Here is a 144179-nt window from a genome sequence, read left to right on the forward strand (position 1 = left end):
AAAAATTCTTGTATTAAAACCCCATAGAACAAAGGAAAGAAGGAAAATTAAAATTACATCTCACTTGCATGGGCTGATAATATAAGTTGTTGCTCCTAGAACAACTTAAATTTACGCAATGCACTGCCGCTGCACTTACAGGCTCAGTTGCCTTTGAAAAATATGACCAGAGGTAAATAGATAGGACCACCATATGGGGTTTACCTTGACGTGGTATGGTGGCTTACCAATCTTATGATCATAATTTTGTAACTAAAAACCCGTTTTTCGTCAATACATGCAATAGCATAGACAATTTACTTATGAAACAGGGGAACAGGGAATGTGCATTGATCAATCCCCCTCTCTTTTTGTATGCTTGTAGTTTATTTGGCCAGATCACTCGCACTTCCATTGTATTTGTATACTCTATTTAGCCTTGGAGTGCTCCCACAACCCCTTTCTGTGTACCCCTTTAAAGATACCGACTGAAGAAAAAATAACAACTCTTGGCCTTTAATGTCTTCAGAGATATCTGAAGCATGAGTGGTTCTTCAGGTCTATAACCTGCTAATATATTTCCAGAAGCGGCAGCAATGTCCGGAACAGGCTGGCTTACTTACGAGAGAGATTGGTGCTAGGACCACAAGACTATGGGGCACATTCATCAATGTACGAATGGGAATAATTTGTATTTTTTCTAATTTAGGACACAGCTAATGTGCATGTGCCAAAATGTCTAATTCTAAATTTTGGCATATAAACAGAAAAATAAATGACAATCCTAGAATTACAACAGGCATGAAACATAAGTTACTGCTATTCAAGGCTACTGTAAAGAAATGTAGAAAATAAAACTGCAAAATAATGTATAACTCAAACCTGATGTAGTAAGACATGATAAGAGATGAACATTGTGGACTAAACAATACAATAAAACCCTTCTAATATACAAAATATTCAGTACCAAGAATGTTATTGTACTATTAGGAAAAAAACAGTTACCTCTGGACCTCCCAAAAGATTCCTTGCCAAAAGCTAGCTAACTTGCACATACATACCGGTACATACATACTGCAAATGATAAAAGTTGTATTTACCACTGAACAATTTTAAAGTAGATAGGAGGAAACAGAAAAATCCTCTGCAGTCACTCATAAATATAATGGGGACATTAATACATTTTATGCATAAAACCTAAAAATATTCTCTTCTTTTACTCAAAAAAGGGATTGTTTGTGAAAATATTGTAATATATTCAAGCTGGACAACTGCCACATTAAATTGCCCCCCCATACATTTACCTGGGTTCTCATGTTCTCTCTTGAGGAGAACATTAACTGGTATCCCATACCAGCTAATGCCCACACCTAGGCATTTGTTTGGCTGTTATTCAGGCTTAGAACAATGGGGGCTTAAATGGCCTGTTACATAAATAAATAAAAATACTATAAAAGCATTTACAAATGATTTTCACCTAAGCAAGCAATGAATATTGAAAACCTAATATGGCATTTACTGAGATCTAAACATCCTCCCACAGGTCCAATAAAGAATAGCAGTCTACAGCAGGTTAGAAGAGCTTATTTCACATTTTCAAAAATATGTAGATTACCAGTCCTGGCCTCAAGTGCTGGCACTGGCATCTGACACAACCACTCCAAACTGTGCTGTTCATCTGCCTTTGTATGGCATAGGGCATGAGCAATGCACTGGGCCGCTGAAGCAATCCTTTCCTGATCAATCTGTACAGACACCTAGGGGCTGATTTACTAACCCACGAATCCGACCCGAATTGGAAAAGTTCCGACTTGAAAACGAACATTTTGCGACTTTTTTTTAAGTAAATCAGCCCCCTACTGTTGGCCCAGGGACCAAATCATCATGTCAGCCCTCTGCCTGTGTCACCAAACCAGCAGATGGTCAACTTTAGTTTGTACTGTGAAGCGCACCATTTATAGAAAATGCAATATAGTATTTTTGTTTGAAAAAATAGATTTACTGAAATTTTACGAATATGTACCACTGAACACAAAATACTGAGTATGGCTTCATTTACACAAGAGAATACACATGAACAGCACTAAACACATTACATTCAAAAAAAATGTTAAACATACGGGACAAACAAATGCATCATGTAGTTAAATATTTTAATTTTTGGTGTTACCGATTGTTTAAGGGAACCATATTTTTTCAATTTTCTCTCAACTCAATTACATTTACATTTTTTTTTCAGCATTCTGACAATAAAGATGGCATTGTACATACTTATGGCATGATTATAGAAAAAGTAGACCCATGTATAGGTAATGCCTAGGCATCTCTGAAGTAAGTATTTGGTGGATTTACTTTGTAAGGTTGTTATACTTTGAAGGGAGAAAACACAGTAAGTTGCATGACGTCCATCTTGTATGTGCACTTTTAGTTTTGACATAATGCCTTATGTTTCCTGCTGGAGCTCTTTCTTTTTTAACTGGTGAAGTCTCTGTCCGGCAGTTCTCTGAACAATTTCCAGTCCTTCAGTGTCCAGGTCTTTCAGCAGTAATAAGACTGCATTAAGAATGTTGTTCTAAATGAAAGACAATAAAATAAAACATTCAATAAATCAATGAATCCTTATCTCCCAATTCAGTTTCAAATTCTAATAGACCTATTGTGCATTCATGAAAAAGTGAGAAAAGTTTCTCACTGAATTGTGGCCCATAGTTGGCTACTGTGTGGTCCATGGTTGTCTGACAATGATGCAAGTACAGAAATGGGACCTATTATCCAAAATGCAAGGGCCTTGGGGTTTTCTGGATAAGGGTTCGTTCTGTAATTTGGATCTCCATGATTTAAACATTTATTATTCTTTTGCCTCCAATAAGGATTACTTATTACTTAGGTGGGATAAAGTGCAAGGTACTGTTTTATAAATGCAGAGAAAAACGAAATCATTATTAAAAAATAATTTTTTTTCTTGTGGCCCTCCCATCCAAACTTTCTGGATAACTGGTTTCTGGATAATAGATCCCATACCTGTACTCGTACTCTAAGTTTAACCCAGTACTTTACTCCAGGTTTTATCTAAAATTAACACCATCCCTTATGGCTTATATTCTAACAAATGCACTCTTAGACTGTAAGCTATAAGGGCAGGGAACTCCAGTACCTTTTAACATGTTGCATTTAATCTTTGTAACTGTGTATATTTATTGTTATGTTTATCCCTGTCTGTGCTGTTAATATTCTGAAGAAAAAAAAAAAAGTACAGTAATGAATATACTTATGAATATAGCTGTACTGTGTGCACACACATCAATATTAGAGTTAGTTTCTTACAAGCAATTTAACTTGCTTTAACCAGAAGTTGCAAGATTATCATTCCAGGGTTTGCCACCCTATGGCGCTGGCCCTCTAGGGGAATCTGGGGAAAAACCTCTTATTAAAACAAAGTTGCGATTTGAGAGAAAGGCTAAATTGCTAATAAAGAGTTTTTTTTCTAGGCTAAGAGGCCTAGAAAGGGGCTTAAAATAAAAAAGTATTGAGATATAGCTGTTTATTATAAACCAGGGGTTCCCAACCTTTCTTAGTCGTGTAGTAAATAAGACATTTGTGGAAACGAGTTTGTTCGATTTTAAAATTTTAAAAAATTAGAGAAGTTTTTGTTTCAAAAACAGACATACGTTGAGTCAACAAAGACTGACATTTTATTTAAAGCACAGACTGGGACATATGCTTTTCAACTGAAAACACATAAGAACAATGGCTGTCAAAATGATATAAAATTATTACTGTTCTTAATTTATTCACGTAAGAAATAAATGTAAGCGTATTAGGTGTATTAGCAAGCAACAAAGAGGGTCAGCAAGGTATTATCCTGCATTAAACTATATTTGGCAGCAGATGAGAACATTTTGGGAAAAGGAGCAAGGATATTGACCACAGACACACGAAAGGAAACATGGTGAAGGCCACCTAAAACAGAAGGTAATAGCACAGATACAACCTAATTGTTAGGATCCAGACCAGGTAAAAATTAGCTTGTAGGACTTAAAGGAATAGTAACACCAATATTTTACATTAAAAATATACCTTCCTAACATATTAACATATGCAATTGCAATTAACATATGAAATTGCAATATTGTAAATGGTTTATAACAACATTACCATTCATGTACAGGGCAAAGCAGAAAAAAAAGTGATGTGGTGATTGCTTGACTTCCTGTTCAAACCGAAAGTTAGTTTCCTGCATTCCCTAGAGTGTCCAGAGTCGGCTTGTGAGTGATTAATTGTTTTTTTTGTGACGGTTCAGGGACAGGGATGGGGGAGTTTTTCTTCTTCTTCTATCCTCTTATCTATCTATGATAATGATATTTATTCAAAATGAACTTATAATATTCAAATTTTTGAATGCTATTAAGTGTTTTAAAAGAGATATTTTGAATGTAAAATATGTTACAGGGTAACATCTTAAAGCCTGAAGTAGAGATGTATATACTATAAACTTGAAAGCTTGCAATTTTTATTTACTCGGCCTTACCTTACATTTTCAGTTATTATTCTTGTAAGACTGGCAATGCACTAAAATGGCAGACATGGCTAGAGAAAAATCCAGCCCCAAAGAAGGTAAGTAGCTGTATTGTGAACTCTAAACTAAACACAGAAAGGAACTGTGCTAAAATGAGAATTTAATCTCAACAAGTGCTGCAGAGAATGGGAAACTAAAGCAGTGCCACCAGTGACTAAACAGCTTTATAGAAAAGGTTTTTCAACAGTAAGTTGTATAAAGTCTCATCTGTATCACACAGAACACTGTTTCTGAACAAAGGAGAACAGCAAGGAAATCTGTAATTGCTACAGGACATAAGCTGTGGCTTGTTGCAGGTGAACTAATAAGGTAGGTAATTAACACAGTCTCTGCCTTTAATTCAATTTGACAAGGCTCTGTTTGGTGGTGCAAAATTTTTTTTGTATCAAATTTGCAGGAGCCTTTAAACTGAGGAGGAGCCCGCACTCCGGTTGGAGGAAACAATATATATATATATATATATATAATATATATATATATATATATATATATATATATATTTTTTTTTTTTTTTTTTTTTTTTTTTTTAAATACCCCTTTTACAACACTAGGCTGCCTGAACCAGGAGGGAGCTCCTGTGGTGGGCAGCCATGTTGTGGCACAGACATGCGCATTATGAGCAAATGTCACAACTCGTCATTATGCTCATGTGTGTGACGTAGGCGGGTGAGTCACATGCACCTCTCCTACCTCGCACTTATGGGCATAATGAGTGAGCAGGGAGCTTCGCTCATTATGCGCATGTGTGCTAAGTTATGTGGCCGCCCCCTCCCGGGCCTGGTGCCCTAACGCCTGCGGGGGCTGTTTTTTTTAAAAAAAATCTATAGTTTGCCCAAACCGGAGTGCAGGCTTTATTGTCATGGGTGCCCTTTATTAGCAGGTCATACACATAAGACAATGGTATGTTAAGGTCAGGTCATACACAAGACAATCTTATTTAAGCAAGTTGAAGACCATAGGATTCATTTGCAAACCCAAATGCAACGTGCAAAGTGCAAAAAAGGATGCAATTAGCTCTGCAGTTGGGGGGAGGCATGTAGGTGTCCTTTCTACCTTGTGCGTCACTCTGAGGTGCTAGGTAGGAGCAGCAGGACACACAGCCCACATTGGACCATGTCCTTAATTCATGCCAAAAGGCAGGACTGAACTGTGCTCTTCACAGAGTTCCAGATTTTTCAAGGGGGTCCCAAGTACTTAGGAAAAGAGTACTAAGGGCCAAGCTATTGCACGTGTGCTCTTGTTTTTTTCATATTTTAAATAAGGTAGCAATATTTCCTTAGTGTTTATGGAGCTGAAAAGAGCTATCCTAAAAAGTTTTTTATAAAACATTTGTTACACTCCTTATAAATTTTAGCACATACCCTTTTCTTTCTGCTACCATCTCCATCCGTTGGTGATGAGAAAGAAGAAAATTTGTCCCTGGGGAGCGGTTTCATGCCTAGTTGTTCCCGAATTTTGCTAAAAATTTAAGAAAAAGATGAAAATTATCTACAGTCCATATGGATCATAATTTTACAAACCTATAATAACTAAAGTGCACACACTTTATCAAATTTGGATTTTTAGCCATTTAGACTCATAGTAAATCTTGAAAAAGTCGCAGACTTTGCGAAAGTCTCTGCGACTTTTTCGGGGGAAAAAAATGAATCGAGTTTAAAATAAAAAATCACGCAAGTCACGTAAGACTAACCCCTCTATTGCAATTACGTATTGGCTGCACTCACAAAGAGAGGACTAACTTATTTCTCAGTTATATTTAAAAATACTTTAAAAATAAAAGCTATACGGAGAAAGTGCACAAAAAATAAAGAAAACTCCCACAAAACTACAGGATTTTATTTTTTTAATGTGAAAGGCAAACAGTGCTATACCACCTAATGCTGAAGTTCCCAGCAGTTTCACAAAGATCTGCAGTTTTCCTATTATATCTAAATTGTAAATTAGATCTGAATTGTAAATTATATCCTTATGAACGGTGCTTAGTGATGATCAGTTACAATCGGTGCTTAGTGATGTAATTTCTGTCACATGACTCACTAAAACTTGTATATTATAATAAATAATAAAAAAGTACCGCCTGTTGTAAAATATGAGGATATTAGAAGTCACTTCATAGTTTTATGACCTGTATAAAATGGTTATATGGTCATGGAACTCCTTGGTGACTGATAATATCCTTATATTTTACAACAGGGGGTACTTTATTCACTATATCAGTGCTGTCCAACTGGCGGCCCGCGGGCCGCATGCGGCCCGCGACCCCCCTCTGTGTGGCCCCCCACCTGTCTGGCTGCTTTGATGGCTTACCTTTGAGTAAGCATTAAATGGTATCAGTACTGAGATTAACTGGCCCCCTGCATGGTTCTCACTTCAGATTCAGGCTGTAATCCCTCTGCATTGTTTAAAAATGTAATCCCCTGTGTTTTTCACACCTTTTAGTTTCTGCATTGTTCAACCCCTGCAGTGTTCACACCTCAGGCTCAGACTGTAATCACTCCCATTGTTCACTTCTTCACACCTCAGACATAGGTACTGTAGGCAGAGTATGGCACATACAGCCAGCATAGGGCAGGTAGAGTATGGCACACACAGGCAGCATAGGTCAGGGAAGGTATGGCACACAGGAAGGGTAGGGCGGGCAGAGTATGGCACACACAGTCAGGGTAGGGCAGGCAGAGAATGGCACACACAGGCAGCATAGGGCAGGCAGAGTATGGCACACACAGGAAGGGTAGGGAAGGCAGAGTATGGCACACACAGTAAGGGTAGGGCAGGCAGAGTATGGCACACACAGGAAGGGTAGGGCAGGCAGAGTATGGCACACACAGTCAGGGTAGGGCAGGCAGAGTATGGCACACACAGGCAGGTTAGGACAGGCAGAGTATGGCACACACAGACAGCATAGGACAGGCAGAGTGATGCCTGTGTGTGCTATACTCTGCTTGCCCTATGCTGCTTGTGGGAGGTGAACCTGGCAGGGGTTTGTTGTGGGAGTTTGTTAGCAGTTGGAAATAGCCATTAAATTGTCCCAAAGGTGTGTAATTATGTACTGGGGGTTGCTCTGCTATCCACAGGGGAGGAGGAGGCATATGGAATTTAAGGGTATATCTTAATATGACATAATTCTATCACATATGAATGATGGTTGATATCCCCACAGTAAGGACCAAGCATTTGGGATTTTGCTGTGCTACCACCATTGTGATAAAATGGGTGTGGTTTGAAGTGGGTGTGGTTTCAAAAAGGGGAGTGGTCAAAACTGGCTTCCATTAGCGGCCCTCCACCATGTATGCTAGAGAAATTTCGGCCCTCGGCACCGTAGAAGTTGGACAGCACTGCACTATATAATATACAGTTTGGTCATTTCCCTATGGGACCAAACTGTAAATTATATCCTTTTAAATGGTGCTTAGTGATGATATCAGTTATAATCGGGGCTTAGTGATGTAACTTCTGTCACATGACTCACTAATACTTGTATATTATAATAAATAAAGTACCACCTATGGCTTCGTGCTGGTCATGGAACTCCTCGGTGACTTATAATATCCCTAAATTTTACAATTGGGGGTAAAAATACTATATAGAGATCATTTAGAAAAATACATATAAAAATGTACGGGTCAAAATCAATTATAAACAAATTCAGTAATAAAAAACTGTGTTTAGAATGTAACATATCAGACTTTATTCTCATACTGTACTATCCTATGGCACAGATATACCTTCTAATAACTGAGATATACTTTTTCATCCAGCATCTACTTATACCCTGAGAGTATTACAGTACGCTTGGAGTCATAATTTTAGAAAAGAATGGAGGGCCGCAGGTTGTACATATAGCATTATAAATCTTTACTTGGTGGCAGACAATCAGAACTTTGAAAACATATAATTTACAGGATATTTTTGTATAATTGTACAGTACAGTAGCACCATGGTTAGCACTGATGCACCAAAAACGCTCCAAAATGGCCTGCTCATAAAACCACAGTGATTTTTATAGTGGCCTTAGATTGTAAGCGCCACTGTGGCAGGAATGTTGAACAATCTGTGCAAAACTCTGCAGAAGCATGTTGGTGATGCATAAGTAAAGCATAATTATAATACTCAAGTATTATCAGTGTATAACTCTGAACTGGCACTGCAAGAAATGTTTCTGTTCCTCTTTGTTGCAAAGGCTTCCTTTGGGGACTCCAGTTCCCCTCAAACCCCAAAAACACACTGTGCAGGCACTGGTTCCAGCCCAAAGTCACCCTACTTTGTGTACAGGAATTTAAATAAACAAAGTATAGTAAAAATAATCCTTTGGAAATCTAACTGAATAAACCCAATCCAATCAAATTCTTACTTGGTTTCTTCCATGCTAAAGTTTAGCAAATCATTTTCTGACTCTCTGGTACCATAGTTACGGTCTATAGATGTCTCATCATGACTGTTGTCTGAATTTGATATTTTTGTTTGGGGGCCTGTCAGTTCTTCACCATCTGTAAGGGCTTGAGTAAGTTCCTCCTCTGTCACCACTATTGAAAGAAGTAACAAAAAAATAATACTGAATATTAAAAATTACTTTGTATAGTCTCTATTTTCTTGAACAAACAGCGTTGGAATTCAGGAGAAGCTGCACTGTACCTTTTAGGTATGTCACATAGTCAGCCCGCCCAAAACACCTTTAAATTCCATTGTTACCTAAAGAGAAAATGTACTGAGTCTTAAAGGAACAGTAACACCAAAAAATGAAAGTGTTTTAAAGTAATTGAAATATAACGTACTGTGGCCCTGCACTGGTAAATCTGGGGTGTTTGCTTCAGGAACACCACTATAGTTTATATAAATAAGCTGCTGTGTAGCCATGGGGGCAGCCATTGAAGCTGGAAAAAAGGCACAGGTTACATAGCAGATAACAGATAAGACACCATTGTATTCTACACGGTTTATGTTAAAATATAAAAATAAAAAATATCCACTGGAGAGCCAAATGCGTTCTGTGTTGTTTATTAGTTTAGAGATGCATAGCACGCACTACATGTTTCGGACCTCTGGGGTCCTTCCTCTGGTGCAGTATAAAGAACACTAGGTGAACACCTTTTTAAACCCCCACTCCACCAATTAAGTCATGTGATAAGGATACCAGCTCCATCTAGTGGCCAGGTATAACAATTACATAAACAGAGCAATTAATGGAAATTACCGCAGGGTCTATCCACATAACACCACAAAAATATATAGTATCTTTATGTATCCAAAACGTTACTCATACAATCTGGTAGTTCAGTCCATTGTAAAGGTAGGAAGCAGTATAGGCCTCAATCTGCAAAAATATTTTTAAGGGGTTATTAGCTTGACAATGTATAGTCCTGTGGTTTACAGAAAACATTTGAGACTCCAAGCCTCATTCATTCCCCTTGGTTCAATAGTATTAAGAGACTCAATCCATTTCGCTTCAAGTCTCAATAGCATGGCTTTTCTGTCCCCCCCTCTTGTAGGCATAGCAACCTGCTGGAGGACCATCCAGCTTAGAGTGGTTACATTATGTCTTTCATTAAAAAAATGTCTGCCCAACGGTGTGTGTGTCTTTTTCTTATTAGGATTAGCTGCTATATAACCTGTGCCTTTTCTTCTTTTAAATGGCTGCCCCCATGGCTACACACCAGGGTTTATATAAACTCTAGTAGCGTTTCTGAAGCAAACACAAAACTTTTACCAGTGCAGGGCAGCAGTACATTATAGTTTAATTTCTTTAAAATATATACATTTTTTGGTGTTACTGTTCCTTTAAGTGTGACTGTAAGACCCTACAATTGTTATAGATCACTTTTAATTATCCCCTTAATATGCATTTGTGCACTACAGTTACATGCATTTTTAATGGAGCACTGTATAAAAATATATCATAATTTAGAACAACTATCCACCATTTGTGACAACAAAACGTTACATGGACATATTTCTAACAGTACAGAGTACTTAATATTGCAAGTAAAAATGTATCAAGCTTTGCTTTTTTTTTTTTTGTACTTTTCCTGTCATGAAAGACATTGACTGTAAAAATTATAAAAATTTCATTAAAACAAATTTATTAATTGTATATAGCCTATCAAGTAATCCTAACCCTTAAAAACAATGATGGACAGCCAAGTGACATCTGTAAGGTATTGAGTCTAAGCGACAATTCACCATATTTTATGTAGATTGCATATAAATATAAAATAATGACAAATCAGTTAATCTTTATAGTGAAATAAGAGGAAGATTAAACTGTATTAATAGTAATAATAGAACTAATTATAACAGGTATAGGATCCGTTATCTAGAAACCCGTTACCCAGAAAGCTCTGAATTACAGGAAGGCCATCTCCAATACACTCCATCAAATAATTAAAATGTTTAAATACAATTTTCCTTTTTCATTAATAATACAACAGAACTTGATCCCAACTAAAATATCATGAATCCTTATCGGGTGCAAAACAATCCTATTGGGGTTATTTAATGATAAAACGATTTTTTGTAGAATAATAATAGAACGGAGATCCAAATTACTGAAAGAAAATTCCAGGTCCCGAGCATTCTGGATAATAGGTCCCATACCTGTATTAATATGAAAACTATAACATACCTGCAAATAACAACATGGCACAGTCAGATTTTTCTTTTCATTTGGTTCACCAAGTATTAATTTCCAGTCATTATTAGTTAGGGCTCTCACACATTCAAGTGTTTTGTCATGTGTTCCCTTGCGGTGGCTTTTTTATGCGTTCACTGCAAGGGAACACATGAGTTAACACAGCCTATTCTTTCCTATAGAGACCATAGTCAACTTGCTACATCCGTGAAGCACAGTAAGTATAGACAATATAGAAAAAAAGGGGCCTACATATACTCATGTTCCCATGCAGGACAAAATCGCTTGCAAAAGCGCTTATAAGACAAAGGCAGAACCAAGGCATATTCCTAATGTTAAATAAACAGGCCTCTATATCTGGAAAATAAAATTAATGTAAATTAACCTTTAAATGCCAGTTTTAACAAGGGGTCCTATATGTTCCAAACTGTTGCTATAATATTTGTGCCAATGATTTAATAAAGGCTGTTTTAAAGAAGACCAAAGGAATGTTGGTATATAATTCGCCAAAAACCACCTACTATGTTCTCTACATGTTTTAATGTCCTAATGGCATGCTACCGGAACTTTTGATTGTCAAACTGGCCTCGCCATGTAAACAACCCAATATGAACCATAAACTCATTTCTTTTATATTAAGTTCCCAGGTGTGAAATAGCAAGAAATGTCAGACGAGCAGTGAAAAACATTTTTGGGATTAATATTATACATAATGATGAAGAGACTGAAATAAATTTTACAGAGATGTAAACAGAAAAGTAATAAAAATCCTGTCTTCATCCAAGAGTTTCAGCAGCGATGAAAGACTTCTGCAGGCTGTAAGCAAAGAGGTTAGTTCTCTACACTTCTCAAATTTGAAAATAATAATAATAACCACAATTCTGTAATGAAACTGCTTTACTGCGTTAAAGTATGGTTCCTTAATGGAGATATGTTATTTTTAGCATTACCTTGATTGTCGAGTTTTTGAAGATTTGGAAGGTTTCGAAGAACTGTCATTCTATACTTCTGAGGGTCAGCACCACAACAGGGGTTTTCCGATAACCATAAAATCTTTAGCCTGGGAAGCTCTTTTAGGTAGTACAGTTCATTTAAACTGGAAATATTATTCTTCCGTAGATACAACTCCGCAAGGTTATGGCAGTATCTTATTGGTTCCAGGGTTGATATGTTATTTACACTGTGAAAAATACAATTACAAACTGAGCTGAAATATTTGTAAATTAGAATTAATGAGCATAGTTCTTCATTAACTACCACTATGAAATAAACAGCATATCAGTCACAGGGAGGCAGATTTATAAAAATTTGAATTTGAGTTTATTTTAATTCTAAAAAATTCAACTTGAAAATCTCAATTGTGTTGTTATTTATGAAACCAACTTCAAACTCAAATCTCCTTTGCCCAAAAATGTGAAAAAAAACACAAACGCAGTGAAATCACATTCTACACTTTCAAATTAATCTTGAATACTTGAATGAAAAAATATCTTGAATTTTGAAAATACAGCCCCCATTAACTTTAACATTCGCCAGCTTTTAGATGCTTGATTTTTTAAAGAAAAGTGTAACACAGATTTAACAACCCTTGTAGTATTGTTCTACAAATAAAGCAATTAAAGTTGCCTTCCATCAAGAGTTACTTGAGAAAAAGAAATTACACTGTTAGCTAGAATGGTCTCTGTTTCCAAGTAACCATGTAGGCAAACCACCAATATTGGATATAATACAAATAAAGAAGGGTGCATCATTTCACACAAAAAAATTATAATGCAACTTTTAATTAAAAAGTGCCAGATGACAATATGACTGCTTTACAGATAAGCTCTGGAGGGGCTCTGGCTTTTAATGTCCAGGATGTGACCAATGTTACTTGGGGAACTTACAAAACAGACTACCGTTTAGCCATAACCATGCACAAAATAATCCATCAACTGACAATTGTCATTAAAGGGGCCATGCCTTTTTTACAGCCTCTTTGAAAATTGAACTTATGACGTTTCTTTGCATGACCTAAGTAGTGGGAAATATCCCAAACTTAATCCAGTGTATGGCACTGGCATTCCTAATCTGATTTAGGGTCAAGAGAGAAAGATAATTTTGATCTCAATCACATATGGGACTGAGAAAGAACTTTAGATACGGGATTTACAACAAAAATTATCAGAACATGGGTTAGTCAGTAAGCAATTATGGCTGAATCTCCCTCCTGATCTTTTTTCTTCCATATTCTTCAGATCACAGAAAAGGAAGGGAAATCATAGGTGAATCTCCAGCATTATTGCTGCAAGAGACTTGCATCAGGACCATAAAGAAATTTGAAATAGAAGACATGATACTTACTTTGTATCAGCTACTGTTAAAGAATAAGTAAACTTTTTTTTTTCTATTAATAAAATTACTCTAAACAGCTTCCCAGATTGTCTGCCTTTGTCCCTCTGTTCTTTCTTACCTGGTTGCTGAGTTACATTCTGTTCTATTCCACTCCTTCTTTGTTAAGAGTGAAGCTCCGCCCCCACTTCCTGTTCAGGTCTCTCACTATACTGACAACTTGTCGGAGTGGAGAGCCCCTTCTGCGCATGCCTGGAGGCAGCAGGAGCCAGCCTGTGTATGAGCAGGGGGTTTTTTTTCCAGGAGGGTGGGGGCTTCTGCTCCTTCTGAAGACACGGTGGATTAAGGTAGTCTTATATTAAAAATTAAGGTAGTGTAAAGTGTAGAGAATAGTAGTCTAAGGCTAAATATATGATTTGTTTTTTTTAACATTTACATCTCCTTTAAGTTAATTTGTGGTACACCAAACATTTTTCTATTATTTGGAACACCAAAGGATTCAGGCTCCACATGTCAGAGTTTAGGCATATTTGCCTAGCCTAGAACATATAGGCTACTAACCCTAATATATTGTGTTCTGCCTAAATCACGATAAATGTTAATTCTTGACACTTTTAAAGCCTATTTGTTTCTGTACATAAACCACAGTTGTGTTTTTGGTGGATTGGACCCATTTAGTGACAGTTGCTGAGAAGAGGCAAAAAGTTGGATGCACTTTGGATGGGAAAGAATACAAGTTCCCTTGACCTGAATGCAGCAGCTGAAAAAACTATCCCCCAGTCTGAGATTAGGAAAGCTATTTTTTGGAGAACCCCCCCCCCCACCAAATAATGAATATAAATGAAGCCCTATTAAAGAGTTGATCAGAATTTGTCCATCTATAACACTAAAAGTAAAGGTGAATTTCAACTTAATAAGGTCTACATAGCTTACACAGGATACAGCAGTATTAGAGCCATAAAACTTCCCACCCTTCATTCCTCCTCTTTAAAAAAAAAAGTAAATATCTGAAAAAGTCTCAATGTAAAAAAAACATTTACAGCACATAAAATATTATTTTTTCTGTATATTGTTTTCCAACCAAAAATGCATTCTGCTAAAAACCTTTTTCTACTTACCTTAATGTCATAACCTCAATGTTGGGAAGCTCATGACATACAGAGATCTTAAAGAAACAAATAATATATTACAAATGTTTATATACAGTCTATATACTTATATATATGACACATATAATCTAAAAGCTTGTCACATGTTATAAAAATTAAAATGAAACGTTAACATGTATAAATAATTAAATAGCATAAAGTCAAATATTATGGGCAGCCCAATAGAGCAATAGGTTACAGACTTGCGCATTGGGCCCTAGCCAGAGTACTATCTTCAAGGATACATATGAAGTCTGTGTGGATTTTCTCAAGGGTACTTCAAAAAAAATAAAAACAACAGGCAATATTAACTGGCTCCTGATAAGTCAGTAGGTGTAGGTGTGAATGAGATAGGCATACACTGTAATTTTCACCCATAGAAATTATATATAATATCAGTAATCTCGTGTGTGTAATGGGTTCTTACAGGCCCCTACTGTTGCAGGGGCTGCTTCCCACTGGTTACACCACTGGATACATTCCCATATTCTATGATTTTCTTTATTTGTTGGATGGATTTTTGCATACATGCTGTAAATACACTTTTGCCTGGAGTAGGGAGGGTATGTCCCAGTATTCTAATTATAGCAGTGCTTTTATTCATAATATATAAGTATTACCCACCATATTTGTATTTTCAAGTTATAAACCTTAAGTGGTTTAGAGTTGCATGTTCGTTTTTCTTTTATATGCTTGGGATAAGGGTTCAAATGTGTTTATTAAAATTAGACTGTTGGAATAATGGTCAGTACAGACAGTCTTGTACTGTGGCTTGCACTTGTAGCAGAACAATAAAACAATAGAGAAGAAAGTATGGTCTTTTATTCCTGCAATCCGTTCCTCAACTGCAGCACCACAGACTGTTGCAAAATAATAGCATCAAAAGAGGGGTGTAAAAGGAACAAAAGCAGATTGGGTCAAAACACTGTGCTTCTGGCATGATGCCACTTCTGGTTTTCTGCTGGTAAAATAATTTAGAATCCTTTCCCTTGTCACCATTATTTTACTTTGTGGCAATGATCCATCCACAATTCCTTTGCAGGATTATCCCAGATTATAGCGCTTTCCAGTCTACATATGTATTTATCATAATCATTTTAACAGAAAGGGTTGCAAACTATGTTCAATTCTGCTGTATTAAAAGATTGCATTTTGTGAATCCCTACTCTTCTGTAGGGTTCTCTTTATCAGATTAACACCCCTCAAATTATTCTTTACCTTTTTAATTCCCTAAAATTGCAATCCCTGGAGAATCTTTTTTTTTTTTTTTTTAAACTTATATTTATCAATTTCCTTCTGACCTTGCATTTTGTTAGTTGGGATGTGATATTGAACCAGTTTTTCTTCTAAATGCCTTTCTATATATATATAATATCTGGCTTAGCTGGTAAAACACCTTTCAAAATGTCATTTGGACGTAAAATGGGTACTAATGGGTACAAAAGCTCATCCTCTCATGCTCATTTAAAAACCACCTGCGTCTGGGGTCTGATTGCATTGTGCACCTAGCAAATTTATGGTGGGGGAAAAGCAGCCCTGTGCCTATGGAACATACAGTATACAGTGGATATAAAAAGTCTACACACCCCTGGTAAAATGTCAGGTTCCAGTGCTGTACAAAAATGAGACAAAGATAAATCATTTCAGAACTTTTTCCACCTTTAATGTGACCTATAAACTGTACCATTCAATTGTAAAACAAACTGAAATCTTTTAGGTGGAGGGAAGAAAACCAAAAAAACTAAAATAATATAATTGCATAAGCGTGCACACCCTCTTCTAACTGGGAATGTAGCTGTGTTTAGAATTAAGCAATCACATTCAAAATCATGTTAAATAGGAGTCAGCATACACCTGCCATCATTTAAAGTGCCTCTGATTAACTCCGAAGTTCAGCTGCTCTAGTTGGTCTTTCCTGACATTTTTTTAGCCGCATCCCACAGCAAAAGCCATGGTCCAGAGAGAGCTTCCAAAGCATCAGAGGGATCTCATTGTTAAAAGATATCAGTCAGGAGAAGGGTAGAAAAGAATTTCCAAGGCATTAGATATACCATGGAACACAGTGAAGACAGTCATCATCAAGTGGAGAAAATATGGCACAACAGTGACATTACCATAATTGGCGCAAAAACAATACTGCACATCACCAAAAGAACACCATACCCACAGTGAAGCATGGTGGTGGCAGCATCATGCTTTGTGGCTGTTTTTCTTCAGCTGGAACTGGGGCCTTAGTTAAGATAGAGGGAATTATGAACAGTTCCAAATACCAGTCAATATTGGCACAAAACCTTCAGGCTTCTGCTAGAAAGCTGAACATGAGGAGGAACTTCATCTTTCAGAATGACAACGACCCAAAGCATACATCCAAATCGACAAAGGAATGGCTTCACCAGAAGTGAAGAAGATTAAAGTTTTGGAATGGCCCAGCCAGAGCCCAGACATGAATCCGATTGAAAATCTGTGGGTTGATCTGAAGAGGGCTGTGCCCAGGAGATGCCCTCGCAATCTACAGATTTGGAGTGTTTCTGCAAAGAAGAGTGGGCAAATCTTGCAAAGTCAAAATGTGCCGTGCTGATAGACTCATACCCAAAAAGACTGAGTGCTGTAATAAAATCAAAAGGTGCTTCAACAAAGTATTAGTTTAAGGGTGTGCACACTTATGCAACCACATTGTTTTAGTTTTTTTTGGTTTTCTTCCCTCCACCTAAAAGATTTCAGTTTGTTTTTCAATTGAGTGGTACAGTTTATAGGTCACATTAAAGGTGGAAAAAGTTCTGAAATGATTTATCTTTGTCTCATTTTTGTACAGCACTGGAACCTGACATTTTATCAGGGGTGTGTAGATTTTTTATATCCACTGTATATATACTCTCTGGTTTAGCTGGTAAAACAACTTTTATCTGGACACAAGTACTAGAGTACTAAAGGGTACAAAAGCTCATCCTTTCATGCTTATTCAAAACCCTGCTTGCGTGTAGGGTCTGAATGCACTGTGCACCTAGCAAATTTATGGTGGGGGAAAAGCAGCCCTGTGCCTATGAATCTGAAAGTCCGAAATTGCCCTAGACATTTTCTGGGACAAAAGAGGTGGGTGCTGACCCTGTAACTGTGAGAGCATGTATTAACTATAGTTGGTTGGAAAAGGAGAGTCCATAAAACTAAACAACATAAACAGAAAAGAAAAAAGAACCAGCTATGAATAAGATATTATGGCTGTAACCAGAGTCTACTCTGCAGTGCTTAATATACTTTTTACCAATTGGTTTAATCACAAAAAAAAACATGTTTTTTGTTATGCTTCCCATCTAAGTGAGGCTGAGTTAGAATCACATTACCACAAGTAAGCATAAAGAGCATAGCCGTTTGGGCCTGATTCAATTTGACGAGAAAAAATTCTCATAATTTATTTAGTGAAAAATCAATAAACATGGGAGAATCTGGAACTGAATTAGTATTTAAGTTTTTCTCTTTAAATTGGATCTAGTCTTTTGTCAGGAAAGTTTTGAAAATTGGAAAAAATATACAACTGCCAGGAAAACTTCTTCCCAATTTCGATATTTTCTTAAATCTGTCCCGTTATTAGTGTGTACGAAAGCATAAACCTGCTGCATTTGCTAGAACATTTTATAACAAAGGTATTATTTCAGATGTCCAAATCTTACTTACATCAGTAAGGCGGCTTCCCCTGAAAAAAAGACAAAAACATTTATAGTGCATTTTGTTCTTTACCCTTTAAGGAAAACTAAACCATCCTAGGTACAATTGCCCCTCTCAACTGCCCTCCACCGGCCTGCTCACCTCTTTCTCCCGCACAGGAAAAAGTGCCTATATTTGAAAGCCTGAGATAAAAATGAGAAGCAGCGCAGCTTAATTCCCCAGCATCATCTTCTGTCCATTCTCATTCTATTAAGATCTCTTTATGGACGCTGAGCCTGCAGGAGCACGGGCAGTTAAAGCTGATTCCTGACAAGCCCCAACTGAGCATGCTTCTGCGGGCTCTGTGCCGGTGAAGAGACCCAAAGAAGATCAGAATGGGCAGAAAATGGCACCAGGGAACTTCCCTGCGCTACTCTGCATTTTTATCTCAGGTTTTCAAACAGGGGCATCATTCTGTGTCATAGACTGTGCAGGGAGAGAGAGGTGGGAGGGACGATGTAGGGCAGTTAAAGGGGGGTGGGGTTGGTACCTAGTGGGGTTTAGTTCTCCTTTAAAGCACACCAATGTACAATATCCACTATTATTTTGGATATATGTAGGGAGTTATCTGTGTATATGCAATGTATATTTAAGGTACAACCAGCAGAAGATATTGCTATAGTATTATGACAGGTATATCTTATATATTACACGCAACAAATTAATTTTGCACAATTATTAATGTCCAAATGCATTTAATGCAGGTACAGTGTTTTATTGCATAACAATTAAGACTGCCATCAAGTATTACATAGCCCCGAATACTAATAGGACAGGGACCCAAATGATTTGGTCATAAGGAAAGAAGTACTGCGAAGACCAAATAGAAAAACATTGTCTGTACCTGTATGGCGTCTCTGGCCCGCCCCAGTCATTCCCAATTATCCCAAAGCCCCACCCACAATTGACAAAAGTTGACTACTTTATTTAGCTGCTTGTCTGATTTTTTTTTTTCTGAAAAAAAAAAAAAAAAAGGCTAGCGACTATTCAAGTGTAACTATAAAGCAATGCTGAGCCTGAGGGTGGATACACCAGCTTACCAGCAATTTAGCTTTCTGACGTTCTCCAAATCAGAAGCCTTGGCCCGGGACAACACCTGCTTATGTGTCAACTTCATCGCCGCCTTAATGGTGGGTTTCAGGATGAAACAGGCCTTGCTTTACGTATCTGAATTACCGAGCGTCTTCCATCCAGTCGCTAGGATACCGTCATGAGGGGTGTGGCCATGTTAACTTCGCGTTCCAAGCCTCGGATTCAAGCGGGGAGGTGTAACACTTGGATTAATATTTTTTGTTAATAAGTGAATGGGTACATGAACAAAATGTGGAATCGCTTCATAAGTCTATAATTGCCATGCTTGAAAATAAATTGCAATTACAAATGTTAGGCTGCTATGTTGTATCGCTACTTCATGTCTTGGACTGCCGTTGTTTACTACTTAGCTGGAGCACAGTGACAAAAAAGAAAAGAAAAAAAAAAAAATATATATATATACAGACACAAAATGTTGGGAGGTATGTAAATTATATCTCTGTGGTCACTATTAACAGAAGTCCAATAGTATGTAATTTAAAATTATTTTAACTGTGCTGTACATTTTTACATTTTTTCTTCAGTTTACTATTAACAAAGGAGGGGAAGAATAATCAAAACCACCTACAATGGGTATGTAATACTATGGTAGAGCTGAGGGTGTGTTCCTTTGGGGTTGTATGCAAGAAAGGTGTGGTACTGCTTGATGTCATCCAGGGTCAGACTGGGGGGTGAAGGGCCCACTGGGGCTCCTCGCAGGGCCCCCCACCCGACGTCCTTCCCTGAGCATGTAGGAGCGGTCGGGCAGGGGGAGCACCACAAGGGTCGGGTCTGGGCCGCCGGGGCCCACTAGAGCAGGAGCCCACCAGGATTTTTCCGACCCTGATGTCATCAAATAACAACCCAAAAATCAGGTAGTTTTCAGTTGTTTTGTGATTCATACATTTTAATGCCCTAAATTCACACTGACACCAATGCAAAACAATGTTTGGGAGATTTTTTACCAGATTTCCAATGACCAGCATATCTGGAAGGCAGTACTGGCAGGTTTTCCCACTTGCTAAAATTCAGGACAGTAACAGCATGTGCCATTAGCCCAAAGCAGAACAGTGAAAGCAGCATAGAAACATGGCTTTCCTATCAGTTTAGGCAGCTGAAACCTTCAACCGAGGTATCAGGGAGCTGTTATCTTGTTACCTGCCCATTCTGTTGATAGGCTGCTGGGGGAAAGGGAGGCAGTGACATTACTCTAAAGGGGCCATACATGTTTGGTGATGTTGCCAAAAAAGCATATCTTCTTTTGTCATCCAATGGAAGAGAAAGGCTGAAAAAAATTATGTGGCTGCAGGGGCAATGTGTAAACCTGCGGTAGACTTAATGTCAGTAGCCAATTTGCCACGACAAACCAAAGCCATGACAAATTGGTTATGAGAACTATGGCCCTTTCTGTTTCTGCAAGGATGGCACTATGGTTGAAGATCTGGGCAGCAGATATGACCTCAAACACAGCTTTATGTAGGCTTCAGTTTGACGGGAGAATGCTGTTTGGAAAAGGGCTAGATTATATTTTGAGCTGTATTAAAAGGGGTATAGATTCACGGGAGGAGGGGGTTATTCTTCCCCTTTACAGAGCGCTGGAACGGGACATTATTGAGTTAGAGAGGGTCCAGAGAAGGGCAACTAAGCTGGTAAAGGGTATGGAAAGTCTCAGTTATGAAGAAAGACTGGCCAAGTTGGGTCTGCTTACACTGGAGAAGAGGCGCTTAAGAGGTGACATGATAACTATGTATAAATATATAAGGGGATCATATAATAACCGTTCTAATGCTTTATTTACCAGTAGGTCCTTCCAACGGACACGAGGGCACCCACTCCGTTTAGAAGAAGGGAGGTTCCATTTAAATATTCGGAAAGGATTTTTTACAGTGAGAGCTGTGAAGTTCTGGAATTCCCTCCCCGAATCAGTCGTGCTGGCTGATACATTATATAACTTTAAGAAGGGGCTGGATGGATTCTTAGCAAGTGAGGGAATACAGGGTTATGGGAGATAGCTCTTAGTACTAGTTGATCCAGGGACTGGTCCGATTGCCATCTTGGAGTCAGGAAGGAATTTTTTCCCCTCTGCGGCAAATTAGAGAGGCTTCAGATGGGGTTTTTTGCCTTCCTCTGGATCAACTAGTAGTTAGGCAGGTTATATATAGGCATTATGGTTGAACTTGATGGACGTATGTCTTTTTTCAACCCAACTTACTATGTTGCTATGTTACTATATAATTTCAAAGTATTCTGGAGGCAAGAGTCTCTTTTTACCCCAGGATAAGAGGGTCATTTGATAAGAATTCTAGGAGGAAGACGGACTTTCTTACAGGCCAGGCAAGGAGTACATGCACAATCCATCAGGTCAATCTTCCACATTATCATCATCTTCTTTTTTTCAAGGCAGAAGATCTAGAGGAGACCAGTCCCAAAAGAGAGGGAGGAAGTCCTTCTGACTTGAGGACAGTCCAATCTCATCAGTTGGGCGCAAGGTTGGCATTTTTCTGGGATATCTGGACAATGGAAATCCAAGACATTTTGGTTCTGTCAATAATAAAAGAATACAACCTGGAATTCAGAGTGATTCCAAGAGTTTATTCCTTTTGCCCTACCAAATTTCCAAAGAGAGATTCTTCAGGAATATGTATCCCAACTGTGTCCCAAAGGTCCTATTGTGCCGGTTCCTTAAGAGGAGAGAAGACAGAGAATTTATTTGTCTCTTTTTCTGATCAGAAAGGTTTCAGGAAAATTCAGACCTGTTCTCGATAGTAGAAGAGTCAACAGATTTTTTTCAACAAGTCATTTCAAATTGGAGTCTCTATAACAGTTTCCAGAACATTTTCAAAAGTTCTAGTGGTGCTTAGCTCAGAGAAGAAGGGATCCAGATATATTTTTATCTGAATGACATTCTGCTGGTGGCTCCATCTTTTCAACACTTAACAGACCACAGAGATCAGGTCCATACAAGTCCTTTCAGTTGGATCATAAACAAAGGAAAAAGTCAATTGGCACCATCTCAAAGTATTGTCTACTTGGGGGAGGCCTTAGATACCAGGAAGAATCTGACCTCTTTGCCAGTGGCCAGAATGCCCAGGATATTTTAAGAAACAGTAAACATTTGCAGTCATTCTTCTCTGGCAGCAAGGGGGGTGGAATCCTTTTTGGGTCTTCTAAACTCGACCATAGAGTTGGTGAAGTGGTCCAGATGGCATACCAGGCCTTTGCAAAGCCATCTCCTTAAGTATTGAAATATAAACAATCAGAATTGGAATCGGTCAATTCTGATAACTCTCAGGTTAAAGGCCCAGATCGAGTGGTGGATAAGGAGGAGCAATGTTCAGGTAGGGTTCCCGCTTCAGAATCACTCATGGCGGAACCTGTTTATGGATGCATCAGCGAAGGGCTTGGGTGCTCATTTGAACCAGTGCTCCAGGCAGGGGAAATGGTAGAGAGATCTGCCCGCGGTAACGTCAAGCTTGAATCAAGAATCCAGAATCAATTGGAAGGAGCGAGTCTGATTGTCCATTCGGACAATCAGACAGTGGTAGCCTATATTTAGAAGCAAAGGGGAACCAGGAGCAAGAGACTTATGGTGGCAGTGACTACCATTCTTACCTGGGCTCAGAGACATTTATGCGACTTAACAGCATGTTACATTCTAGGTCCCCAGAACCTCTGTATGGACTACCCGAGCAGGAACCCACTCAGCTAGGGGGAGTGGGAGCGGGAGCTCAATCAGCAGATTTTCACTCTGATTGTGAACAGATGGGGGTTGCCCCAGATAGATGCAATGGTGTCACAAAGGAATGCGAAGCTACCAGTTTTTTTCTCAAGGTTATTTTGTCTTCAAGCCACGGGGATGGTTGCTTTGGCCCAGGATTGGAGGGGGACATTGATTTATGTGTTCCCTCCCTCTCCTTTGATCTTGCCAGTCCTTCTGAAAGTGCGGCAGGAGAAGGCAGAGGTTGTAATGATAACTCCATTTTGGCCATGCAGGCAGTGGTTCCCTTTGTTATGGAGGATGGCAAAGGGTAGGCCTTGGAGGCTGCCATTGAGGAGCGAACTGTTGCACCAGGGACCAGTTTGTCATCCAGGACCTCAACTGTTAGGTCTGACAGCCTGGAGGCTCAGCGGCTAAGACTGAAACAGTAAGGATTTTCAGAGGCTATGACGGAAACAGTCAGTCAAGGGATCGACGTCTGGGGATATTTTATCAGATGGGAGTCGACAGTTTAGCAAATCCTTCTTTTTCTCTAGTCAAGCTTGGATCTGGGCCTTAGTTTCATTACACTGAAGGTGCAAATATCAGCATTGTCCTCATATACTGGCCAGAGGTGGGCAGAAGACACTCTTGTCAGGCGGTTTTTGAGGGCAGCAATTAGGATCAATTCACCAGTAAGGCCTACTCGTCCATCATAGGACTTGCTTACAGTTTTGGAGGCTTTTATGTCTGATCCGTTTGAGCCAATGCAATCAGTCTCTGTATGGGAGGTCACACTCAAAATCATTTTGCTGGTGGCTGTAACTATGGCCAGGAGAACAGGGGTGCTGCACGCACTCTTCTGTGAAGAGTCATACTTAAGATTTCTACCAGACAGAGTGGTTCTTAAACCAGTAAGGGATTTTCTGCCAAATGTAGTCTCTGATTTCCATTTAAATAAGGAAATTATTCTGCCCTCCTTCTTTCCTAAACCTTCCTGTCAGCAGGAGATTTTGTGGCATAATTTGGATCTGTGCAGATGTCTGCCTATTTACTTGAGAGTAAGGATTTCAGGAAGAAAGATAGGTTGTTTGTCATCCTGTTTGGCCAGGAAGGGTCAAGCAGCTTCTTCATTGACTACTGGCAGAGGTATAGTATTGGCCATTTCTAAAGCATACACAGTCTCAGACAAACCCATTCTTCAGTCTCTTAAGGCACATTCGACCAGAGTTATTGTGGCATTGTGAGCATTTGAAGCAGGAATGTCTATGGATTAAAGCAGCTGCCTGGTCATCAGGCAGGCCGTTTGTCAAGGTTACCATCTGGATGTCAAAGCAGTGTCAGAATCAGAAGCCTCATTTAGGGGCTCAGTTCTTAATAATATAGGGAAAAAGTAAAAAAAAAAAGTGCATGAAATTTTAGGGGTTGGAGGATTGGCCAGGAAAATAAAAATGAAGGTACCGTATATACTCGAGTATAAGCCGAGTTTTTCAGTACCAAAAATGTGCTGAAAAAAGCACCCTCAACTTATACTCGAGTATATGGATTTGAAAGTAAGAGTCTGGCAATCACATCGCAACCCCCCCCCCCCCCCCGTGGACGGACGCACCCACTCACACGCACTCACACGGTCGGATGCTGCGCACCCCCCCGCCTGTTACTGCCTCTGTATCAGAAGAGCTGTCATCTCGCGAGCCGCACGGATGCATGGACAGACCCAACCAAATCACATCGCAACCCTACCCCCACCCCTCCCCCGTGGACGGACGCACGCTCGTGCACGGATGTGCGGACGGATGCATGTATGGACGCGATGCTGTGCACCCCCCCTCCTGTTACTGCCTCTTTAACAGAAAATCTGGCATCACGCGAGTCACACAAACGTCTCTTACACCGCGCTTATAAAACTGCAAGTTTTTACAGCCTTTCTTCCTCTTGCTAATTGTAAAAATAATATATTGAAATATTCTGTATGTGACCAATACTTGTACAGTATGTCATATATTATATTGCCAGCATGTCCCTACTTAAAGTGTCAACCACTTCTATGATTGGACCCCTAGTGCAACTGTTTCATGGAAATAGCAAGACCTTAATGGAGAGCACTGTTAAACTGGGTCCAAGTGGTGTCATGGAAAACAGTTCTCTAATGACCTTTATGTTTCTCCACATAACTAAAGGGGGATATTATTCCTATAATGCGTATTCTTACGCATTCATATATCTGGTCTGCAGTATTCTAGCAGCACAGCTTCTCTCCCAGCATGCCTCAAGTGCTTCTTTCATGGACCGCAGGATCAGGATTATTTGGAAAGGAATATGCTAAGGAAGACAGAATATTATTTTTTAAGAACCTGATATATTTTCAGATAGTAAAAAGACAGACCTTTGGCAGGAAATTAATTGCCTTAGTGTATCAGCAGCTCTATAGTACTGTCTATCATTCTGTTATTCACTATACAGTTTACCTAACATTCATTCATTTTGGCAGTTGACTGTATTTTGTATTTTTGTTTTGTATTTTTTAGTTTGTATTTCAGTGTGTGAAACATATTAATTCTGCCATATTAATAAAGCCTAGGCTTATACTCGAGTCAATACGTTTTTCCAGTTTTCTTAGGTAAAATGAGGTACCTCGGCTTATATTCTGATCAGCTTATACTCGAGTATATACGGTAATTAAACACAAGAATTTACCTTTTTCTCTTTCTGTGCCTGGTGAAGCAGGAGCTGGAAACAGTGTGAGAGCCTGCTAGATTTTGATAGTTTTTTCCTAAACTTCATTATTTTATTTTGTGTGTGATTGAGCAAGAGTGAGTCCGCTGGTAATCCCTACAATATATATATGTTAAAAAAATTAACGTGTTGTAATCCAGAATTATTTTGCTTTGTATGTATAATTTCAAAGTTTAGGGACTTCTGCCACAAAAGTTGAAATTAAAGTTTACAGTATTTAATTGGCACTTGTGGTTATTGCACTGGGACATTATTTCAGAATAATTCATAAATTATTAGGCTCCTGCCATTATGGTTCGGTAACCACAATGAGCTGTTTGATTGTCAAACATAAATATACACTTTTAGAGATTTGTTCACATTTAGAACAATTATTGGCGTCATTAAAAATCAAGAAAATCTATTAGAGCATACACTGTGCCATGTGTCTAGTAGACCTGTTTTAAAATTAATAAAAAAAAATAATCACTGAAGCATTTCTCTATTTTGAAAAAGAAATATTGCAATAATAAGCAATGACTTGCACATTTAGTGCATCAGTAAAAAAATAATTTACCTATATAATAACTGTACAGACATTTAAAATAAGAGGGTACTGGCAGGTAAATTAGCTTAATGGACATAATGTTACAGTGACATTTTCTGCCAGTTTGGAATAAGGAATTTTTTAGGTTGATCTACATAGGCCCAGAAAAGCCCCAGAAAAAAAATTTAGTTTACTAATAATCTGTGTCTTGCAATTTTTTTTTATTCATAAAACCCAACATTTTAGATAAAATATAAATATTTTACAACTACTAAGAAAATGTAATCACATGGAATCATATATGAGTTACTCTATAACTCGTGCACACTGCTTCTGCACTTAAAAAAGTGCTATCGTTTTTATGTGTCTGCAAAATTACATTCAGTTGAAGGGTGCCCTTTTTCCTGCCTGTGTTGTGCCCATCATAATGTGAACACATGTATAAAATGTACAAATACAGTTGATGCCTTGCACCTAGCAGCAAAAACATTTTGTAATTGTTGTGGGGGGGAAACGTAGTTCATTGTATTGATATGCTGAAATGGACAGCTCATGTTAATTGTACCTACATTCTCTTTAGAGCAGCACAGCAAAGGTAGTTTTATCTAACCTTCTAGTAGCTGCAAGGTCTGGTTCTGCCATAATCCTTGTGGTATCTGGAGTAGCTGCATTACCCAGAGCATGTATTCATAACACTGATCATGTTCCTGTAGATTACTGTGCTCTGGAAATGTTACTGCCTGCCCTTCCTTGGTTAATGGAATTCGCCATGCCCTCTGCAGCCTTGCAGCTAATGTCCCTTCAAAGCATGATCTTGTCCAATACCATATGTGCATGCAGGCCCAATACCCGCAGGTCTGGTGTGTTCGGGCTGACCTTGACACATCACTGGTGGCTTGTGGGTGGGTTCAGCTCTTCTGCTCTTTTTCACTACCGTATACCATTCAGTCTGAGTGCCGATAAATGAAACAGCAAATAGACTGTGAGAAAGCTGCTGGACATGAGAAAATTTAATTGTATAAGTTTGTCCGCCTTCAGTGGTTTGCCACAGAGTGTCCTTAAATAAGCAGCATATATGTTTGTGCTAAAATGGGCAAGATCCTTCTGTTATGGGTGAATCTGTACAGCAAGGGATAACCTGTAGATTTGTGCACCTACTTCGTAGTCAGGGCAGTTTTAAGGTAAACTGCATTCTTGGCTACATCTCCAGAGCGGGTCTTATCACCTACTATGTACTGTGTTATTGTTTTACTGTTGTAGAGCCCATCTGCAAGCACAACCCCCCTGAAACCCCCTGTTCTTTCCCAAGACTTTGCTATACCCCTACGATTAACTTCCTGTTCTCCCTTCTGCAGAGCCTTGATATAACGTGTTTGTTAGAGTTTATAAAAACTCTCCCAATCACATAGAATCCTTGATAAATAAACTTTTTCTACCCCAAATGACCTTCGGATTCTGAATTTTGAACACTTACATAATAAGAGCTCATAATGTAGAACTGTAATGATGACAAAATATATTGAAATTGGCTGGGGTAAGGTGTTAAAACAATTAATAAAAAGGTGTTAAACAATCACCTGTATGTGATACAATACTGTATGATAACATGGGTATATTGAAATCAAATTTGTGCATTAGTGTATCACATTAGATGTACATTAGTATTTTTCATCTAATAAACATTGTAAGAATGGATTCACTGCAGGTACTGTTGCTCAAAATAATTTGTATAACTACTTGCCCACATACACAGACAATATCACTCATACCAGTGCACTTAAAGGATAAGTAAGGGTTTTATTTTAAAATTCCCTAAAATTACTCTTAACAGCCCCCAGAATAATACACCTTCTCTCCCTGCATGCAGAATTTTTTTTTGTTTATATTTATTACAAGCAGCTGAACTGCAGCTCTTTTACTGACTTCCTAGCATGAAGCTCTGCCCCCTTTTTCTTTTTGAGTGTTCAGAAAGCAAAAAGGTGCTTTGTATTAGACAAGGAAGTCAGTAGGGGAACACAGGGCTTTAAGGGCTTGTGAGTAAGAGCCCTTAAAGGAGTAGGAAAGTCATTTTGGCATTTTACTTCCAATAGATTTGCCACATTAGTGCAAGCTAGAACAATATATTTATTCTGCAGAAACCATTACCATACCTCAGTAAACATCTTTAGAAGCTTTCTCCGTTTGCTTAAGATAGCAGCTGCCATTTTAAGTAGCTTCCTTCCTAAAAGTCTAGCTCAGATCACACATTCCTAAGGGAGGGAGAAGGGAGTTCTTAGCATTCTGGTGGGAGGAGGGTGCAGGAGAGAGGAGAGAACTGCGCAGACTCTGGCCACGGGAATTAAGGATGTTTCTGAGAGAGGACGTCACTGGAACATCATGTTTACAAAAAAAGAGACAAGAAATCCTGTGTTTCTTTTGATAGCAGACTCAGTGCAGCATTACTGTAAGTGCTTACATAGACCTTTCTGATAAAGCTTACGTAGTGTAACACTAGTTTGGCTATGGAATAGTTAATACCAGGCTAGTATTTAGGTAAGCATGGGTTACATGCGACTCCCTTAAACAGGATGGGCCTTCGCTTAGGTGGAAGAGACCTGGATGGAGCTGAGGGTGTAGTTTAACTATAATACAAGGTTATTGTCCAAGACACAATGGTAAGCAGGGTTGCCAGATACTCACACACAAGCAGAGGTAGATGTTACTTGACAGTACACTCTGAGGAAGAAGAGAGGGTGTACACCATTTTATCCCACCTCTTGGTAGAGTCTGGGCAGGGTAAATACACCTTTCAGCTTGATACCCCTGTGAAGGCAGCCTGGTAAGATATCTTGTCCTTCAGGTTGATAACCTCTAGTATATGAGTCCTCCGGGTGAGTAGGGATCAGGGTTTATTCTAACTTGTCACTATCTCTACAACATTGCCGGATAGGAGAATACTCTCAGAACTAACTCTCCTTTGTTGGGGCTAATAAACTGCCCTTACTAGAGCTAACTATATCACTTTCCTAGAAAGTGCTATGACAGACCTGCTGTGCTTGCTAACCTTGTTCATGGGGCCCTGTCCCCGACTTCTCCAGAGGGGATGGTATCCTCTGGGGTAAAAATTGCTTCTGGGGCCTATGTTCTGCTCCCAGGCTCAATGGAGGAGACTAGAAGAGAGAAGGCAGCCAAAGAGGAGGCCAGACCTCCTTGTCAGACACTATATCAGTCTGCAAGGGGTATGGTCAACCTGACTAAACCAATAGGGCATAGTTACATAACCAAACCTAAGTACAAAGAGCTTTGCCCAATAACAGTATAGATATGTGAACAGGTAGAATTTAAAGCCACAGGTGAGCTAAACCCTATGGGTCCCTACATTAGTTCTTACCTTTCCTTCTCCTTTAAAGAGATGCAGTTCAGCTGCTGTAATAGAGAAACTAAATAAATCTGCAGCGAGAAAGGTATGTTATTCTGGGGACCGTACAGAATAATTTAAGAGATTGAAAAAAAAAGGTTTACCTATTCCTTAACTAGACAATAGGGCTGATTCACTAAAACGTGCGTTATTTATAGCATGCGCTAAAATTTTTCTCGTCTTAACGCACGATTCACTAAAAGCATACTTGTGGTAGTTTACGCGCAATGCTTCTTGCGTTATTTTAATTTGTGCGGTATTTGACGGAACGAGCGCTAATCAACACACCGCATACAAATATTTGCAGCGTGTGAAAAAACGTACGCCATGTTGGCCATACATGTTATTACTTTCGTAAAATTACTGTACTGAAAATGACCATTTCCCTGCAAACTGGAGGCTGCATCAGTCTAGGGCCAACACATACTTGAATAAATCCCACTGCAAAGTCCATATTTTATTGCCAAAAGCTCATTAACTGTACTTTTACTTAATTTTCGCGTCTATTTTAACGCAAAAAAGCGTGCAATAAAAATTAACGCACTTTAGTGAATCAACCATCATGTAGGATATTGATTTTTACCTCTACAGCGATGCAGGGTACTGTTAGGTCTAGGTGTCATATATCAGTCCTGATATGTTAGCTAAGAGCACTTGGTACTCTCTGGTAATGCTGTGTGATCCAGCAGAAGAAGTTGAAAAGGATCATGAAGTCCATTTACAGGTTTCTAGCCCTGTTTGCTGGCAGTTCTATCCAGTCCCTACACATGTTCAATAAAGTACAGATTTGTAGCAATTCTAAGGGCTCATTTATATTCAGAATTGCGGTAAATTGGATGCAGAAGAATGCACTTGGGCTATAAGCAAGGTAGCCTTGCTTAACCCAGTGATCCACAGCTTGTGCATTCTAAAACATGTGCAGACTTGGGGGCATTCCAGGGCATGCACAATTGTCATTCCCTATACAAATGAGATGCAGAAGAGCAATCAAAGTCAATTAACATTGTAGAATACATGCAGGAAAATAAAAAACACCATAGTGAGGAAAGTAAGAACAGGCATCTAAAACAGTGACTGTGCTAGGACTGATGCCCAGTAACCAGTGGAGTGTCAAAATGTGCTGTGTTAGCACAGGTCTAATGGAGAACAACAGCTGCTGAAACATGAATGTAATGCTTAGTACATACATAAACCCAAAAGCTGTAAACCAGTGAATTCAAATGGGGCAAGGTGGAAAATGTTAAAAAGACCAACAACTAGGCCTTAAACCGCAGTCAACACCTATAGGCTCTAGTTTTCTCTCTTCTTCTAGCTGGATATTTTGCTTAACCCACAGAACAAACAGAAGAAAACTGTGCCAACAAATGGATTATAATAGGCGCCTATGCAGGTCAGTTGGAGGAGGACCTAATCAATGTGCTGATGTGGTCCTCGTCTGATGGTTTGTTTTTTTTTTAACTTTCCCAATAGATATTTGTCCAATTTTTGGCTTTTTATCTGTTAGTGAGGGCCCATAAATGGTAAATAAGCTGCCAATTCAGAAGGGGTGAAATCGGCAGCTTAAACCTGCCCTTTGTTGGCCAGCTTAAAATGAGGGCACACAGGAAGGGAACAATGCAGCAGAAAGAACAGTGACAGTTTTGTCTGTATGAGCGAGCAGAGAAGCATTCCCATATGTGTTTCCTACAGGATCACCAGTAGAACAAAACCAATTTCCTGAAGGTAGGGACACACATTTGAAAAGATCATTTAGCACTGATTTAATTACTATTAGTGACATGCTTTTAGTGAATAGCATGTGGTAAATGCTGCATATCTTTCACCCACCTGGCTACACCATAGTTGCAGGCATTTAGGAATTGATGTGGAAAGGATAGTACACTTTGGTATGTATATTTCACTTGGCTTGGCAGGGAGTAATAGAAGAACAGGAACAGCACCTCTTGTCTTTGTAGATTAAAATGCCTTTATTGCAAAGTTTTCTGGGGCAAACAACAACAGCAGCAATGTTTCAGGTCACATAAGACCTATTATCAAGCTTTTATCGAGCTTGATAAAAGGTCTTATGTGACCTGAAACGTTGCTGCTGTTGTTGATTGCCCCAGAAAACTTTGCAATAAAGGCATTTTAATCTACAAAGACAAGAGGTGCTGTTCCTGTTCTTCTGTACCAGGATATGCCGATGGAAAGTGACCATTAGGGAACCTGCACTACTTCTAACTAATCACAAGGTTTGGTGCTGACTACTACTCTCCAAATTAGCAGGGAGTAATAGACATTACTACTTGTCATTGCATGATGTTTATCAAAACTTGAACTTTCATCAAATTACACATAGTTTCTACAGCATGGGTAAAAATGTATTGCAAAGATGTGAATTGCCCTTTAAGCAAATGAACCCTCTTGTTTCCTTTATAAATATTTTTTTTTACTTTTTAATGTCACTTGTATGATTAATACAGTACATCTGTTGGGAGGGGAATATTCCAGATTATCTAAAAATAGAATATCTTGTGTTTTAGAAATTGATTCTAAAATATAATTTTGTTATCTTGTGCATAAGGGAGAAATTTTCCGTCTGTTACGCTTCCTACAATGATCATGCATTCCTGAGCTGATGCAGATTTACTGGATGCTCCATTACAGCAATGCTGAGATTGCATTTACAGAGGAGGTAAGATCACAAAGGCTTACAGTATATTGTCTAACAAATATATATACAAAAAACAGCTTTTGAATCTTAGTCAAAGACTGAGACTGATCTGCACAGCTAGATATTTTATACATTTTTTTCATGTGCCAGATTTTAGCTGATAGTCTATTTCTGCTGCAGTGTATGACTCTGCTTGGCCTTGTGCCAGAATCTGCCCTAAAATGCCGTATGTTGGACAGCGTATTGGCTAATGCATCTGAAAATTGTTTTGTTCCATTGATCTCATAAATTAGTGAAAAAAACATCACAGGAGCTGTGCTTTAAAATCCATCTTTAGAAATGTGTTTTTTATAGCTAGAAGCATCCTGAGATATCTGAACAAGAGGAGAGTCAATGACAAAGGTATGGATTTAAACAAAAATCATTTATATATCTGCTGAAGTGCTGTGCCTATATTATTTTGCTCAAGCTTTAAATAAATGCACTGTAATGTTTGTTTTTCCTAATATTAACTTGAGAAACAAACCATTCTATTATTTTCTCTGTTACTTTAGACTTCACTGTGCCTTCATTATACTGAAGGTACTTTATGGTAAAGAACTATAAAGGTTTGTGGAATGATTTTCATGCTCAAAAGTCTGAGTTTGATAGAACCAGTTTAAGGATTGTAAAATTTCATATGATAATAATGTATCTGAACACACTCTTCCTAACTATCATACTGCTAAATATTGCAAATGTCTTACTTCACATTTCTATGTCTTCTTTTATGTGAAAAGCTTATTATCGTTTATGCCATTAGAAGCTGGGAATGAAAAATGTCTTCTCTGGAGATTAGCATTAGTCAACAAGAAGATACTAGATTTAAACGAATTGCAGATGTAGTATCCAACTTGAAGCACACAAACAAAATAAGAAGGAAAGCAGCACGTTTTTCTCCCCTCGCTGAGCAAAAGGTATCATGTGGCAAAAATAGGAATTAACAAGCTTCAATTAGGAACACATCACATAAAAGTAAAAGTGCAATTTTCAGATTGCAAATCACCTTTTTTTTAACCTACAATGCAGCATTTCCCCCTAGGCTTCCAGAGTTAAAGCATTTGCATGCTAAGTTACCCCCACCATAACCTGTGAACAATGCACCAATAAGTGAGTTAATTGCGGCAAGCTGGGAATTCACTTTCAGCAAGTCAGGTACAGGGTTCGCTTACGTGCACGTGTGGACGCCCAGTACCATTGAGAATGACATCAGTGCGCTCTCAATTTTGTACTCCTTTTTAGCTCTTTGCAATTGCAAGGTATAAATAAACCTTTGCACCTGTGATACTAAACATTTAAATCACAGTATGCATAGTTAGTTATCATACTACATTATAATTAATTAAATTGTTATGAGTAGTCCTACATTGTTTATTTATGTTTTAATATTGTATTGTTCCCCATGTATTATAGTAATGTATTGTTTCAATGTACAGTAATTCCTATATAAGCAGTGCTATATAAATAAAATAGATATATACATCCAAACATTATTGATTCACAAACATTTTACAGCAGGAAAACCTATCATCTTGGATTTCAGAAAACATCAAAAAGAAGGAGTGTGTCTATTTTGTGAAAAACCCTTGCATTTCTGATTTGAGGTAAGTAACATTATTTTGCTGCCCCTGCCATTCATATTTGTCATGTTTTATCCTGGAACCTAATGATATGTGAGAAATAAGATGCTATAAAATGCAAGCATTAGGGCAATTTTCAGATATATTATCAAAACCGCAAGTTTAGTAAAATTTTGTGCGGTTAGTTGGGAGTAGGAAGACATGCTCTTCATATGGCAGATGATATATAGCTGTATTGAAGTCCCTGTTTGCCTAAGTTCACAGAGATATTTCCTCAGGCTTAAAGGATTTAGTAAAAGAACTGCACTCTGATCTATAAAATTTGGGGGAATGTACATCCCATCTTTACACAGATAATTCTTCCATTTGTCCTCATCGAATGTTAGAGGGCTCACTTACTAACACAGGAGTTAATTTGCACCAATTGTCACTAACAATTAGATATTTCACTTTATAGTAGCAGACTTTTTTTCTAAAACAAGTTGCTGGTTGGTTGCTGTTGACAGATTGTGAAATTTAGCACTTATGTTTGTAAATCACCCCTAAACTTTGCTCATGTTAGAAACCTGGTGGTTTAATTACAGAACCCAATAGGTTGAGGCTATAGACAGGAGATTTAAATGAGAAATAGAAGCTAAAAATAAATATGGGTAGAAATTATGATTTTATATACTGTACCTACTGCACCAGCCTATAGTTTCAGAATCTTTATAACTGTAATGATTCAGGTCTTTAAACTTATGCATTGGGGGTCATCATATTGGATTTTGTTAGGAGTGTCAGTGGCAGTTACAAGCTCAGTGTGTTCTGGGCAGCTTGAGAAGCTAAGCTTAGCGGCTGTCTTGAATTATAAAGCAGAAAATTTGGACATGGTTTGCATGTCCTATAAGTTGTTGCTACAGGGCTGATTCTTAAATTGTGATGCAAATTAAACTGGTTGCAGAGCTGTCATGTAATGAGAATCTGAATTAATTACTTATCAGCCTTGTATTGTGACTTTATATTGTATATATGTAGTATGTTGTGAGACGGTTTCTCATCTTAGGTAACTGACAGCATCACAGAGCATGTGTTGTGAATCAGCAGAAAAGAAGATGGAAATCTACTGGGTCATCTTCGGATTCACATATATTCTCTGGCTGCCTGGGGCAGGCACAGAACCCCATAATATGCAGTATTTGAAGCCTACATCTTTGTTAAGCTTTAGTTTTCCTTTAAACACAGAAAGACTGATTTAGAGGGCAAATTTGTAAAAGAAAGGGCAAGGGAGAATGTTTAACAACCAATATGTATGGATCACATGGATGGATCCCCAAAAATAGTCTATCTTGACCAGCTGTACTTTTTTATCAATCTGTTGAGACCGAATATCAGAGAGTACTTTCTGACTGACAAAATCTATAGGACTCTACATTATCCTTTCATGGGGAGATTTATCAATAATTATAGTTGTGATTTTGCTATGAATTGTACAAAACCCTTTTATTACAATTAAGATTTTCTGTTATTTTGTGTGATTCAGTTAAAAAAAAAAACCTTGTAACATAAAACCTGTTTACGGGCAACTAAGTTGGCAATGAAGAAAGACTGGTCCAGTTGGGTATGTTTACACTAGAGGAGAGGCACTTTAAGGACATGTAAACCCTACATTTTCCTACCATGTATATGGGCACATCTCCCTCACCCACACCACATCATTTGCATTGCATATATCCCCTCTATTTGCCAGCACTATAACATTTTCCTAAAACAAATAGTAGCTTTCATCTGGCACCACTGTCCCTCTGCCACCTCATCAATGACATTTATAGATGCAAACAGCACATATCTGCTGTAAAGTTTATGCAGTGAAGAATGCAGGCTTACACAGGCAGAACCTACTTTGATGAAAAGTGGATTGACCACTGTAACGTTTAAACTGAGCTCAGGGCAGGAGTTAAGGAGAAGAACCATGTTTCTCCACCAGAGCTAGAGCAGAGTTTCTAAGGAAACCAGCAGTGCCGTCTCTTCACTGGCTGCTCGACTGGAGGGTGTGTTTGGTAACCTGATTTGAGAAGAACTGGGCATGCTCAGTTAGGCAAGAGTCAAAGTCAATTCCTAAGGGTGGGGGGCAAGAGTATTAGAGGAGGAAAAGGAATCGTAAGTGATTAAGGGGGTTCTGCAGCCTTCCTATTAACCTTTGATCAACAGGAGTGGCAGTTATTTAAAGATTTCAAGAGGCTGTTTACTGATTAATTTTTTGTGGGGGGGTTTACATGTCCTTTAAAGGAGAAAGAAAGGTAAAAAAACTAAGTAAGCTTTCCCGAATGGGAAAAATTCGGATTGGATACGATAATTTCTGAAGATCGCAAATATCAGGAATATGCTTACGAAAAAATCTTATTAGTCACGATAATATCGTATTGGCGATCCGAAAGTCACAAAATTTTCATATCCGAACGATCGTAAAATGCAGGAAAACCTTTCCGACTTTGATCCTTCTGTGCATGATTTTGGAAGCCTCCTATAAGAATCAATGGCACTCTGCAGCTCCAACTTGGCCCTAGGAAAGTCACGATTCCGAAGCTTGAATGAATCCGAAACCTTCATAGTCGTTGTGACAATACGATTTTGATGCTTTTTTACGTACAGTACAAAAAAGTTGCGTTAAAACGCTGAAAAAATCGGCAAAAATACGCAAGGTACGAAAAAGTTGCAGAAAACACGAACGGTCCGAACGATCGGGCTGTTCGTGGATTGATAAATCTCCCCCATAGTCTTACACACTGAGCATGTTCACTTGGTCTCCGTGTCTGTGCAGGAGTGAGGCATTATGGGAACTTTCTATACAGAGCTCAGCGTTTTTTTTCCCTATGAGGAGGCTTCTGATCATCTGAACAGTTGAAATATGGGGAGACTTAAGGGCACTATTGAGACACCTGAAGGTATGCCTGCAGCTTGAGATTAACACTTTACTAGCCTTTCCTTCTCCTTTAATGGAAGATATAAAAATATGAGGAAAAATATAATGAACTCCCTAATGCTTTATTTACCAGTAGGTCATCCATACCAGTAAGAAAAGAAAAGGTTCTTTCTTATTATTCACAAATGGATTAGTTGCACTGGCAGATACATTAGATAGCTTCAAGAAGGGTTTGCCCAGAGGCAAATCAGAGAGGCCTCAAATGTTTTTTAACACCCTATAGATCAACTAGCAGTTGGACAGGTGTAATATAGACATAAAAGATTGAACTCGATGGAAACGTGTTGCCTAGCATTGTGCTATTCATGAAGTGCCTTAGCCTAACAAAACAACAGTTTAAAGGATTAAATACTATTGTCTATACAGAAAAGTTAAGTTCAGAATGAACATTCCTTGTATCAAAGCAGTTAACAGAATTTTTGTTTAATTATAAAAATAAAAGTACCGCTACCTTTTTAACTGAATCAACCAAGAATGGTTCTTATTGAGAAAGGTCCATTTATGTAACCTTGCTGCTTTGTTAGCTGATAGTTAAGAATTAAATATGGTTTAAGTATACCCTTTGTTTTGTACAGTCATGGTAATTTGAGTATATTGGTATATTGAGAAACAAGAGATAAGAGCCAAACACAGAAACATGGCCTCTGCATGATATAATAAACAAATCTCAATTATTAAGTCAGAAGACTGTGTTACCATTTCTGTATATATATACATATATATATATATTACTCATATTAGACTACGCACTACACATTAGAACTGCTTTCAGATAAGCTATTGTTTCTCGTACTCCGTGTAACTGGCGGAGTCCAAGTCAGATGTGCGGATTTCTTACTATTGAGTGCTATTCTGATATCTGCCACTATTAGCAATGCAGTGGTCAGGTAGCTGTTATCTTGCTACTATTCCATTGTTCTGCTGATCTGCTGCTGGGGGGAAATATATCAGAGCACAAGTCTCATGGCCGTGGGCACCTGGGAAAGTAAGAACATGTCTAGCCCCATGTCAAAAGTTGGAGGAGCACTATTAACTGATACATTTTGAAAACATAAAATGTTTTCCTATGACAGAATCCCTTGGGATTTGGTATGTGTTGGTTGCACTGAAGTAGATGAGGTAAGGATATCAATTATTTTTCTACCACTGTTGTCTATCTATTATGTCCTTCTTCTACAGAAAAAATGTGTGCATGTGTGGATATACCAAAGATCAGCATATGGATATGGCTATTAGACCACAGTCTTTCGAAAGCAAAGTTTTATGGGATTTCAAAGAGCATATAAAAGAAGTGCCTACAGATGCTTTTGGAGATATCAGTTTTATTGGGCTTGGACCAAGAGTAGGAAAGGTTTGTCTAATTAGTATTTGTTAATATTTTTGTGTAAATGTGATAGAATTTATCCACATCTGTAATATCTTGATGCACAAGCTGCACAAGCCTGCTTGTGTAACAGGATCCTTGGTTCTTAATACAGAAAAATGTTTAGAATCTAAAAACCTCATATCCCCTGAGCATTCCAATAATAAATAGTTTTTGGGGGGATATGATAACTATGTATAAATATATATATATATATATATATATAAGCAGGAACAAATGTCAGCACTCTTAGGGTCTCCACAAACGATCGTTTGTGGAAACCCTAAGAGTGCTGACATTTGTTCCTGCTTGCAAATTTTTGGCTCTAGCACCAAGGTATAATATATACATTATATGGTGTGCTTCCCATTCTGGACTTTATATATATATATATATATATATATATATATATATATATTTAAGAATGACGACACTCACAGGGTTTTCATGAAGAAACAGGCAGGCGTAAGTGGAAATGGTGTGGTTTATTAATCTACATTAATCCATTGGATTCATAAACCACACCATTGTGAGTGCCGTCATTCTTGCATAATGTATGATTGTTCAGCTCTGGAACCGAGATATCGTCTGCCACTTTTGGAGTGCTCCCCATTCCAGAATTATATATATACTGTATATACATATATATATATATATATATATATATATTTGTCCTTGAGTGCACAGACAAAGTAAATGTATACCAAAAAATTATTTCATGACTGGCACACCCTATATAAAAAATCACAACTTTATTGTGAACACATTGCACAAAAGTAGTCAAACTTTTCGGTCCTCAGCAGGACCCTTTTCATATATATGTTGTACTAGGCAATACATAAGATGGCTTCAAGAAGAGGTTGGATGGCTTTTTAGCAAGTAAGGAAATACAGGGTTATTGAAAAAGTTGATCCAGGGAATGGTTTTATTTCCATCTTGGAGTCAGGAAGGAATTTCCTCTGAGGCAAATTAGAGAGGTTTCAGAAGGTTTCTTTTTCCTTCCTCTGTATCAACTAGCTACTATTACCTATAATTTGTTGGACACTTTGGCCCCCTGAAAACAAAATACATGCTCTACGGCTTTATAAATGCTTATAACATCAATAAATTATAGCTAGATTTAGCTAGATTAGAGTATACTTTTCTAAAAAAAAATTCTAAAAAAAAAAGGAGTTTTAACAAATTGTTTGGACGCCATTTGTGCTACATATATCCCCTCCATCTACCAGCACCATCACATTTTCCTAAAACAAATAACAGCTTTTACCAGGCTTTTACCAGGCTTTTACCAGGCAAGATTTTCTCTCTCTTACACATCTTCATTGCTGCAAACAGCACATGTGCACTGTAAAGAAATATTCTATAGGTAAAAGTGATATGATTTACTTATTTATTGGATATGAGAAGTAAAGGAGAGGACTGAACCTAAGCACTATGCCTGATGAGAGAAGGTGAAAGTGAAGTTGTTGATTTCTGGGATGTTATGATTGTTGGAGGGTAGAAAATGGACCATTTGTTTTTCAGATAGGTTTAACTTGAGGTAGTGATGCTACATTCAAGTAGAAATGGCTGGCATTTTGTTCTTTTAAATTTGTTCTTCTAAAAATAATGTATTTTACTTATTACTAACATGATTTTTTCATTATTTAGCAAGTGTAAAAACCATGAAAAATACTAATACAAATCTACGCCATATAAAAGATGTCAAGGTCATGTAGAAGCCAATATGAGCTGTCCTAGGCAATTTGTAACAATCTTTATTTATGTTATAGTTTTAGAAGTTCTCATGAATTTTTTCGTTCATAAGCGCATGATAATTCTTACAAGAACAAGTATTTAAAGGTTTTTGTATTCTTATTTGTATTTGTTCCACATTTTTATTAGTGTGTGCATTTTATATTCAGATCTTTTCATAAATAAATCTTTGTGAGAGTATTTTTGGTAAAAAAATCCATGAAGATTACACAAAATTTGAATTTTTATAAATCTGCCTCCCTGTGTAATACAGTAAAATACACAGTAGAAAGGAGGTCCTTGTGCTGCAGAGATCACTATCCAAGCAACATAAATAGATTTAGTTCCATAAAATAAATTGGGGTCCAATGTAATTCATGGCTCTCCACAAAACATCATAATGAACACTTTTCTAATATAAGATATTTGCTGCCAAGAAATTTTTATTTGTAGGTTCTAGATCAGCATATATAACCCTTAATTGTAAAAAAAAATGCCCACAAATAATATTTACTATATACAGTGGGCATTGCAGGGGGGCACAAGACAGCACATTAATAATAATGGCCTGTGTTTACTAAATGTGAATGTTTAGCTATAAAAATAGCTTAGTTTTACCTTAACACAAAAACAACATATAACTGCTGCTTTATTTGAGAATGGTATGGCCTAATTTGGGAATGGTATGGGGCAATAAAGCCCATGCTCAAAATAGGGGAAATTATAGAATTTTTATAGGCCCGGGTGTGTGCTGTACTCTCATAATTACATAGTTACAGAGGGTTGAAAAAAGACCAGAGTCCATCAAGTACAACTCTTCCACACGCAACCTATACTTACCTATCTATACACTCCTACATAAACCATATATATATCAACATCAATACTAACTTTAGATTTTAGTATCCAATAGACTTCGATACTATGCTTGTTCAAGAACTCATCCAAGCCCCTCTTAAAGACATTAACAGAATCTGCCATCACAACATCACTAGGAAGGGCATTCCACAACCTTAATGCCCTCACCGTGAAAAACCATGTATGCTGCTTCAAATGAAAGTTCTATTCTTCTAATCTAAGGGGGTGACCTCTGGTGTGCTGGTAATTTTTATGGGAAAAAAGAACATCCACTATCTGCTTATAATCCCCTCTAATGTACTTGTACAGAGTAATCACATCCCCTCGCAAGTGACAACCCCAACCGTGACAGTCTAACCTCATAGTTTAAATCTTCCACCCCTATTACCAGTTTAGTTGCACATCTCTGCACTCATTAATATCCTTCTTAAGGACTGGAGCCCAAAACCACTGCTTTTATCCCTTGAGTCAATGCCCTTTTTTATACAAGACAGCACTTTATTTGCTTTAGTAGCCACAGAATGACACTGCCTGGAATTAAGGTCCCCATACACGGGCCGACTATAGCTGCCGATATCGGTCCCTTGGACCGATTCGGCAGCTTATCGACCCGTGTATGGGGAGAGCAGAGCGGCCTGGCCGACCGATATCTGGCCTGAAATTGGCCAGATCTCGATCGGCCAGGTTAGAAAATCCGGTCGGATCGGGGACCGCATCGGCTCGTTGATGCGGTCTCTGAACCGACTGCCCCATAACCAAAAATGTAATCCGATCGTTTGGCCCCAGGGCCAAACGATCGGATTATTTTTTTTTTTTAACTACCGTATATACTCGAGTATAAGCCGAGTTTTCCAGCACTCAAAATGTGCTAAAAAAGGAACCCTCGGCTTATACTCGAGGCAAGTACCAAAATACCTATCCAACCGGGCAATTCATCCTCTCCAGGCATCGGGCGCGCACCGGCCAGCCTTCGCATCCAGCCATCAGATTTATACTGGCCATCCATCTCATCCAGCCTTCCCAGCCATCTCCAGCCATTGGGCGCACACTGGGCAGCCGTCGCATCCAGCCATCAGGTTTATACCGTCCATCCGTCGCATCCAGCCTTCCCCAGCCATGGGCACGCACCGGCCAGCCGTCGCATCCAGCCATCAGGTTTATACCAGCCATCCGTCGCATCCAGCCATTGGGAGCTGTTGCGCAAGCACCCCCCCCCCACTTGACGTGCGACGTGACGTGCGACGCGACGTGCGACGCGACGTGCGTGACGGCTCCCGATGGCTGGATGCGACGGATGGCTGGTATAAACCTGATGGCTGGATGCGACGGCTGGCCGGTGCGTGCCCGATGGCTGGAGATGGCTGGGGAAGGCTGGATGCGACGGATGGACGGTATAAACCTCATTCCAATACAAACTTAACTTGCTTCAGGACATTAACATTTTATAGACCCACTTGTTACAATTTAGATTAAACAAGCTCCACTGCGGCAAGAGTATCTTTACCTGTAGGGGTTTGTATGGGAACTGAGGGGCTAGGAGGGAGAATGATATCTGTGGCACTGTTTGGGTAGGGCTAACAAGGGACAAAAAGAGTGTTTTAGGTCTGTGATAATAAATCATCTGAAACTTTGGAAATGAAATATTTGGAACAGCTGGGAATCCCTCAGTATTTCCTAGTTCCATGGTTAGTATATCAGTCTCTGTGTATCTGCCATCGGGCATTTAGATGGATGGCCAGTTGGACAAGTAATCTGGCGCTGCCCTTACTACTCGGACACAAGCTAGTGTGCAGGTGTGTTAAAAGAAATGGATGCCTAGGCTTATACTCGAGTCAATAAGTTTTTCCAGTTTTCTTTGGTAAAATTAGGTACCTCGGCTTATATTCGGATCGGCTTATACTCGAGTATATATGGTAAAAGCTCCCCGATATCACCCACCCGTAGGTGGGGATATCGGGGGAAGATCCGCTCACTTGGCGATCTCGCCAAGGGAGCGGATCTTACAGTGTATGGGGACCTTTAGACAACTCATTATCTACAAAAAAAAAAATTTCTACCAAAGTGCACAACATGGAACGTCATTGCTGCCCAGTTTTTAAATTTTATCAAATCAATCTGCAAAGTGGCAGCATCTATAGTTTTGCACAATTTAGTATCGTCAGCAAAAATAGAAACAGTACTGTCTATGCCCACCTCCAGGTCATTAATAAACAAGTTAAAAAGCTAAGGATCAAGGACTGACCCCTGCGGTACTCCCCACTAACAACCCTGGCCCAATTAGAAAATGTTCCATTTACCACCACTCTTTGTAATCTATCCTTCAGCCAGTTCTCTATCCAATAACAAATATTGTATGTTCTTTCTAGGCCAATATTCCTCAATTGTATCATTAACTTTCTGTGAGGTAGTATATCAAATGCTTTAGCAAAATCTAAGTAGATTTGGAAATGGAAAATGACTAATGTTGCTAAATGCCATGCTGGGACACACGCATGGGCATAATAGGTAAGATTTCATAGTATGTTAGCCTGGACACAATCTGGTGCTGATGTGTGGCCCAGCAAGGCTGCTGACACTGGGAGAGGCCACTGGTGCATAACGCAAAGTGCTCAACAGGGACCTATTTCTAAAAAAAAATACCATTGTTTCCAGATCCACCTCCAGTAGAAGAAACACATTTTTTTGCCCTTTAAGCATTTTTTACACTTAACAAGCACAAAAGTAAAATGAATTGTAAAAAATGCAAGTAACTTATTGAAACGGTCTGTAGGCCCCTCCATATGATCCAGTCATTGGCACCTGGGCTAACAATTTTTCAGATCGATTTAGCTTAGCGTGTGGGTAACCAAACTGGGAACAGATCCACTGTTTTGGCGAACTAGCCAAACTATCATATCTTGTAGAGTATGCCAGCTTAACAACAGTGAAGTGACTACCTCAGGCACATAGATAACTTTTCAGATCCTCTTGTAAATAATCTGTAATACTTAAGAAGCATTTCTTTCATTACTATTATTACTTTCATTTTTTTCCTTTAATTTTATTATTTTGTTTATATAGCAGTATGTGCGGGTGTCCTCTGACACCCCATCTGATGTCCTTTATCAGCTGATGACTGAACATTGGGGTCTGGAAGTACCCAGCCTTTTGATTTCAGTAACAGGCGGTGCTAAGAACTTTCGCATGCAGATGAGACTGAAAAATATCTTTCGACGTGGCTTAGTTAAAGCAGCACAAACAACAGGTAATTTGCTTGTCATCCTTATATCACAAAATTCTTCTCACTCAGTGTTTAAAAGGTTATGTATTATAAAGCATTTCAGCTGCCAATGGAAAATATTTTACTGAATTTAAACAGATGACTTATCTTGCTTTTTTTCAAGTAAGTTTCATGGTGTATGTGTGCCAGATCAGAATATCTTTGAATATTTCATCAAAAGCTGATAAAAAACCAGACCATCTCAGAGGAATTGATATAGCTAAACAGTAAATTTATATAAATAATACTATCTCACAAGTAGGGGCACTTAATCATAGACTCGGGCAACCACTGATATTGTGATGAGTTTGTAAAGCATTTTTTGATTGGTTCTTCAGTAATTGTTTATGATTAGTGCTTTTACATTGAAAAATTGTGACATGTTCAGTGTTCCTTTTGCCAAGGATCAAGTGCTCCCCAAGGTACAAAACACGTAAGGCTTGTAATTCTTTTTCTTTACATAAATTTACCCTTTAACTGCATAAGTTTTTCTGAAATGGTCTGGTTTTTGTCCCAGCATCTGATTAAAGATAAGTGCCTATAACCACCCTTAAGCTGGCCATACACGCACCGATAATATCGTATGAAACCTCATTCATACGATATTCGGTGCGTGTATGGCAAGTTGGCGAGTCAACCGATATCACAGGAGGCTGCTGATATTGTTCAACTCGCCGATTGGGCGGGTTAAAAGATTTTGATCGGGCGCCATAGAAGGCGCCTGAGCAAAATCTGCTTTCAGGGCTGAATTGACAGAAGGAGGTAGAAATCCTATTGTTTCTACCTCCTTATCTGCCGTTTCATCCCTGAACATTAGTGGTGGATTGAACGATCTTTCGTGCGACCATTGGTCGCACGAAAGATCGAAAACCGCCAAGTGTGTGGCCACCTTAAAGCTGAAGGTCTACATGTTTGGGTGAGTTTCCCTCCTCTTTTTGTGGTATAGCGGGATGCTTTATTCAAGTAATGTTATTCTAGAGGATGTTGGATTTGGTGATACTGTCAAACCCTTGGTAAACCCTCACAACTCCTTAGGTGCGTGGATTATAACTGGAGGCTCACATGCTGGTGTAATGAAGCAAGTTGGAGAAGCAGTAAGAGACTATAGCTTTGGAAGCATCAAGGACAGTGAAATAGTTACCATTGGTATTGCCACATGGGGAATCGTTCATAATCGTAGAAGTCTGATATCTGCAACTGTAAGTAATTATTAAATCAAGTAATTTTGCCTATTTGTGCAATAATCAACAGGGAAGTGGATTTTCTGCTTTTAGCTCTTTGAAAAGTAATTTTCCACTGATGTAAAGTTGATTAAATATGGAAACAGTGTATCAGAATTTAGCTTCCTTCATCTAGTTCTCACAGTACCATTCACACATCTGTTATTCTTATTTTTCCTTAACTCTCTTAATCACAGAACATGCAACGTATTGGGAGAACTGCAAAGTTGGCTGCAGGGTTGATAACTACTGATACATTAGGGAGCATTTATCATTCACAGGGCAGAGTGGATTTATTGTTGGTTGTACTTTGAGTGCACACAGAATAGTATTTTTAGTTTATGTAGCAACTGGGCATTAAATAATGCCCTTATACACTAGTCAGTAGATATGCTCCAAATAACAACCAAAAACTGTTTCTTAAACAAGTACCAGATGAAATTACCACATTGCAGAATGGCACTCTATTCATTGGAGGTGACTTCAGTAACATCATAGACACAGATTTTTGAAAAAAACCTTTAACCTTACCATACCTAATTAATACAAACATTCAAAAAAGGCAAAACATTTGCTAGAACAAATTCCACCTAGAGAGTATCTAATGCCAACACACATGATTTTATGTACTCTTCTACACATTACAGACCCTGCAATAGAAAAGATTTATTTGTAGTGAAGCCCAAAACCCAAATAATAGTACATCCCCCTGCAATGCCCATGTAATGGTACATTCCACTATGGGTAACTCTTACCTATCTGATATGCAGGTAGTACAAAATCAAAAATAAGAAAGTAGAACAACAAAAGACCTAAACCTTTAGTGTACACAAAAAGAAGTTTTTGGGTTTTTTTGGTTTGCTTTTTTTTTTCTTATGCACACTTTTGCACATATTTACACACTTAGGGGCACATTCATTAAAGTACAACAGGTGCGAAAACAAAAATTTTTTATTTTTTCTAACGTTTACAACTTTTGCGTATTTTCTACGGTATTTACGTTAATTTGCGACAATTTGCACGTACATTTGTGCGACAAAATTGTATTTGTCGCAATGAGTACAGAAGTTTTGGATTCATTCAAGCTTCGGTATCATGACTTTCCTTGGGCCAGGTTGGAGCTGCCATTGAAGGTTCAAAGTCAGAAAGGTTTTCCCGCCATTTACGATCATTCCAATATGATAATTTCATGATTTTCAGATCGCCAATCGTAAGTGATAGTTTCAATTGGAAAATTTCAAAAGTACGAAATATTCATATTGAAACGAACGGAATTTTCATGACTTTAGCAATCATCAGAAATTATCGGATTTCGTGATTCGGATTCGTACTTTAATGAATGTGCCCCCTTAGAGGTGTACTCACAAGTATACACAAACAGACACACATATACTTTTTTTGGTATTCTGACCACTAACCACGCTGGGAAATAATTAATTTTGTTATTTCATTGATTTGCATTTTTGTAATTTTGTGTAATGCAGTTTTACGCTTGTATTGTTGGCCGTTGCATTTCTTTTAGTCTAGCTTTGTTGTTTGGGAATTCGGTGTAAAAAGATGTCCTTACCCATGTTTGATTTGTCAGAATGTGTTCTTTCCAAAAATATATAGTTTTCTGGGGGTCTCTGTACAGTTAGGGGGTCTTATGGCACATAATATGCAGTCGGGGGCTCTGTTTGCAGAAGCTGAGTTGGCAGGTGAAAAAAATCATATGCTCTACTTTTATTTGGCATCTGTACATAAGCACATACTTAGGTAAATTTATGTATATTGGGCATCAAACTGTTCAGTAGACCTCTGGCATTCATATTTAGGGTGATTTGCCATTGTATGTAAAAAATTTTGTGACCTAAATATGGCAAATTGCTAATTTTTTTTTGTTATTTTTAGAAATGACATAAAAAATGCTAACTTTAGGAAAGCTTTGCATATTGGTACTTTGGTGTAGAAAGGCGTCTTTACCCATGTTGGATTAGTCTGAATGTGTACATTTCAAAAATATATGGTTTTCAGGGGTCACTCTACATGTTTGCCGCTTTTACCACCCACAAAACTGCCTGTGTGTTTATGAATTAGGTAAATGTAATGTTGTTTGTGCACAAGGTATATTTTGGGGTCTGTAAATGCCATGTACTTTGATAAACCTATCAAACTGTTCTTTAGACCTCTGGTGTTCATATTTAGGGTGTTTTATATGGTTACCTAATGACCTGTAAGAGAAATGATGGTGCAAATTGGAAGTTTTTAAGTGATTTTCAGAAGTTTAGTTAAACTCGCCAATTTTAGAAAAGCTTTGTGGTTTGGTACTTTGGAGTAGAAAGACATGGGTATCCATGTTATATATTTCTTGTGAAAACACAACATTTTGCATTCATTTTAAACTGTGCACACCATTTTTAGAAAATGGGCACAGAAGATTAAAATGTGGGCACAAAATAATTTTCTTTGTTGAGAAAGAATTAGAGGGAACATTGGTCGCGGTCCTTAAGAAGGATATTCAAAAGAGCTTGAAAGAGTGCAGAGATCTGCAACTAAAGTGGTGAAAAGAATGGAACAATTAAACTATGAAGAAGGTTATGGTTGGAGTTTGCAGTCACTCAGGAGCTTGTAAATGATCCCTTATGCCTTTTAGCTATTGTACCAAATATTCAATATTATTGTGCTTGTATACTGTATATAGTTTTGTATCACAAAAAAAAAAAAAACTTTTACATTCAAGATTGTAATATAGGACAGTTGTGAATTTAAAAGTCTGATTTGCAAGATTTAAAGTGATTTTCAAAGGTTTCATAAAAACTGCTCAGTTTAGGAGAGTTTGCCATTCGATAGCTTGGAATAGAAAGACATAATAACCCATTTTTCATTTGTCAGAATGTGTCCTGTCCAAATATATATGGATTTCTGAGGTCATCTTAAGTTTAACAGTTACTCCAAAACATAAAACTGTGAGTTTTGTTTGCAGAAGCTGAGCAACCAGCCAAAAAAAAATAGTATGCCCAATTTTAATTCTATATTGGGGTTTTGTAGTAAAAGGCACTAAGTTTGCCCAGGAGCAGTTACAGTAGCAACCAATCAGCAAGTAGAATTAACTTGTCACCTTATTGGTTGTTATGGGTTACTGCTTTTGGGCAAACATAGTGCCTTTTATTACATATGGGGTATAAGCCTTATGCTTAGGTAATCCTATGTTACAATTCTTGTTACAAATATGGAATTACACAAAAAATTCATTTGAGCTAATTTAATTACATAGGTCCTAATTGCAATTACCAGTAGCAATTGATCAACAATTAGTTTTGTTCAGACTAAAACTTGCTAGAAAATCAAACTTCTGATTTGTTGCTACTTGAAATGGATTAGTGCAGTTTAGCACCTACTGTATATTAGCAATACATCCCCAATATATAATATTCTGAGGTAAAGTAAATATTGTCCCAGAATTTGTGGGACCAAGAATCCTGAATGAAGAAGGACCTTGAAGTTCTTAGCTTTAGCAACCACTTCCAATCAGCATCAGAAAAGATGGTTAAAAGTCCAGATGCACTTGTATCCTCCACAAAAGATTCAGCTGAACAGAATCCAAAACCTAATTTGCATATTCAATGCATAAACATAGAGTTTCAAAGTGGTATATATGATGTGGTGGGAATAGCTGGTAGCAGTTGGTAGGGGACAGGTAACTCGGCTCCACAGATAAGATAGGCCACGCAGTAACTAATACACTGTGTATTAGTTGTTGTCCAGTGGTGGAGAGCAAGTTCCTGGCTAAGTGGCAGGGCCCATAGGAAGTGATTTCAAAAGTGGGAGGGGTAACTTCATGACTATGATGTCAATACTGATCCTCAGGTTTAGGTTTACCAGGGTTAAGGGTTCCACCCTAGCTGATCAGTTGTAAATTCGACTTTGGACCTCCTGCATTTGCTACATCTGTTCCCTAACTATGGGCATGACTGCAGCAATCCTGTCTTGGATTACCTCTTGTTTCCAGGTCTCCTTTGCAACATAAAGGAGACCCCTGGAGTGACGACTAAAAGCAACTCGAAGGGTGAAAAGCCGGTGGATGACTGGGCATCTCTCTAATTGCAAACATAAGGTATGGTAAGAGACAGGCCCAGCCCCTCCCATTCTTATCTACGACCTTCTCTTCAACATATTTTTCAAACTTTTGTTGAAGCGCTCGACCAACCCATCCGTCTGGGGGGTGGTACATAGACCACCATCACACCTTGGACCATGTCAACATGATACAGTAAATTCTGACTCACCGAAAAATGGGGAAAAATACTCTCAGTGCCAGGTTCTTTATCTTAACATTTTTGTTCACCTGCTAATACCTTTAGTGGAAAATTACCAGATTCAAGGGTGGTCACCCCTTCAGCAGCTACACCAGGCTTAGATTCACAAGTCCTGGTTGCACACCTGGGAATATCTGCCCCAAATCCCTTGGAAAGGAATTTCCTTTTCCCACAGCTTCTGAAAGAGTGGTAAGTCTTGTCCTAATATTACACTATGCAACAGGAATGGGGAGACCCCCACTCCATGACAGACAGTACCACTGGCAGTTTCAAATGTAACCAGGGTGACTGTGGTGCACATAGCGTGGGGGCTAATAAGGACACCTGCTGGGCAGAGTTACAGTCCATAGGCACAATTGGTGGTGGGCATCTGAGAGCAATATGTCCCCAGTCATGGTCAGTCCCCAGTCATGGTGTCCAGAGCCATCACCTCACTTGGCTTTTACAGAGGATCTTTGGGAAGGCTGCTTTGAAGCTGACGTGCTGGGGTTAACGCGATACTAGGTAATCCTCAGCAGCATTATAGTGTTCCACCAGGTGATCCACTAACTGAGGATCTGCATGGCTCAATCATCTCCTCAGTGATGCTTTCCACTATTTAAGGTGCTGACAGGATCTGCAGCCTCTTGTTGACAAGATGAATCAAATCATACATCTGAGCACGGGGTGACCTGCCCTGCTGATAAGGCCACTTGTGCACCCATTGGGTGCCGAGGTGGTACCCAGATGGAGGAGTATCTCCTTTTTTAACTTTTCATAGTCCTTGGCATCTGCCAGGGCCAAATCAAAGTAGGCCTTTTGAGAAAAGACACTACGAGCCACAGGCTGTTGATCAGCCACAGCAGCCTTGGCAGGCACTGCAAATTTGGTATTCAATGCCTCTTTCAGGGTTGCCAGTTATGCAGTGAGCAAACGATTGATTTCTTGCTGGGTAGCATTTGCCTTCTGCTAGCTAGCACTGACTTACAACTACCTGAACTACAACTTTAGTTATCAGAGTCTGCAGCCTATATAGGCACCATCCCTTTAACTGCTGCTTGTCCTTTTTAATGATCCTCCATCATTTGTGGGGGGAATAGCCGGTAGCAGCAGATAGAGGACAGATAACTCGGCTCCTTAGACGAGACAGGGCACTCAGGTTTGCAGCAAACTATCAGGTTCCACCTGTGGTTTATTTCTCACAGCTAAACAAAACACAAAACCTGTGTTTAACAAAAACACAAAATCTGTGTTTAACTCTTTTACTGCCAAGCACGTATGGCATACGTGCTGGCAGTAAAAGGGCTTAAACGCCAACGACGTGTCTCATACGTCGTTGGCGTTTAAGCGCTGCCCTCTGCAGCGGCGGCATGTGCCGCCGCTGCAGAGGGCTTCTAACAATGACAGCCCCCCTGGGCAATGTGCCAGGGGGGCTGTCATCAGGGTCCTGCGAGCCGATCGCTCGCAGGACCCTCCAGGAAGCAGCAGATGCGATCGCATCGCATCTGCTGCTTCCTGCTTCCTCCCTCTCCCCCAGCGCCGGCCCAACTGAGGAAGGAGGCGATCGGTCTTCAGGAACAGGTAAGGACTTTTTTTTTTATTGCATTTACACACTTTTACACACTTATACACACATTTACATACATTTATACACACTTACATACATTTACACACACTTACAGCACACATTTTAGCATTTTTTTATTTTTTATTTTTTATTTTTTTTTTTTTCATTTTTCACACTTTTATACACTTATTTACACTCATATACACACTTACACACTATCACACAACTTTTACACATGTACACACATGTATACACAAACACTTTGGGTTTTTTTTGTTTTGCTTTTTTTTTTTTTTTTTTTTCATTTTACCACTTTGTTTTTATTTTCTTTTACCTAAAAACTGTTTATTTTGACAGCGTAACTATTGGATCAGATATTCTGGCCACTAATTACACTGTCATGTAACTTATTTTGTTGTTTCACTGATTTGCACAATTTTTGTGGTTTTATCACATTTTATCCCTATATAAGTGTTCCTGATCTGTTTTTAGCGTAGCTTTGCCAGGTGTAACTTTTATGTACAAAAATAACTTTACCTATTTTGAATTCATCAGAATGTGTACTTTCCAAAAATATATGGTTTTCTGGGGGTCACTGTATAGTTAGGGGGGGGTTACTGCACATAATACACTGACAGGGGGCTCTGTGTGCAAAAGCTGAGCTGGCAGGCGAGAAATCCTTATGCGCTATTTTCATTTTGGGTTCAGTACATACCGCAGACTTTGGTATATCTATGCATATTGGGCATCAATCTGTTCAGTAGGCCTCTGGTGTTCCTATTTGGGGTGACTTGCCTTTGTACGCAAGAAATTGTGTGAGATAAATGCGACAAATTGCAACATTTTTAGGCAATTTTCTGAAATGTCATAAAAACCAATAACTTTAGGAAAGCTCTGCAGATTGGTACTTTGGTGTAGAAAGGACTCTTTACCCTTGTTGGATTTGTCAGAATGTGTACTTTCCAAAAATATATGGTTTTGTGGGGGATCTGTATAGTTAGGGGAAGTTTTGGCACATAATACACTGACAGGGGGCTCTGTGTGCAAAAGCTGAGCTGGCAGGCGAGAAATCCTTATGCGCTATTTTCATTTAGGGTTCAGTACATACCGCAGACTTTGGTATATCTATGCATATTGGGCATCAAACTGTTCAGTAGACCTCTGGTGTTCCTATTGGGGGTGATTTGCCTTTGTACGCAAGAAATTGTGTGAGATAAATGTGACAAATTGCAACATTTTTAGGCAATTTTCTGAAATGTCATAAAAACCAATAACTTTAGGAAAGCTCTGCAGATTGGTACTTTGGTGTAGAAAGGACTCTTTACCCTTGTTGGATTTGTCAGAATGTGTACTTTCCAAAAATATATGGTTTTGTGGGGGATCTGTATAGTTAGGGGAAGTTTTGGCACATAATACACTGACAGGGGGCTCTGTGTGCAAAAGCTGAGCTGGCAGGCGAGAAATCCTTATGCGCTATTTTCATTTAGGGTTCAGTACATACCGCAGACTTTGGTATATCTATGCATATTGGGCATCAAACTGTTCAGTAGGCCTCTGGTGTTCCTATTTGGGGTGACTTGCCTTTGTACGCAAGAAATTGTGTGAGATAAATGCGGCAAATTGCAACATTTTTAGGCGATTTTCTGAAATGTCATAAAAACCGATAACTTTAGGAAAGCTTTGCGGCTTGGTACTTTGGTGTAGAAAGGACTCTTTACCTTTGTTGGATTTGTCAGAATGTGTACTTTCCAAAAATATATGGTTTTGTGGGGGTCTCTGTATAGTTAGGGGAAGTTTTGGCACATAATACACTGACAGGGGGCTCTGTGTGCAAAAGCTGAGCTGGCAGGCGAGAAATCCTTATGCGCTATTTTCATTTAGGGTTCAGTACATACTGCAGACTTTGGTATATCTATGCATATTGGGCATCAAACTGTTCAGTAGGCCTCTGGTGTTCCTATTTGGGGTGACTTGCCTTTGTACGCAAGAAATTGTGTGAGATAAATGCGACAAATTGCAAAATTTTTAGGCGATTTTATGAAATGTCATAAAAACCAATAACTTTAGGAAAGCTCTGCAGATTGGTACTTTGGTGTAGAAAGGACTCTTTACCCTTGTTGGATTTGTCAGAATGTGTACTTTCCAAAAATATATGGTTTTGTGGGGGATCTGTATAGTTAGGGGAAGTTTTGGCACATAATACACTGACAGGGGGCTCTGTGTGCAAAAGCTGAGCTGGCAGGCGAGAAATCCTTATGCGCTATTTTCATTTAGGGTTCAGTACATACCGCAGACTTTGGTATATCTATGCATATTGGGCATCAAACTGTTCAGTAGGCCTCTGGTGTTCCTATTTGGGGTGACTTGCCTTTGTACGCAAGAAATTGTGTGAGATAAATGCGACAAATTGCAACATTTTTAGGCGATTTTCTGAAATGTCATAAAAACCAATAACTTTAGGAAAGCTCTGCAGATTGGTACTTTGGTGTAGAAAGGACTCTTTACCCTTGTTGGATTTGTCAGAATGTGTACTTTCCAAAAATATATGGTTTTGTGGGGGTCACTGTATGGTTAGGGGAAGTTTTGGCACATAATACACTGACAGGGGGCTCTGTGTGCAAAAGCTGAGCTGGCAGGCGAGAAATCCTTATGCGCTATTTTCATTTTGGGTTCAGTACATACCGCAGACTTTGGTATATCTATGCATATTGGGCATCAAACTGTTCAGTAGACCTCTGGTGTTCCTTTTTGGGGTGATTTGTCTTTATCTGATCTTTATCAAGAAATTGTGAGAGATAAATGCGGCAAATTGCAACATTTTTATGCGATTTTCGAAAATGTCATATAAATCTGCAAACTTAGGAAAGCTTTACAGCTTGGTACTTTGTAGCAATAAGAAATATTTACCCATTATAGATTCGGGGGGATGTGTATTTTCCAAAAATATATGGCTTTCTGGGGTGAATGTACTTTTTTTGTAGCATTATCCCACATAAAGGATGTAAATGTGTTGATTTTGCAGGAGCTGAAATGATAGATCATATGGGGGTATGTTCCCATTGGGGCCCCTACATGCCACATACTTAGGTAAACCTATACATATTGGGCATCAAACTGTTCAGTGGACCCCTGGCGTTCAAATTTAGGGTGTTTTATCTTGGTACCTAACACTATGTGGGAGATAAGATGCTGCAAAGTGGAAGCTTTGAGGGGATTTTTGGAAATGTCATCAAAATTGCTAACTTTAGAAAAGCTGTGCGGCTTGGTACTTTGGAGTAGAAAGACATGGGTACCCATTTTAGATTCGGGGGAATGTGTACTTTCCAAAAATATATGACTTTCTGGGGTGAGCGTACTTTTTTGTAGCTTTATCCCACATATAATGATGTAAATGTGTTGATTTTGCATGAGCTGAAATGACAGAAATGACAGTATATATGGGGGTATGTTCACATTGGGGCCCCTACATGCCACATACTTAGGTAAACCTATACATATTGGGCATCAAACTGTTCAGTGGACCCCTGGCGTTCAAATTCAGGGTGTTTTATCTTGGTACCTAATGCTATGTGGGAGATAAGATGCTTCAAAATGGAAGCTTTGAGGGGATTTTTGGAAATGTCATCAAAATTGCTAACTTTAGAAAAGCTGTGCGGCTTGGTACTTTGGAGTAGAAAGACATGGGTACCCATTTTAGATTCGGGGGAATGTGTACTTTCCAAAAATATATGGCTTTCTGGGGTGAGCGTACTTTTTTGTAGCTTTATCTCACATATAATGATGTAAATGTGTTGATTTTGCAGGAGCTGAAATGACAGAAATGACAGTATATATGGGGGTATGTTCACATTGGGGCCCCTACATGCCACATACTTGGGTAAACCTATACATATTGGGCATCAAACTGTTCAGTGGACCCCTGGTGTTCAAATTCAGGGTGTTTTATCTTGGTACCTAATGCTATGTGGGAGATAAGATGCTGCAAAGTGGAAGCTTTGAGGGGATTTTTGGAAATGTCATCAAAATTGCTAACTTTAGAAAAGCTGTGCGGCTTGGTACTTTGGAGTAGAAAGACATGGGTACCCATTTTAGATTCGGGGGAATGTGTACTTTCCAAAAATATATGACTTTCTGGGGTGAGCGTACTTTTTTGTAGCTTTATCCCACATATAATGATGTAAATGTGTTGATTTTGCAGGAGCTGAAATGACAGAAATGACAGTATATATGGGGGTATGTTCACATTGGGGCCCCTACATGCCACATACTTAGGTAAACCTATACATATTGGGCATCAAACTGTTCAGTGGACCCCTGGCGTTCAAATTCAGGGTGTTTTATCTTGGTACCTAATGCTATGTGGGAGATAAGATGCTTCAAAATGGAAGCTTTGAGGGGATTTTTGGAAATGTCATCAAAATTGCTAACTTTAGAAAAGCTGTGCGGCTTGGTACTTTGGAGTAGAAAGACATGGGTACCCATTTTAGATTCGGGGGAATGTGTACTTTCCAAAAATATATGGCTTTCTGGGGTGAGCGTACTTTTTTGTAGCTTTATCTCACATATAATGATGTAAATGTGTTGATTTTGCAGGAGCTGAAATGACAGAAATGACAGTATATATGGGGGTATGTTCACATTCGGGCCCCTACATGCCACATACTTGGGTAAACCTATACATATTGGGCATCAAACTGTTCAGTGGACCCCTGGTGTTCAAATTCAGGGTGTTTTATCTTGGTACCTAATGCTATGTGGGAGATAAGATGCTTCAAAGTGGAAGCTTTGAGGGGATTTTTGGAAATGTCATCAAAATTGCTAACTTTAGAAAAGCTGTGCGGCTTGGTACTTTGGAGTAGAAAGACATGGGTACCCATTTTAGATTCGGGGGAATGTGTACTTTCCAAAAATATATGACTTTCTGGGGTGAGCGTACTTTTTTGTAGCTTTATCCCACATATAATAATGTAAATGTGTTGATTTTGCAGGAGCTGAAATGACAGAAATGACAGTTCATATGGGGGTATGTTCACATTGGGGCCCCTACATGCCACATACTTAGGTAAACCTATACATATTGGGCATCAAACTGTTCAGTGGACCCCTGGCGTTCAAATTCAGGGTGTTTTATCTTGGTACCTAATGCTATGTGGGAGATAAGATGCTTCAAAGTTGAAGCTTTGAGGGGATTTTTGGAAATGTCATCAAAATTGCTAACTTTAGAAAAGCTGTGCGGCTTGGTACTTTGGAGTAGAAAGACATAGGTACCCATTTTAGATTCGGGGGAATGTGTACTTTCCAAAAATATATGACTTTCTGGGGTGAGCATACTTTTTACTAGCTTTATCCCACATATAATGATGTAAATGTGTTGATTTTGCAGAAGCTGAAATGACAGAAATGACAGTATATATGGGGGTATGTTCACATTGGGGCCCCTACATGCCACATACTTGGGTAAACCTATACATATTGGGCATCAAACTGTTCAGTGGACCCCTGGTGTTCAAATTCAGGGTGTTTTATCTTGGTACCTAATGCTATGTGGGAGATAAGATGCTTCAAATTGGAAGCTTTGAGGGGATTTTTGGAAATGTCATCAAAATTGCTAACTTTAGAAAAGCTGTGCGGCTTGGTACTTTGGAGTAGAAAGACATGGGTACCCATTTTAGATTCGGGGGAATGTGTACTTTCCAAAAATATATGACTTTCTGGGGTGAGCGTACTTTTTACTAGCTTCATCCCACATATAATGATGTAAATGTGTTGATTTTGCAGGAGCTGAAATGACAGAAATGACAGTACATATGGGGGCATGTTCACATTGGGGCCCCTACATGCCACATACTTAGGTAAACCTATACATATTGGGCATCAAACTGTTCAGTGGACCCCAGGCATTCATATTTAGGGTGTTTTATTTGGTTACTTTATGACCTGTAGGAGATAAGATACTATAGACTAGAAGCTTTGAAGCGATTTTTAAAAAAAATCACAAATTTTGATAAAAACCAATAACTTTAGGAAAGCATTGCGACTTGATAGTTTGGAGTAGACAGACAGTTGTGCCTATTCTGTATTCCCCAGAATCTGTTCTTTCCAAAAATGTACAATTTTCTGGGATAAACCTTCTGTTAGTGGAATTTTGGCCTTGAAATCCAAAGTATGCAGTTTTTTTGGAGCAGTGCTTTGGGAATTTGGTAGTGTACTGCTGGGAGTTTTTGACCTATACAAGTGAGAAATCTCCATAAAACTATATATATTTGGTATTGGCACGTTCAGGAGACATGGGACTTTCCAAATCAGTTGTATATTCGTGCATAAAATAATTTTTGTTTCTAGTATGTGTGATTATATTATGGAAAATTTGATTTTTTTTGCATTTTTAGACATTTAGAAGCCTATATCTTGTTACAGAATTGGAATTACACAAAAATTCTACCATATTTTGAAAGCTTAGGTTGTTCTGAAAAAAACGATATATTGTTTTCCTTGGTAAACTAAAAGTCCCCCCGAGGAAAGGCCCCTAAAGTGAAACAGTGCAAAATGTTCAAAAACTGTCTGGCAATACAAGTTCCGCTTTGACCAAAATGGCTGGCAGTAAAAGGGTTAAAGGGAAAAAGAACAACAAACAGAATAAAACCAAAGTTTACACTGCCGTCACCAGGCAGTCGTTTTCAGAAGTCCTAAAATCAGGGTAGTTTGTTACAAGTCCAGTCTCCCCTCACAGCCTCTCCAAGCTACTGAACTCCTGCTGCATACCCTGGCTCCCCTCCAATGTCTCACCTATAATTTGCTTCAGTATTATTCTCTAGCCATGCTCAAGGGCACTAGCATGTTGTACCCTGGAGATTTAAAGGAGCCAGTAACTCAGCCTGTTTGTTATATATCTGCCATCAAATCAAAAGATTTCACTGGGACAACCCATTTGGTCACAATGGTTTTCAGAAATCGAAATTCTTAATTAAAAACTGGTGTCGATTAATGGCAGGAAAGGCTAATTTTACCCTTAACTAAAGGTATGGAAAATCTATGAAAAAAGGACTAAATGCCTTTTAGCAGCAAGAGAGGTAAGACAAGGCTACTAATACTACTACTTTTATTACAACTAGCATCAGGTACTGGTCTGACCGATGACAAAATATGTGTAAGTATGTATAAATGTTTATTTTTAGTAGCAGTAATTTTACATTTCTATTGTGTCTGGGAAGATTTTGTTTTAATGTCTGTTTTTTTTAATTTTTATAATTGCTTATGTTTTTGCCACTGTACAGGGAGCATTTCCAGCTGATTACCTACTAGAAGAGGAGAACCAAGGAAATCTATCATGTTTAGATAATAACCATTCCCATTTCATTCTTGTGGATGACGGAACAAATGGAAAATATGGCGTGGAAATTCTTCTTAGGGCCAAGCTGGAGAAGTTTATTTCAGAACAAACTACAGAAAAAGGAGGTGCTGCATGCAAATGGTTTTAGTTCTCTTCACTTTTAACAGCTGGTGATACTATGATATATGTTTCATGTAAGACACTGTGGGAATATTGCAAAACATATATACACTGTGAAGAGTCCTTTGCAAAGCACATACTTATATAGGTATAAGTATATACAAGTACTGTATATACTTATATGTATTAAGTTTTTACTACCAGTACAGAAGGGCCAACCTAGAGGATGATTAGAGCAGTGTAACATTTGATGCAGGAATCCCACGTACACCTTTGACAAAAATGACCACCAGGTAACTAATCCCAATTACTCTTTCAACTCATAACCTTCATCCCTTACAGAGTAAAGGTTCTTTTATTGTTAGGCTCCAAAGGATATGCTGACAATCACTGCAAAGCTTATGACTTTCTCCCTGCAATCGAGGCAGGTATTTAAGGAAACTCCATGTTTCTGCTGGATTTTGATTTGGCATATATCATCAGATAATTTTACAAATATGTGTATGGCATTTGCCATAATATTTTGTGCACCTTAATGCAGGAAAAAATGTCAGCAACAACACCAGCTTTTAAATAAGACATATACCCCAGTTTGTAATAAAAGGCACTAAGTTTGCCTAGGTGCAGAAACAAATAGCAACCAATAAGATGTTTACTTTTAAACAGATGACCAGTAAATGCTACCTGCTGATTGGTTGCACCTGTGCAAACTTAGGGGCTGATTTACTAACCCACGAATCTGACCCGAATTGGAAAAGTTCCGAACATTTTGCGACTTTTTCGTATGTTTTGCGATTTTTTCGGATTCTTTACGAATTTTTCGTTACCAATACGATTTTTGCGTAAAAACGCGAGTTTTTCGTATCCTTTGCGAAAGTTGCGTAAAAAGTTGCGCATTTTTCGTAGCGTTAAAACTTACGCGAAAAGTTGCGCATTTTTCGTAGCGTTAAAACTTAAAAGGTGCAAAGTTTCGCGTAAGTTTTAACGCTACGAAAAAAGCGCAACTTTTTGCGCAAGTTTTAACGCTACGAAAAATCGCCAGATTTTACGCAACTTTCGTAATGGCTACGAAAAACTTGCGTTTTTACGCAAAAATCGTATTGGTAACTAAAAATTCGTAAAGAATCCGAAAAAATCGCAAAACATACGAAAAAATCGCAAAATACCGATCATTACGAAAAAAACGCAATCGGACTCATTTCGACCCGTTCGTGGGTAAGTAAATCAGCCCCTTAGTGTTGTTTATTACATAACTCCCATAGTTCTTAATTTATACAAAACTTAAATAGATTTTAAAAAATGTTGATGATTCATTTTGTATAGATAAAAAACCTACTGAAGTACAAAAAGGGAAAATTCAAAGTGTTTGACCAGAAGCAATTATAGTTTTAATTTTAGGGCCAAAACTCAAGATACATTTAAAGCTTGCAAAATCTTTGCTAACCTTGCTAAATCTTAATATAACTCATTACAAATCTTTATTGGCTTTTAGACAAATAGATACAGACATCCTCATTTCTTATATCAATGCAATTCAAATAAAAAGCACAATATCTCACATGTGATTATTGGTACAAAGTCAACATTCTAAAATACAAAATTCTGTAAATTGTTAGAATATTTTTATAGGGTACTAGAACATAGGGCACTGAAACATATAGCAGCCTTCACCTGGTGGCCATTTTCCCACTCACACATCGTCAGTGACATACATATCTGCAAACAGCTCATGTGCACTGTAAAGTTCCCCATACATGGGCCGATTCTAGCTGCCGATATCGGTCCCTTAGACCGATTTGGCAGCTAATTGACCCGTGTATGGGCACTACCGACGGGCCTGCCTGAAATCGGCTAGATCTCGATCGGGCAGGTTAAAAAATCTAGTCGGATCGGGGACCGAATTGGCTCGTTGATGCGGTCCCCGGACCGACTTTGTCTATACCCGCCATAATAATTTGCCTGGATTCTCCCGATATCGCCCACCTGTAGGTGGGGGATATCGGGAAAAGATCCGCTCACTTGGCAACATCGCCAAGCGAGCGGATCTTAAGGTGGAAGGGCATCTTTACACAGGCAGAATTTACTTTGATAAAACGTCCTGTTTGGATTGTGCCCTGTAATGGTTAAACTAAGCTCAGGAAAGGAGGTTAGGAGAAAAAAAACATGGTCTCCAGAGTTCACAGCTAGAGCAGAGTTTCTATGGAAATCAAAATTTCTATTTCTGCTTTGGCCGCTAGAAAGGGGGCCAATGAGTTAGAGGAAGAGAAAGAATCCTAAGTGATTAGGGGAAGCTGGAGCCTTACTGTTAAGCCCTAGAAGAGTTCTAGGATCTTAAAAAGGATTTAGGGCCATGTTTACTAACTTTGGAGATAAATATCACCAATCATGTTTCCCATAGTAATCTTTCAGCAATCAGATTTGAACAACTACCTACAAGTTAGAAAAAAAAAGCAAAGATCTATGGGCAAAATCACCAGTGATATTTATCTCCAATGTTAGTAAACCTTCATCTACTGGAATTACAACAGCATCCCTTGGTTTTAAAACAATTACAAGGAAGTCTCAGAAAATGCTCCAGTGGGTGTTGGGAATCAAATAATAAATACTGATCAGTAAAAATATTTTTTTATGAAATATTTAGATTTCCTCTCTGATGTATATAAGTTTGAAAAGGTCAGTTTGTATTGTACATCTTCCCTAAAGACCTTGATATTGTTTTACTCTGGGTATAGGTGTTCAGTAACTAAAGAGGTCCATTGGGTTGTACATCCTGTTCAACAAAAAGAAATGTGGAGATTTACAAAGTGTTCAACTGCAAAATACTGCCTTCAGTTTAAACCCCTGTATTCCTGTGTTTTAGATAACTCATAACATTAATATGCAGTATTCAAGATATATTCTATATAAATTTAGAAGTCAAGAAGGTGTATTCTTCATCAAAAAACATATTTGCCCCTTCACCCGTATCAGCTGTTACACAAGGGTTTTGTAAAGTATTAACATTTTTATGTCTTTATGATTTATATATTTCTGTGTAATATGCACCAAGTAACTTGAATATGTTTTCTTGATCAATTTTAATTTTGGTTTGTTTATTATTTCATTTTAGGGGTTGCAATTAAGATTCCAATTGTTTGTGTAGTTCTGGAGGGAGGGCCCGGCACCCTTGATGTAAGCCAAGAAATATTTAATATTTTGGTTGAAGAAGCATGTTTATATGAGAAACAATTTTCTTATTTTGTACAGTATAAATTCAGTCTGATAGAAATATTAGTAGCACTTAACTTGTGTTAGTTACTTCAAGTTTCACTTTATAATACAGACCCATAAATGATTTTTATTGGGTCATAAATAATCTGAACATAGGTAACAGCACTTTTATTCATTCAACCAAAATAACGGATCAGGCTTAAAGAGTAGAATTCAACACCACCATATTTATATAAATAATTATGGCAGGTATCATTTGATTTAAGTACTCTAATATTGTTAAATATGGCAGGAAAGTCGCCACAATTAGTCACCGCAACCGATTTTTTAAAAAGTCACAGTGATTAAGCCCCATGTGTCTTCGCCCTAAAGAGTGGTTACAGCTACTGATTCACTTGGCACTGTTTATAATAATAATTTACCTCCTTCTTAATTGTTTTAAAACATATTTTTCAGATAAATTGAAACATAATGCATTAACATTAATACAGCTATATCAAAAGTAGCAGTGTTTTCTCTTTAAATAAGCATCCTTCACAGCATATAGGACCTTTATACTAAGGACAACACCATGACAGTAAATAACAGTTATTGACCTTTTGCGAAAATGCAATAAGCTGAAATCTCTGCTCTACTACTAAAATACTAGCTATTTCCATACAACAACAAAAACATAGATCTAGAGGAGAATCATATTAAATCATTTTTAAACTCCTTCTGCCTTGTTACATGCAACCCTCTTTCTGAGCTAAACTCTCACAGAAGTGGTGGAATAAAGTGTGCATTTCCTGGACTATAACTCTCATTGTACAAAAAGAATTGGTATCAGGTTTTTATACAGGAACAGTAAGTTTACTGAACAACAGATAATGTCAAAGATTGTACTACATGATTTTGGCCCCACCCATTATAAAGGAAACCCTGTGTTAAGGATTCACGTAGAGTTTCAGGATTTCGTTCGTTGGGGTATTATTCCCTGGGCAGGCATTCTTATAGTCAGCTTTTTGATGCTGAAAGGCTTAATCAATCATAAATCTGCCTCTTAGTATAATGGCAGTCAAAGTAAAAAAATCTATGTATTTACAACTGAAACTAAAACATATTCATAAGGTATTTCAAAAAATACCTTAGAAAGTGTTTTAACAGGTAATCTTGTAACTTATGCACTCATGATAGGGTGGTGGGTATGCCATTTAACTAACCTAAACAAAATGTGTTTCTTTTTGTTTGTATGCAGACAATCTATAATGCCATTAGAAACAATACTCCCTGTGTTATAGTGGAAGGATCAGGTAGAGTTGCGGATGTGATTGCCCAGGTTGCTCACCTTCCCATTTCAAAGATCACCATCTCTCTTATTCAGGAAAAGATACGAACTCTCTTCCCTGATACATTTGACACTTTCACGGAATACAAGATTGCTGACTGGACCAAAAAGGTAAATACTTGATTTAAAATCAGTTAAAGGATAATATTTTTCCCAAATGTAACTTCTGAAAATGAATTGTGTATCTTTTAGTTCATAAAAATTGTATATTTTAAAATTGCCAGAGTTGTGCCCTTTTATTGATTTTCTTTTACAAAGACAAATAGGGGTTAATGTAATAAATGTTCTTAAGTTTGCTACTTGTCTAGTAACCATTGCAACCAATCGACTGGTCAGCTGTTTAAAAATACACATCTGCTTGTTGCTATACATTATAAGATGTGGTCAAACTTTAGACTGTTTATTAAAGTACTCCATTAGTCTCTTAAAGGGGATCTAAATAAACAATAAAATGCCATACATTTACACAGCCTGGTCTTTTGATCACTTTGCAATCTACATTTGTTTTCTGTTATACTTGCATTCTGATATATAACCAGTTTTATGCTGCTAATAGCAGATTGACCATAGTGTCAGCAACCCTAACTTTCTATACACCTTCGTTGCACTTCCTCTATTCATCAGACCCTTAGGTTGTTGACTCAAACTTTCTAATTACTGTAAAAAAAATGCAAATACCACAGCAACTGCTAAAAATACAAAATGAATGTAAATTGCAAAGTGCTTAGAGAAGCACTTTTAGTATGTTCACATCAATTATTTTTTTTTATAAAGCTGACAATGACCAGCTGATTGGTCTTCCATACAGCATCAGCCATTTTGTGGCTTTTAGCCTTAACCCATTACAAGAGTGCCTTTTTGTGAGCTAAAGGCACGTTAACACTTCTAAGAATGGAGACAGATGTTCACCTTGGTATTTTTTGCAGGTTACACACTGTCTCCCAAGAGATTTGTTTGACTAGTGTCCAATTTCACTTAACACATGGATGGTCAAACTGAATAAATATGTGTAAAAATGTGGCCCCTAGTGATACTTGTAATTTGAGGACCTTTCACATATTCCAGCAGAATTATTTGAAGATTTTAATTTGTGGCTTAATTATAGTATGTTAGAGCAGAACAGTTGAACATTTGTAACCATGTCACCTATAGTAAACATTCAGTTTAAATGGATCAGTAAAAGTTGTGCTTGACTCGTGTTACAAATTTCTAATTGATTTGCAACAAATACTAGCATCTGGCATAATACAGGTATGGTATCTGTTATCCAGAAACCTATTATCCAGAACTCTATGAATTAGAGGAAGACCATTTCCCATGGACTCCATTTTTAAGCAGCTAATTTTAATATTTTAAAATGATTTCCTTATTCTATATAATAATATAAATGTCAATGTCACTGAAGGGACACAATCAAAATTGGCAATTAAACCCAAATTACCCAAGACCAACTATTAAAGGGAGCACATGAGTTAAGTTAATGTCCCTTTAATTGTATAGTTCATTTTCCTGTTTTAAAAGATAATAAGACTTACCATCAAAACTTTTCCAGGGACTTTCTTTGGATGTGCATCCCTTGTATGTTCTACATAGGCAAATGGTCCTACATAACATTATTACATTATAACATTTAACACATAGGGTCATTATGAGCATGAGATCTACCCCATAATATCACTTGCCATAATTAGATACTGTTATGCTCAAAGCAGGTGTATTGCAATCCTGCGCAGGATTTTTGTGATTTTTTTTTAGTATGAAAACAAAATGGTAAACAAAAAATATCATGAAATGAAAATTACAAATTGAAATATGGTATGGACAAAATATAACAAAATGTTCCTGTAAATTTATTTTATATACTGTAGTAAGATCTTCCAGTTTTTCCTTAGATTCAGGATATCATGAGAAACAACCAGCTTCTTACTATCTTCCAAGTGGACAAAGATGACCAGCATGATATTGATTTTGCTATTCTTCAAGCTTTACTAAAAGGTAAAAATTCATATTGAGTTTTTCCATATTGAGTACCCCAAAAACTTCTGCTGCTAATAATATACCCTGCCAGTAATCTCATAGGGAACCAATGCTCACACTAAGAAACATAATGGAAAAAATATGCATATTTTAGTACATCAGCTCCTAGGATAGGAGACTCTGCATTTACATGGATTTTCGTTGTAATAGTGGATTTAATTATAGCACTCTAACAGCATTATTGTTATATTTTGCATGTAAGCTGTACTGAGAAAGGAACTGGGGTGTCAGTGAACTGGCAAATACCCAATATGCCTTCATTTAATAATTTACTAATTAATGAAAGATATTAGAGGAAATTTACAAATACAAGAACAGTGTATAAAGTGCAATTTTGGATGCAAATTGTCATGTTTTTTAACTCATAATGCAGTACGGTTTTCCTGTAATTCCAGCTTATTTTGCAGCAGAGCTCCAAGTTGCATCTGCTGTGATTGCACCCTACATATACATACATGTATTTTGAAAGTTGCTACTAGTTGCTTCAATATGATTCATTGGACACAAGTCTCGGTGCATCTATTAATGCAACCCAGTATTTGTGCAGAAAGAGGATTGATACATTGGCAATGATCTGGAGGTGTTTGCTTGTGGGTGGGTTTCTAAATCACCCCTTTATTCTTTTGATATTAGAGTTTAGTACACTAATAAAACTATCATTAAAATTTAATTAAGGCTACCACAAACTTCTGTCAAACTTCATGTAATTTTTTTTCATGTTAACATTTAAACATGCACTTTCTTCTCCTGCAGCATCTTTAAGCCACGATCAACAAGGTCACGAAAACTGGGATCACCAACTAAAGTTGGCTGTAGCTTGGAATAGGGTCGATATAGCAAGAAGTGAAATTTTTACAGATGAGCTTCAGTGGAAGGTTTGTCATATAAAATAAAAAATAACTTTTATTTGTCATAACTTTTTTTGAAGTTACTGTAAAAATGTTCAATTTTACATTTGCTTATAAATAATTAACATTGTGACATTTTAGAAGAATGACTGGAATGTTATTCAAATTTTATCTAAAAATACAAAATGTATAATTTATTCTATCAGTGTTGACATTTTCTGTGGTATATATATTTGATTTGTGATTGTGAGTGACCTAGTTCCAGTACAGGTATGGGATTCCTTACCTGAAAACACAATACCTGTATCTAGAAAACCCTAAATAACAGAAAGGCCACCCCATATAGTCTATTTTTAGTAAATATTTCAGATTTTTTAATGATCTACTTTTTCTCTTGTACTTGATCTTAACTAAGCTGAATAAATCAATATTGGCAAGAAAATAATCCTTTTGAATTTTATTAATGTTTTATACATTTTTTTAATACACATAAGGTAATTGTAATCTAAATTAAGGAAAAAAACGTTATTAGTAAACTCCCCGGTCCCTAGCTTTTAGCTTATAGTATTTCTCAATACAGGAGAAAGAAGTCAATAGACTGGGATGACCTAAGTACACTTAGGGGCTGATTTACTTACCCACGAACGGGTCGAATGGAGTCCGATTGCGTTTTTTTCGTAATGATCGGTATTTTGCGATTTTTTCGTATGTTTTGCGATTTTTTCGGATTCTTTACGAATTTTTCGTTACCAATACGATTTTTGCGTAAAAACGCGAGTTTTCCTATCCATTACGAAAGTTGCGTAAAAAGTTGCGCATTTTTCGTAGCGTTAAAACTTACGCGAAAAGTTGCGCATTTTTCGTAGCGTTAAGTTTTAACGCTACGAAAAATGCTCAACTTTTCGCGTAAGTTTTAACGCTACGAAAAATGCGCAACTTTTTACGCAACTTTCGTAATGGATACGAAAAACTCGCGTTTTTACGCAAAAATCGTATTGGTAACGAAAAATTCGTACAGAATCCGAAAAAATCGCAAAACATACGAAAAAGTCGCAAAATGTTCGTTTTCAAGTCGGAACTTTTCCAATTCGGGTCGGATTCGTGGGTTAGTAAATCAGCCCCTTATACATTATAATATATTAGACTGTTAAAAACTTATTTTTGAATTAGTTTGCTCTACTTTGTGGTTGTTCAGTTACTTGTATTTTCCTTCAGCCCTCAGATCTGCACCCACTGATGACAGCAGCACTGATTGGCAATAAGCCTGACTTTGTAAAGCTTTTTCTTGAACAAGGGGTCCGTCTAGAGGAGTATGCCACCCAGGAAACAATAATTAACCTCTACAATAATACTGATCCATCCTGCCTGTTTCATAGTAAGCTTGCAAAAGTTTTTGAAGATGAACGGTTACGATTAGAAACCTCCAAGTCTTTCAAGCTTCAACTCCATCATGTGTCACAAGTCTTAAGGGAATTATTTGGGGACTTCACAAAGCACCTTTATCCAAAGCCAAAGAACTCTGAAAAGCCTTCGGTTTCTATTGCGGTTCCACATATGAAAATAAACGTAAGTGATCTTCAAATTCTGCATTGGCTCATCCTAGTGCCTTTAGTAGGCACTAATGGTCAAGATGTCTATGAAGATTCTCATTCATCCAGGTCATGATATACAGTATCTAGTAGAATTAAGTCTAAAACAACAACTTTTCATTGGCATTGCTACAGCCAAATTTATTATCTACAAGGACTCCAAGGTCCTTCTCCATTGTGGATTTGCCTAGTGCAGTCCCATTAGTGGCTTGCATATTTTTACATTCCAGGTGCATGACTTTACATTTATCCACATTACATCTCATCTGCCACTTAGCCGTCCAGATTGCCAGTTGGTCAAGATCCTGCTGCAAGGATGCCACATCCTGGATAGAAGTGACATGGATAGACATAGATAGAATCATGGAACTATTGTGACTGGATCATACCTTCTTACACTTGTCGGTTTTAACCAACACCTACAATAACTGAATAAGTTCAATGGAACCATTGTGAAAGGATGTCTGTGACTGTACTACCCTCAAGGGTTTAAATGTTTAAATGCCGGGGAATTGCCTACCAGTGATTTGAACTGAAGAAGCCACTCAAATGAGTGGTGAAACATTTTCAAGAAAAACTCAGAAAAGTCCAGTTGTTTTTGTTTTTTTTAGACTTAATTCTACTAGATACTGTGTATGTCAGATGTCATCTAACCTGTTCCATTAGCATATGTGAGATAAAATTGAGGATGTACATAGAAATACCAAGAAAACATAATGATAAACATTTGATGGAAAACCATGAACTGACACCTGCATATGTCTTAAAATATGATTAACTGAAACGAAAAACTTTGTGAGTAATATATGTTTTGTATATGTTGCATGGTAGGTTTGCAAGTAATGATCTGCATATGTAATTATACAGTAAGTGTAAAAAAACTGTAATAAAATAACAGTGAAGTTTTCTTAGTATTCAGGCTGATTTATCAATCAAGAATTTTAATTTTTACTGTAAAAAATTTGAATTTCATATTTTGTATTGTCTTAGCCTTGTGTGCTGTCCTTTCATCCAAATTCTGGCATTTTGAAAGTAGTAATATTAATTAAATTTCTCTTTTAGGTGCAAGGGGTTACTCTTAGATCTTTTCACAAACGCTCCCAAGGCCGTGCACCATGTACCATGGATCCAATTAGAGATCTTCTAATCTGGTGTGTTGTTCAAAACCGAAAAGAAGTTGCGGAAATCATTTGGTCCCAGGTTAGACACTTACAGCTTTTTGGCATTTATATGATATAAATAGCCTGTCCTTAAGTCTATTTAACTTATTTTATTGCGCTTATAACCTTACCCCTGCAACCTTACACAGAAAAATGCGCCCACTTTCTATTAATTCCTATGAAATTTTTAGAAATGTATTGATCAATGGGTAAAAGTTCATATTGGGTGAGAGTTCACTATTTGATAAATATGTTTCTAAAAATCTCATAAGAAAGAATAGAAAGTGAGCAAATTTTCCTGTGGGAAGCTTTAATCTCACATTTTGATAATTCTACCCTTAGCTTTCACCCAAATGGCAACTACTAACATGGAAAGTAGAACATCATTAAATATTTCACAGATTTTGTTTTTATCTCTAATAAAGACGAACAACAACCATTCATTGTTCATTTGAGGTTTTCTGTCGAAATGCATTTTTTAAATTTATTTACAAAAACATAAAATACATTATTATAACCTTTCTTTTACATTCACAATACACATGAGTTAGAATATAAGCATATGTGTTAGGGAAAATGAAAAAAAAAAGGTTGTTTAGTATGGCATCAGTTTATAGTAAAGATCTTTGACTGGACAGTGCCTTTTCTTTTCAGTGGTATGGTTTCTTTTAATACAGCACCTGTACTTGCATTACTTAATATGAAGTAGATAAGTAATTTTGATTTTGTATGGTTGTCAGTGCAGTTATACTTCTTTATTATATCTCTAGTGTCACGACTGCATAGCAGCAGCATTGGCTTGCAGCAAACTCCTCAAGGAGCTTTCAAAAGAAGAAGAGGACACTGACACTTCTGAAGAAATGCTAGCCCTAGCTGAAGAGTTTGAGCAGAGAGCAATAGGTTTTAATGGCAATTCAGTTTGGATAATACAGAGTCTTATTCTAATTTTTTTCAGCCTTCATGTTTAATGAGACAATCTTATATGTAGCTTACACATCACTAGTGATGAGCAAATTTTTTCAGCAGGCATGGATTGCTGCAAAACTGCCTTAAAAATTTGCTGAGTGAGAAAAAAGTAGTAGTCACGTAAAAAAGTTGCGGTCGGGTTAAACAAAACGTGGTGGTTTAAAAAAAAGTTGTGCGGTAGCCGCATTTTGGGTATTCTTCACCTTTTGAGAATTTTCCAGCAGTTTCCAAAAAATTTCAGTGAAGCAAAACAGGACAGTTTTGCTCATCCCTACACAGCACAATTATCATAGCTGAAGTATTAGTAACATTGTAACTAAGGTTGAAAAAATATACATATCAATCAAGTTTAACCTTTTTCTAAATTAACCTGTTAACTGCTAGATAAAATTCTGACACCTCTCAAATTTGCCTTAGAGGGTTTAAAAATCCCTTCCTGACTCCCAGATGGCAATCGGACCAGTCCCTGGTGTGCTATTTTCAGTAACCCTGTATTTTTCATTTGCTAAAAAGGAATCCAACCCCTTCTTGAAACTATCTAATGTATCTGCCTTAAAAGTTACCTATAGGTCATGTTGATCATTTTTCCCTGATAGAGCTGCTTCTGTAAGGAATAGTTACTTGAAGTTCCTAAACCTGAATGTTTTGCCAACCTGACTTTCCCATCTCAGCCTGTCAGTTATACCTTCTAATGCTAATGGACTCCTGCTGCACAATGGCAGCCCCCTTATAGAGGAACATGGGGGATCAGATAGCTAATGTAAAAGAATTGGGCAAGAACTTTTAAGGTAAAATTATAAATAGCATGGAAATACAATGTTAAGATACATGTTAAAAAAGGTTTAATTTTTGGTGTCAGTATCTCTTTAAAAACCCTTTTTTGAATAAGTTGAAATGTGAATGAATGTCCTTGTATCCTTGTGTCCTTTGGACCACCCTGCTGAGAAATAAATCATTACAAAGTTCGTTTTTTGGTCCCCTTATAACATAGTTATTATATCTTCCTTTAAAGGGGTTGTTCACATTTACATTATCTTTTAGTATGACACAGACATTAATATTCTCATTTTTTTTTATTTTTTGTCATTTTTCAGTTATTTGGCTTTTTTAGCTCTCCAGTTTGGAATTTGACTAGCTTCACTACAGCAACCAGGCAATTAGAACTAATAAAAAGTAACAATAATATAACATTGTAAGCCTACAGAGCAAAAGTTTTGTGTCTGCCAGGGTCACCCCATTGTGAAAGCTGAAAAGATGTAGAGGAAGAGGGCAACTAATTCAAAAACTATAAAATTAAATAATGAAGACCAATTGCAAAGAATATGGCATTCTATAACATACTAAATGTTAACTTAAAGGTGAACCACCCCTTTAAGCATCTCTTCTCCATTGTAAACAAAGGCCAAGTCTTACTAACTAACTAACACTTTCCATATTCTTTACTGGCTTAGTTGCCATTCTTTGGTCTTACTCTGATTCAATAATACTCTGAGCACTAAAAACAGCTTATTCTAGGTGTGGCCTTACCATTTCTTTCTACACGGGAAGCATGACTTCCCACAAATGTAAACCCCTTTTAATACAGCTCAAAATCTTGTCTGCCCTTGCAGTCACTGACTGACATTGCTTGCTACAAGCAAGTATTTATTATTTACAAGTACCTCTACGTCCTTCTACGTTATAGATTTGCCGAAAGCAGTCCCATTAAGGTTATAAGTGACTAATACATTTTTAGATCCCAGGTGCATTAACTTACAGTTATCAGTAACAGTAAATCTCACCTGCCATTTAGTTGGTCAGTTTGCCAGTTTGTCAAGATGCTGTTGCAAGGATGCCACATACAAAATAGAAATGATTGGACTACATAGTTTTATGTCATTGCAAACACTTATATATAACTTAGATTGCTCTGCCCTAAGTCATTACTGAACACATCAAATAAAAGAGGACGAAACCCGCTGAGACCTGCCTGTCTGACATGACATATCCTTCATAAAGCCAATTATCAACAAAGTATCCTACATGGTATTTATTATTCAAACATTATGTAATTCAATTAGTCATGACCTGTGCTGTTAATTGGAACCTTTAAATATTCAAAAGTTATCCAAAAAAGTGCATCAACAAAAACCATAAAAGACTGGGATATTCTACTTATTGAAGCAAAAAAATTAAAATATACTATTGCTCTCCTGAAAAGCAATATGTCCATACAAATGAATAGCAGACAATAAAACAATCATAAAGGGTTATAAGGGTATATTGAGTATAAAGAAAAGATATAAAAATGAATAGTGGACAATAAAACTATCACAGAATTATAATTGTATTTGTGTAAGAGTAAGCCTATAACTACATTTCTGTTAAATTTGTTTAGGTATTTTTACTGAGTGTTACAGAAAAGATGAAGAGAGAGCTTTAAAGCTTCTTATTCGGGTTTCTGAAGCCTGGGGAAAGACAACAAGTTTAAAATTGGCCTTGGAAGCCAAAGATATGAAATTTGTTTCTCATGGAGGTGTTCAGGTACTTATACCATTTTAAACTTTGCAATATTTTCTCTTTTTTTTCCCTGTTAACTATGGTTTTATTGAAAAAATTTTATTATGTGATACAAAAGTTTTATAAAAATATATTGGTGGGAATGTCATAGTTCCCATTGCATGAAAAGATACTTCGGGGTTGATTCACTAAAGGGCGATAAAACGAGCACTATTTATAGCATGCGTTAAAAATGTTATCGCTTCTTATTTTTTGCGACTTATAGATCGATTCACTAAAAGGACAGGCGTCATAATTAAGACGCGATGTTCTTTGCGTTGTTTAACTCACGATGAGCGTTTTTCTTGTGCTAAATCCCGCTGCACGCGTTATTTCCTGCTGCGCGCGATATATTTCGCAGCTTGCTATATAAGCGTACAATATTACACATATAACCATTACTTTCGGAAAAATACTGTTCTGAAAATGACCATTTCCCTGCAAACTGGAAGATGCATCACTCTAGGGCCAACACATACTTGAAAAAATCCCACTGCAAAGTCCAGTGCTTCATATGTGTTTGTGAATCATTCGTTAGTATTATTTCTATTCGCTAATTAACGCAATGCAAGGTAAATAACTAATTTTTTTTTTTGCACATGCGATATGCAAATTAACCCATGCGAAATGACTTTGATGAATCGGGACTTAATTATTGCATGCTTTTTAACGCAAAAAAGCATGCAATAAGCGCTATCGACCTTTAGTGAATCAACCCCTTCAACTTTTAATAAATATTAAATAAAAATCATTTAGAGACAGCACTATGAGATGCTGGTATGGGGGAAGGGCGGACAATTGTTGTATATCCACAGATGTCTGGTGTAAAAAAAAAAGCACTCGTATTAAGCCTCCACAAGCTACCTGTATAAACAAATTTAGCAAACACAAGACAAAAATGTTCCCACGTGTACAAATAATTGACACCAGGATATGAATCCTATAAATCCTCCAAACTAAGAATATAATTTTGAAACCAGGATTCCTACCTTTCTTTTTGTCTGCCACCCTTTTAAAGAATCATTGCTAAACTCATTTCTTCTTGGCTGTGTGTGCAAAAAAAATCCTTTTGTGCTCATTCTTTAAACCCATAAAAAACTGTGTGCACAGGTCAGAATAATTACAAATTATGTGCTTTGCTTAAAAAAATCTTTATGCATGCTGGCCCCAAAATTTAAATTTAAAATTAAACCTACTGCATTGTGGCACTGCAACCTGTGGCAAGACCTGGGGCAGGCAGAACTGCAAGACATTTCATCCATTCTGGATGCAGGAAATGCTTTTTAACACACCCTACTTGCTAGCTTGAACTTGGAATCCAAAAGCATTCTACTAGTGTGCACAGTATGTAAATACTTGTATCGAAGTTTACTCTTGTACAAGTATTTACACACTGTGCACACTAGTAGAATGCTTTTGGATTCCAAGTTCAAGCTAGCAAGTAGGGTGTGTTAAAAAGCATGGGATAAGTCGTTGGCATTTAAAGGTCATTTTTAGACATTTAGAAGCCTATATCTTGTTACAGAATTGGAATTACACAAAAATTCTACCATATTTTGAAAGCTTAGGTTGTTCTGAAAAAAACGATATATTGTTTTCCTGGGTAAACTAAAAGTCCCCCCAAGGAAAGGCCCCTAAAGTGAAACAGTGCAAAATGTTCAAAAAATGTCTGGCAATACAAGTTCCGCTTTGACCAAAATGGCTGGCAGTAAAAGATATTACAGAAGTAAAAGGCACCTTTACAAATATACAAGAGACTGCAACCATTTAAACATACAACTTTATTGTTATGTCAAATGACTTGTCATATTGGTATAATTTGTTTTTGTTTCTTTTCCAAGGCATTCCTTACAAGAGTGTGGTGGGGAGAGCTTTGTGTTGACAATGGTATATGGAGGGTGATAATCTGTATGTTATTCTTTCCTCTTATCTATACTCGCTTCATAACTTTCAGGTAGTTGTTTACATTTTCAACATCTCGTTATTCAAAGAATGAGTGAAGTGTAAAGTAATTTCTATGCCTCTAAACAGAATAACATCTCTGTATAAACATGGAAAGAAAACTATATTTCTTTTTTAAAACTGGAGCTGATATAAAAAACAATATAAATATTTTCTGCCGTGTTGTTGTGTATTGCTAAACTTTGGTTTTGTTTAAATGCTTTTTTTTAAATGTCAGGATATAGTATGCTCTTTGCTTTAGGTCTGTGGTGCTTTTCCTCAACATCCATATGCATCCAAGCTAACAGTGACTAGGGTGACAGATAATCCATTATATTACTATTGAATGGATACGTTGAATGCATATAGAAAAATAAATCAATGTAATTAACTATATATAATGCAACTTCAAACATTTTAAAAAATTGTCCAAGCTAATCCACTTAGAAGTGCCAAAATGAACTTGCTATTTTTTCCCCTGGGTCATTCCTCCTTAAAGACTACCAGGTCAATATCTTACCCTAGTCCCACACAATGCTAGGGACACCTGAGAAAGATTATTAATAAAGGCTGAACAGCATCCTGTTTGTTTTGTCGCCTTTTACCATAACATGACTTGTGTGGTTTTTTAGACTACACAGGCTGACCACCAAATTTATTTATTGCTTTTTCCCCAAGACAGTACCACAAACTCACTTTATTTCTGTACATATACATAAAATCCATGCAACTAGGCTGACAAAAATTAACACTTAGGGGCTGATTTACTAAGACACGATTTCGAATCCGAATTGGAATAATTCCGATTGGAAACGAACATTTTGCGACTTTTTCGTATTTAAAGACGCCGAAAAAATCGCGTTTTTACGCAAAAATCGTAAAGACGACGAAAAAAAATCGCAAAATTACCGATCATTACGAAAAAAACGCAATCAGACACATTCGGCCCGTTCGTGGGTTAGTAAATGTGCCCCTTAGCTGGAATAACTATTCTTATGTTATGCAATTTTCAGATTAGCAATAATGTTATAAATAATCATTAATAATAATCCATAATATTAAAATAATCATCATAATTAATGAGTGTTTAATAAAAAAAACTCTTGTTTATCTTTATAGAACTACTCCATGTGCGGCTAAAAAGATGCAAGCAACAACCTTCAGTGAACGTCTTCAAGCTTTCTTTATGGCACCAATAGTCATCTTCCACTTAAACATCCTATCTTATTTTGGATTCCTCCTTCTTTTTGCATATGTACTTATGATTAATTTCCAACCCTTTCCTTCATGGAGGGAGCTTGTTATATATGTATGGCTCTTTTCCTTTGTTTGTGAGGAAGTACGACAGGTAAGTTATGTCGTTTTTTTACAGCTAAATGTAATTTAAACATACATTTAAATTACATTAAACCTCAGCAATACTTTAGGTAATTAAACAATTACTTGTATCATATGGTGGGCCTGTAAGGCACAGTGTGGTTCTTGGCCACTGAGTTTTTCCACCTCAAAAAGTGACCAGAAAGAAGCTGGTATTGGCAAAACTTATGTGGGTCAGACCTCACAGTTATTAGTTGCTTGAATTTAATTAATAACCCTTAAGGTGAAATTATGGTTGTAGTATATATGGAGTGGAGGATCATAAAAAAACAGAGCTCAGTCAGGGTGCTGAAGAGCAGAAATTGTTGAAATGTACCTTTACCTACTGTAATTTCTATTTCTAAGTCACTTTAATAGCAATTCACCAACATGGGTAATCCCCACCTCTTTAAGGTCACTGGAAAGAAAACACAAACTACATAATAAAGCACCCTTCTCAGGCCCCTCAGACGTTCCTCAGTCTTCCACCACCAAAGATTAGAGATGTAGCGAACCTCACAAAAAAAGTTTGCGAACCTGTTCGCGAACTTCTGCCAAAAAGTGCGAACTTTGCGAACCCCATAGACTTCAATGAGAAGGCGAACTTTAAAACCTAGAAAAGCCATTTCTGGCCAGAAAACTGATTTTAAAGTTGTTTAAAGGGTGCCACGACCTGGACAGTGGCATGCAGGAGGGGGATCAAGGGCAAAAATTTCTCTGAAAAATACGTTGTTGACACAGCGTTGTGTTTTGTGCTGTAAAGGGCAGAAATCACACTACATTTCTAATGAACAACAGCAAACAGCACTGGACATGTTAAAGAACAGTAAGATAAATAAAAAAAAAATTAAAAAAAAGTGATCTCTGGTTGGTGTTGGTGGTGAACTACTAGGAGCAGCACACCAGTCCCCAACACAGCTAGACTAATAGCAATGGGCTCTATAAATTACAGTAGCAAAGTAAAAAAAACACAAATGAAAAAAAATTATGTGAATGTGTGGTTGGTGCTGGTGCACTACTATGACCAGCACACCTGTCTCTGACACACACAGACGGAGCTGCAGTACACAATGAAAAGAAGAGTAACAGTAATCAAAAAATAAAAGCAGTCCTTACAAGGACTATTGGGTTACAGCAGATGAGATCAGACAGCAGCTACATACAGAGCAGTAGAAAGTAGATTACTAGTCAGCAAAGCTACCTAAACTGACCCTCAAATCCCTGCACAGCTCTCTCCCTATGCTAACTCATCAAGCACACACAGACAGAATGTAAAATGGCTGCTGGGCTTCGGTTTATATATGGAAGGGAGTGGTCCGGGGGGGTGGTCCAGGAGGGAGAGCTGCCTGATTGGCTGCCATGTATCTGCCGGCTCTGGGGTGAGAGGTCAAAATTTGGCTCCAGCTAAGGCGAACCCAAAATTGCGAACATCTCTAAAAGTTCGCGAACTTGCGAACACCCGATGTTCGCGCGAATTAGTTCGCTGGCGAACAGTTCGCTACATCTCTACCAAAGATGCAGCTGCAGTCCTGGTTGAATGAGCCCTAAGAACCTTGGGGACCTCCCTGTCGGTTCATATGCCATCACAATACACATGATTGTCCAACTACCAATCATAAATTTAGAAGGAGCATAACCCTTTTTTGGACCTCTCAGAATCCGATAAAGTCTGATTTGCGACAACATCTAATGCAGCTAATGTAAATGGCCGCATTAGATCTAACATGTGCTGTCATTTAAGCTGCAATAATTAGGACAAATCCTAACTCAACGCTTAACATATGGACAGACCCTCTTCAGGGTGTTAAAAAGTTATCATTTAAACCAATGACAGCTGAAATTTGACAATGCAATGCACTGCTGCTTACAACATTGTCATATCTGGAAAATAGACATTGCAGCTGCTGACATGGTTCAGGACCCATGGGGTCAAATCATTATTCTGAGCAAATTGTACAAAGCAGTCCCACACTGTACTGAAATAGAGAACTGTTGGATTTTACCAGGTCTCATTGGAACCTTTTTTCACTCAGTCTGTGCCTTTCAACTTCCAGATAATCAAGGACAAATGGGAAACATCCTTGAAGAGTATGGGGCCCTATGACAGAAGACCCACACTATGAGGCACATTTACTAATCCACGAACGGACCGAAAGCGTCCGAATGCGTTTTTTTCGTAATGATCTGTATTTTTGCGACTTTTTTGTCGCCGTCATGTTTTTATCATATATTTTCCGCGACTTTTTCGGCGCCGTCGCGAAAAAATCGGATTGGGTTTTCCCGCTGTTTACAATTGCTCAATACGAAAAACCAGTGACGGCGACTAAAAAGTCATGCAAAATAAGATAAAGTCGTGACGGCGACGAGAAAATCGTGCAAAATACGAAAAAGTTGCAAAATTTTCGTTTCCAATCCGTTTTTTTCCCATTCGGGATTCAGATTCGTGGATTAATAAATGTGCCCCTAACTGTCTAACAATTCTTTGAATAGTCCCCACTGACAGCTTATGCAACAGCTTTCTGGGCCAATGAGGAATCACTAATATCATTGATGCGCCCTCTTGATTTCTTACCATCACAGGAAAATGAGGAAAGACAGAGGAGAATATCTTGCTGCAGTCTGAAAATAACTTTTGACATTTTTGGTTTAGCTGCATTGCCAACTGGTTGACATCTGAAGCCCCATACCTTTGAGTTATCTGAAGGAAGATAACCCTGGGCCAAAATATTGGGAATCAAAAAAATCTGAAAATCTGAAAAAAATACCTGTTTCTTTTAAGGCAGCAATGTTTGTCACCTGAACTTTTAAAAACATTCTTGGAGAGGTTGAGAGGCTGAAGGGGGAGGCAAGTGAACTGTACTGAGTGGATCTCCTATACCTGTGTGGCTCAAAAATCTGCACGTGAAAATAGACGTCCTTTGTATTGAAATTTATCAGCCAAGACCCTGGAGGAACAGCTAAGATAATGGAGGTCAAGGATTTCATCATGAACTTCCTGCAGAGGATAAACAAATTGAGGGGTCTTAAATCCAGAACTAGCCTAAAAGCTGCTGAGGCTTTCTTCACTACAAATGAGAGGAAGCTGAAGCTTCCTGAACCCTTTGAACAACAACTTGCTTAATAAGTGACACAAGGCTATCCAGTTGAGTCATTTCAGAAGCTTGAGGCTGTTCAGTAGATGGTTCGATCTCTGCTGACTTCTTTGGCAAATCAGTTTTTCTTTCAGTTCTTTTTGACATTCACTAGAGGCAGGGTAGCTAAAAGTTAAAAATATATTATCAGCCAACTCTCTTTCTTTTATTTAAAATAATCTCTCTCTTTTTTAAAACAATTTGGTTGCTGTAGCTTACCAAGGACCTACATGGGAAATGTAATAAAAGCCTAAAATGGAAAAAAATGTGCACAAATTAGAATAAAAAATTCACAATGTAATATTGTTCATTAGACTATTAATACATTGCAAATTGGAATTGCGCATTGCAAACCTTTTAAGGCATGCTTGAAGGTGGTGTAATCTTTTGGAGCAAACTTAACAACTTTTTCATTAAGACGTTTCATTATATACACTGTGCACAAATAATACAATTCACAAACAATTCACAAACGTTCTTCCACTGTCAGAAGTGGACACTAAACAGTTTCCGTGTTTGCAAAGCCCATAAAATTTGCACAAAGGCAAATTTGTTTGCACAGAGGCATAAATTTTCGCATTGCAAATAATTTTTCCATCTTATTACATTCCCCCATAGACTGTAACCCATTAGTGGAGCTAGTAGGCTCCATGCTTGATTGAACTGAAAGAACATTTTCAAAATTAGCCACTGACTGTATAAAAGTAGGCTATCCAAAAGAAAAAAGGCTTACAGATAATTTACCTAAGACACAATTGCAAGAATCTGTGCAGGATCTGGTGTCAAACATGAGTGAAAAGACACCAAAATTCAAAATATAATAATAATGTCTTAAAGTTCACATGAAAAAAACTGCTCTGTCATACTCTGAAAGGCACTTCCAGAATTTTGTTTGTCACATCTGGTCTGTGAAATGCAACTATGGAATTTAAAATGCCAATGTGAAGCAGATATTCCCCTCTGCAAAACTTGCCAAACCAAGTATCCAGCCCCAGGACCACATGGCGACCCATACCAGGGGCGAAAACAACAGGGCCACAGCCCTGGTTACACAGAAGCCCATCTTCTGTGACTAGTTTTGAGTGAAACAGTGAAAATTTGCAAAATGCAGCTACTGCATAACTTTTTTTTGATGCAACAGCAACTTTTTTGACGTGACCGTGAATCCAAATTTCACTCATCGTTATCTACAATGATCCTTTTAGAGAGCACAAGGGAGGCATCAAGGAGGGGGAGAGAGAGAACCCCCTTTCCTGAAATGGTCCAGTTAAGCTGCACAAATTTATATTCAAGTGACTCTAGGACAAAAAGGGCAACCTTTCAACTGTTTTGTATTTTTTTTATAATTCCTATTCTGTGTATTTCCAGCCTGCAGCTAGAGTGGTTGCCCTAGCAAACAGATAACAATAAACGTCTAAGTTGTAGAGTTGTAGAGCAAATACATTTGAATATTTGACAGAACCTCTAAAAAGTAAATACTGGCGGCAAATTATTTTAAAATGCTCATGTCTATATCATACTAAGTTAACTGTCTGGCATGGTGGAGTTTTTTCACAAAGTCCAGAAACATTCAGACATCACTGGTTTGTGATTAAATGAAATCTCAATGCCTGCAGTAGAGTAATTAGTTTGTAAGCTCTACTAGGCCATGGATTGGTATGAATTGTAAAACATTCTCTGTAAATCTCTTCCAAATATAATATATATATATATATATATATATATATATATATATATATATATGATGAAAATAAATAAAGAGTAGTAATATTGATACATTTTCTTATAAAGTAGTTTAAATTGAATACATACTTTAAATTCAGTCCCATTTCAAAATTGATAAAGAAGATGAAGATAAATAAGCCTTATAACAATCCTATCACTTTTTGTTTTGTAAATACGGACACAGTAACCCACTGATCTAGGAAAAGATGTAAGCAAAACTACAATTGTTTTAATATTGTCAATTGATATTTTACAGCCCAACTTGCTTTTCAAAAATATACTCAAAAATGATTTTTTTAATAGGTTGTATATGACCCTGATGGATTTGGATTTCTGAGGCAGGCTTCAATATATATTAATGACTTCTGGAATAAATTAGACCTCTGTGCAATTATTATCTTCATTGTTGGCCTAATTTGCAGGTATGTAGTACGGGTATAGATTCCATTATCCAGAAACCCATTATTCAGAAAGCTCTGAATTGCAGGAAGGCCATTTTCTATAGTCCACTTTAAGCAATTCTAATTTTTAAAAACTATTGAAAATTACAAGTCCCTATCATTCTGGATAATACATCCTATACCATATAGATCCTATACCAATAATCAATTGATATGATTTCATATATAATTTCTGTACCCTTTTTCCCCCCTATCCTCTTTTTTTATATATTTCAAAATCATTAGGGGTTTGGTCATTAAAGTCTGAAGAAAAAGTTCTGTGTAATATTTGGCTGTTTTCAAGTATCATCAGTGCTTTATATAATTTAAGAACTGCATGACCATTTATTAATTTCTAGATCCATGAACCCTGCATATTATTATAATTTCATCATGCCTTGATAAAGGTTGACCATCTTTCTGTTCAGGCCCTCCTGTATTTTATCTTCAATTTTAACTTCACAACTGTAGCACAAGTGTGGTAATTAAAGAATATGAATAACTCCTTTAATATGGAGATACCATTAAACTCTCTACCTAAGTATAACCTACAAACTGTACATTTATGCAACAAACAAATGTTTGACTGAATTGTGATTGTATCTATATCTACTTTAATTTATGTATTCATTTTTTTAATTATTCAATTTTAAAAGTGAAGAGTAGTTTATAAATAAACAAAAATATTTTTTTTAAATGCCAATACAACTGTACATAAATATGGCATTAAACATACATGTTTTTTTGCACCAGGCATAATTTACCAGTGAAATGTTAAGGTTTATAGAAGATATAAACCTTCCGTAGCGTTGTTGTTCCACTTAAATGCAGTAGGACTTCAACTCCCATTATTTTCCTGCATCTAAAGTACAATTGCAACTGTAGTCTACCAAATATAGATTGTTACAGCAACTTTCCTTACTCTTTTTCAAATCCCTCCATGGCTAATAGTTACATTGATGTAAGATCCTTCTTGCTCTGTTTACATGTGACTCTTTCCTTCTTGTGTTATACAATCACCACTGAAGGTATTACCAGTTTTTTTCAGATCTTTCAGTCACCTGCTTCCAGACTCAGTGTGGCTGCCAATGAGAGATATGGGGGTCTAGATCAAGGAACGTGGGGAGAGGGCTCCCTGAATTGTTAAATACATTTTGCTGTTGATTATGATAAATAATGTACCCTCTACTAAAATTTCTAAAGATACCACAAAGATTGCCACATCTATACTTTCAAAGAACCATTGAAAATGTTTTGTAGAGCTATGCAATGTTAAGCATATAGACCTCAACATTACCCACCCCTGTAATTACGTTTTGGAATAACCTATTCTAATTTTCTGGAATTGCCTTTTTTAGGTCACAGCCAGCTACATTATATTCTGGAAGAATAATCCTGTCATTAGACTTTGTTATCTTCTGCTTACGCCTTATGCATATTTTTACCATCAGCAAAACACTTGGGCCAAAAATTATAATTGTGAAGAGGATGGTAAGAATGATATCTGTTATTATTATGTGGGTTTTAAAATGTGTTTTATAATTCAGTTTACTGTAAACAAAATACTTTACTTTATGTTTTATGTTCTCCCTTTTATGATCTGGAACAATTGGAAGGAGTAGAATTAACTTTTGATCAAGGGAAGCATTATTAATAACTGTTAAATGATAGAGGTCAACACCTGCTTGGTTATTGGTTATTGACATTTTTAGAGAAATGTACTCGTAAGTAGTGCCATCAACATCGTACTCCTGCACTCTATGCCTTTAGTTAGCAGAGACAGTAACAGCATTGTTGATTTGTTCCAGCATGTGGCAACAGCAGACCACTACACAACTAGCCATGTTCCAATCCTTGCCTCCTTATACCTGTAAATTCAGTTTAAAAATTAGAATTCATCCATGGAGGTGTGCATTTAAAAGCCACTCCTTCTCTCCCTTGTCGTTCTCCCACCCTAGGCAAAGAGCAGAAAGGGAAATGAGTGACCCCTGGGATATAGTTACCCCAGGGACCCTAGCCAACAGTAGATGTAATAATCATGTGTCTGCTGTTGTCTCTGCTTCCTGCTACCCCAACGTTACCCATCTGCTATGTGTTGGCCCTCCTGTGAATCCTGTTTCCCTGCCCAAGGAAAGAGTGTCATACAAACACATGTTATTATTATGTATTATCTGGTATTTATATAGTGCCAGATAAGGCATCATCCCCTGGATCTTACAATCTAAGGTCCCTATCACAATCACACACACTATGGTCATTTTTATCAGGGACCAATGGACCTTCCTATATGTTTTTTTTTGGATTGTGGGAGGAAACCAGAGTACCTGGAGGAAACCCACGCAGGTACAAGGAGAACATAAAAATGTACACATTTGCAATTTACACATATGCATACTTTTTGTAAGGTGAAAAAGTGTGTAGTACTTAAAAAAATACAGGAAAAATACAGGAATTGTGACTTAAGAGGGATAAGATGCTTTTAAATGTAAGGTTTTAGGCAATTTAAAGGAATTTCATTAAAAAAAACAAAAAAACTGCTAATTTTAGCAAAGCTTTGCAGTTAGGTAGTTTGGATGTAAAGAGGCATATATGCCCATTTTGGATTTGTCAGAATGCGTACATTCCAAAAATATAGGGTTGATTCACTAAAGTACGATAAGCGTGCTTTAAGTCGCGCAATTCGCTAAAGTATTATCACGTTTTAAGTCGCATATCGCATGCGTTAAATAGCGCGCAACCGAATGTGTTAATTTTAACGCAATGCGTTAATTAGCGAATAGAAATAGTATTAACGCATGATTCACAAATACATATGAAGCGTTAAACGCGCTAAATATCGCATTCGTCTATGCGAAAAATTAACACCTACTTGGGGCAGGCGGTAATTATAGAAAAGTACAGTTCATGAGCTTTTGGCAACACAATATGGACTTTGCAATGGGATTTATTCAAGTATGTGTTGGCCCTAGAGTGATGCAGCCTCCTTTAAAAAAATTTTAAACACATGCTATAAATAGCGCTTGTTTTAACGCACCTTAGTGAATCAACCCTTATATGTTTTCTATAATTTTATTTTTAGCAACTTTTACTACACATAAATGGAGGGCTGCATGTTGGTTTTGACAACCATAAATATTTATATTTACTAATTTCGTTTTTGGGTTTCCATGTGCACATACTTTGGTAATCCTATGGATATTGGGCATCAAACTTTTCATTAGTCCCAAGGTTTCTACAGTGTTTTACCTTGATCCTTATGACATTTGGAAGATGCTGTAAAATGCAAGCGTTAATTGTGTGCTGCACTTGCTTCTGTTAAGCATTCTCCATTCTTTTTCTTTTGGCACTCCATAGGAGGCCCCCTGTCTGCTCAAAGGCTTAATCAACTTCCCTGTATGACATCATTTTATTTTAATCTGCCCCTCAAACATACTATGGGTTCAATTCTATTCAGTGAGAAAAAGTTATCTCATGGTTTATCATTTAAAAACTCAAGGACAAGATACAATCAGTGGAGAAAAAACTTTTCTCCAAATTCAATTCCATAGACTTTAATAGTTTACGTGATACTTTGAGGTACGATTTTCTGAATGGCATCTCAAATTGAATCTCATCCATGAGTTTTCATGTGATAAACCTATTGCCTACTTGTAGGGTTGAAATCATCACATCATGCTATCAAAAGGGTAGGGGTATGGCGAGCAAGAGAAAGTGCAGGAATATTATTAGCAGGAAATCAGCTCAATAGAATTAAGGTTAAGTTAAGGTTAATAATCTTTTATGCATACTACACATATCTGAACACATTACATTTGTGTATTAGTGCCCACCATTTCTTATGGAAAGCTTTGCTTTCTTAGATTACTTTGGTTACTTTTAGTTTACCTGCCCCTACTTATATATTCATATTGTTCACTGTAGAGTAATTTAATTTTGCAAAATACGACTTGACGCAACTACAATTTTTTTGTCTAATATTACGTTTGTCTGTCTGTGATTTTTTTTTTGTTTTGTAACTAGCTTGAATACATGGGTAAATTATTTGTGTTTCTGGTTGCCTTCTTTTATTCCAGATGAAAGATGTCTTCTTTTTTCTGTTCCTTCTGGCTGTATGGGTTGTGTCTTTTGGAGTGGCTAAGCAAGCAATTTTGATCCACAATGAGGTCAGAGTGGATTGGATATTTCGTGGAGTTGTGTACCATTCATATATGACATTATTTGGACAGATACCTTCCTATATAGATGGTATGACATTAGTTAGCTGTCTATAATGAGAAATATTGCAATATTTCTAAATAAAAATTGAAGATATCTAAAATTATTATCAAAAGCTGTCCATACATGTTGCAATACTATTTGGATATAGGGCAGTTTAGGTCATACTGTAAAATATTATCTGTTGATGCACCGTGCATTTTATGGCCCCACCTACAGTAGTCATTTCTGCAAAGATAGCCCCATTTATGACCATCTTAAGAATATACAGTATATATACACTGTATATTATTATCCAATAAAAATTGAGGCGTCTGTTTACTAGTTCATAATGGTATAAACCATGGCCTATTATCACTTTACATATTCTTGCAACAAAATTAAAGCTGCTCTCATGTTTACTAAAGTGTGTTGAGTCAGATTTGTCTTGCGATAAGTGGCGATGGTTACTTACTTGTAGCAGTTATTTCTGCGTTATTTAAGAGTTTTTTTAGGTTAACTGCCTAATCTACTATAAATCTTGTGTATTTTTTTTTTTCGCTACTGCCAATGGCCACAATAATGAATAGTTTATATAAAACATTTATTAGCAATTTATAAATGTATTATTAAATATACATATGGCCAATAAAGTAATTTCTGGAGTCAATTATTTTCACATTATATTAATTATTCTTAATTAATTCAATAATAATACATTACTAAGTATCATTATTCTCAGTGCAATCACTAATTTTCGCTGCTTATGTTTAAAAACTGACTTTATATCGCTCCCACTATAGAATTTCTGATTTTGTTTCACATAACAGCCCTCTTGAGGTGGCAATAAAATTGGAGACAATTTTTTATATATTTGGCAACAATTCTTGCAATAATCTTTAGTAAACCTTGCAAGACAACTTACGTAGCATGAATGTGATAATAGGAAATAACATATATGTGCGCCAAAAAATGTGCAATGACGAAAATGCTCGCACTTGCTCTTGCGTTTTTTTCTGACGCAAGTCATTATCACTGTCTACTACACCTTAGTAAATGGACACATAAGACACATAAGTTTGCTATAGGATGATTGATAAAAGACAATGAAATGGTCAGCCAGGGAAAGATCTCTCCGAACTACTGAATACTTCTGTATTCTGTGCTTGACCAATAAAGCTTCCTTCTCTGAAGAAATAATTGCTACAGGACCTCAAAGCTGCACAGACATTTTTCAGAGAGGCAGTTACAGTATGTACCATCATTTACCATTGTACCATATCTTGTCTCTGTGAGGTACAGTATAGCCAGACTTTTTTGTATATTTGTAATGTATGTGTGCAATCATATTTTATGTACTTATAACATTATTCTAAAGAGGTTTTAGAACACCATAAACGTTTGCCATATTTATTTCAATATGAATTTTTCTGTGTAAAACTATTATCTAAAAGAAATGTTAAACTTGCCTTATTTTGTTTCACAAGCTTGCTTTAATTTTTTTTTTTTTTTTTTACCAAGGTGTTAACTACAGTCCAGACCAGTGTACCCTTAATGGAACTGATCCAAATAAACAGAAATGTCCAGAAACGAATGAGACTAACCAGCCAGTCTTTCCTCAGTGGTTAACTGTGATATTGCTTTGTTTCTACTTGTTGTTCACCAACATCCTACTTTTAAATCTACTGATTGCGATGTTTAAGTAGGTGATGGTTTATTTATTTATTTTTTTGCAATTAAAAGTGTTACTGAGAAAGTTCAGAATAAATTGAAATTAAAGAAACAAGGATTAATTTAGTAAAAAGGCAGTCTATTACACTAATTACAAGACAAAAAATGTATGGCATTGTAATTCCATAAAAAAGAGATTGTCTGGTGTTTAGATTCTCTTTGATTAGCAGTATAGCATTTTCTATGGCACCGGTAGACTACAAAATATTCAGCACATGAACAGTATAGTATTTTCTAAGGCTCCGGTAGACTACAAAATATTCAGCACATGAACCTGTGAGTATATATGGTCTGGTTAAAACATTCTTTTTTTAACTAGCTACACATTTCAACAAGTCCAAGAGCACACTGATCAAATCTGGAAGTTCCAACGACACGATTTAATAGAGGAGTATCATGGTCGACCTCCTGCACCACCACCTTTTATACTCTGCAGTCACATGTATCTATTTATTAAACAAGTGATTCTCCATGAACCAGCAGGAAGATTGAAGCAACTAAGTAAGAACTCAGTTTTTGTATACAAAACTATAGGCATTTCTTAATTTATTTTTTTTAATTGTTTTTATTTATTTTTGTAACAATTGGATTCCACATATGCAAAATAATGTCCATTACAAAAAACAGTTTGACAAAGGATTTTATGTATACAGTGTCAACATTGGGTATAATGATATACATAGGTTGTCTTGTACATAGTAATGTTAATATTCAAAACAGTTGTATTAGTAGGCTTATTAAAAAGTTAGTGGATGTATAGGTGTAATAGGGTCACACTTAGGTGTGCCTTATTACCATATATGTGTCGTAGCGGAGATCGAAGCTATAATTTGATCAAAACAAAATAAAGAATATAATATAAAAATTTCAATGAAACCAGTATAACATATTTACATTTAAGTTTACCAATTCTGGACATGATTTTCAAAGAAATACCTGTTTTCTGTTGTATTATGAATCCTGGGAAGCAGTGGTGATTTGTTTCATCCTGGGGACATTGTGGCATGTAATAGGGGGTTGGTACCTCTGAGACTCTCTTGGTTATACCAGGTTGTACATTTGAATGTATCGACTGTCAGCTGTCTGATGTCTGGGGAGAGGTTCAAGATATAGGTGGACCACAGCTCTATTAATTGATGCCTTGAGGCAATCCTTATGGAAAAAAGTGTAGTTTTTTTTTTACAAGGTTTATGGATGGAGATGTAGCCGACAGCCAGTCCTATAGTATAATTTTCCTTGTTGCTGTGGACAATTTTCCTGCTAATGATTTATTGGCTTTGGCTATTTGTTGCCCCCCCTTCCTTTTAATTTACTGAATAGAGCCCATTCAATGTCTGGTATAAATTGTGATAGATTAAAAAATAAAAGGGATAGGGGGCATCTCTTTATTTAGGAATACTTACCCTGGGAACACAGAGCCTTTTTATTTATTAAAGGGCCTAGACAATGTACATTATAGCAGATGTTTTCAACCGCTATAGAGTAAAAGAAGCTAGACAGCAAAGAAAAAACTTTTCCTATAATTTTTTAGGCACTGGAATGATGCCACTGGCAATAAAACACTAGCAGCTAGTTTTGCATCCTACTGGGTCACTCCAGTTGTCAGACTCACCAGGCTCAGTGAAGACCAGGGCAGCACAAAGACAGTGTCACACAAACAGCTCACACAATACAAAGCCTCCCATGGTGAGAACAGAAGGAATCGAGAGTGGAGAGAAGCTTGTGCGGCTAACCGGGCAAGGTACCGAAGGAGAAGGCGAAAGTGTGGTGGAACAGAACTACTTAGGGTCAAAGCCCTAACATATGGTGATGAAACTGGTGCTAACATCAACACGTTGCTTAGGCTTATGAGAGCATTTTGATTTTACATTATGTAAGATACTAGTGCTGTTTTATGTATTTAGGTTTTTTCACTTTAAGAAATTAAGTAATATATCTTTTACTGAAAAATATCAGTTTTAGTCTAAATAAACATTATGGAAATACAGTTGTGTACAGTTGGAACTTAAAGATAAATTAAAAATAGTCTGTGAGAATAAAAAAAACTGTTAGTTATGCAGCAATATGAACTTTGTGTAGAGAAAATTTGGAGCAGAAGACTAAGATTTTATAGAGTTACTCTGGGGAGTGATGAATATGTAGTCATACTTTTGTCAGTCATATTTGTAAAAATGCATTTGACCTTTGTCTTGATTGGTCCGTTCCAGTGTTACCATATCATCCATGGTCTTCCTCCATGGACTAAGGGCATTGAAAGGTTTTTCCAGTACAGTCTTCAGACTTTGAAGAAGGCCTTAGGGATAAACAGTTTGCTGAACTTGAATATGTCCAGTGTCACATTTACATTGCTTGCTAGGAGACAGACCCTGGGGTCCAACTGACTTCAGCTGGCTGGATTGCGCATTGTGTGCCAACAGCCTTAAGGAGTAATGATGGCGAAATAATTTGCCAGACATGGATTTGCAGCAAATTTCCGCTTTTTGCCATTGCCGGATTTTTTTGTGAAATGGGAGACAACTACAGATAATTGTCGCCCGTGTCAAAAAAATTTTGGGCATGTCAATAAATTGTCGCTCACGCAAAGAAAATTGTCACTGCATATTACACGTGACTGTAAAAAAAACGTGGAATTCTGCACCATCTGATATACAGTCTTTCTAAAAGAATTCCAGGCACAAGCTATTTTATTATGTGCAATATAGATAAATTGTAGACGGAGCACAGGAACATCCTTCCATAAAATATCACTTTTATTCAAACGATTAAAACCATCATGTGGCACCCACAGCATTACACGTAGCATCAGAAGCTACCATATGATACAGAGTATAACAATGACCCTGTCACAAGGAGTGATTGCTAAAGCATGTGGTCTTGCATCACTTAATGAGCCTGCACCTATGACAGGAACATTATTAAAAAAAGGCCTACTATCTACAGAGGTGCACTTGATATGGAGAAAATCTTACAAAGAAGATGACTTCTTACATTCTTTCATCTTACAATACCTCCCTCTTTCAAGCAAGCATATTTTAGCACAATAGTATCCTCCAAGTCATGTAATCTAAATAGGCAGGTTTCACAACCTTTTTCTATGTAAATCTCTGCATGACCTTCCATTTTCTCTAACAGTCTAAGTATACATATTTGCTATATACAGTACATTATAGAGAAGACAGGCACTATTGGACATGATATGCTAACATTTGGCATTGTCCCTGTCACTAATTACACCTTATAGCCCCACTAAAATCTTAAATGCTTCCTGTCATATTGTTGCGTAACATGTACATCTGCTCCTCTCCTTTTAATTTATAATATTTCTAACAGAACAAATAAAGAGAACTTAAAACCTAGACTGTGCATTGCTTCCATTGCATTAATATTTCTGTAGAGGTAAAAGGGTAAAATAGAAAAAGAAAGAAAATATATCAGGGAGTAGAGGGGGGAGGAAGGGGCCTTATGGCCCTTTTTGCATTATGGATGTTAGGATATGCTGTGGTATGGGAAGCTGATGTCACCCTGCTATACTGTGCTTGTCCAACCATGGGGACCAGATTTTTCACTGACTCTGACCAAAAGAAAGATTTATCTGCACAATGACCCTGCAGAATAGTGATCACCTTAGCACCATATGCCTTTATAAGCATTATTAGATTGTTTTGTCAGATATCAAGTAAACATTATTTAAGGTAAATGAAAAGTATAGTATTTCACAGTAATTCCACACTCACATAGCTATGTCACAATTTTCTTGTGCGATCTGCTAATGCTTATAACTGCATAGTCAAAAAAAGTATAGTGTATTGCTCAGCAACGCTGCATTTGTGTGGCTATGTCACAACTTCCTTGTACGATCGCTTTGCTGATAAACACATAGTAAGATCAATAGAATTGAACTTTGCCACTTGTGCGCTTACATTATCACAAATTTTAATTCCTGTACATGCACATTTTGAAGCCTAAAAAGTTGACATTCATCTTTCATCTCTTAATATCTCAAGATAGACATTTTCAGAAAGCCATAAGGAAAGCAAAAAATAACTATTTAGAATGGATAAGAAGAAAGACCGCATTAGCATATTTAGTTTACAAAAATGGACTCTCCTGAACTACAAGTCTTAAAAGATGATTTTCTTAAGATACTTAGACAAATCCTTGCAAAGCAAGATGAGGGCAAGATGATGTCTCCCCAAAAGTTCTGTAAGCATTTGCAGAACAACTAGCTGATGTATACACTCTAATATTTAACAAAAGTCAAGCCTTGGTTACTTACTGTTTACTGTTACTTACTCCACAATAATTCTGGCATCCAAAGGCCAACAGTTAAAATGGCTTCAGGCCAGTGGCATAATCCCATCTGACTTTAGATGTTTACATATATAACTTCTTTCACTTTGGAGACGTACTAGGGAGCTCTACTCTACTACTCTCAAAATACTGTCAATAACAATAGATATCAATAGATATTAGCTTCTTAAAATAAGCAATACATCTTTATATATTTTGAATGTTAACCTTTTTTTAACCTCTTGTTCTGACATGACAGAAGAAAAATTAGAAAAGAACGAAGAAGCTGCTCTTCTTTCTTGGGAAACATATCTAAAGGAAAATTATCTACAGAACTATCAGCACTTTCAGAAGCAAAGTACAGATCAGAGGATTAAGGACACATCTGAAAAGTAATATCAATATCTATAAACATGTTTGAGCAAACATTTCTGGTAACCATAAATTTTCACACCAATGCTTATTTGTAGCATACTTAAAATTATTATTCTGTTATGGGAAAACATATTTTTTTTTTTTCAAAAGGCATGAGTTAATAGTGCTCCTCCAACAGAATTCTGCATTGATTTTTTTTATTTTTAATTTTGACATGGGGTTAGACATATTATTAGTTTCCCAGGTGCCCTCAGTCATGTAACTTGTGCTCTGATAAACTGATTCATACTGATTCACACAGGGTGAAGACACTGCTACTAGTAGCAGCTACTTTTTCAAGGCTACTAAACTTCAGAAAATACCCTGCCATGACTATACTGAGAATTGCCTCTGCTGAACCACACAGAGACAATTATCAGTAAATTATCAGCATTGTCTTTTGTAGAAGCCACGACAAGTAGCTGCTACTAGTAGCTTCGTTTGTCTTCGCCTTTAGTGCCGTGGCAGACGGGGAGATCAACTGACGCGGTGTGGCGATTTGCCAAAATCGCCGAAGTTGTCTGTCGGTGGGATGGCATTTCGGGGAGATTAGTCACCCGCGACAAGGGAGATTTGTCATGCAGCAACTAATCTCCCCATCTGTCACGGCCCTTACTGCTGCATGCCAATTTGGAGTGATGTCAGTCCCCCTCCCATTTCCCCCAGCAGCCAATCAGCAGAAAAATGGGAAGGTAGCAAGATAGCAGCTACCTGACACCTGTATTGTCAAGTCCGGTTCATGACTCCTCCAGTTACATGGAGTAAGAGAATCATTAGCTTATCTGAAAGTAGTTGTAATGTGTAGCACTGGCTCCTTCTGAAAGCTCAGAATCAGGCATAATGGACTGTGATGGCTGCCTACACACCAATAATATAACTAAAAAAATTACATTTGTTCGTAAATAAAATTTTAAATGGTAGAATGAATTATTTGCAATGTGAACGGCGTAGTATAGTTATAAAAAACAATACCATAAAAATCATGGCAGCCTTTTAAGTTATTTGATAATACATTAAGTTTTCCCAGGAGCAGTAACCCATAGCAACCAATCAGCAGGAATAATTTACATCTGCTTAAAAGCTTGGGTTACTGCTCCTGGGCAAACTTAGTGCCTTATATAAGGGGGTAAACAGACTGGCTTTAGAGATATTACAATATAAAGTAGTTCTGGCTGCACAGGTACCGTATGAAATATTGTGCTCTGCACCTGTGCTTGCATTTGTAAATAAGCCTTAAAGTCTGCCATGACTCAAAGTAACAATCCAGAACACATGCTGGCCATTAGATCTGAAAAAGGCTGAAAAGGTAAGGGAGAGTTATTTGGAAAATTGATATTGTGTATGATTTTTGTTTTAGGGTAGACATATGTTATACCGTTATCCCACTGATAACATGCACTAATTATTTGTTTCTTCTGAAATTTATTTTTAGAGTTGCTTCAGTGTTAGAAATGTTGGAACTAGAACAGGCGAAAAGAACTGGGTTGATGGAGAACAGACTGCTTTTCCTGGAAGAACAGGTTAAGTGCCTTGTAATGAATTATGTATGTATGTGTCATATTTGTTCAAACATTTGGCTGAATTACTATATAACAAGTTTGTTTCTGTATTTAAGTTTAGATAAATAAACTGCATGAATATTAAACTGCAGGGAATATTATTGGCATGGCAATTATGTATGAAATCTGCACAGTTGTAAACATTGTACAATATGTACCTGTTTTTATTTGGTAGACGAGCAAACACAGATGCACCAAAAACATAAGGCTTCATGTATAAAGTGGTTGATGCAAAAAAGGGGTGCAAACTAGTGATGAGTTTTTGATCATCACTGCTGGGAGTTTTTGATCTATAGAAGTGAGAAATCTCCATAAAACATGAGGCTTTCCAAATCAGTAGAGCATATTTCTGGTATAAATACCTATTCATGAAAAATATACATTTTTCTTTTTTTTGCATTTAGAGCTCTAAATCTTGTTCCAGAAGTGGATATGCACAAAAACTCAGGCAGATTTGGAAAGCTCAGGTTCCCCTGAAAAAAGCTTAACCTACCCCATCCAGTAAATGCCCCTAAAATGAGAGAGCACAGAATATTTACAAAACGCTTGGCACTGGGGGGGGGAACAAAATGGGAAATTCTGCTGGCAAAGGGTTAATATCCAATATATAATGGAAATCTTTAAAACAACACTGAAAAGTTAAATGTATTTTTTTAAAACAGGCACTGAGGTCTGCTAAGGCTTTGAACTGGATTGTTAACACATTACTGGAAAATGGATTTGGCTCCAAGGATTCTGCTCCTGTCATTGGTATGGAAAATATAATACAAATTTTAAATTATCTTAGACTTATTTTTGTTTTTGAGAAAACATAACTTAATGTATATGTAGCAATGAAAAGTACTGACTTGAAAAATGTACGTAAATTGAAGTTGTTGCCAATAGTGCAATGGAAATTACATTTTACAAAAAATCCATTAACTGTACTCTCATTTCAATAGCATTTGTGGAACAATTCAGTGTGTTTTTCCACTCATAGTAACATAGTAGTTAGGTTGAAAAAATCCATCCATGTTCAATCCATACGTCCAAAAATGTTTCTTATGTTCTTATGTTATGTTTCTTATGTTCTTCTGTTACACCTTATTATACAAGGTATTATCATCATAATAAAGTAATTTGGTTCACAAACTCTTGGGGTCATTTTAGTCTGCCTTGTGCAGAGCAGCTTTGTAATAATTTGCGAAACATCAAAAATTTGTGAAATGCATTGGGCAGTTCTCACAGCTACTAGGCATCTTTTTTTTTTTTAACTGCACAACTGTTTTTGGAGTTGATGGGTGTTTTTTCGTGGCAAAACCTGGCAAAAAATTTTGCTCATCACTAAAACTTAGCTTTTGACATTGTTAGCAATAAGAATTTTACAGTATATTTATTGCTATTTAACTCTCATTTTAACAATGGCACTCATTTATTTTCAGTGTCCAGTAAATTTAATGTAACTGATTTAGGGGATACCGAGGACGTTAAAATACAAACTCATGTCATTGCGCGAAATATTTGGTACCCTGATTCTAACATTATTCGATTTCCTGTTCCTGATGAAAAGGTTTCTTGGGAGGTGAGAAAATATCTTAAATCCCAAATAATCGATTTTGTTACTGTAAACACTGTGTGTATGATGTTTGAAAGCAGAGATGAAAAAGTTTGAGAAAAAAAAAAATCAAAGGTTAGTTGATTACCAAGGGGATTGCCTTGGTGTATAACACATTTTATACACATGTATTAAGGTACAGTCAAGTGAAAAAGTAAGTACATCCCAAATACAGTCCATTAAGTACACTTCAAATACAGTTTTTTTTCTTAAAATATTTAAGCCAAATCAATATTTGATCTAAATTTAAATGGTATAAAATATAAAGGTAATGTAACTGAACAAAAACAATGAAAATGTACTTTGCAATTATTTATTAAAAAATAGATATACCATTTCCTTTTTTGGAAAAAGAAAGCAAACCCTGAGGTCTAATACTTGGCCTCCTTTGACAAAATCAACCTCAAGTAGGCATTACTTATAACTATCTACCAGTCTCTGACATCGACTGGGAGAATATTTCTCTTCATCTACAAGTTTGATAGGTTTGTTGCAAGCACAGCCCATTTCAAATCCCCCCACAGAGTCTTGATGTGATTTAGATCCAGGTTTTGACATGGCCTTGGTTGTAATATCTGGCCCCCTTTTGACAAAACAATCTCAAGTAGGCATTTCTTATAAATGTCTGCCAGTTTCTGACATCGAGGTTTGACTTGACCATTCTTTAACCCTCCATTGCTTTTTTTTTTTTAACAATATCTTAGTGGATTTAATGGAATATTTAGAGCCACTGTCGTGTTGCAAGGTCTACTTTTCCTTAAGCTTCACTCTTTTGATAAATGGTTTCACATTATCCTTAAGCAACCTCTTACTGAAGAATCCATAGCAGATGATGAGCTGTCCAGACTTGATGCAGCCCCAAACCATAGCATTTCTACTACTATGCCTTACACTTGATACCAAGTTCTTTGGTAACATGGTGTCTATTGTGTTCAAGTGTTCATTGTCTGATCTGTCTAGAGCATATTGTTCCAAAAGTCTTGGTCTTTGTATAGGTCTTGTAGCCAAACTTTAGTCTTGTTCCATTTTTTTTTCTGGCAGCAAAAGTTCTTACTGGTGCAGCTCCCATGTAAATGGTTTGTGCAATCTCTTTGTAATGGTAGACTCATATGGGCTTATTTATCGATTTTTGAGTTCAAGTGATTTTGAGTTTGTTTTTATAAATTTAATAAACTTGCATATCAAATTCTTGCTTATTTATTATAAGGAAAACTTTTCTGAATAAAAAACTCGAATACCACAAATATTTTGAGTTTACAAACTCGAAAACCCTGAGTTTGAAAATATGGCTTGACTTTACCTAGGACAACTCCCATTGACATCTAAAGACACTTGCAAGCTTTTAGATGGCAAATGTTTACATTTGAGTCTTAGGTTTTTTGCACTGGATAAATACCAGACACTCAAGTTTTTGAAACATATATCAAATTAGAGTTTTTTTAAGAGCAACTGTAATCTTAAAAGAAATCAAACTCAAACACTGATAAATCTCCACCATAATGTCAGTAGTGGTAAGAGCTACTTGTGGTTTCCATGATGAAATTCTAGAGCTCTTTCAGCATCTTGTGTTTTTCTTTCTGGCCAAAAAGAAGAAAGTACTTTTAATCTAGGTATGGTTATAACACACATTTCAACCAGAAACACAAACCAAACTAAATGTTTAAGGTTTAATAAAGACAGATTTCTTCAAGATCCTCTCCAACATTGTTCTATTCTTCAACTTATTCTCTCAGCTTATTATTCCTCTTCTTCTTAATCTTCTTTTTATGCTGGTTTGAAAAAAACAACATACTGTTGTTCGACTTCATCTTGTTCTTCTGCTTCTTTTTCTTCTATTTCTTCTTAGCACCCCCCATTTTCTAAATGCCACTCCTCCTACAGTTTTAGGGGTACAATGCCCAAACTCTCCACACTTCTTCATTCTATAGCGGAGCAGGTTGCTTGTGCTTTTGTAAGCGATACTCTTTTTGTGGCCCCGCTCCCCACACCCCAATTTTTCCATTGACTTTGACAGGGAAGATTTACAAACTGCTGCCACCCTTACATCTTTGAAGCTACACTCCCCAAACTTGAATAACATAATTATGGGGTCAACCTGAATGAAACAGCAACATTTGTTGGATGACCCAATGTGGGAGGAGCTAGCAACAGCCAGTCAAATTGCATCCATTGACTTTAATGAGGTATTTTAAACTGCTGCCAATCTTAGAGCTTTGAGGCTACACTCACCAAACTTGAATAACATAGTCATGAGGTCAACCTGAACGAAAATATGATATTTGTTGGATGCCCAAAAGTGGGCGAAGCTATGACCAGCCAATCAGATTTTACCTATTGACCTGCTGCCTTTCTCACAGTAATAATTACTTATTAGGCACCAGGTAAATGCGGTTAGAAAAAGTGGGCGGAGCCACCACCAGCCAATCAGATTTCACCTATTGAATTTTATTGGTTTGATGCCAGGGTTCTCAAACTTTGCACAGTCAGTCACTGGGTGGATAAGTATTCAAGGTTAGAAAAGGTTGGTGGGGCTGCCAAAAGCCAATAACACTTTTTCATTATTTTCAGTGAGGAAATTTTAGCTGCTGCCATTCTCACATGTTTAATGCCAGGGTCCTCAAACTTTGCACAGTTTGTCCCTGGGTGACTACATTCCAAGTTTAGAAAAGTGGGTGGGGCCAGCAACGGCCAATCAGATTTCACCTACATATTTCATTTGTTTAAATTTAAACTGCTGCCATTCTTTAAATATTAATACTAAGGTCCCCAAACTTTGCAGAGCTAGTCACCAGCTAGTTACCAGGTATTTATGCTTATTCAAATTACAAAATGTAAATTGTGCATGATATTTGTTATATCACCCTTATCTACTGATATAATTGATATGGGTGTGTGTTGTTATGGGGTGTACTTAAATTTTCATGTTACTGTATACTTGTATAAATATTTTGCATTTTGTAGTATTGCAGTAGAATGACTAAATATAGTATTATTATTAAATGGCAAAATTATTTGTATTATTGCATTTTATTCTTATATCTTTTTTTTTTTTATAGGTGCACTTCAAGATTTATAATCCACCTTTTTACACTGCTGTAAGAAAAGATAAAAAGTATTATGACCCTTTTAATGAGTAAGACTCAATCTTTTATGGTAATTGAATAGTTGCATAAAGTAAGATAACAGTAAATAAAAATATGTTTCCTGCTTTTTTTAGCTCCATGCAGGCACTTTCAAAAATCAGTTATAATACAATGGATGGAAACATTAACCGTCAAAGCTTTTGTGCAACTTATGAGGTTAAGGATGGACTACCAATGTAAGTGTTAGAATATTTAACATGAAGCTAATATATAATGTTAGACTATTTGGGGGAATTTAGTAAAATTATTTATAGAAAAATCTATGCAATGTTGACAAAATTTACTCTAACTACCTAACTGTACAGAAACCATATATTTTTGGAAATTACACATTCTGAAAAATCTAACATTGGTTATTCTGACCACTAACCACGCTGTAAAATAATGTTATTTCATTGATTTGCCCAATTGTATTTAATTTTTGTGATTTTATTGCAGTTTTACACTTGCATTGTTGTTTGTTACATTTTTTGTAGCGTAGCTTTGCCATTTGGTAGTTTGGTGTAGAAAGGCATCTTGACCATTTTCAGAATTGTCAATATGTGTACTTTTCAAAAATATATGGTTTTCTGGGGCTCTGTACAGTTAGGGGGGTGTTACGGCACATAACATGCAGTCGGGGGCTCTGTTTGTAGATGCTGATTTGGCAGGTGAAAAAATTAATATGCACAACTTTTATTTGTGGTCTGTACATAACCACATACTTAGGTAAATTTATGCATATTGGGCATGAAACTTTTCAGTAGACATTTGGCATTGTTATTTAGGGGGATTGTATATAATAAATTCTGTAAGATAAATGTGGCAAATTGCAACATTTTTAGGTGATTTTCAGAAAAGTCATCAAAACCACTAAGTTTAGGAAAGCTTTGTTGTTTGGTAGTTTGGTGTAGAAAGATGTCCTTAACCACGTTTGATTTGTCAGAATGTGTGCTTTCCAAAAATATATGGTTTTCTGGGGGTCTCTGTACAGTTACATTATACGCAGTCTGGGGGCTCTGTTTTTAAAACTAAGTTCGCAGGCTAGAACTTCTTCTAATCAGAATGGGTGCCCTTGTGTCAGTTGGAAGGAACAACTGGTAAATAAAGCATTAGGGAGATTATTATATTTATAATAATTATCTTCTCCAATGTAAACAACCGTAACTTGGCCAGTCTTACTTTTCAACTGAGACTTTCCATACCCTTTACCAGCTTAGTTGCCCTTCTCTGGACCCTCTCTAATTCAATAATGTCCCGTTTGAGCACTGGAGACCAAAACGGAATGGCATATGCTAGATTGGGCCTTACTAGCACTCTGCAAATGGAAGAATAACACCCTCCTCCTGTGAATTTGCGCCCCTTTTAATACAGCTAAAAACCTTGTTAGCCCTTGCAGCTGCTGCCTGTCATTGCTTGCTACAGCTAAGTTAATTACCTACAAGGACGTGAAGGTCCTTCTCCATTTGGCTTGCATATTTTTGCATCCCAGGCGCATGATATTAAATTTTTCCACATTAAATCTCACTTGCCACTTAGCCACCCAGATTGGTAGTCAAGATCCTGCTGCAAAACGACTTCACTAAGATCAACAGACCTTAGTTTAGAAAGCAGTCTTTTGTAGGGCATGGTATCAAATGCTTTAGCAAAATCCAAATAGATCACATCTACTTCAGCCCCACTGTCCAGCTTCTTACTAACTGCATCACAGAAAGTAATCAAATTGATCTGACATGACCAGTCCTTCATAAAGCCATGCTGATAACTGCTCATAATGCCATTCTCCAGAACATAATTTTGTATGTGATCCCTTAACAAGCTTTCACATAGCTTGCCCACCACTGATGTCAGACTTGCTGGCCTATAAATGCCAGTCTGAGGACGTAATCCCTTTTTAAATATAGGAATTACAACAGCTTTCCTCCAATCCAGAGGTACCATACCAGATAAAAGCGAATCTGAGAATATCAGAAACAGAAGCTATTATAAAACTGAACCTAGCGCTCTCAGTACCCGAGGGTGTATTCCATCTGACCCTGGTGCCTTGTTCACATTAATTTTGAGTATACCTTTATGTACCATATCCTTTGTCAACCACTGACTGGATTAAGTTGAGCCAACAGTGCAGCTATTGGGTGGGTCTTGCCACTCTGGCTCCTCTACTGTATACACTGAATAAAAGAACTAGTTTAGTACATTTGCCTTTTCTGTGTCTGTTGTAACCATATTGTTACCATAATTCAATGGGGCCTCAACCTGCATCTTTTAACTCTTAATATACTTAAAGAACTTTTTGGGGTTCATTTTAGCCTCTGCCGCAATGGGCTCCTCATTTTCTATCTTTGCCTTCCGGATTGTAGTTTTACAACACTTGTTATAGTGTTTATTTTCATTAAATGCCACTTCTGTCCCTTCTGACTTATATTTCTTTCCTTTTTTTTCTATTAACTTCAAATGAAACTAGAAAGGGTAGTTTGAGAACAAACTTCATGTTGGGTTGAAAAACATGAAGTCACTGAATGGGCTCCACCCACTTTCTCTAACCTTGGACCACAGTTATATAGTAAAAACCACTGTGCAAAGTTTGGGGACCCTGGTTTTAATAGTGTCTGAATGGCAGCAATTTAGATTTCCCAATGGAAAGTCAACGAGTGACATCTGATTGGCGGTTGGTGGCTTCACCCCCTTTTTCTAACCTTGAGTCGAAGTCACTCAGTGACAAACAGTGGGCACTCTGGCATAAATAGTGTGAGAATGTCAGCATTTTAAATTTAAACCAATAAAATTCAATGGATGAAATCTGATTGGCTCTTAGTGGCCCAACCCACTTTTCCTATTTTTGAACTGCAGTCTCCCAGTGACCAACTTTGCAAATTTTGGGGACTCAGGCATAAAAATTGTGAGGCTGACAGCATTTTACACTTTACCATTGAAAGTTAATAGCTGAAATGTTATTGGTTGTTGGTGGCTCTGCCCACTTTTTTCTAACTTTGAACAGCAAATACCCAGTGACTAACTCTGGAAAGTTTAACAACCCTGGAAGTAATATTTAAATAATGGCATCAGTTTAAATATAAACCAATGAAATCTAATGGGTGGAAATGGATTGGCTGTTGGTGGCTCTGCCCACTTGCTCTAACCCTGAATATGTAGTCAATAGGTGAAGTCTGATCGGCTGTTGGAGGCTCCACCTATTTTAAAACCTAAAAATGCAGTCCTCTAGTGACCCTGGTGTTAATACTGTAAGAATGGCAGCAGGTTGAATTTCCCCATTGAAAATCAATAGTTACAATCTGATTGGCTGTTTGTGGCTCCACTCACTTTTTCTAACCGTAGTTACCAGGTGACTAGCTCTGCAAAGTTTGGAGACCTTAGTATTAATATTTAAAGAATGGCAGCAGTTTAAATTTAAACATATGAATAGGTGAAATCTGATTGGCTGTTGTTGACCCCGCCCACTGTTCTAAACTTTTTCTTACCTTGAACCACAGTTACCTGGTGCCTAACTCTGCAAAGTTTGGGGACCCAGTTTTTATTACTGTGAGAATGGCAGCAGGTTGGATTTCCACCACATCAATAGGTAAAATCTGATTGGCTGTTCACAGCTCCGCCCATTTTTGGGCATCCACTTTTTGATTGGCTGTTGTTGGCCCCTCCCACTTTGGGTCAGCCAACAAATGTCGCTGTTTCATTCGGGTGACCCCATGATTATGTTATTCAAGTTTGGGGGTGTAGCTTCAAAGCTGTAAGAGCGGCAGCAGTTTGAAAATCTTCCCTGTCAAAGTCAATGGAACAATTGGGGTGTTCAGAGCGGCGCCATAAAAAGACGGGGGGCCTGATCCCTTAGAAAAGCACAACCTGCTCCGCTATAGGGCAAAGAAGTGTGGCAAGTTTGGGTGTTGTACCCCTAAAACTGTAGGAGGAGTAGCATTTAGAAAATAGGGGGGCTAAGAATAATAATAAGAAGAAGAAGCGGAAGAATAAGCCAAAGTCGAAGAACAGTATGTTGGGGTTTTCAACCCAACACAATAACAATAGGGTCACTAGTAACCCAGGGGCACATTTGCTATACAATCTCGTTAGAGTCAAAGTCGTTAGAGACCATTAGAGATCCAGTATAGCATGGTTTCTGATTGGCTCCTTAACAGTTGTCATGCAACAAGTTTAAAAAACGTGGGACCATTTACTGTCCGGGCAGTACTATTGCTATCAGGGTAATTAAAATCCCCCATTATTATCACTTGCTCCAAACTAGCAGCCTTTTCTAGTTACAACAGGGGCTGAGTCTCTTCTCTTACATTAGGGGGTCTATAGCATCCTCCTCCATTTTTCCTAAATATGCCCACTACCACATCTAAGATGTCTACCACAGAATCACTCACTGCACCCTGTCCCCCACGTCTAATTTAAAATCTCCTCCAACCCTCTAGCCATCTTCTCCCCCAAAGCAGCTGTACCATCATCAGCCCGTACCTGAAAAATCAGCCCAGTTCTCCAGAAACCGAATGCCTTCCTCCCTATACCAATCTCTCAGCCATACATTAATCTCCCTAAGCTCCCGCTGCCTTCTTAACATTGCTTGTGGCACAGGTAATATTTTTGAGAAAATTACCTTAGAAGTACTCGCCCTCAACCTTTTGCCTAGTTTTTTTAAATTGTTCTTGAGGACCTCCCCCCTCCTCTAACTTTGTCATTTGTACCTATGTGTACTAAGACCTCCAGGTCTTCCCAAGCCCCTCCCAATAATCTGTCCACTCGTTCCACCACATTCCCAACCCTAGCACCAGGCAAGCAACACACATGTAGCCCTACTCATAGTCTTGCCTTCCTAGCACTAATCCCCCACCTGTATTAAAGGTGCTTCCCCCCAGGGTTCTCTGAGAGTCAGCCTGCTCCATACATGCCAGTTCAGAGCTGTCCTCCCCAGCATCTTAACCCAAAATGGCAAATCTGTTGGTTTGTACAAGCTGTGGACCAGCCCCCCTACCCTTCAGTTGCCTACTTCCCCTCTTGACTGTCACAAACCTGTCTCCCTTATTAACCTCCACTGTCCCTTCTCCACCCCCCACTACACTGGCCCTGCCAGTGGTTGCTCAGTGAGCCTCCTGTCCTCCTTCAAGTTTGCAGTCACCTTCAGTAGCTAACTTCACGGTCTGCTTATATTTTTTTATTATTCATATTTTATTGTTCATACAGCCTAAACATGACATTTCCATCCAGTAGAACATGAATTTGGCATTGAATATTACCAGCTCTATTATTTCTGATGATGTGCAAAACTATAAATCCCTTTCAGGATGTTGCTGCTTTGCAGTGAGATTTTAATAAATTGCAGAACTGGAGGATCGATTTGGCAAATGAGGTTTAGTGTTGATAAATTCAAGGTTACATTTAAAACGGAACTAACACAAATGTTTGTTATATACTAAATGGTAGTGTGTTGGGGCATTTTGTGAAACTGTAAATCTAGTCATTGTCACTTTGTGTATACTAAAGCAAATAAAGTCTTGCATAAAAAGAGCATTAACTCGTATGCAGTGCAGTTTTGGGCTCCAGACCCTAAGAAGGATATTAATGAGCTCGAATAGTGCTAAACTGGTAAACTGAATGGAACAAATAACTTATAATGAAAGGGGCTGATTTACTAACCCACAAATCCGAATTGGAAAAATTCCAATTGGAAAACGAACATTTTGCGACTTTTCCGTATTTTTTGCGATTTTTTCGTCACCGTTACGACTTTTCGTAAATTGTCGCGACTTTATCGTAACCATTACGACTTGCGCGAATTGTCACGACTTTTTCGTAGCCATTACGATTTGCTCGTATCTTGTCGCAACTTTTTCGTATTGAGCGCTCGTAACCGGCGGGGAAAACTTTCAGACTTTGCATGATTTTGGAAGCCTCCCATAGGACTCAATGGCACTCTGCAGCTCCAACCTGGCCCAAGAAAAGTCACGAAACTGAAGCTTGAATGAATCCGAAACTTTCGTACTCGGCGCGAAGGCTATGAAAAAGTCGCGACAATTCGCGCAAGTCGTAGCGCTACGAAAAAGTTGCGACATTTTGCGAAACAGTCGTAATGGCTACGAAAAAGTCGCTACAATTTACGAAAAAATCGCAAAATACCGATCATTACGAAAAAGCGCATTCGGACGCCTTCGGACCGTTCGTGGATTAGTAAATCAGCCCCTAAGGCTGAGGTTGTTTTCTCTATACAAAAGGTGCTTACAAGGGCACATGATTACTTTTTACAAGTACAAACAATGTAGACAGATAGTGATAAGATTTTTCCTTTTAGACTTAAGGGAACTGCACTTTCATTTGAATCAGCAAATATTGATCTTCATACTTAGGGCAGTGAGGTTGTGAGTTGTGGAATGCCTTGCCAGGCGATATTAAGGCCTTTAAGTATGGCTACGGCTTTTTTTCCAACCCAAATTAATTGTGTAACAGAAGCATAAATAATACATATTCCATGAACATTGCCACTGGTTATTATGTTAGTATTTAACACATTGTAATTTTTCATAGCTGTTCTGTTTACTTGCTTACAGGCGTCCATATAAATGTGTTTTTTTTCTGGTCTGACAGGAATCCAGTTGGTCGGACTGGTTTGAAAGGAAGAGGGAGTTTATGTTGGTTTGGACCAAACCATGCATTGCATTCTATAATAACAAAGTATGGAATTTCATGCCATTATAATGTTTGTACGTGTGTGAGTTTTTGTGTGTGTGTGTTGACTTTGTCCAGACATTACTGTTTTATGCTGTATGTGTTGTGTGAATGGAATAGGGACCTATATCGTAAGGTAGTTATTTACCCATGACCATGTATATAGTTCATCAAAGTTTAAACACCAATCTGTTAACTTTGTCTTACAGCATTTCAAATAGCTTTGGGCAGTGCTGTCCAACTTCTGCGGTGCCGAGGGCCAAAATTTCTCTCGCATACATGGTGGAGGGCCGCTAATGGAAGCCAGTTTTGGCCACTCCCCCATTTTAAACCACACCCACTTCAAACCACACCCATTTTATCACATTTAATCACTGCAGGGATATCAACCATCATTCATATGTTATAGAATTATATTATGTCATATTAAGACACACCCTTAAATCCATATGCCCTCCTCCCCTGTGGATAGCACAGCAACCCCCAGCATATAATTACACAGCTTAGGAACCATTTAATGGCTATTTCCAACTGCTAACCAACTCCCAGAACAAACCCCTGCCAGGTTCACCTCCCACAGGCAGCGTAGGGTAGGCAGAGTATGGCACACACAGGCAGCACTCTGCCTGTCCTATGCTGCCTGTGGGTGCCATACCCTCCCATACTCTGCCTGCCCTATGCTGCCTGTGGGTGCCATACCCTCCCTGCCCTATGCTGCCTATGTGCCATACTCTGCCTACCCTATGCTGCCTATACACAGGCAGCATAGGTCAGGCAGTAAATACAATGTCTGAGGTGTGAAGAGTTGAACAATGTGGGTGATTACAACCTGAATCTGAGGAACCATGCAGGGGGCCAGTTAATCTCAGTACTGATACCATTTAAAGCTTACACAAAGTTAAGACATCAAAGCAGCCAGACAGGTGGGGGGCCACACAGAGGGGGGTCGAGGGCCGCATGCGGTCCGTGGGCCGCCAGTTGGACAGCACTGGCTTAGGGTATTTACCTATGTGTATTACATCTACAAATGTTTAAAAATATTTTTTTTTTTTACTTAATTCATAATTTTAGATTATACACTTTAAAGTCTCTACAACAAATCTATTTACAGGTTGAGACGAAATAAAGATGGGTCAATTTGTAGAAAGAGGTCAAAGAAAATGCTGGAAACCTTAGTTATTAAGAGCAAGTTATCAGAAAACTGGGCCCTACCGGGAGTAAGCTTTTCTTTTTTCCTACTACAAATTGTAGCTGTATTTCATATTTCCTACATTGTAACATAGTAACATAACAGATGTCTGCCAATGTGGACTGGCGGACTACTAGAGGTTCTGTTTAGCAGTACACATGGTTTTTATCACTCCAAAACATGCCTCCAAGTCAGAAATTCACCTTTGAGACCAATGGCAGCAACATCAAAGGGGTTGGTGAGCAACATGTTGCTCATGGGCCACTAGTTGGGGATCACTGGATTAGAGGAAGAGAACTTTCATTTGAAGCAGCGTAGGTGGTTTTTCACAGTGAGGTCAGTGAAGTTGTGGAATGCCCTTCCGATATTGTAATCTCAGATTCTGTTAATACGTTTAAGAGGGGCCTGGATGATTCCCTTAACAAGCATTCTATCCAAGGCTATTGTGATGCTAAAATTTACAGTTAGGGGCATATATACTAAGCAATATTGAGAAAAAGTGGATTTTTTTACTTCTAGATATACAGGTACGGGATCCCTTATCTGGAAACCTGTTATCCAGAAAGCTCCAAATTACGGAAAGCCCATCTCCCATAGACTCCGTTTTAATCAAATAACTCAGAATTTTAAAACTGATTTCCTTTTTCTCTGTAATAATAAAACAGTACCTTGTAATTTTTCACAACTAAGATATAAATAATCCTTATTGGATGCAAAACAATCCTATTGGGTTTAATTAATGTTTTATACATTTTTTAGTAGACCTAAGGTATGGAGATCCAAATTACGGAAAGACCCCTTATCCAGAATACCCTTGGTCCTGAGCATTCTGGATAAGGGGTCCTATACCTGTACTAAAATCTACAGTTAGGGGCATATATACTAAGCAATATTGAGAAAAAGTGGATTTTTTTACTTCTAGATATATTCGAGATTTGTGGGTTTTTGCCTGTACTTTTTCTCATACTCTTTCTGCCTCTTCTTTGCCAATTTTTCTCATACTCTTTCTAAAACTCCAAAAATTTGAGTTTTTCTGAATTTTCCCTGAAAAATTTTGAAAATAACTACCATAATTCGTAATTTAATAATGTTTCATTAACTTTTTGTTGTAAAAATTTTTTTGGAGGTTTGATCTGTTGAGTACCATTGAGTCCTTAGAAAGGCTGAGGAATAGAATAGTCAGTGACAGCCTGTCCTTGACATTTTTTAAAGGAGAAGTGAATCTCCTCATTTTTTTCTGTTTCACCCAGTTTCAAGGAGAAGCAAATCCCCTCATTGTTTTCTGTTTCACTCAGTTTCAAGGGGAAGTTAATCCCCTTATTGTTTTCTATTTCACCCAGTTTCAAGTGAAATTTAAACACATTATTGTTTTCCAAGAATGAGCGCCAATGCTGCTGGAGCAATTCCTGTTTGGGAAAAATATGGAGTTCTTTAACAATACTCTCGGCATGAATAATTCAGGATTTTCTAATGTAAAATCAAAATTTTCGTAAGAACAATTCAAGCATTATCGTGACATTTTCTAAATACAACAATGATCGAGTTTAATTCGAATTTATACCATGTCCAGTTTATATGACTTTCAAGCTCAGAAAAAAAACAAATTGCAGTAAATCAGCCCCCTAGTATTGATTTTGGTTTATATATGTGAGTGTATACATAGTTCAGTATAGGTTTGAATTTGTTGGGTTCACTGAAGGATTGAACTTGATGGACTCTGGTCTTTTTTCAACTCTATGTAACTATGTAACTTCCTGCCACAGCTGCCTTCAAGTAGAACATCTGTATATATGACATTAGTTCATGGTCCCTCAGACTGTTTTGGGGCCAGACTATAGTTTAAAAAAAAGTAGGCTTGGTGCGTCCTCACCCCTGGCTACTACCTCACCTCAGCTCGACATGTCCTCACCCCTGGCTACTACCTCGGCTCGGCGTGTCCTAACCCCTGGCTACTACCTTGGCTCGACATGTCCTCACCCCTGGCTACTACCTGTCTGCCTCAGTGTGGTCCTCGGCCCCAGCGCATCACATAACCGCATCCGCTGGACGCGTTATCAGCATCAGCTGGTGGGATGCAGTGCTGTGACGTGCTGGGCTCGGGAACCATGCTGAGGCAGACAGGTAGTAGCCAGGGGTGAGGACGCAGTGGGGGCCGGGTAAATGACCTTTGGAGCAAAAAACTGCTGTTCCTAGCTATTTCTGTTTGTCACTCCTAGTGTGTTCTATAACAGGAGTTAGTCTATTAAGAGGGGCCATGAGGCCTCCTTTGCTTCAGCAAAACCTTCAACATATATGCTCCACTGCTAAGGTGAAGTCTTAAGAGGGACATAAATGTGTTGCCACCTAGCATATATATATATATATATATATATATATATATATATATATATATAAATTCTAAACTGAAAAGCTGCTGAACATAATGCTTAATAATTTTAAAAAAACACAAAAATAAAAACCAGTTGCAAATTTTCTTAGAATATCACTGTCTATGCCATACTGAATCATTTATTGGTGATCTATCCCTTTAAAAGATTCAATTCAGTATGGGTTATGAAAGTAATCAAGTACTTAACCAAACACCCTAACATTGGAAATGCCAAACTCCACTGAGCCACTCATTTGAGTTGTAAACTATATATCGATCTGAAGAAAGTGGTATGGCACCCCTGTCTCACACAAATATCTGTTCTAGGAATTTAAAACTGCAGGAGATTTTATATTCCAGATTTAGATAAGGCCATATTTTAACTATGGAGCATGTTTTTCAAATTTACACCCCTGGACTGGTTGAACACTTTCTTGATAACCTAAGAAACTGGGCCCTAAGAAAAAGCATAAAAGTGTAACATGTCCATTATTTTCACTGTACTGCACAGTTCTGTTCTATCCCATAAAAGTAACATTTGCCCTTTAAAAGAGAACTATTTCCACTGGCCCAGATGCTTTAGGGATATTTCCTAGTTCCCTAGTTTCAAGTTAGTAGATAAGAGTATCTACTAACTTGAAACTAGGGAACTAGGAAAGTGTTCTTGAATCTGGGTTGTTTGACCTCACAATTCAGCATATTGTAGCTGCCGATATCAGTCCCTTGGACCAATTCGGCAGCTTATCGGCCCATGTAGGGGCAGAAACGACGGCCATACCCGACCAATATCTGGCCTGAAATTGGCCAGATATCAATCGGGCAGGTTAAAAGATTCAGTCGGATCAGGGACCGCATTGGCTCGTTAATGCAGTCCCCAAATCACCTGCCCTATTGCCGCCATTGGCCCTGGGGCCAAACGATTAAATTAGCCTACACGTTCCCCGATATCGGCCACCCGTAGGTGGGGATATCGGGTGAAGATCCACTCGCTTGGCGACCATGTGTATGGGGACCTTAAGCTTAGCTTTGTCCTTTCTGTCTCATTTTGTGAGTTTTACATTCAGCTCCCTTTCTTGCCCTAGTTGATTTCTCTGGATTTTCATGCAACACCTTCCTTGGGGCTAAGGATTGCTTGAAGAAGAGGGCATTCTATAAGATACTAAAAGTTTACTTAATTAAGTGATCCGCAACCAGTGACCCATGAGCAACATGTTGCTCCCCAACCCCTTGGATGTTGCATAAAGCAGGTGCTTATTTTTTAATTTCTGGTAAGGAGGCAAGTTTTGGTTGCATAAAAACCAAGTATAATGCTAAACAGAGTCTTCTGTAGGCTGCCAGTCCACCTAGGGGCTATTATGTAGCCCGTTATAGCTCTTATTGCTACCCCCAGGAACTTTTTTCATGTTTGTGTTGCTCCCCAATACTTTTTTCCATTTAAATGTGGTTCACAGGTATAAAAGGTTGGGGATCCGTGACTTAAACAATGATTTTAAGGAAGCTTGTATTATTATTTATTTTAGTTATTCATTACTTTAACCTTTGAAAGTATTATAATTTTTGAGAGCCATGTTAACTCCTGGGTCCACAATAAAATAAATTATCTACAGTACATATTACCAGACCACTCATGAAACAGCTTAACACACAATCTTGTTTACATTCTTTTCACAGGGTTCAATGGAGCCTGGAGAAGCATTACCTTATAAATTAAGGAAAATCTTAAAATCTGACTTTCTGTCAACTTTTCAAAGCATGCTGAAAAAAGGCATTGAAGTAAGTTACAGGATATAATTTATTTTATAAATAAGCTGCATGACAATTTCATGTCAAATATTGTTGAGGACCCAATCAGAAATGATGCTGCACTGTATCTAGTGATCTCTAATAACCCTAAAGGAATAATAAATGTGCAAGTACAAAAATGGGGGGCGGTGCCTAGGCATGCTGGAGAGGGGACACTCATGCTAAGGTCTCTGACTAAATGATCCAACATTACCCAAATATAAGCAGTAAATTGTGTTATATTGGGTCACCTACTCACACAGCTGCAACATGGGGGAACAAAACGTTTGGAAACAGCGCACAACAATGTCCCCTTTTCTACACAAAGCCCTCAGTCAAGACGTGCAGCTTTACCACCAAGATGGTGCCGATTCAGACCCAGCTCTCCTGGACTTGCCTCACACTGCTAATTCTCCTTCTTCCCAGTGAATAACTTGCTTTCTCCTCTATCATCTTCATTGCAGCAGTTTCCATAGCATTTAGTTTCTGATATGACTTCAGTTGATATTCCGGTGACTGCTCAGATACTAAGTGAACAGCTTGCACACTTACAATCAGCACTTCAATCCACCACTACATAAACAGCCTCTGCTGCTGCTGTGAGTGTTGCTATAAAAGGTCACAGAACAAGGTGAACAAACTGACAAGTTAGAAACCTAAATCATTCCAAATCCAGTATTCCAGTTCAGCTTACTCCTTCAAGTTAGAAACCTATACCGATGATATTGTCTAGAAATTGATAATTAAAGAGGAAGATAATGCTTATCTTAAGGAAGAAGTATACCACTTTAGAGAACTTTAGAGAACCAATCCAGAAGGCAAAACCTCAGATTCATAGCCACTGACACCCCTATATATCTCAAAGATTTGTGCATGTTCATATGCCTGGATGTGGATGTAAGTTTATGGAACTTTGACAGAGCCCATCAATCCTATTAAACCCCCACCTGATATCATAGCATGCTTTCACTACCAGAGCAAGGAAGCCAAACTTGCTAAAATGCACTCAGTCAGTACAATAGACTTCCACAATCATAAAGTTCAAGTATAAACTGACTGTTGTCTATTACATTAAGCAAGATGAGGGAGCTGAGACCCATCATACAAAGGCTGAAAGAAAATGGCATCTCTTACAGATGAGGATTTCAAGCTGGTTGTAAATCGATCAGAACAGACTTACACATTGCAAAACGCACAGAATCCATTGGACCCAATCAGGCCTCACCATTGTCAAAACCATCTGTTACATTTGGCCCACAGTGGAACACAATTTGAAATCATTCTGCATCACCTAAATTGGCATTAAGCCCTTTTCCAATTTGGGATGCCTAAACAAGCAGACTCCAATATTTTTAGAAGAAACCTTTAACATCCCAAGGGCTGATTTATTTATTTTTTTTTGATTGACCAGGCTCTTAGCGATCCAAACTGTCACTATTTGTTACTGATGGGTAATTATGCTAATATTCCAGTGCTATCAGTCAACATATACTCACTAAACAAAAACAAATCAGTTTTTTTAAACAAAATGGTCTCTAAGATTCACCCTCTCACGCCTACATATACTATTATAGGAGGAAAGTTTAATTTAACATATCTCAGCATTCACCAGATAACTCTGCACATATTATGTCCATATCATTTAGGTGTATCATAAGACAGAAATCTCTATTTAATGCCTCACACATTAATCACCCTTTAGAGAAACAATATACTTATTATTCTTCTATTTACAAGACCCATTCTCACGTAGATTTTTTTTTTATTTCACACTCCTGCCTACACCAGCAATGCACAACAGAAATACTGACCATGCCCCCATAATGCTCACTATAGAACTATCCAAAATCCCCCCTAGAGAAACAAACTGGCTCCTTAATGAGTCTCTTCTGCATGACCCAAAAGTCCCTAAACAAAAGAAACTACAGTAACTTGAAGGACTACTTTCAATTGAATGAAAGCTCATTAGAATCTTTACCCATTCTATGGGAAGTGCACAAGGACACAATTAGGCCGAAACAGTGACAATTTTTCTACGTCCAACAATTTTTTTACGAGTGCAACATTTTTTTGCGCACGTGACAATTTTTTTTGATGGGGGTGACAATTTTTCTCAATTTGCTGCAAATCCATGCCTGCCAAATTATTTCACCCGTAACTAATCACAACACATAGAAAGAAAATACAAACTCTTATCACATGCTCCTTAGACAGTTTAGAGATGCAGAGACAAAAAAATATATAATTCTCTACTTATTCAAATAACTAATCTTAGGAAGGACCTATCAGCTTCAAAACATAAGCAAGTTGAGAAAGCCATTCTATTGACTAAACAAACTTATTATTATAAGTTTATAAATGATAAGCTGATAAACAGCACACCTTACAAGCCAGGAAATTAAAAGACCAGAAAGCTCAACCAAGAATAACTTCCATATGATTTGAGTCAGGCCAATTAAGACCCAGACCAAATTGGCACCTAATTTTATAATTACTATCATAGGCATTATAACCTGGACCCCTCTCTTAAGCTATTCTCTAAGATTCTAGCCAACTGCTTGGCCTCAGTTTTGCCAAGGCTGGTAGATCTTGACCAGTTCTGTTTCATTATGGACAGACAAGCTGGTGACAACACCAGACGTACAATAGATCTCATCTAGGTCTGCCAGAAACGAGGAGACCATGAACTGATCTTAAGCTTAGACACCAAATGGCCTTTGATAGGGTTGATTGACCTTACTTGTTTAACCTTTTGCATCCCCTCAACCTTTCTGGTCTATATCTATAACCCTTACATAACATATATAGCTTTCCTACAACATTTCTAAAACATCCAGGTCAATTACATAAATCAATCCCTATATTGAATAGGACAAGGTGAGGGTGCCCCCTGCCACCCCTCCTTAGTATTACAGCTGAGACAGGCTTTATAATTTTCCCCCCAGCATTCCTGCTTATGCTGGAGAAACTGTGGATCACGAGGAATGTTTTTTGGGACTGCCTGAATATCCAACCTTTGTGGGCCAAAATTGCTGTTCTCTTATATCATCTACTAGCTTCCCAACTCCCGCTGGATCTCCCCACGTTCCTCCTAGGCAAGACTATACCGAAAATGTCAAAAAGTGGCCACGTCTTGATCAATCAGATTTTAACTGCAATGTGCTTGGCTATAGCAGCCAGGAAAAGGGCTTAGCTACCCACTATTGCTGAAATAATTAATAGAGGAATACCAACAAAACTTTTGAGGTGGGAATAGCAACTATTCAAAATAATATAGATCACTCTTTGGAAGTATGGATCCTATGGGTACTGCGAGGTCTGTCAACTACATCTCATTAATAGAATGAAATATAATAAGTCGCCATTTCTATTTTTCTCTGGGGACCGTATTATGAAAAAAAGCCAACATCCTAGATGTTGTTTTATGTTTTTTGCTATAATTGCACTATATATCCTAAAACTCTTGTCTTTGTTTATAGTTAACAAAGATATCACCTGTATTTAAATCTAAATTTTAATTACGGGACATAAGCTTTGGCTTACTAACTGATACGCATCATATTTTATGCAATATTTTGTTTCTTAAAAGCCCTTAAGTTACAAAAAACACTTGGGTAACAAGTGATGTAGTGATAATAATATTTTCATTAAATGTTTGTTCAAAAAATAAACATACAGTGCATCAACAAAGACTGCTGTAAAAGTATATTGTACCATTACTGATTTTGATTTAATTTCCCACGATAGAAATGATTAATGACTTCCCTGTGTGCCCTAAAGAAGTTAATAGGTATTAAAAGGAAATGATTTACAAAACAAGTTAGCAAAATGTGGCAGATGCTTGTTTTAAAGCATATGAATACTACAAGTGTTGTAAAGCAGAAATCAAGACGTTAAAAACAGTAAATGATAAACTAATTGTTTCACTTTCAAAGACAAATCCCAAAATGTTTCAAATATATGAAAAGTAAATACAAATGAGTTGAGATTGCAGCTCCATTAAAGCATGAGAGACGCATCAGGAGATTCCATTTCTTTGGCTTTCTACCCAAAAAGAACAGCAAGGGGTGCTTGTGTAAAGCATTAATGTAAAAACAGAAATAAAAAAAATCTACGTAATGTTACATTAAGTTGTGGGTGGGTGTTTATGTCCTTTATAAGCAAGGCCCAGGGACTAATAGAATAAATGAGTACTTAGTTTAGTTTTAGTTCAGAATTTCTAATTTTTGCAGACATCTGTTATAACCTTAATGAATCAGAGGAAAGCTGTTGTAATTCTAATATTTAAAAGAGATTACAACCTTTAGGCACGGGTGAAATGAAGGCATGACCATAAATTTACACAAAGACAAGAGGTCCTCTGCACTCACCATGTCAATCACTGGAAAGTTCATCCAAGGGTCCCACCTGTGGAGTAATAGTGTTTGATTCAACTCAAACTTGTGGAAACTTGTGGAAGGGGTTAGCTATAAAAATATAAACATAAATATATTATGAGTCTAGTATTGTCAGTCTGTTATTTTTTCTCTATTTATCATTTAAGATGACATTCCTAAAATAATCTCATGCTTTGAACGTGACGTTGATTGGCAAGAGATTGATTAAACATTTTACCTTTACAGCATGATTCTAAGCATTTATTTATTGTTTTACTATTTTAAGGTATACAAAGGATATGTTGATGATCCTAGAAATACAGATAATGCTTGGATTGAAACAACTGCAGTCAGCTTACACTTTGATAACCTAGATGACCTGCAACTATATGCATTAGAGCAAGTAAGAAAGTAAACATCTTATATAATAAATACAGGAAGGTATATTGTTTTTAGTCTATTGTATTATTAAATGACATTGAGGTACCTGTTGCTGTATAGTTCCTGATTGCAAAAGGCCATGTCTTTAACAACCAGCTTTTTTTTTATCTTTAATCACTGCATAACATAGCACACCAGCCTGTCCTTACAATGAATAATTTGCATCCAAGCATGTTTTTAGATGATGCTGATATATCACAACTTGTTTGCTTTTGCTTTGCAGTATGTACATATTAAAAAACAACTGTCAGGTCAGTTTTGTGTTCTTTAAACACATATCATATCCCTTCTGTTATCCCACCAGTGCTACATGTTCACATTGTGAGCTTTTTTCTTTATTGTAGCTCTGAGTTTCCTGCAGATCTCTTACTGACAAAGGAATATGACTACTAAATAGTGATGAGTGAATTTTTTTGTCAGACATGGATTTGCAGCGAAATTCCGCATTTCACTATCGCCAAATTTTTTTAGGAAACAGGCATTAAATTTTACCACAGAAAATTTGCAGTTGTGTCAAAATGGAGCAGTCGTGTCAAAATAGGCACAGTCCATCAAACTGGCCATGGTTGCATCAAAACAGACAGTCGTGTAAAAAAAAAGTCACATTTCGCAAATTTCTTGCCGTTTTGCAAATTTTATTGAAGTTTTGCACATTATTCGGCGATGCAAAATGAGATTTGCTCATCACAACTACTAAATTCTGCTTTCCACGCTAACTTATTTACTTTTTGCTAATAGCTAAAATACCAAGCTGTATTACTTTTTTGCATTAGCAGTGAGCATTCTTTATGAAAAAATCTTCAACTGTCCAGATCTAGGACTTATCACATTACTGGCAGAGGGGCATGCATCCTAGAATCTTAGTACAGAAGCAGTGGTTTCAGCATAAACTAGAAACGGAAGTTTGAGAACAAACTTCATGTTGGTTTGAAAAACGTGAAGTCACTGAATATTTTCAGGCTGACCCCATGACTATGTGATTCAAGTTTGGGGAGTGTAGCTGTAAGCTGTAAGATTGGCAGCAGTTTCAATTTCCCCATTAAAGTCAATGCGTGAAATTTGATTGGCTGTCGTTGGCCCCTCCCACTTTAGGTCATCCAACAAATGTCGCTGTTTCATTCAGATGACCCCATGATTATGTTATTCAAGTTTGGGAAGTGTAGCTTCAAAGCTGTTAGAGTGGCAGCAGTTTTAAAATCTTCCCATGGAAAAATTGGGGTGTTCGGAGCAGAATCAGTGTGCAATAGTTTTATTCCACCTTTTGGATTGTAGACTAAAAGCTCTTTTAAAATGCCAGCTGAGCTTAAATATATTTTTTTAACACAACTAAGTGTGTTTGTTTGTTCAGCATACAGAATATAACATAACCAATTATGCTTTTAAGTGCTTTCAAAAATACATCTCTAACCTGCATGTGGTCATAATGCAAGCAATTTAAATAAAATACTTTATTTTTTTGACAACTTGTTTCTAGTATATGGTAGACAGGGGCATTCTAAGACAGTTTAGAAGTCAGTTATGAAGATTGGTGGAATAGTGCAAGAGTGCACCTACTTAGTGCTCATTCGGGCAGCAATTCTTTCCCCAGTCTGGCTGCAGTCTGCACTTTGTACCGGATACATACTCACCTCTTCACCTGCCCCTCATAAATACAGTGCACAGGCAGCCTTGTATTTATGGGGATAGCTGCATTCAGATACAATTACAAATTACAAATAATTAATAAAAAAACAAAAAAAAAATTAAAATGTTTGTATGTTGAAAATAAACCTCCACTGCAAAGGGTAAACAATCTAAACACACTAGCCTTTTATTTTGTACAGCTACTACATTTCCAGCAGACTTGCACTTTACTAAATGTATAATGTAATCCATTACATGCTAGGGATGAGTGACATTTTTACCTAGGACAGTTTCACAATGAAAATATGATCACTATCAGAGTTTGACTTCTACAAGCAATATATATACATGTCATATTTAAAGATATTAAACATTCAACCTGTCCTCTTCTGCTTGTTTCTAGAATTTACAGATACACCATCAGGATATTTTTGTTCGATGGCAAGTGGTTGACCAGAAGATACCGCTTTATGCAAACCACAAAGATATTCTTCAGAAGGCAGTAGATTATCACCATGCTTACTATTAATATGTTTGTTTAAAATACTGTAAAACATTTATTAAACTTCAATAAGGAAAATGTGCTTCAAATAAAACAGTTTATCAGTTTTCTTTTTAATTTTACCAAATATTTCAGAACTTACAAAATATCATTCCACGTTATAATATATATATTTTTTGCCTTTATAAGCAGTCACACGCATTAACACTGATGTTGCTGTCTTTGACATTATGCATGCCCGATACAGCACTACTCGGTATGCTTTGCGGTGCATCTAACACCACTGGAGCTTTCTAACTACTCCATCCAGTACTCACACTGGTGCCCTATTGGCTGAGACTTATGCTTTGAACATCCTGTGTGCGCTTCTCTTCCTTACATACAACTACCACCACAGCGTATTTATTTATTCCTGGCTCCGAATTGACATGCTTCGTGTGTCTACCATTGGCTGTTCCAAACATGTTATTTTTCCTCTTTGCAGGCTCTCTGCACATTCTTTATCTACTGTTCACTGCCTTTCACTTTGTCACGTTTCATTTCTTTTTTCTAGCTATGTTCTTTTATTTCTATCTTTTATTTTTTTATTTATTACCTATTTTTGTTTCATTGTATATCTTTTATTTTTATTTTTATGTGTATTTTCTAATTTCTATTTCACATCCTGTATTCTTTCTCCCTTGAATTAGATACTGTGCTACTTGCACTCTTAGTTCTAATAATTCTTTCAAGCTACTTTCCTGTTATTTGCACCGATCCCTAAGCTTTCTTCCCCCACTGGACGTTGCTATGACTACTGAGATAAGCAGGCTCCATACGATGACATCACTCTCCCTCAGCCCGATCTGATATGAGCCCCGGCACCTCTGCCTGTGCTACGTTTGTTCTGGTAACTTTCTCCTTGCCTCTTAACACCATCAGGGCTGTGTTTTCATTGCATGACCATATTGTTTGACTGCTCTATCCTTTGGCTCGATCTGACATGAGCCCCAGCACCTCTGTTTGTGCTACGATTGATCCGGTAATTTTGTATGTGGCTCTAACAGTACTAGGGCTGTGACTAATTTTACTATATGACTGCATCTCCCGAACGTGCTACATGTCTACTTTTGATGTTCTCCTGTTGCTGTACTTGTTTTTATTATATGCTATTTGTTTGCCAGCTTCTTCTCCTTACTATGTGTTTTTGATCATGTCTATTCACACAATTTGTTTATTCTGGTCACCATGGTTACCATTATTCCTTTTTGGCGCCCTTTTTTTTTTTTTTTACTAGGGTGGGCTTTTTAAGGGGGTGGGTTCTCACTGTCTTTTGGTTTTTTCCCTGAGGAAGAGCACAGTTAGTGCTCAAAACGTTGGATCTCTTTGCTTAAATAAACTTACTATATTTTTGCCAAGTCCTGGTGAGTGCAGCTCTTTTTTCTTGCTTTATATTTTGTAGGCAGCACCCTGGGCATTTGAGTTTCAATAGGGTGTGCTCCGTTTGTTCTTGCTATATATATATATATATATATATATATTTACTTTATTTTAAAAGTTTTTCAATGGGGATACAGAAAAGAAAAAGGGAAGGGCGGAAGATTTAATCAATACAGGCAAAGATATTCAATATTACATCAGTAAAAATAACAGTTGGTTGACAACAAGTTATATCTATTACAGATCTGCTTATGTTATACTCATTATTTCCAGAGCAGATTTAGTTAGCTGGGTGAATTTTATTTTATTTTAATCCAAAGAAAAGATAGTAATTCAGCCTGTCCCTTCTAAATAATGTACAAATACAATACCTAGAATAATAATAACTGTCTCGTTCCTAACATAGATTACTGCCCAATGTTAGTAAATGAGCCCCATCATTATCAATTAGGGAGGAAAAGCTCATTATTGTTTGTTAAATTATTGTAAGACCCCTGTTTGTTATGAATTAATGTAAAATGCTGCTTAACTTGCTGGTACTATAAGTAAATGTTGATTGGTAAGGATTTGTATGTGTTTGTTGCTATGTGTATGCTAAGTATTTAATGCAATCCTAGTGGTGCTGGTACTCTATACATTTACAGTACAACTGTTATGTGAAAGCAAATAATATAAAATGCTTCAATCTCACATGAATTTTTTTTATTTTCATAATATCAAGTCAATCACTTATTATTTATTCTACCGATTACACTTAAAATTCTATATGCACAACACAACTGGCAGTAAACAAAATATGGTTTGTTAAATGACAAACTTAAAAATAGAAAGGGAAGTTTGAGAACAAACTTCCTGTTGGTTTGAAAAACGTGAAGTCACTGAATGAAATCTGATCTGTTGTTGGCTCCTTGGGCCACAGTTATATAGTTATATATAATATAATATTAATATATAATATATATTTATATATAATATAGATTTCCCCACTGAAAGTCAACAAGTGACATCTGATTGGCGGCTCCGCCCACTTTTTCTAACCTGGAACTGCAGTAATCCTGTGACTAACTCTACAAAGTTTAGGGACCCTAGAATTAATAGTTAAAGAATGGCAGCAGTTTAAATTTAAACAAATAAAAGTCAATAGGTAAATTGTGGTTGGTTGTTGGGGGGTGTGCCCACTTTTTCTAACTTTGAGTCGAAGTCAAGGTTAGGTGTGTTTCAGATAAAGATCAACTGCAGATTGTCTCATTGGCCATTTTTTCTTGATTGCCCATTTCCACAGTCATTACAATGGCACAGCTGGGGATAACATTTTAAATTTACATTATTAATTATACTGGCATGTCTAAGTAAATCTTCTGTAGTATTTATTCTGGCACGTCTGGGTTTATGTTTTGGTGAAACGGGTGTGGGCAAAAAGTTGGTGTAGTTAAAAATAAAAATATTGCCATGCTGCATGCAGCAGGATAATAGGGTCCCACTCTTTGGATTTTGGCCCAGGGCCCACCAAGGCCTTAAAAGGGCCCTGCAGCTTGCTTTCATTTTGGGACTTGTTGTCCCTTAACCAGCCCAGGAGCCAGTGTACCATAATATTCAGCCCAACCCCCAGACTCTCATTAAAACTACTGCCTGGTTGCTAGGGTAAATAAGACCCTAGCAACTGGATTGCTGTTAAAAACCAAACTGTAGGAATGCAAAGCAGAAACCTTAATAAAAGAAAAAAAAAATGAAGACCAACTGCAGGTTTTCTCAGCTGAAGACCAATTGCAAGTTTTCTCAGATGAAGACCAACTGCAAGTTGTCTCAGATGAAGACCAATTGCAAGTTTTCTCAGATGTACACCAATTGCAAGTTGTCTCAGATGTATACCAATTGCAAGTTGTCTCAGGTGAAGACCAATTGCAAGTTGTCTCAGATGAAGACCAATTGCAAGTTGTATCAGGTAAAGACCAATTGCAAGTTGTCTCAGATAAAGATGAACTGCAATTTGTCTCAAATGTATACCAATTGCAAGTTGTCTCAGGTGAAGACCAATTGCAAGTTGTCTCAGATGTATACCAATTGCAAGTTGTCTCAGGTGAAGACCAATTGCAAGTTGTCTCAGGTGAAGACCAATTGCAAGTTGTCTCAGGTGAAGACCAATTGCAAGTTGTCTCAGATAAAGATGAACTGCAATTTGTCTCAGATGAAGACCAATTGCAAGTTGTTTCAGATGACGACAAATTGCACGTTGTCTCAGATGACGACCAATTGCAAGTTGTCTCAGATAAAGACCAACTGCAAGTTGTCTCAGATAAAGACCATTTGCAAGTTGTCTCAGATAAAGACCAACTGCAAGTTGTCTCAGATGAAGAGCAATTGCAAGTTGTCTCAGATAAAGACCAATTGCAAGTTGTCTCAGATAAAGACCAACTGCAAGTTGTCTCAGATGAAGAGCAATTGCAAGTTGTCTCAGATAAAGACCAATTGCAAGTTGTCTCAGATGAAGACCAACTGCAAGTTGTCTCAGATGAAGACCAATTGCAGGTTGTCTCAGTTGATTACCAATTGCAAGTTGTCTCAGATGACGACCAACTGCAAGTTGTCTCAGATGACGACCAACTGCAAGTTGTCTCAGGTGAAGAACAACTGCAGATTGTCTCAGATCAAGGCCCATTGCAAGTTGTCTCAGATGAAGACCAATTGCAAGTATAGCCTGTACGATCTGCCAAACAGCTAAAACGAGTCTGTGCCAACAAAGCAATAAATGGAATAAAACCCCTGGTATTTAACACAAAGCAATAAATAAGATCACAATTGGCTAAATGACAGGGACACTCAGTTGTGTGTGGCAAATATTTCCTCTGCAGTTGTGTAACCTGCATTGAGGTTGTGTCATTAGGAGTCCCTGATGGTCAAAGATAGAGCAATGCACCTAAACTAGGCCTCATCAGCAGAATAGAATCTAAATCCTATGTCAAAATATCAATATAGTTAAACCTGCAGCCAGTAGTGATGCTGCCCCCCCCCCATTAAATAACAGTTCCCTCTCCCACAGCAGCAGTAGAGCTGTGTGCCCTACTGGCCAAGGCTATACCCAGCATCTGCAGCTCATTTGCATACCAGTTATGGTGGAAGAGTCTATTACGAAGAGGGAAATATGTTCGTTTCTGCTTTGATTAAGGAACCCGAGGAAGAGGCAGGGGTAATATTGATGACACGCACTGTGCACTGACAATGGCAATATTTTGTTGATTCTCCCCAAGGCTGAAAGTGTGGGCAATTGAAGGTGTCTACATTCAGACATGCTAGCAAAATGGCTGCCTCTGGGCAGCCAATGTGGCAGGCAGGGTCCTGTCCTGTCCTGTCCTGTCCTGTCCTGTCCTGTCCTGTCCTGTCCTGTCCTGTCCTGTCCTGTCCTGTCCTGTCCTGTCCTGTCCTGTCCTGTCCTGTCCTGTCCTGTCCTGTCCTGTCCTGTCCTGTCCTGTCCTGTCCTGTCCTGTCCTGTCCTGTCCTGTCCTCTGCCCTGGGACTGTAGTGTCTGGCTGAGGACAGTGACTGCCATGGTTGCCCATGTTACAGAGGTCAGTCTGGGTATTTCAGATGAAGATCAACTGCAGATTGTCTCATTGGCCATTTTTTGTCGATTGGCCTTTTCCACAGTCATTACAATGGCACAGCTGGGGATAACATTTTTAACTTACATTATTAATTATATTGGCATCTCTAAGTAAATTTGCAGAGTATCCATCTTCTGTAGTAATTATTCTGGCACGTCTGGGTTTATGTTTTGGTGAAACGGGTGTGGGCAAAAAGTTGGTGTAGTTAAAAATAAAAATATTGCCATGCTGCATGCAGCAGAATAATAGGGTCCAACTCTTTGGATTTTGGCCCAGGGCCCACCAAGGCCTTAAAAAGGCCCTGCAGCTTGCTTTCATTGTGGGACTCTTTGTCCCTTAACCTGCCCAGGAGCCAGTGTACCATAATATGCAGCCAACCCCAGACTCTCATTCAATCTACTGCCTGGTTGCTAGGGTAAATAAGACCCTAGCAACTGGATTGCTGTTAAAAACCAAACTGTAGGAATGCAAAGCAGAAACCTAAATAAATAAAAAAATAAATGAAGACCAACTGCAGATTGTCTCATTGGCCATTTTTTGTTGATTGGCCATTTCCACAGTCATTACAATGGCACAGCTGGGGATAACATTTTTAATTTACATTATTAATTATATTGGCATCTCTAAGTAAATTTGCAGAGTATCCATCTTCTGTAGTATTTATTCTGACACGTCTGGGTTTATGTTTTGGTGAAACGGGTGTGGGCAAAAAGTTGGTGTAGGTAAAAATAAAAATATTGCCATGCTGCATGCAGCAGGATAATAGGGCCCCAATCTTTGGATTTCGGCCCAGGGCCCACCAAGGCCTTAAAAGGGCCCTGCAGCTTGCTTTCATTGTAGGACTCTTTGGCCCTTAACCTGCCCAGGAGGCAGTGTACCATAATATGCAGCCAACCCCAGACTCTCGTTCAATCCACTGCCTGGTTGCTAGGGTAAATAAGACCCTAGCAACTGGATTGCTGTTAAAAACCAAACTGTAGGAATGCAAAGCAGAAACCTAAATAAATAAAACAATAAATGAAGACCAACTGCAGATTGTCTCAGATCAAGACCAATTGCAAGTATAGCCTGTACGATCTGCCAAACAGCTAAAGACAGTCTGTGCCAACAAAGCAATAAATGGAATAAAACCCCTGGTATTTAACACAAAGCAATAAAAAAGATGATAATTGGCTAAATGACAGGGACACTCAGTTGTGTGTGGCAAATATTTCCTCTGCAGTTGTGTAAGCTGCATTGAGGTTGTGTCATTAGGAGTCCCTGATGGTCAAGATAGAGCAATGCACCTAAACTAGGCCTCATCAGCAGAATAGAATGTAAATGCTATGTAAAAATATCAATACAGTATAGTTAAACCTGCAGCCAGTAGTGACGCTGCCCCCCCCCCCTCCCCCCATTAAATAACAGTTCCCTCTCCCACAGCAGCAGTAGAGCTGTGTGCCCTACTGGCCAAGGCTATACCCAGCATCTGCAGCTCATTTGCATACCAGTTATGGTGGAAGAGTCTATTACGAAGAGGGAAATATGTTTGTTTCTGCTTTGATTAAGGAACCCGAGGAAGAGGCAGGGGTAATATTGATGACACGCACTGTGCACTGACAATGGCAATGTTTTGTTGATTCTCCCCAAGGCCTAAAGGGTGGGCAATTGAAGGTGTCTACATTCAGACATGCTAGCATAACGGCTGCCATAGGGCAGCCAAAGTGGTAGGGCCCTGTTCTGCTCTGCCCTGGGACTGTAGTGTCTGGCTGAGGACAGTGACTGCCATGGTTGCCCATGTTACAGAGGTCAGTCTGGGTGTTTCAGATGAAGATCAACTGCAGATTGTCTCATTGGCCATTTTTTGTCGATTGGCCTTTTCCACAGTCATTACAATGGCACAGCTGGGGATAACATTTTTAACTTACATTATTAATTATATTGGCATCTCTAAGTAAATTTGCAGAGTATCCATCTTCTGTAGTAATTATTCTGGCACGTCTGGGTTTATGTTTTGGTGAAACGGGTGTGGGCAAAAAGTTGGTGTAGGTAAAAATAAAAATATTGCCATGCTGCATGCAGCAGGATAATAGGGCCCCAATCTTTGGATTTCGGCCCAGGGCCCAGCAAGGCCTTAAAAAGGCCCTGCAGCTTGCTTTAATTGTAGGACTCTTTGGCCCTTAACCTGCCCAGGAGCCAGTGTACCATAATATGCAGCCAACCCCAGACTCTCGTTCAATCCACTGCCTGGTTGCTAGGGTAAATAAGACCCTAGCAACTGGATTGCTGTTAAAAACCAAACTGTAGGAATGCAAAGCAGAAACCTAAATAAATAAAAAAATAAATGAAGACCAACTGCAGATTGTCTCAGATCAAGACCAATTGCAAGTATAGCCTGTACGATCTGCCAAACAGCTAAAGACAGCCTGTGCCAACAAAGCAATAAATGGAATAAAACCCCTGGTATTTATCACAAATCAATAAAAAAGATGACAATTGGCTAAATGACAGGGACACTCAGTTGTGTGTGGCAAATATTTCCTCTGCAGTTGTGTAAGCTGCATTGAGGTTGTGTCATTAGGAGTCCCTGATGGTCAAAGATAGAGCAATGCACCTAAACTAGGCCTCATCAGCAGAATAGAATGTAAATGCTATGTAAAAATATCAATACAGTATAGTTAAACCTGCAGCCAGTAGTGACGCTGCCCCCCCCCTCCCATTAAATAACAGTTCCCTCTCCCACAGCAGCAGTAGAGCTGTGTGCCCTACTGGGCAAGGCTATACCCAGCATCTGTAGCTCATTTGCATACCAGTTATGGTGGAAGAGTCTATTACGAAGAGGGAAATATGTTTGTTTCTGCTTTGATTAAGGAACCCGAGGAAGAGGCAGGGGTAATATTGATGACACGCACTGTGCACTGACAATGGCAATGTTTTGTTGATTCTCCCCAAGGCCTAAAGGGTGGGCAATTGAAGGTGTCTACATTCAGACATGCTAGCATAACGGCTGCCATAGGGCAGCCAAAGTGGTAGGGCCCTGTTCTGCTCTGCCCTGGGACTGTAGTGTCTGGCTGAGGATAGTGACTGCCATGGTTGCCCATGTTACAGAGGTCAGTCTGGGTGTTTAAGATGAAGATCAACTGCAGATTGTCTCATTGGCCATTTTTTGTCGATTGGCCTTTTCCACAGTCATTACAATGGCACAGCTGGGGATAACATTTTTAACTTACATTATTAATTATATTGGCATCTCTAAGTAAATTTGCAGAGTATCCATCTTCTGTAGTAATTATTCTGGCACGTCTGGGTTTATGTTTTGGTGAAACGGGTGTGAGCAAAAAGTTTGTGTAGTTAAAAATAAAAATATTGCCATGCTGCATGCAGCAGAATAATAGGGTCCCACTCTTTGGATTTTGGCCCAGGGCCCACCAAGGCCTTAAAAAGGCCCTGCAGCTTGCTTTCATTGTGGGACTCTTTGTCCCTTAACCTGCCCAGGAGCCAGTGTACCATAATATGCAGCCAACCCCAGACTCTCATTCAATCTACTGCCTGGTTGCTAGGGTAAATAAGACCCTAGCAACTGGATTGCTGTTAAAAACCAAACTGTAGGAATGCAAAGCAGAAACCTAAATAAATAAAAAAATAAATGAAGACCAACTGCAGATGGTCTCATTGGCCATTTTTTGTTGATTGGCCATTTCCACAGTCATTACAATGGCACAGCTGGGGATAACATTTTTAATTTACATTATTAATTATATTGGCATCTCTAAGCAAATTTGCAGAGTATCCATCTTCTGTAGTATTTATTCTGGCACGTCTGGGTTTATGTTTTGGTGAAACGGGTGTGGGCAAAAAGTTGGTGTAGGTAAAAATAAAAATATTGCCATGCTGCATGCAGCAGGATAATAGGGTCCCAATCTTTGGATTTTGGCCCAGGGCCCACCAAGGCCTTAAAAGGGCCCTGCAGCTTGCTTTCATTGTAGGACTCTTTGGCCCTTAACCTGCCCAGGAGCCAGTGTACCATAATATGCAGCCAACCCCAGACTCTCGTTCAATCCACTGCCTGGTTGCTAGGGTAAATAAGACCCTAGCAACTGGATTGCTGTTAAAAACCAAACTGTAGGAATGCAAAGCAGAAACCTAAATAAATGAAAAAATAAATGAAGACCAACTGCAGATTGTCTCAGATCAAGACCGATTGCAAGTATAGCCTGTACGATCTGCCAAACAGCTAAAGACAGTCTGTGCCAACAAAGCAATAAATGGAATAAAACCCCTGGTATTTAACACAAAGCAATAAAAAAGATGACAATTGGCTAAATGACAGGGACACTCAGTTGTGTGTGGCAAATATTTCCTCTGCAGTTGTGTAAGCTGCATTGAGGTTGTGTCATTAGGAGTCCCTGATGGTCAAAGATAGAGCAATGCACCTAAACTAGGCCTCATCAGCAGAATAGAATGTAAATGCTATGTAAAAATATCAATACAGTATAGTTAAACCTGCAGCCAGTAGTGATGCTGCCCCCCCCCCCCCATTAAATAACAGTTCCCTCTCCCACAGCAGCAGTAGAGCTGTGTGCCCTACTGGCCAAGGCTATACCCAGCATCTGCAGCTCATTTGCATACCAGTTATGGTGGAAGAGTCTATTACGAAGAGGGAAATATGTTTGTTTCTGCTTTGATTAAGGAACCCGAGGAAGAGGCAGGGGTAATATTGATGACACGCACTGTGCACTGATAATGGCAGTGTTTTGTTGATTCTCCCCAAGGCCTAAAGGGTGGGCAATTGAAGGTGTCTACATTCAGACATGCTAGCATAATGGCTGCCACTGGGCAGCCAAAGTGGTAGGGCCCTGTTCTGCTCTGCCCTGGGACTGTAGTGTCTGGCTGAGGATAGTGACTGCCATGGTTGCCCATGTTACAGAGGTCAGTCTGGGTGTTTAAAATGAAGATCAACTGCAGATTGTCTCATTGGCCATTTTTTGTCGATTGGCCTTTTCCACAGTCATTACAATGGCACAGCTGGGGATAACATTTTTAACTTACATTATTAATTATATTGGCATCTCTAAGTAAATTTGCAGAGTATCCATCTTCTGTAGTAATTATTCTGGCACGTCTGGGTTTATGTTTTGGTGAAACAGGTGTGGGCAAAAAGTTGGTGTAGGTAAAAATAAAAATATTGCCATGCTGCATGCAGCAGGATAATAGGGTCCCAATCTTTGGATTTTGGCCCAGGGCCCACCAAGGCCTTAAAAGGGCCCTGCAGCTTGCTTTCATTGTAGGACTCTTTGGCCCTTAACCTGCCCAGGAGCCAGTGTACCATAATATGCAGCCAACCCCAGACTCTCGTTCAATCCACTGCCTGGTTGCTAGGGTAAATAAGACCCTAGCAACTGGATTGCTGTTAAAAACCAAACTGTAGGAATGCAAAGCAGAAACCTAAATAAATGTAAAAATAAATGAAGACCAACTGCAGATTGTCTCAGATCAAGACCGATTGCAAGTATAGCCTGTACGATCTGCCAAACAGCTAAAGACAGTCTGTGCCAACAAAGCAATAAATGGAATAAAACCCCTGGTATTTAACACAAAGCAATAAAAAAGATGACAATTGGCTAAATGACAGGGACACTCAGTTGTGTGTGGCAAATATTTCCTCTGCAGTTGTGTAAGCTGCATTGAGGTTGTGTCATTAGGAGTCCCTGATGGTCAAAGATAGAGCAATGCACCTAAACTAGGCCTCATCAGCAGAATAGAATGTAAATGCTATGTAAAAATATCAATACAGTATAGTTAAACCTGCAGCCAGTAGTGATGCTGCCCCCCCCCCCATTAAATAACAGTTCCCTCTCCCACAGCAGCAGTAGAGCTGTGTGCCCTACTGGGCAAGGCTATACCCAGCATCTGCAGCTCATTTGCATACCAGTTATGGTGGAAGAGTCTATTACGAAGAGGGAAATATGTTTGTTTCTGCTTTGATTAACCCTTTAAGTGCCAAGGGACGTAGATTCTACGTCCCAGGTACCAAGGGACCAAAGTGCCATGGGACGTAGAATCTACGTCCAATGGCACTGTCGGGTTTACAAGCGCTGCGCTCGCTTTTAAAGCAGCGCAGCGCTTGTAAACCCCTCAGATCCCCCTAGGCAACGAGCAGAGTAAGACATACTCACCGATCCGGGTCCCCGAGCCGCACCGATCGCGTCGCCAGCCAATGACAGCAGTGGACACGCGTTGATGACGTGTCCACTGCTGTCCCTTTAAATAGCGCCGCCTACTGTCGGCTCCTCACTCCTGCTGCGCACTTCGGACGAGATGGAGCTCCCCTGCTGCCTTCCTGCTGGATTGATCGCCCCTGATCGCCCCTGATCGTCTGCCTGCCTTGGGTAAGCTGAACTACAACTCTCTACCACTGTTTATTTTGCTTATTTCTATCTCAACTGTCTAAAAAATTTTTTTTTTTTTTTTTTTGCATTTTTTCTTCTATCTTTGTCATTATTACACTTTTGTACACATACACACTGATTTACAACTTTCCCAAGCACACACAGACACTTACACACACACTTACACTTTTTTTTTTTTTTTTTTTCTTTCTTTCTTTTCTTTTCTTTCTGTCTTTGCTTTCTTTGGCAGTCTTTTTTTTTACTAAAACTTTATTTCTGATCTTGCTCTATAATTATCTGATTTATTTGGTTGCATTTTAGTGTTTTTTTGGCATTTTCATAATTGATTTCTGTTTTTGAATTATTCTATTGCACTGTAACTTTTTGTATTGCTATTGGGTGCTGAATTTGCAGTGACGTTGGTGGATCCAGGGCTCTGACCACCGATTTCATTGCAATTATTGTTCTTCTGTTGGTTTAGGTGGTTTTATTGGATTTTACGGTGTTTTATCTTTGCATTGTTCTTTATTGTGTGTTTAGTGCCCCCAAAAAGGTTGCTTTTGCAGTGACATTGGTGGATCCAGGGCTCTTACCGATTTCATTGCAACTATTGTTCTTTGATTGCTTTTAGTGGTTTTATTCCATTTGATTTCAGTTGTTCTAGAAAGGTCCAGAGGTGCTAAGATTGTTCTGGTAGTTTCTATTGCCAAGGGTTAGGCTGATGCCACACGAGGCGTAGGGCTGATTTTTTCAGCAAGTGGAAAAACGCTTGCCGAAAATTCAGCCCTACGCCTGCTACTTGTTCCTGCACCTGAATGAATGGGATACGCTCGGGTGCAGGCACGTGTAGCCGATATACGCATGAAAACGCGAGACTTTGCATTCTCACGCGTTTTCATGCGTATATCGGCTACATGTGCCTGCACCCGAGCGTATCCCATTCATTCGGGTGCAGGCAAAAAAAAAGGGGTGCATAGTGTGCAGCCCCAATATTATGCATTTTCAGGTTTGGCGGCCTATGTGCAACCAGACATAGGTATCGTTTTATTCAGGGGAACTTGCAGATTGATGGTTAGTAAGTTTTTGGTAGTTGCCATGGAGATTTTGGGGAGAAATCTAGGTTTTTTATCTGGTTTTTCCTTGATTTCTGACCAAAATCTAGGTTTGTATCTGGTTTTTCCTTGATTTCTGACCAAAGCGCTGACTTCTGCAAGGGACTGCGGCCACAATTTTCCATGTAGAAAGAGAAGAGTGGCGTCTCTGAATAGCTGAAGGTGTGCACTTTTCGTAAATATATAGATTGTGGGGGTTATCTCACAGGTAGGGGGGGTTAACAGTGAAAAACTGCAGGTAGTGCACATAGAGCGCAGCCCCCAAAATTTCAACTGAAATTGCCCTTATGCATTGCCCCTGTTTGGGGGCATTTGGTGGCCACGTCTTTATGTGCACCCATACATATGGGGTATCGTTTTATTCAGGGGAACTTGCAAATTGAGGTTTAGTAAGTTTTTGGTAGTTGCCATGGAGATTTTGGGGAGAAATCTAGGTTTGTATCTGGTTTTTCCTTGATTTCTGACCAAAGCGCTAACTTCTGCAAGGGACTGCGGCCACAATTTTCCATGTAGAAAGAGGAGAGTGGCGTCTCTGAATAGCTGGAAGTGTGCACTTTTCAGAAATATATAGTTTGCGGGGGTTATTTCACAGGTATGGGGGTGTTTAGACTAAATAACTGCAGATAGAGCACAGCCCCCCCTTATGCATTGCCCCTGTTTGGGGGCATTTGGTGGCCACGTCTTTATGTGCACCCATACATATGGGGTATCGTTTTATTCAGGGGAACTTGCAAATTGAGGTTTAGTAAGTTTTTGGTAGTTGCCATGGAGATTTTGGGGAGAAATCTAGGTTTGTATCTGGTTTTTCCTTGATTTCTGACCAAAGCGCTAACTTCTGCAAGGGACTGCGGCCACAATTTTCCATGTAGAAAGAGGAGAGTGGCGTCTCTGAATAGCTGAAGGTGTGCACTTTTCAGAAATATATAGTTTGCGGGGGTTATTTCACAGGTATGGGGGTGTTTAGACTAAATAACTGCAGATAGAGCACAGCCCCCCCTTATGCATTGCCCCTGTTTGGGGGCATTTGGTGGCCACGTCTTTATGTGCACCCATACATATGGGGTATCGTTTTATTCAGGGGAACTTGCAAATTGAGGTTTAGTAAGTTTTTGGTAGTTGCCATGGAGATTTTGGGGAGAAATCTAGGTTTTTATCTGGTTTTTCCTTGATTTCTGACCAAAATCTAGGGTTGTATCTGGTTTTTCCTTGATTTCTGACCAAAGCGCTGACTTCTGCAAGGGACTGCGGCCACAATTTTCCATGTAGAAAGAGAAGAGTGGTGTCTCTGAATAGCTGAAGGTGTGCACTTTTCGTAAATATATAGATTGTGGGGGTATCTCACAGGTAGGGGGGGTTATCACTGAAAAACTGCAGGTAGTGCACATAGAGCGCAGCCCCCAAAATTTCAACTGAAATTCCCCTTATGCATTGCCCCTGTTTTGGGGCATTTGGTGGCCACGTCTTTATGTGCACCCATACATATGGGGTATCGTTTTATTCAGGGGAACTTGCAGATTGATGGTTAGTAAGTTTTTGGTAGTTGCCATGGAGATTTTGGGGAGAAATCTAGGTTTGTATCTGGTTTTTCCTTGATTTCTGACCAAAGCGCTAACTTCTGCAAGGGACTGCGGCCACAATTTTCCATGTAGAAAGAGGAGAGTGGCGTCTCTGAATAGCTGAAGGTGTGCACTTTTCAGAAATATATAGTTTGCGGGGGTTATTTCACAGGTATGGGGGTGTTTAGACTAAATAACTGCAGATAGAGCACAGCCCCCCCTTATGCATTGCCCCTGTTTGGGGGCATTTGGTGGCCACGTCTTTATGTGCACCCATACATATGGGGTATCGTTTTATTCAGGGGAACTTGCAAATTGAGGTTTAGTAAGTTTTTGGTAGTTGCCATGGAGATTTTGGGGAGAAATCTAGGTTTTTATCTGGTTTTTCCTTGATTTCTGACCAAAATCTAGTGTTGTATCTGGTTTTTCCTTGATTTCTGACCAAAGCGCTGACTTCTGCAAGGGACTGCGGCCACAATTTTCCATGTAGAAAGAGAAGAGTGGTGTCTCTGAATAGCTGAAGGTGTGCACTTTTCGTAAATATATAGATTGTGGGGGTATCTCACAGGTAGGGGGGGTTATCACTGAAAAACTGCAGGTAGTGCACATAGAGCGCAGCCCCCAAAATTTCAACTGAAATTCCCCTTATGCATTGCCCCTGTTTTGGGGCATTTGGTGGCCACGTCTTTATGTGCACCCATACATATGGGGTATCGTTTTATTCAGGGGAACTTGCAGATTGATGGTTAGTAAGTTTTTGGTAGTTGCCATGGAGATTTTGGGGAGAAATCTAGGTTTGTATCTGGTTTTTCCTTGATTTCTGACCAAAGCGCTAACTTCTGCAAGGGACTGCGGCCACAATTTTCCATGTAGAAAGAGGAGAGTGGCGTCTCTGAATAGCTGAAGGTGTGCACTTTTCAGAAATATATAGTTTGCGGGGGTTATTTCACAGGTATGGGGGTGTTTAGACTAAATAACTGCAGATAGAGCACAGCCCCCCCTTATGCATTGCCCCTGTTTGGGGGCATTTGGTGGCCACGTCTTTATGTGCACCCATACATATGGGGGTATCGTTTTATTCAGGGGAACTTGCAAATTGAGGTTTAGTAAGTTTTTGGTAGTTGCCATGGAGATTTTGGGGAGAAATCTAGGTTTTTATCTGGTTTTTCCTTGATTTCTGACCAAAATCTAGTGTTGTATCTGGTTTTTCCTTGATTTCTGACCAAAGCGCTGACTTCTGCAAGGGACTGCGGCCACAATTTTCCATGTAGAAAGAGAAGAGTGGTGTCTCTGAATAGCTGAAGGTGTGCACTTTTCGTAAATATATAGATTGTGGGGGTATCTCACAGGCAGGGGGGGTTAACACTGAAAAACTGCAGGTAGTGCACATAGAGCGCAGCCCCCAAAATTTCAACTGAAATTGCCCTTATGCATTGCCCCTGTTTTGGGGCATTTGGTGGCCACGTCTTTATGTGCACCCATACATATGGGGTATCGTTTTATTCAGGGGAACTTGCAGATTGATGGTTAGTAAGTTTTTGGTAGTTGCCATGGAGATTTTGGGGAGAAATCTAGGTTTGTATCTGGTTTTTCCTTGATTTCTGACCAAAGCGCTAACTTCTGCAAGGGACTGCGGCCACAATTTTCCATGTAGAAAGAGGAGAGTGGCGTCTCTGAATAGCTGAAGGTGTGCACTTTTCAGAAATATATAGTTTGCGGGGGTTATTTCACAGGTAGGGGGGGTTAACACTGAAAAACTGCAGGTAGTGCACATAGAGCGCAGCCCCCAAAATTTCAACTGAAATTGCCCTTATGCATTGCCCCTGTTTTGGGGCATTTGGTGGCCACGTCTTTATGTGCACCCATACATATGGGGTATCGTTTTATTCAGGGGAACTTGCAGATTGATGGTTAGTAAGTTTTTGGTAGTTGCCATGGAGATTTTGGGGAGAAATCTAGGTTTGTATCTGGTTTTTCCTTGATTTCTGACCAAAGCGCTAACTTCTGCAAGGGACTGCGGCCACAATTTTCCATGTAGAAAGAGGAGAGTGGCGTCTCTGAATAGCTGAAGGTGTGCACTTTTCAGAAATATATAGTTTGCGGGGGTTATTTCACAGGTAGGGGGGGTTAACACTGAAAAACTGCAGGTAGTGCACATAGAGCGCAGCCCCCAAAATTTCAACTGAAATTGCCCTTATGCATTGCCCCTGTTTTGGGGCATTTGGTGGCCACGTCTTTATGTGCACCCATACATATGGGGTATCGTTTTATTCAGGGGAACTTGCAGATTGATGGTTAGTAAGTTTTTGGTAGTTGCCATGGAGATTTTGGGGAGAAATCTAGGTTTGTATCTAGTTTTTCCTTGATTTCTGACCAAAGCGCTGACTTCTGCAAGGGACTGCGGCCACAATTTTCCATGTAGAAAGAGAAGAGTGGTGTCTCTGAATAGCTGAAGGTGTGCACTTTTCAGAAATATATAGTTTGTGGGGGTTATTTCACAGGTAGGGGGAGTTAACACTGAAAAACTGCAGGAAGTGCACATAGAGCGCAGCCCCCACATTTTTAGCTGTAATTGCCCTTGTGCATTGCCCCTGCTTTGGAGTGTTTGGTGCCCATGTCTTTATGTGCACCCATACATATGGGGCATCATTTTATTCAGGAGAAGTTTGTCTTTCAAATATGCCTTTGTTAGAAAATTTTTATGAGATTTTTTTTTGTCAAATCCACATTTGATCATGCGTCCAAGTTTACGTTTTAGAAAAAAAAAAAAAATGTCATAAAAAGTTCCAAATTTCACAATGCACTGACAAAAGGTATTTGGCTTTTGAGTGAAAACTACATTGCACCTAGAAACCTGAAGGTCTGTAGTTTCTAAAGATACCAAACATGAGGGGATATTTTAGATTTACATATAAGTTATGCTGCATTAACTGTTACAAGCGCTTTTCTGCTTTGTTCTGGTGTGATATTGTACTAAGTATTGCCTTAGTTTGGGGGTTACTTCTGGACAGGAACTGTGGGGTACCACCACATATTTGGTATCGTTGGAATTGGGAGTATCAGGGCTTTTACAAACAATAAAAAAAAGTGAGTAAAATTAACTTTTCTATGGAAAAAAACCTCAAAATATACAGAAATTTTTCATAATTTTATTTTTTTTTTACATATTTCACCCAAAATACACATCATATCTCCAGAAAAGTTATAAAATTTGGTATGTATGTCGAAGCCCAATTAGTGACGAAAAAAACGATATATAATTTCCCTAGTTTCGTGGAGGTTTTCCTACCAAAAAACATTGTTAAAGTGAATGAGTACAAAATGCTTAAAAAACGTCTGGCACTGGGGGGAACCGAAATGACGAATTCGGCTGGCACTTAAAGGGTTAAGGAACCCGAGGAAGAGGCAGGGGTAATATTGATGACACGCACTGTGCACTGATAATGGCAGTGTTTTGTTGATTCTCCCCAAGGCCTAAAGGGTGGGCAATTGAAGGTGTCTACATTCAGACATGCTAGCATAATGGCTGCCACTGGGCAGCCAAAGTGGTAGGGCCCTGTTCTGCTCTGCCCTGGGACTGTAGTGTCTGGCTGAGGATAGTGACTGCCATGGTTGCCCATGTTACAGAGGTCAGTCTGGGTGTTTAAGATGAAGATCAACTGCAGATTGTCTCATTGGCCATTTTTTGTCGATTGGCCTTTTCCACAGTCATTAAGTGATACTGACACCAGAAATTAAACCTTTTTTACATCTTTCATAACATTGTCTTTGCATGAGCTTTATAATTTTGCCATAAACGTATTTCCTGAGGCTTTTACATTACCTATCTGATCCCCCATGTTCCTCTATGAGGGGGCTGCCATATTTGTGCAGCAGGGGGCCGTTAGCATTAGAAGCTATAACTGACAGGCTGAGAAGGGACAGTCAGGTTGGCGAAACAGTCAGGTTTAGGAACTTCAAGAACAATTACTTACAAAAGCAGCTCTATCAGTGAAAAATGATCAACACGACCTATAGGTAACTTTTTATGTAGATTCATATTTTAAAAAGTAGTTTTTTTGTGTCAGTATCACTTTACAATGGCACAGCTGGGGATAACATTTTTAACTTACATTATTAATTATATTGGCATCTCTAAGTAAATTTGCAGAGTATCCATCTTCTGTAGTAATTATTCTGGCACGTCTGGGTTTATGTTTTGGTGAAACGGGTGTGAGCAAAAAGTTTGTGTAGTTAAAAATAAAAATATTGCCATGCTGCATGCAGCAGGATAATAGGGTCCCACTCTTTGGATTTTGGCCCAGGGCCCACCAAGGCCTTAAAAAGGCCCTGCAGCTTGCTTTCATTGTGGGACTCTTTGTCCCTTAACCTGCCCAGGAGCCAGTGTACCATAATATGCAGCCAACCCCAGACTCTCATTCAATCTACTGCCTGGTTGCTAGGGTAAATAAGACCCTAGCAACTGGATTGCTGTTAAAAACCAAACTGTAGGAATGCAAAGCAGAAACCTAAATAAATAAAAAAATAAATGAAGACCAACTGCAGATTGTCTCATTGGCCATTTTTTGTTGATTGGCCATTTCCACAGTCATTACAATGGCACAGCTGGGGATAACATTTTTAATTTACATTATTAATTATATTGGCATCTCTAAGCAAATTTGCAGAGTATCCATCTTCTGTAGTATTTATTCTGGCACGTCTGGGTTTATGTTTTGGTGAAACGGGTGTGGGCAAAAAGTTGGTGTAGGTAAAAATAAAAATATTGCCATGCTGCATGCAGCAGGATAATAGGGTCCCAATCTTTGGATTTTGGCCCAGGGCCCACCAAGGCCTTAAAAGGGCCCTGCAGCTTGCTTTCATTGTAGGACTCTTTGGCCCTTAACCTGCCCAGGAGCCAGTGTACCATAATATGCAGCCAACCCCAGACTCTCGTTCAATCCACTGCCTGGTTGCTAGGGTAAATAAGACCCTAGCAACTGGATTGCTGTTAAAAACCAAACTGTAGGAATGCAAAGCAGAAACCTAAATAAATGAAAAAATAAATGAAGACCAACTGCAGATTGTCTCAGATCAAGACCGATTGCAAGTATAGCCTGTACGATCTGCCAAACAGCTAAAGACAGTCTGTGCCAACAAAGCAATAAATGGAATAAAACCCCTGGTATTTAACACAAAGCAATAAAAAAGATGACAATTGGCTAAATGACAGGGACACTCAGTTGTGTGTGGCAAATATTTCCTCTGCAGTTGTGTAAGCTGCATTGAGGTTGTGTCATTAGGAGTCCCTGATGGTCAAAGATAGAGCAATGCACCTAAACTAGGCCTCATCAGCAGAATAGAATGTAAATGCTATGTAAAAATATCAATACAGTATAGTTAAACCTGCAGCCAGTAGTGATGCTGCCCCCCCCCCCCCATTATATAACAGTTCCCTCTCCCACAGCAGCAGTAGAGCTGTGTGCCCTACTGGCCAAGGCTATACCCAGCATCTGCAGCTCATTTGCATACCAGTTATGGTGGAAGAGTCTATTACGAAGAGGGAAATATGTTTGTTTCTGCTTTGATTAAGGAACCCGAGGAAGAGGCAGGGGTAATATTGATGACACGCACTGTGCACTGATAATGGCAGTGTTTTGTTGATTCTCCCCAAGGCCTAAAGGGTGGGCAATTGAAGGTGTCTACATTCAGACATGCTAGCATAATGGCTGCCACTGGGCAGCCAAAGTGGTAGGGCCCTGTTCTGCTCTGCCCTGGGACTGTAGTGTCTGGCTGAGGATAGTGACTGCCATGGTTGCCCATGTTACAGAGGTCAGTCTGGGTGTTTAAGATGAAGATCAACTGCAGATTGTCTCATTGGCCATTTTTTGTCGATTGGTCTTTTCCACAGTCATTACAATGGCACAGCTGGGGATAACATTTTTAACTTACATTATTAATTATATTGGCATCTCTAAGTAAATTTGCAGAGTATCCATCTTCTGTAGTAATTATTCTGGCACGTCTGGGTTTATGTTTTGGTGAAACGGGTGTGAGCAAAAAGTTTGTGTAGTTAAAAATAAAAATATTGCCATGCTGCATGCAGCAGAATAATAGGGTCCCACTCTTTGGATTTTGGCCCAGGGCCCACCAAGGCCTTAAAAAGGCCCTGCAGCTTGCTTTCATTGTGGGACTCTTTGTCCTTTAACCTGCCCAGGAGCCAGTGTACCATAATATGCAGCCAACCCCAGACTCTCATTCAATCTACTGCCTGGTTGCTAGGGTAAATAAGACCCTAGCAACTGGATTGCTGTTAAAAACCAAACTGTAGGAATGCAAAGCAGAAACCTAAATAAATAAAAAAATAAATGAAGACCAACTGCAGATTGTCTCATTGGCCATTTTTTGTTGATTGGCCATTTCCACAGTCATTACAATGGCACAGCTGGGGATAACATTTTTAATTTACATTATTAATTATATTGGCATCTCTAAGCAAATTTGCAGAGTATCCATCTTCTGTAGTATTTATTCTGGCACGTCTGGGTTTATGTTTTGGTGAAACGGGTGTGGGCAAAAAGTTGGTGTAGGTAAAAATAAAAATATTGCCATGCTGCATGCAGCAGGATAATAGGGTCCCAATCTTTGGATTTTGGCCCAGGGCCCACCAAGGCCTTAAAAGGGCCCTGCAGCTTGCTTTCATTGTAGGACTCTTTGGTCCTTAACCTGCCCAGGAGCCAGTGTACCATAATATGCAGCCAACCCCAGACTCTCGTTCAATCCACTGCCTGGTTGCTAGGGTAAATAAGACCCTAGCAACTGGATTGCTGTTAAAAACCAAACTGTAGGAATGCAAAGCAGAAACCTAAATAAATGAAAAAATAAATGAAGACCAACTGCAGATTGTCTCAGATCAAGACCGATTGCAAGTATAGCCTGTACGATCTGCCAAACAGCTAAAGACAGTCTGTGCCAACAAAGCAATAAATGGAATAAAACCCCTGGTATTTAACACAAAGCAATAAAAAAGATGACAATTGGCTAAATGACAGGGACACTCAGTTGTGTGTGGCAAATATTTCCTCTGCAGTTGTGTAAGCTGCATTGAGGTTGTGTCATTAGGAGTCCCTGATGGTCAAAGATAGAGCAATGCACCTAAACTAGGCCTCATCAGCAGAATAGAATGTAAATGCTATGTAAAAATATCAATACAGTATAGTTAAACCTGCAGCCAGTAGTGATGCTGCCCCCCCCCCCCATTATATAACAGTTCCCTCTCCCACAGCAGCAGTAGAGCTGTGTGCCCTACTGGCCAAGGCTATACCCAGCATCTGCAGCTCATTTGCATACCAGTTATGGTGGAAGAGTCTATTACGAAGAGGGAAATATGTTTGTTTCTGCTTTGATTAAGGAACCCGAGGAAGAGGCAGGGGTAATATTGATGACACGCACTGTGCACTGATAATGGCAGTGTTTTGTTGATTCTCCCCAAGGCCTAAAGGGTGGGCAATTGAAGGTGTCTACATTCAGACATGCTAGCATAATGGCTGCCACTGGGCAGCCAAAGTGGTAGGGCCCTGTTCTGCTCTGCCCTGGGACTGTAGTGTCTGGCTGAGGATAGTGACTGCCATGGTTGCCCATGTTACAGAGGTCAGTCTGGGTGTTTAAGATGAAGATCAACTGCAGATTGTCTCATTGGCCATTTTTTGTCGATTGGCCTTTTCCACAGTCATTACAATGGCACAGCTGGGGATAACATTTTTAACTTACATTATTAATTATATTGGCATCTCTAAGTAAATTTGCAGAGTATCCATCTTCTGTAGTAATTATTCTGGCACGTCTGCGTTTATGTTTTGGTGAAACGGGTGTGAGCAAAAAGTTTGTGTAGTTAAAAATAAAAATATTGCCATGCTGCATGCAGCAGAATAATAGGGTCCCACTCTTTGGATTTTGGCCCAGGGCCCACCAAGGCCTTAAAAAGGCCCTGCAGCTTGCTTTCATTGTGGGACTCTTTGTCCTTTAACCTGCCCAGGAGCCAGTGTACCATAATATGCAGCCAACCCCAGACTCTCATTCAATCTACTGCCTGGTTGCTAGGGTAAATAAGACCCTAGCAACTGGATTGCTGTTAAAAACCAAACTGTAGGAATGCAAAGCAGAAACCTAAATAAATAAAAAAATAAATGAAGACCAACTGCAGATTGTCTCATTGGCCATTTTTTGTTGATTGGCCATTTCCACAGTCATTACAATGGCACAGCTGGGGATAACATTTTTAATTTACATTATTAATTATATTGGCATCTCTAAGCAAATTTGCAGAGTATCCATCTTCTGTAGTATTTATTCTGGCACGTCTGGGTTTATGTTTTGGTGAAACGGGTGTGGGCAAAAAGTTGGTGTAGGTAAAAATAAAAATATTGCCATGCTGCATGCAGCAGGATAATAGGGTCCCAATCTTTGGATTTTGGCCCAGGGCCCACCAAGGCCTTAAAAGGGCCCTGCAGCTTGCTTTCATTGTAGGACTCTTTGGCCCTTAACCTGCCCAGGAGCCAGTGTACCATAATATGCAGCCAACCCCAGACTCTCGTTCAATCCACTGCCTGGTTGCTAGGGTAAATAAGACCCTAGCAACTGGATTGCTGTTAAAAACCAAACTGTAGGAATGCAAAGCAGAAACCTAAATAAATGAAAAAATAAATGAAGACCAACTGCAGATTGTCTCAGATCAAGACCGATTGCAAGTATAGCCTGTACGATCTGCCAAACAGCTAAAGACAGTCTGTGCCAACAAAGCAATAAATGGAATAAAACCCCTGGTATTTAACACAAAGCAATAAAAAAGATGACAATTGGCTAAATGACAGGGACACTCAGTTGTGTGTGGCAAATATTTCCTCTGCAGTTGTGTAAGCTGCATTGAGGTTGTGTCATTAGGAGTCCCTGATGGTCAAAGATAGAGCAATGCACCTAAACTAGGCCTCATCAGCAGAATAGAATGTAAATGCTATGTAAAAATATCAATACAGTATAGTTAAACCTGCAGCCAGTAGTGATGCTGCCCCCCCCCCCCATTAAATAACAGTTCCCTCTCCCACAGCAGCAGTAGAGCTGTGTGCCCTACTGGCCAAGGCTATACCCAGCATCTGCAGCTCATTTGCATACCAGTTATGGTGGAAGAGTCTATTACGAAGAGGGAAATATGTTTGTTTCTGCTTTGATTAAGGAACCCGAGGAAGAGGCAGGGGTAATATTGATGACACGCACTGTGCACTGATAATGGCAGTGTTTTGTTGATTCTCCCCAAGGCCTAAAGGGTGGGCAATTGAAGGTGTCTACATTCAGACATGCTAGCATAATGGCTGCCACTGGGCAGCCAAAGTGGTAGGGCCCTGTTCTGCTCTGCCCTGGGACTGTAGTGTCTGGCTGAGGATAGTGACTGCCATGGTTGCCCATGTTACAGAGGTCAGTCTGGGTGTTTAAGATGAAGATCAACTGCAGATTGTCTCATTGGCCATTTTTTGTCGATTGGTCTTTTCCACAGTCATTACAATGGCACAGCTGGGGATAACATTTTTAACTTACATTATTAATTATATTGGCATCTCTAAGTAAATTTGCAGAGTATCCATCTTCTGTAGTAATTATTCTGGCACGTCTGGGTTTATGTTTTGGTGAAACGGGTGTGAGCAAAAAGTTTGTGTAGTTAAAAATAAAAATATTGCCATGCTGCATGCAGCAGAATAATAGGGTCCCACTCTTTGGATTTTGGCCCAGGGCCCACCAAGGCCTTAAAAAGGCCCTGCAGCTTGCTTTCATTGTGGGACTCTTTGTCCTTTAACCTGCCCAGGAGCCAGTGTACCATAATATGCAGCCAACCCCAGACTCTCATTCAATCTACTGCCTGGTTGCTAGGGTAAATAAGACCCTAGCAACTGGATTGCTGTTAAAAACCAAACTGTAGGAATGCAAAGCAGAAACCTAAATAAATAAAAAAATAAATGAAGACCAACTGCAGATTGTCTCATTGGCCATTTTTTGTTGATTGGCCATTTCCACAGTCATTACAATGGCACAGCTGGGGATAACATTTTTAATTTACATTATTAATTATATTGGCATCTCTAAGCAAATTTGCAGAGTATCCATCTTCTGTAGTATTTATTCTGGCACGTCTGGGTTTATGTTTTGGTGAAACGGGTGTGGGCAAAAAGTTGGTGTAGGTAAAAATAAAAATATTGCCATGCTGCATGCAGCAGGATAATAGGGTCCCAATCTTTGGATTTTGGCCCAGGGCCCACCAAGGCCTTAAAAGGGCCCTGCAGCTTGCTTTCATTGTAGGACTCTTTGGCCCTTAACCTGCCCAGGAGCCAGTGTACCATAATATGCAGCCAACCCCAGACTCTCGTTCAATCCACTGCCTGGTTGCTAGGGTAAATAAGACCCTAGCAACTGGATTGCTGTTAAAAACCAAACTGTAGGAATGCAAAGCAGAAACCTAAATAAATGAAAAAATAAATGAAGACCAACTGCAGATTGTCTCAGATCAAGACCGATTGCAAGTATAGCCTGTACGATCTGCCAAACAGCTAAAGACAGTCTGTGCCAACAAAGCAATAAATGGAATAAAACCCCTGGTATTTAACACAAAGCAATAAAAAAGATGACAATTGGCTAAATGACAGGGACACTCAGTTGTGTGTGGCAAATATTTCCTCTGCAGTTGTGTAAGCTGCATTGAGGTTGTGTCATTAGGAGTCCCTGATGGTCAAAGATAGAGCAATGCACCTAAACTAGGCCTCATCAGCAGAATAGAATGTAAATGCTATGTAAAAATATCAATACAGTATAGTTAAACCTGCAGCCAGTAGTGATGCTGCCCCCCCCCCCCATTAAATAACAGTTCCCTCTCCCACAGCAGCAGTAGAGCTGTGTGCCCTACTGGCCAAGGCTATACCCAGCATCTGCAGCTCATTTGCATACCAGTTATGGTGGAAGAGTCTATTACGAAGAGGGAAATATGTTTGTTTCTGCTTTGATTAAGGAACCTGAGGAAGAGGCAGGGGTAATATTGATGACACGCACTGTGCACTGATAATGGCAGTGTTTTGTTGATTCTCCCCAAGGCCTAAAGGGTGGGCAATTGAAGGTGTCTACATTCAGACATGCTAGCATAATGGCTGCCACTGGGCAGCCAAAGTGGTAGGGCCCTGTTCTGCTCTGCCCTGGGACTGTAGTGTCTGGCTGAGGATAGTGACTGCCATGGTTGCCCATGTTACAGAGGTCAGTCTGGGTGTTTAAGATGAAGATCAACTGCAGATTGTCTCATTGGCCATTTTTTGTCGATTGGCCTTTTCCACAGTCATTAAGTGATACTGACACCAGAAATTAAACCTTTTTTACATCTTTCATAACATTGTCTTTGCATGAGCTTTATAATTTTGCCATAAACGTATTTCCTGAGGCTTTTACATTACCTATCTGATCCCCCATGTTCCTCTATGAGGGGGCTGCCATATTTGTGCAGCAGGGGGCCGTTAGCATTAGAAGCTATAACTGACAGGCTGAGAAGGGACAGTCAGGTTGGCGAAACAGTCAGGTTTAGGAACTTCAAGAACAATTACTTACAAAAGCAGCTCTATCAGTGAAAAATGATCAACACGACCTATAGGTAACTTTTTATGTAGATTCATATTTTAAAAAGTAGTTTTTTTGTGTCAGTATCACTTTACAATGGCCACAGCTGGGGATAACATTTTTAACTTACATTATTAATTATATTGGCATCTCTAAGTAAATTTGCAGAGTATCCATCTTCTGTAGTAATTATTCTGGCACGTCTGGGTTTATGTTTTGGTGAAACGGGTGTGAGCAAAAAGTTTGTGTAGTTAAAAATAAAAATATTGCCATGCTGCATGCAGCAGGATAATAGGGTCCCACTCTTTGGATTTTGGCCCAGGCCCACCAAGGCCTTAAAAAGGCCCTGCAGCTTGCTTCATTGTGGGACTCTTTGTCCCTTAACCTGCCCAGGAGCCAGTGTACCATAATATGCAGCCAACCCCAGACTCTCATTCAATCTACTGCCTGGTTGCTAGGGTAAATAAGACCCTAGCAACTGGATTGCTGTTAAAAACCAAACTGTAGGAATGCAAAGCAGAAACCTAAATAAATAAAAAAATAAATGAAGACCAACTGCAGATTGTCTCATTGGCCATTTTTTGTTGATTGGCCATTTCCACAGTCATTACAATGGCACAGCTGGGGATAACATTTTTAATTTACATTATTAATTATATTGGCATCTCTAAGCAAATTTGCAGAGTATCCATCTTCTGTAGTATTTATTCTGGCACGTCTGGGTTTATGTTTTGGTGAAACGGGTGTGGGCAAAAAGTTGGTGTAGGTAAAAATAAAAATATTGCCATGCTGCATGCAGCAGGATAATAGGGTCCCAATCTTTGGATTTTGGCCCAGGGCCCACCAAGGCCTTAAAAGGGCCCTGCAGCTTGCTTTCATTGTAGGACTCTTTGGCCCTTAACCTGCCCAGGAGCCAGTGTACCATAATATGCAGCCAACCCCAGACTCTCGTTCAATCCACTGCCTGGTTGCTAGGGTAAATAAGACCCTAGCAACTGGATTGCTGTTAAAAACCAAACTGTAGGAATGCAAAGCAGAAACCTAAATAAATGAAAAAATAAATGAAGACCAACTGCAGATTGTCTCAGATCAAGACCGATTGCAAGTATAGCCTGTACGATCTGCCAAACAGCTAAAGACAGTCTGTGCCAACAAAGCAATAAATGGAATAAAACCCCTGGTATTTAACACAAAGCAATAAAAAAGATGACAATTGGCTAAATGACAGGGACACTCAGTTGTGTGTGGCAAATATTTCCTCTGCAGTTGTGTAAGCTGCATTGAGGTTGTGTCATTAGGAGTCCCTGATGGTCAAAGATAGAGCAATGCACCTAAACTAGGCCTCATCAGCAGAATAGAATGTAAATGCTATGTAAAAATATCAATACAGTATAGTTAAACCTGCAGCCAGTAGTGATGCTGCCCCCCCCCCCCATTAAATAACAGTTCCCTCTCCCACAGCAGCAGTAGAGCTGTGTGCCCTACTGGCCAAGGCTATACCCAGCATCTGCAGCTCATTTGCATACCAGTTATGGTGGAAGAGTCTATTACGAAGAGGGAAATATGTTTGTTTCTGCTTTGATTAAGGAACCCGAGGAAGAGGCAGGGGTAATATTGATGACACGCACTGTGCA

At 38.4% G+C, this 144179-nt stretch overlaps 2 protein-coding genes across 4 annotated transcripts; one reads left to right on the forward strand and one right to left on the reverse strand.

Annotated features, from left to right (window-relative positions):
- Positions 1 to 1956: 1956 nt before the first annotated feature.
- On the reverse strand, positions 1957 to 19573 carry cfap410 (cilia and flagella associated protein 410). 2 transcript variants are annotated; one of them, XM_018097068.2, is made up of 7 exons: positions 19399 to 19573; positions 18329 to 18347; positions 14630 to 14676; positions 12131 to 12360; positions 8907 to 9078; positions 5917 to 6013; positions 1957 to 2551 (listed from the first exon to the last, which is right to left on the reverse strand). In XM_018097068.2, exons 1-7 carry the CDS (start codon positions 19473 to 19475, stop codon positions 2423 to 2425), a joined length of 771 nt encoding a protein of 256 aa, XP_017952557.1. In that variant the 5' UTR covers positions 19476 to 19573; the 3' UTR covers positions 1957 to 2422. The 2 variants fall into 2 exon arrangements, with proteins under 2 accessions (XP_017952557.1, NP_989202.1); NM_203871.1 differs by lacking the exon at positions 18329 to 18347 and having other exon boundaries at positions 19399 to 19511.
- A 12868-nt stretch (positions 19574 to 32441) lies between these two features.
- trpm2 (transient receptor potential cation channel, subfamily M, member 2) lies at positions 32442 to 116979 on the forward strand. 2 transcript variants are annotated; one of them, XM_031893563.1, is made up of 34 exons: positions 32442 to 32459; positions 32793 to 32840; positions 33218 to 33394; positions 33993 to 34081; positions 38199 to 38370; positions 44035 to 44218; positions 45269 to 45432; positions 58569 to 58749; positions 61854 to 61915; positions 63192 to 63392; positions 65174 to 65276; positions 66072 to 66193; positions 67382 to 67732; positions 68818 to 68955; positions 69686 to 69815; positions 72259 to 72404; positions 74261 to 74373; positions 75480 to 75708; positions 80876 to 80994; positions 82371 to 82503; positions 85086 to 85257; positions 86728 to 86908; positions 87257 to 87438; positions 91487 to 91619; positions 93074 to 93161; positions 93863 to 93950; positions 94622 to 94761; positions 97851 to 97927; positions 98012 to 98113; positions 104511 to 104597; positions 105703 to 105808; positions 109820 to 109921; positions 114593 to 114709; positions 116774 to 116979. In XM_031893563.1, exons 3-34 carry the CDS (start codon positions 33257 to 33259, stop codon positions 116897 to 116899), a joined length of 4476 nt encoding a protein of 1491 aa, XP_031749423.1. In that variant the 5' UTR covers positions 32442 to 32459; positions 32793 to 32840; positions 33218 to 33256; the 3' UTR covers positions 116900 to 116979. The 2 variants fall into 2 exon arrangements, with proteins under 2 accessions (XP_031749423.1, XP_031749424.1); XM_031893564.1 differs by lacking the exons at positions 32442 to 32459; positions 32793 to 32840; positions 33218 to 33394; ... (20 more) ...; positions 91487 to 91619; positions 94622 to 94761 and having other exon boundaries at positions 93077 to 93161.
- Positions 116980 to 144179: the final 27200 nt, after the last annotated feature.

This window comes from Xenopus tropicalis, chromosome 9 (assembly GCF_000004195.4).
Source record: "Xenopus tropicalis strain Nigerian chromosome 9, UCB_Xtro_10.0, whole genome shotgun sequence".
NCBI classification, from domain to species: Eukaryota; Metazoa; Chordata; class Amphibia; order Anura; family Pipidae; genus Xenopus; species Xenopus tropicalis.

Coding starts and splice junctions, on each gene's coding strand:
- cfap410 (XM_018097068.2), bottom strand. CDS start 19,475: ATGAAGTTGACACATAAGCAGGTGTTGTCCCGGGCCAAGGCTTCTGAT. Junction 12,361..14,629: donor ATTGAGGTTATGACATTAAG/GTAAGTAGAAAA, acceptor TATTTTTCACAG/TGTAAATAACATATCAACCC. Junction 2,552..5,916: donor ATGGTAGCAGAAAGAAAAGG/GTATGTGCTAAA, acceptor TCTTTCATTTAG/AACAACATTCTTAATGCAGT.
- trpm2 (XM_031893563.1), top strand. CDS start 33,257: ATGTCTTCTCTGGAGATTAGCATTAGTCAACAAGAAGATACTAGATTT. Junction 72,405..74,260: donor TTTCTCATGGAGGTGTTCAG/GTACTTATACCA, acceptor TTCTTTTCCAAG/GCATTCCTTACAAGAGTGTG. Junction 93,162..93,862: donor TGCTTTTCCTGGAAGAACAG/GTTAAGTGCCTT, acceptor TTTTTAAAACAG/GCACTGAGGTCTGCTAAGGC.